The sequence below is a fragment of the Serinus canaria genome, chromosome 4 (genome assembly GCF_022539315.1).
Source record: "Serinus canaria isolate serCan28SL12 chromosome 4, serCan2020, whole genome shotgun sequence".
Lineage (NCBI taxonomy): Eukaryota > Metazoa > Chordata > Aves > Passeriformes > Fringillidae > Serinus > Serinus canaria.
The window spans coordinates 28,971,832-29,116,010 of record NC_066317.1 but is presented as its reverse complement, the minus strand read 5'-3'; the positions used below and the strand labels follow the sequence as shown (position 1 = coordinate 29,116,010).

At 41.3% G+C, this 144,179-nt stretch overlaps 4 protein-coding genes across 13 annotated transcripts in view; 1 reads left to right on the top strand and 3 right to left on the bottom strand.

Moving 5' to 3' along the window:
• SFRP2 (secreted frizzled related protein 2) overlaps positions 1-1,885 on the top strand; it is a 3,791-nt gene extending 1,906 nt beyond the window's left edge. The window contains exon 3 of the mRNA XM_009101211.4: positions 840-1,885. Within this exon, the coding sequence (XP_009099459.1) occupies positions 840-1,144 (305 nt within the window). The 3' untranslated portion in view covers positions 1,145-1,885. The remainder of the gene's footprint in view (positions 1-839) is intronic.
• Positions 1,886-34,285: 32,400 nt separating this feature from the next.
• On the bottom strand, positions 34,286-46,425 carry TLR2 (toll like receptor 2). 7 transcript variants are annotated; one of them, XM_050973626.1, is made up of 6 exons: positions 46,348-46,425; positions 46,119-46,188; positions 41,211-41,328; positions 40,168-40,330; positions 37,174-39,732; positions 34,286-36,688 (listed from the first exon to the last, which is right to left on the bottom strand). In XM_050973626.1, the coding sequence occupies exon 6, from the start codon at positions 36,678-36,680 to the stop codon at positions 34,329-34,331; it is 2,352 nt and encodes a 783-aa protein (XP_050829583.1). In that variant the 5' UTR covers positions 36,681-36,688; positions 37,174-39,732; positions 40,168-40,330; positions 41,211-41,328; positions 46,119-46,188; positions 46,348-46,425; the 3' UTR covers positions 34,286-34,328. The 7 variants fall into 7 exon arrangements, with proteins under 7 accessions (XP_050829583.1, XP_050829580.1, XP_050829581.1 ...); XM_050973623.1 differs by having other exon boundaries at positions 40,180-40,330; XM_050973624.1 differs by having other exon boundaries at positions 37,174-40,368.
• On the bottom strand, positions 41,531-46,424 carry LOC103826229 (toll-like receptor 2 type-1). The gene is made up of 3 exons (XM_050973622.1): positions 46,348-46,424; positions 46,119-46,188; positions 41,531-44,304 (listed from the first exon to the last, which is right to left on the bottom strand). Exons 2-3 carry the CDS (start codon positions 46,130-46,132, stop codon positions 41,919-41,921), a joined length of 2,400 nt encoding a protein of 799 aa, XP_050829579.1. The 5' UTR covers positions 46,133-46,188; positions 46,348-46,424; the 3' UTR covers positions 41,531-41,918.
• Positions 46,426-64,395: 17,970 nt separating the features above from the next.
• TMEM131L (transmembrane 131 like) lies at positions 64,396-143,946 on the bottom strand. 4 transcript variants are annotated; one of them, XM_030239064.2, is made up of 35 exons: positions 143,775-143,946; positions 143,392-143,462; positions 136,270-136,313; positions 109,631-109,702; positions 108,593-108,716; positions 107,442-107,558; positions 105,296-105,406; positions 99,429-99,506; positions 97,412-97,565; positions 95,549-95,607; positions 95,090-95,198; positions 94,020-94,125; positions 93,252-93,405; positions 92,451-92,621; positions 92,070-92,139; positions 90,002-90,119; positions 89,282-89,420; positions 88,223-88,332; positions 86,518-86,590; positions 84,327-84,469; positions 83,538-83,680; positions 83,039-83,225; positions 81,772-81,957; positions 80,737-80,886; positions 79,578-80,191; positions 77,348-77,502; positions 75,952-76,076; positions 74,246-74,403; positions 73,232-73,417; positions 72,117-72,195; positions 71,002-71,084; positions 69,547-69,667; positions 67,372-67,460; positions 66,399-66,541; positions 64,396-64,808 (listed from the first exon to the last, which is right to left on the bottom strand). In XM_030239064.2, exons 1-35 carry the CDS (start codon positions 143,896-143,898, stop codon positions 64,530-64,532), a joined length of 4,845 nt encoding a protein of 1,614 aa, XP_030094924.1. In that variant the 5' UTR covers positions 143,899-143,946; the 3' UTR covers positions 64,396-64,529. The 4 variants fall into 4 exon arrangements, with proteins under 4 accessions (XP_030094924.1, XP_030094923.1, XP_030094922.1 ...); XM_030239063.2 differs by having other exon boundaries at positions 71,002-71,087; positions 89,282-89,423; positions 143,775-143,945; XM_030239062.2 differs by having other exon boundaries at positions 89,282-89,423; positions 143,775-143,945.
• Between the last annotated feature and the right edge of the window lie 233 nt (positions 143,947-144,179).

The window sequence follows — 144,179 nt, the reverse complement described above, 5'->3', positions numbered from 1 at the left end:
CAATAGGTCAGTGTTTAATACCTGGAAACAGATTTGTAGTATCTACAACAATTCAAAAGTCTTTCTCTAAAAAAAAGAAAACAAAAACCCACCCAAAACCTGAAACTATGACTGTGGGACATAATTGCTAAAACAATCAATAGTTTTGGCCTGGCAAATTGCACTCAGATAAATCCTCCTAAAGCTAAACATGCCCCACAGCTTCTTACAGAGCCCTGTAACCCCCTCCTAGTTATTTTACCAAATCGAATGCAGCTGTTCAACCAATTTGCCCTCCATGGGATCTATTCTTTAAAAAAAACAATGCATGTGAAATATCATTTCCTTACAGGTTTGCCTAAAATCCTCTCCAGCCTAATAAATTAAGTGTAGAAGTTTTGAGCTGCAGCAGAGATCAGGTTTCAGATTAGGTCTAGGTACTTGCCTCCCCACCTCCCCTTCAAACGCTACTTTCAGGAAAGCTGCCCTCTCCCAGCAAAAAAAAAAAAAAAAAAAAAAAGGTGCTCTGCTTAGTGTAGCAAACCTGCCCTCTTCTCTGTTGCAAACAGGAGAAAAACTGGAAAAAATATTAATTTAGAAAGGAAGGGAAAAGAGGGGGAGGGGAAAGAGGAGAAAAGAAATCCAAAAAACCTCAACCCTAAGGTTGATTCAAACCGAAATGACTTGCATGCCCTTTGTGGCTTTAGAAATGGAGCCACCTGCTGCCTCTTCTGTCAGCCCTGACAGTTTAATTAGCAATAGAGCACCTCCCTCCCCAGGTCCTCTTTATGTGCACTAATGGGAAAAAACCTCTCAATCTCTCTCCCTCTCCCCACTTCCCCCTCCCCTCGCTCTATTAGCCTTGAAGATAAAAGTGAAGGAGATTGCCTACATCAATGGGGATACCAAGATCACCCCTGAAACAAAGAGCAAAACCATCTACAAGCTGAATGGGCTGACAGAAAGAGATCTGAGGAAGATAGTGCTCTGGCTCAAAGGTGGCCTCCAGTGTACCTGCGATGAGATGAATGACATCAACGTGCCCTACTTGGTGATGGGGCAGAAGCAAGCCGGGGAGCTGGTGATCACCTCGCTGAAGCGGTGGCAGAAGGGGCAGCGGGCTTTCAAGCGCTTCTCCCGCAGCATCCGCAAACTGCAGTGTTAGTGGCTTCGGCTCTGGCTGTCCTCCAGCAGCCACCCCCATCCCAAGCTCTCTGGGCCTCCAGCTCCCTCCTGCTTTGGCCCCTGCGAGCCTCCAGATGCCATGGGCACGAGACACAGCTGCCCGAGAGGGGAAGAACCCCTCTGGTTTTGTACATAGGTTAAAATGTAATAAAAAAAAATAATGCCTATTTTTGGGAAGTATTAAGGTATCTCGCTTAAAGCTTGGGGTTTTTTTTATGGTTGCAAACGTGACTTTGGTCTGAGGTCTTTCCCTCTTGGTTTTGGTAATGCTGGTTCATTTGCATTGCTGCTTCTCTGTGTGCATGCATGTTTGTTGTGGCCGCAGAGAAAGCCGAGCCTGTCACCGCGGGCACAGCGCTTCCGCCGAGGTGACACGGCTTCCCACCCGTACCAACGCCGGAAAGGTCACCTTACCACTCTTGCATGTGATACATAGGCACCAGTAAGAGTATATTAACCATTCTCACTTTTTATTTTCCACAAGTCTGAGCCTTCCTCTCTCAGAAAAAAAAAAAAAAAAAGAAGAACAAGTTTTGGAGCTGGTTGATCTGAATGCAACTTTTTTTTATTATTATTGTTTTGCAAATTAAACCATCTGTAGCCTAACTGTAATATACCTAGTGGTTATTCTGAAAGAGTTGTAAAATATTGCTTTAATTAACCTTGTAAATACTCCAGATAAATGTTATATTCTTGTATATAAACTTTACGTCATAGTTTACTCATTGTCTCTGTCTGTATTCACTTTATCCATTTTGGGAGAACTGGGAGAAAGATGTCCAAATGGACTTTGTCGTGGCAAAGCAGAATTTGTCATTCCACCCTAAGGGGCCAGTAGAAAAGCTCAAGGAAGCCTCTAGTGCTGCAATCAGAAAATCTGTAGTGGACCTCACTTCCCCGAAGATGAGCCCACAAGACATGGGACTGAGGTTCAGTCAGCTCAATCTCATATGTGTCTGTTGAGCTCTTTGAGATGAGGCTTCTTTTCTGTGGCTCCTTTGTTCGACTGCCTGCATTTTCTCATCTTCTCAGTGGACTTTCCTGACATGGAATTGCAATGAGACCACTGTCTTAAAAATTAAATCCATCTTTCCATTTCTTGAAAAAAGCATATTAAGGAGAAAAATGTCATTTGCTACTTGCAATTCAGAATAATGGTAGAGCAAGGCATTTTTTTGTGTGTATGTACACTCGCTATTCTTATTGAGAAAGAAAATAAAAGATACCTAATAGTGTAACTAAATGAATGTTTTTCAGCATTTTTCTTACAAATGTTTTCTGATGAAGAGTATTACCTGAATTTTATTATATTTACCCTGAAAAACAGTCTTGTTTCCCAGTGCTATTACACACAGAAAATTCTTCTTAGCTTCACTGACAGGATGAGCAGTCCCATATTCCCAAGAGCAACATTTTATGTTAACTCTTCACTGACAGAATACCAATCCAGCACTAGACTTTCCTGTAAAATAAAAATCCCATTATTTTCATAATTTTTGTGTTATTTTTTATCATCAGGATCAAAATATGAAAAGGAAAGATCCAGCATGTACATTGTTTCAGAAAAATGAGTTATTTGCCCTCTCCCACAGTCTTAATGCATTCACTACACCTGGTACAAACAGTGGTAGAATGTTGACCATGCAAGAAAAGAGCAGTCCTCATAAATGTCCTCAAAAGTACAAAAATTTTTTTAAAAATTTAAAAAGGAAAAATGTAACCAATCACCAAGCAAAATCCCCAATTCAAACTGGCTCTTAATTATTTTGGGAAATGGCACCTGTATTTAAAGGCCAATACCTTGCTGAAATGTCATTAAAACCTTTCTTCTGAATGCACCTGACTTACCAGGAAACAGATTTGACTCTTTTCATCTAATTATTTTAACACCAGCACTCTGTCCATCATCTTACAGAACCTTTTGCATTCAGGTGTTTTATCACTCTACCCATTCTGCTCAGCATGTGATGTAATGCCTGTACCTGAACAGCCCTGGGTTTAGAGGGAACAAGCTCACAGATACAAAGGAGCTGTGTAAAGATGAGCCTGCAGAAAACAGGCATATGTGCCCCACAGAGGAAAGCACTTTGAAGAGGAGGTTGTTGCAATGCAGTCACTGGGGACTGAAAATGAACAGCCAGGACTGTTGCACACAGCCTGCCTTAGAGATACTAAGTTGTCCTACAGCAGCCATAAAATTATCTTAATTGGGCTGTCCTAGAAGGCAGCAGTACTGATGATGATGAGGACAGACAGGTCACAAGTTACTCACTCTGGGGTCATGTTAAGGCCAAGATCATATAAGAGACTTTTGTCAAATTACTTAAATGTATAAAGACGTACCACCTATGAACAAAAGTCTTAAAGAAAAACCTCATACCACATTCCCCTTCACAACACAAACACAGTTACACCAGCAAAATCCTGTTCATATCAGGACAAATTCAGGAGAAGGAGGACAAACTTTACTGGCAAACATTCAATTTTGCCAGCATAATCAGCGTCCTGGATTAAGAGCACCCTGCCATACAGATGCCCTACGGATAAAGCCTTCTGCATGTGGCCCTTGGCTGAATCACTGGGACTGTCCACTCTCAAGGTGAATTGACAGGGGTAGGATTGCCTTTCAGATAAACAGGATTTAGGCAAATGTGAAAAGTAATGGGATTCACTTTTTCACAAAGTTCCATCACCTTGTTCTAACAATGACCCATCTTTAAATACAATACGAGTATTGTATTTAAAGATGGGTCATATCGGCTTCACCAAGATGTGTCAGTGTTTGTTGTACAGCTTCTGGTGGTGTAAATGCCACACACTGCAAACTATTCAACTGAAAATTAGGATTTTAAAGTCACAGCCTGAGGAAACTTCACCTCTCAGATACTGGCAAAGAAGTAAACACATACATTTTTACTCTTACTTGCTCAAAAATAACTGAAAATCTTTGCGCAGAAAAACAGTGAGCCAAACATGTAACAAAAATTATCAGAGCCTGTTACTTCTCGCAATTGTGTCACAAGTACTTCAGAGTTACTTTATTACCCGGTTATGGTCCACTCCTAGCAAAGTGGTTTTTTGCAATTGATGAAAAAAGGCAACCCACTGCTGCATTTTTTCAGACACTTTTTGTCTTTTTCTAAATAAAACAACGTTTTTATGCAGCCAGTTATGTAGCTTCCATTGTATTTGCTTTCATAAAAACTATAAAAGCAGCTGACTACAATGGATTAGTTTAAGAACAATAATAATGACACTTGACATTTATACAGAATTTTCCACTTAGTTTCTCAGACTGCCTTCACAAAAATAGGCATTAATATCCTTTTGCAGATCAGGAAAATGAGGCACTGAGAAGTGAAATAACTCATTCAAAACCACCCAGCAAGTCTTTTACAGTCAAGAAAAACAGAGTATTTTTTTCCCCAAGTTTTATGCTCTAATCACTAGACCACAGCAATCAGAATGATGTATAATCAAGGCAGCACTTAGATTATAATTTGAAAGCATAACAGCAACCAAGTCTCCCTCCAACTTCTTCCCCTCAAGTGTGCAAAAAAAAAAATGTCTGCCTAAATTCAAATTTAAAACCCATCAGCAATATTCCTCAGTATTTTCCTTTCTTTCTTATTGGTAGTTCTCTTTATCCTTTAACAATTTCTTAATCCTTTGTTTCCTCCCTCACTTCTCATTCACTTCAGACACCCACAGAGAAGCCACCCAGCCCCTCTCTTACCCTCTCAGACAGACACTTTTGCCCTCAGAATGGTTTATTAAAGAACTCATGCAGTATTAGTACACACAAGCCACAAAAATCCTAATGACTGGCTCAAGACTTAAAAAGACCCATGCAGAAAATCCAGTTGGAGACATGTAAATTTAATTAATCATTTTCTCTGAGGACACAAGGGCAGTTAGCTGCCACAAGGAGCATCACAGACGTGTGCTGGTCAGCTCAGGCCACTACACCTATTCTGCAGCAGGAGAATATAAAGATATTTAAGGAATATGTGAGCAAGAATGAAGAATAAACAGGTAGAACACGCATTCCCTTGGTGATCAGGTCTCCTGCACATCTCCCTGTTGTTATAACCCTTTGTTCTCCAATCTTGGGCCATGAAGCACCTCTCTCAACCCTCTTTCAGATGTCTCTACCTCTCTTCAGCCATCAAGGGTATCAACCAGGAGCAGAGCCACCAAGATTCAGGAAAAGACCACCACATTGTCCCCTAGGTGCCTGCTGGGACAAGAACACGCCCTCTGCAGCCAGCAGAGCAGCTCAGCTTTGGCTGCCTTGGCAGCCCACTGCCATCCCCCCCAAACATACCAGCTCTGACAGCCTTTGTCACGTAGCCACAGTTGGCAGTGCCACAGGAAGGACGATGGATTGATTGCTACCAGAGCAGTAGGCAGCCTTCCTGAGGCTGGGCAGCCAGGCTTTTGTTATTGGAGCCAGAAGTTCTTATTTCTAGGCTTCAGAGACCTGCCTATATGATTTATCTAGAAGTTTCTTTCTTATCAGCAGATGTAGTTTTAGCACAGCCTGACTGTCTGGTGAAACAACCACAGGAATGGATCTTGTTTGCCTCTGTACGAAGAGGAGAGTGCAAGATATTCACATCACAGGAATCCAAGACCCCAAGCTCTCTTGCAAACATAAATTAGCCCCCACTATATCCCTTTGGGGTGAGTTTAACAGTGTAACATTTTCCAAATGCATCAACTGCTTTCAGGGTGAGCCATGGGCTCCTAAATCACCTAGATGCCTTGGAAAATATTAGCAACTATCCCTCACTGGAGTTAAAGCCAGTTGGCTGGGGTCAGCCAGCAAGCCTGTCACCCAGCCAGGAGGAACACCTCAGCAATCAGCCAGCCAGCCCATTGCTCTCACAACTGATCAAAATAACCAACCAACACAGAAAGCTGCACTGTGCAGCAGCTGATGGAGCAAATTTCAAAACCAATCACCACACACAGAGCTCAGCTGTCCAGCCAGAAGGACAAGTCAGAGGCGTGCACAGTGCCTTACAGGACAGACACAAGAAAGAACTTATATACCTTCTGAGACTCACAATAAGGCAGTACTATTAATGCAGCTCTTTCAAAATCCAGATGCTGCAGATCATCCTTTTGGAGCAATTTTCAGACCACAAAATGATGCTGGAGTTGTGGAGAATTTTCTGCTTGGACACAACAGATTGCTATTAGAGGCACAGCCAAAACTAGCAGCAACTGGCAGATTTAGGACTGATCTAAGAAGGTAGCAGAAATGCTAATTTAAGGACACTTTCAGCTTTCCAGATCTTTGTTTTCAGAGCCTAACCCTGACAGTCTTAATTAGACATAAAACTTTCCATATGGAGCTGCTATGGAAGGACAATTAAAAAGTTTTCCAGTGATACCTGTTTTTATCAGGCAAGAGATACCTAATCCTTCCCTGGCAATTTCCCTGCATTGTTAGTTAAATTCAAATCCCCAACATTATCTAATTGCCTTTTTTGTTATGTGAATCTGTGGCCACAGCACCATAGGGAACCCAGGCTGGTTACCCACGGAGACAGGTGCTTTAGTGGCTGCAGGGCTCACATCATTAGGCACACACAGAGCTATTAATCATTTCAGTTTACTCTGAGCCACAAACCTGAATTAAGCCAGGCCACTTTCCTAAGAAAAGCAATAACTTAATTATAACAGGTAAGGCAAAAGCGTTTTGAGAGGTAGAATTTCAGGAACTAGGGCTACTCCCCCCACCCCACCCCCAAAAAAAGAATCAGGAAAGAAAAGAAAATTCACCATATTTAAGAATTAGGAAACTTAATCATTTGTTTTCAGCAAGGGAAGAAAAATAATTCTAAGATAATCCATTTGCCTCACACAGCCTGTTACCTTCAGATGCTGAATTCCTTGATATGGGAAAAGTTGTCACATTTACATTCTGCGATCTGCAGCACTGCAATCATCCCAGTGATATGAATGGCAGGTTGTTTGGGGTTTTTTTTCACACAATGGGATGTTTTAAATAGAGATGGATTTTCAAAAGCATCTACTAAAGCACAAGTTCAAAGATTCCAAAAGTATTCTTAGGTTTTGTTTTTTTACAGTAACTTACACAACAGAAGGAGGAAAAAAAATAACTTTGTTGGAAACAACATAAGAAGGCATTTTAAATCCTGTTAGATGCCTACAGATGCTTATCTGTTTCATGAGGTACCCACATATATTTCAAAATCTGGCTGCAAGACATCCTTAGAGAGTTTAATGTACCTGGGGCACCCAGGGATTTTGGAAATGGGACCTAGACTGCTGAAAATATTAGCAAGTAGTGGTATTATAATCTATCCGACACATGTGAAATGATAAATTTGTCTTTACTCTTTGGTTTCAACATTTGACTAGAATATGATACTCACTCGAAGAGCTGAAATAAGACATCTTTGCTTCCCCACAGAAACAGACTTTGTAAATTCATAAGGTACCTCTGGAATTCTGAAGCTAGCTCTGCCTTCACAAGAAAACACTGCATGGAAATCAGTCCTCGATTCAGAACTGAGCTTTAGAAATCTTGCTAGGAAAATTAGCATCCTTCTCAACTTTGTACTGCTACATTAAGTAGATGAAAAATAAAAGATTTGTATTAAATACTTCTGTCTACAACAAATACAGCTGGAAGCTACATTAACAGTTGGGACTTGCCTTGCATCTGCTGCAACTCACTAGTGCCTAGCAAGGAGTAGTATAAAAGTCAGAAGTATAGTTAGAGTACACAGAATCACAGAATGTTTTGAGTTGGAAGGGACCCACAAGGATCCTCAAGTCTGACTCTTAAGTGAATGGCTCATACAGGAATGAGACCAGTGAACTTGGCATTATGAGCACCAAGTCCGCATTTCCTCACATGTGAAACTCAAGAGGATCACCAGAGACATCTAGAACGTGGATTACAATACAGCACATCTATGCTGGTAACGTGACACAACCTACCTTAGGGTGAAGTTCACCCAGCAAAAATGACACTTATTGTTTGCATATTGTATCCAAATGTGAGCTGCTCCATAGAGCAGCCATTTCCTGCACCCCACTGCCAACTGTGTGCTCCCACCATCTTCCTGGATCACACAAGGCAGACAGTGTGGGCTCGGCTCTTTTGCCCAGCCCCAGGTGAGCCCTGAATGAAAACAGCTAGATACCACGAGTGGTATCTCCTTGTGATGAGTTTGGCAGCTGAGCAGGGGACCTACCTAATTCTATCTCCATGTCTGCATGGGGACCAAGCCACACAGGGAGGTCACATAAAGTGCACCTCAGAAGCAAGCCCTCAGCCTGGACATTTGCAAAGAAACAAGTGTATTACAGCAGGCTCAGTCTTGATTTGCTGCCGTGGCTTGCCCAGCACCAGTTGGTGAGAGCAGCTAAAGCGTCTGCTGTATCAACTTCATCTCGGTATATCCTGTCTCTGGAGCACATTAAAGGGTCCCCCAGGGACCTTCCTTTCATGCCAAGGAGCCAAGGCTGGTGTGCTGTTCCAGCCCTTGAGCTCCCACAAGCCAGGAGAGCAGCAGGCAGGAGATGCCAGTCGAATTACTATTTGCAGGGAAGGGCTGAGCACACCTGAGTCTTGGAGATGAAAAATACAGCTTTTCAGTCTTATGGTAGTCTTGATAAGGCAGAGCATCTCGAGGCCCAGGCTCGCAGCATTTGCCAGCTGAACTCTCCTCCTGCTTGTCTGTCTCTCATACTCATTCTATCTTTGATCCTCTCAAGGAGAAAAAGGATCTAGAAGAATTTGTGGAAAACTTTACACACAGCAGTACTCAAAAAAAGAGATAAGAAGGAGGTGCTGGTGAATACTGTAATGGCATAATCTACTTCAGTGGGAGATTCTCGTCTGGCTGATGCATTTCATTTCTGACACACTATTGAAAGGATAGTGTAGAGACAGAGGTTAAAAAAAAAAAAAAAAGGGGCAAAATTTGCCAGGGAATTTGGTACCAACACATATTCTAGGTGGACTTAATGAAGTGTGAAATGATGGCCTAGAGCTGGTCCTAGGAAAATAAGCAGTAAAATTCCATATACATTAACAGAAACAGAGGTAGCACCGTTGGTATTTTGACGTCTGACTGTTCAACAGCAAGAGAATCTATTTTCTAATTCTCATGGTATGTATAAGTCAAGGACACCAAGGATTCAGAAGAGCCACTCCTGCTCAAACTCTAAGTAGAAGAGAAGCATTGAGAAGATTTAATGGAGCCCTACTGAAGCCCCTGCTATAATATAGCTGAAATGCAACAGCTCACTAAGTCTGAATAAAACATGTATTTATATACAACTGCAATAGCAAAAGCTATTGGAAAGAAAAAACATCAACCCTGATTGTCATTGTGTGGGCATATAACGAGGTGGAGAAGTAACTGTGGTCAGGATAAAGTAATTCTCATAGTATAGTGTCAGGCAACTGGCTAAGTGCAAAGCTGCCTGAAGTTCAGTGAAGTCAGCCTGGTGACATGTGGAGCAGATGCTGAAAGCCTGACAGCTGGAAATGTTGGAAGCACTTGTCATCAAAAGGTGGCAGGAAGCTTATGTCAGCTGGAAAAGAGCCTGGATGCTTGTTGCTAGGGCAGCAGAGAGGGTTTTGACAGATAAAAGTGTTGGTGAGCAACGACTAGAGATAAGAGTGCAGATCCCTGGGAAGGCAGAGGAGGGCTGGTTCTTCACGTTTATCTTTAGTGATAGGGATACAAAAGGTCGCTGCAAACCCCCAATCTGGGGCGAGGCCTTGCATGGTCCTCAAGTCATCCACCACTGGCTTAACCCTAGAAGGGAATTGTTAGTGTGACATTTCATGCTCATTCTCAGCGTTATGGTATAAATGCTACAGCTAGCAGGGAGGCTGCAGATAGGAAAGAAAGCAAGGGGTGTGGGGAAGAAAATCTTCGTCTTTGGGAAGAGTTAGATTGGTTAGACTTGACCTTGAGAACCTGAATGACTAAAGTTATGTCCGTGCCTGGCCAAGCGCCTTCTTTTTGTATTTTACTTTCCTCTAGACACATTCAGGGTAAAGCAACAAAGACATAGCAGACCTGTCCTCAAGTAAATCTTCTTTGGTCCTATAAAAAATAGAGGAGAAAAAAGACCCAAAAGTTCTTTATTGGACTAGCTAAATCACAAGTGTGGTAAAGAACAGGAAGAAAACTCAAGGTCTATCAAAAAATGCACAGTCTTCAGAAAGACTGAAAAATAAAACCTTGTTAGTTCCTGGTTTCAGTCCAGATCCAGTAAAAAAACTAGAAAACAACAAAAAATAGAAATCCTTTTGTAAGTTTTTTTTTAAACAAGTTTTCACAACTGTACAATATTGCTCAGAGATTTTCCAGAGCAAAAGCCTCTTCAAAAAACATTATAAAAGTTACAGTATTGATAGCAATTTCAGATAAATGGAACTCCCAAGGTCTTTGTCAATTTTCACACTATGAGAAGTTTCATTAATCAAGTACAGCTGGCTGAACATTTTTTTCATTATATGGTTTATTGGTTTGGATGACTGAAATAAATTGGGGAAATTCGCCTAGTGCTGTTTCCCTTTCATTTCCAAGGTTGGCAGTGGACATTTTCGAAATGGTATATTCCAGTTTTGGTAACAGATTTGCACACTGTCATTAGCTGTACTCACTCATGCATGCCCAAAGAGATAAGAGAGAAGAGATGGCAAACACTTGTCCAAGCTGTGGGAGACCCTGGTTCAAGCCTGTCCTTTCTGCCCCTCTGTGTTCCACATCTCAGTTCACACTGAGACCTTAACCAGTAACCAGAGAATTTGGTAACTACACATTCAAATGGGGGGTTATGCTCGAAATTATATAAAATGTAGAATACATTGGCTGTGCTACTCACTTTGCACAGCAGTGAGAGGACATGAAGTAGAAGGATCAGAGCCCTTCTCTGATCCTTAGTCTCTCTCTTGCCTCTGCAGATGATGTGTGCTATGGTCCTACATCAGACTCACAAACAGAGAAGATTCAGCACAAAAAACCTGACCCACAAATTCTGATTTACTTGCTTGATCCATCTGGATTATTTTTTAAATCTAGATATCCTTGGAAGGAGACAGAGCTACATCTCAGAATACTTTATTTCCAGCATTAAGACTTTCATCCAAGTGTTAGGCAAGCATTTTAGTAAAAGGTTTGAAGCGGTTTGGAGTCTTGAATTTAAGTTGTTAACATCCCAGGTAAATTGCCCTACTCACTCAAACAGCAGATAAAATGGGAGAGCTGGGACTACTTCCCTCTCATGTTTATGATCCAATCCTTACCTTTTATTAAATGTACATGAAAACCAAATGAAACAGTTTGCCAGGTGTTAAAAAATGTTTCTATAACCTCAAATCAATCTTTGTGCTGTGCTAACAATTCTAAAGAAATTAAGTTTCCATTCAGTCCATAACATTTTCTTTGCAGCTCAGCTGCCAAAATACTTTAAACCCAGTAACTATTTGCACAGCCCTATAAATTAGGTCTAAAGGAAACAATTAGCAAGCCTGTAGCTTACAGGAATTTCAATTGGTACTGCTATAGTGCATTGTTTAAGTAATTAGAAAATTACTCCAACTATTGTAAGTATTTGCAGCTCAAATCTGGTGTACATAGATGCTGTCCTATTAATAATGGAAGCTATAAAAAGCTTGAAAAGCTACTCTGCAGAGGAGGTCACATGCTCATTATTAGTCTAACCAGTATATGCTTCTCATTGTTACTGAATAGCAATATTAAAATAAAAAAGGAGCATACACGGAAATGTGCTCCTGTGCTGCTAAATTTGGGAGAAATCTAAAGATATAGATGTGTCACTTACTCCATTCAAGTTTAAAGAGATGAGGATATGGATAAAGACATGAACATAATAATTATTAAAGTTAAGGTGTACCACTGAACTAGAGTTCTGTACGAAATACTTAACAGAGCTATAAAATCAGTAGTGAGACATCATGAAACCAAAATGAGTTTCCAAACGAATGTCTATTTCCAAATGGAAGCAGCATCAATCATCAATGAGATGCTTTAACCACAGTTTAATACTCTCTAATATCTTGAAAAGCAATTAATCTGCTAAAAGGCAGCAATACTTCCAATAATGATTAGCAGCCTTAAAAAATCCTGCACCTCTGATTTAGCTATGAAGCTTTAGAGATGGGCTAGCAGCCAGATGTTTATAAACTCTTTTCAGGTTACAATTTAGTTACGGTTACAGGGTTAGACAATGTACTCTCATTTAGCCCTCCAACTGACTAGCTTAACCATTATCTGTCCCTACACTGGGCATTTGCACCCTGCTGGCTGCCACTGTCCAATGCCAAGTCATCTATTTCCCCGCCACTGCTCGGCTGAGGCTGCTCCATTCATCCCCTAGACAGCCTCCTTTCAGGGGAGCATTACAGGCTCAACAGACCTCTTTGTTGGAGTTCTATTTACACCACCATTTTTTGTTACTCGGATTGTGAAAGGAAACAACAGGAGATGGAGAGGAGACGGACTGCTAACACAGTGGACCAGAAGTCATCAACCCCAGCTCTTTGAAGTGATATGCACAGTAAATACGGAAACTATACCAATATGTGAAATAACCTGGTGGTCTAAGTGCAATTCCCAATAGACATGTGGATCTATATCTACAAGAAGTCAGTATCATAATCAGCAATAACTAGCAACCTTCCCCACTATTTATAAAGAGCTGCAGTGTAATTATTCACCCAGCTCCCATTGATTATAATGGGATTTGGCTGGATAAATCCCCATGTAGCTCTTTGAAAATTTGGGAGCTTTAGGGCAGTTGCTGCTCCGAGGTGTAAAACCTTATACACACTCAGATGGAATGTGCTCCCTTCTGAACACAGCTAAAACGCAGCAGTAAGCACTATGAGCCCTTGACTTGATTACTGCTGTCTGCAAGCTGTTGGGAGATAGAAATGCACCTCCCTGCAGCAGGACAGCACAATGACCATGTGCCTCCGGGGCAAAGGAGTGCTGGAACACTTGCCAGACTTCGAAGATGTGTTTAATTCCCTTTGACTTCCACAGGACTGAAGCACGCACATGACTGCTTGGTGGCATGGATTTCAGCATGTGACCCGGGACTAAGGCTTACTGCAGTGCTCCAGAGGCCTCACAGCAGCTTCACTTGTCAGGTTTTATTTGGGGGAGCTGCTGTGCACACACACCAGGCTGCTCAGCAGCTGCCTCCCTGGTGAGCCATGGGCTGGCTGCTCCTTGCCTCACCACGAAGGCTTTTGCAGTCACATTGCTCCACTCTTGACTTCAGCAGGAGCAACGCTGCATTTCAGTGAGTGATGGCAGCACCAGGGCTTTATACACTGAGGTGACAGACACAGTGTGTTGAACCACAGCTGAGCAGGCATAAAGGGCTTGGAGAACTAACTCTGTGCCTTTCAGACAGATCTCCTACACCAGATAGCAGCTCTGTTAAGGGTACATGTGTATCACTCATTTCCTTGCCAAACTTTGACTTAAATACACCTGTTATCCCCCAGCCCTGTTATCTTCCTTATTTAGTGCAGCACCTTATCATCCAGCTTCCACTTCCTCCCTCCTACTCTTTCCTGAGCTTCCCTGAATGGCAGCTCTGTGCCTCTGGTTAGTAGACTTTAAGTTTTGCAAGGCCACAGCCCCCTGGTCCACTGGCTCTTCCAGCACTCTCCACTACCATCTTCCAATCCAATCCAGTGGTGCCTTAGGCAAAATAAACACCACCAGAGGCAAAGTTAATGTTACTTCTCTGTGACAACCATCTCCTATTTCTGCAGTGGGAGAGGTGCCAAATGGTGGTGGTATGGAAGATAAGTCTGCATGTGCTGCACTTACCATGGCCTACAACCAGTCTTCCACAACATTTTGCTGGTGCACAGATCCTGGGGTTCTGAGATGATAAATATCTCACCTGCCATCATTTTATAAAAGGCATATTTTTGGATTTCCATTTTCAAACAGCAACAACAACAACAAAATGAAGTCGAGAAGCCTAGTATCTAAAAATTAAAAATTACTAAGAGAAAGTATGTTGTTACTACAGAAAATTTTCTCTTCCTAAACCAGTCACATCATTGGGGAAACAAGGGATTGAATTTGCACTATTTGAAGTAAAGAGGCTTGCTTCACTAACTTTTGCAGATTTGAGGAGGAAACACATTTTAATTTCTGGCTTTTTGGCAGATTAATTTACTATTTTTTGTCTGGTGTGTTTTACTGTTTTTTAAGAATACCTTCACAAGCTAAAAGTGTTCTTCTTTTGTCTGACAGTATCCAGAAACTGGACATAAAATAGACAATGTACAGACCAGTGTGTTTGTGTGCATGTTTCAGTGCACACACATTTACACTTTTAACTAGTGCAAATGACAACTAAAAGCAATAGCCTTTCAATTTTTGCAAAAAAATAGTCCCATTTTTGCATTTTATGGGGTAGTTAGAAAAACAAAATTTTATTGCCTGTAGAGGGGAACAATTTTCAGTAATTTGAGATTATAGTGAAACCAGCTGATCATCTTGTTTTATCTGTATTGCATTATTCTTTGATCATAAATGTACCCAATGAATATCTTTATGCTATTTTATTTTTTTTGGTAAATTGTATGCATCATGAGATAAAAAATATACTGGTTACTATTATTTTCCCAATGAGTTTTCCTTTCCAGTACAATATTATTTTGTAGTAATCACACAGAGAATTTGCCAAAGTTATCTGACAGACCCATCCTAGAGCTTCAGCAATTCTGACATTCCTGCAAAAGTTCCAAGAAAAAAAACAGTCTATTTTTTTTTTCTTCTTGGGAGCCCCAGAATCCAGCCTAGTCAGTCAGAAAAAGTTGTTCTCTTGTAAGGCTAGAGCAAGTCTTTGAAGCATATCAAATTTATGAGAACAGAGACAAATCCAGAAAAGCATTCTTTAGGGAAAAGCTCAGAGAATAAAATTTAAAGTGTTTGTTGTGTTCTGTTGATTGGTGGGTTAAAGATAACAACTTATGGGGCTGCCTGGTCATCAAGAGGTTGGGATGGAAAAACAGAGCCCCTGATGTTAATTGCACACCGTTTAAATTTGGCTTAGGCTATCTTACACGGCTCCTTGCTTTTGATTAGATTTCTGCCAAGTGCTCAGACTCTCTTGTTGGGTAAGTGCTACAAAGGTACAGCATGCACAGACTGAACTTGGATGCTGTTGGTTTATGCAGAAACATTCCTCTCTCACCCAGTCCCATTCTGGCTGCCTACTCCTGCTTGTTAAAACACTGTAGAAGGAAAGGGGGAAAGTAGGATAACAACATATAACTTTTCCCTTAAAAATTTCTGTTTTGTCAGAGGTAAATTCTCTTTAGATCTCCATTTTTTTAAAAGAGATTCTGCTGTTGCATTTTAAAGAGCACTTAGAGCTATAAAGCAACTACTATTATAACAGAAAAACATCTAACGATTTAAGATTATTGCAAAGATTTTGATTCATATTCTGGGTTAAATGCTCAGTATGGAAGCTATACAATGAAACTGCATTACGTTATGACATGTAACCTGCTGCATTGAAATATATTCATATTTTAAAAGTATCTACTTCTTGGAAAATATCTAGGAGAAGTTCACCATGCCACAGTAATTAGGGACTTGTAAATTGTGGCTATCTCTTCAAGATCCTCAATAATGGATTCAGAATGGGTCAGAAGACCACAGGCCACCAACATTTTAGTGTTCTATAAAACAAATTAAGAAAAAAAATTAAAAATTAAGATTAAAAAATTAAGTCATTACATGGCAACAGCAAACAATAATAAAGTTCAATTTGCTGCTGCCTTGGAAGGCTTTGAGGAGGCTGCTCAAGAGACCTCTCAGGCTGCCTCCCCCCAGCTACTCATCAGGCACATGAAGCAAACCCAGCAGGAAGAGTGATAAAGACACATGTCCTCCCTCATGTTTAGAACAGAGAGTGGAGAGGCCAGAAGAGGTGGTCTGAGCTGCACTGGGTCAGATGGAGCAGGGGACAGCCTTGCCCACTCTTGATGCCAGGCTGCCAGCACTGCCACTGAGACGCTGCAGGCTTGGGCGGACGCCTGGCAGTGGCACGTTTCTTGCCACCCTCTGCAGGGGGTGTGACTGCCCCATGGCTGTGGCATGGTTCTGGAGGGCAGAGGGGGGCAGAGGGTGGCTGGAGAGAGGCTGGTGGTGCCAGGAGGTTCGGGGCAGCTGTGGTGGAGTGTCTGGCTGCAGCCATGTGTGTGCAGGCTGTGTGCAGGTGCATGGCTAAGAGGTGGTGCTGGCTCTGTGATGAGAAGCCCCTCTGTCAGCTCTGGTGTTCCACAGGCTGGGAGGGAGCACAGGTCTTGGGGGAGGCCAGATGCACCCAAGGCATCTGCAAGAAGAGGCAGAGACAAGCCTGCACCACTAAAGCAAAACCCAGTGCTCCTGCTCCTAAAGAGGCACTTGTGCTTCTCTGCCCACTGGCTTGCCATCACCCATCCTTCCTAGCCAGCCCAGCAGGACTGGCCACTCTCTTATCAGATCAGTCCTGGGAATCAAGCCTCTCTGTAGCCATAATATTTTCTGAAAAATCCTTTCCTTAGGATTTTTCCTCCTGAGTTCCTGAGAGGCCTCAGGAACAAACTGCAAACAATGATTATCTGCTGCTGTGGAATGCACCAGGTGGCTCTGGGATTGGTCTCATCTGGTTGTTTGTAATTAATGGCCAATCACAGTCCAGCTGTCCAGACTGTCTCAGTCAGAGACAAACCTTTGTTATTCATTCCTTTTCTATTCTTACCCAGCCTTCTGATGAAATCCCTTCTTCTGTTCTTTTAGTATAGTTTTAATATAATATATATAATAAAATAATAAATCAAGACTTCTGAAACATGGAGTCAACATTCTCGTCTCTTCTCTCATCCTAGGACCCCTGTGACCACCATCACACCTGTCAGGCCCTCCTCTGCCTCTGTGTATTTTCCCCTCGCTCTTGGAGAATGGAGCCATCAAGAGACTTTCAACTATTTCCTGACCTAATATTTTTCACTGAGTTTTACAGCAGCAGGCAAGGGTGAGGTGGTAGCTCTCTGTGCAACTCTTTGCATTAATCATTATCATTCATCATTACAACTGTAACAGTATCAAGAAGCCCAGGCACAATTTTTGGGTAGCGTTAATTCACACCTCATTAGCGAGTGCTTTTTACCCAGTCACCAGAAGAGAGGCCCTGACTGCACAAATGGTATCTAGTCTTTATCTGAGTCTGCTGCTGACAGACACTGTGTTTAGAGGAGGTTTGGCATTTACAGCAAATACTTTTTTGCCAGGTCATTTTGCCACTTCTGAGTGGACACTGGTGAGGACAGGTCATGCACACGGCCATACATTCACTGATCATTGCACACTGATGTTACAGATCCCTGCTGCATCTGGGGATCCATTCTTTTCCCGGAGGCCAAATAAAATCCTTTCACTGTCACATCTAAATTCTGGCACAGATAGAAGAAAAGATGTCATTATCAGAATATGTAGGGTTACAAAAAAAACCTCACAAAAAAAACCCCACAAAAAACCCAAAAACAACAAAGCAACAGACTACGTAAACAACAAACAAAAAGCCAGTATTTTCTAGAACTTCCTCACTTTTATAAGCTGGAAAGGAGTATACAATACCATAAAATACTAGTAAATTATCTGCTTTGACATACAACTATAGCTATTAAGACCCAGTTAATTGGGTTAAGTTAACTCTCTACTGGGCTAACTCCTAGACTGCTACAGAGTCAAATTATGGTGTGCAATGTTGAGTAAACTGGGACCTAAACTATCCCCAGCAATTTCCAGTTTTGTTGCACAGTGACAGCAGACATCAGATTCAATTAGCAAGACATGAATGCATTTTAAGAATCTTCAAGATTTTATCACTTGCTAGCTGGTAAACAAATAAATTATGCAGTGTGAATTGAAACGCATCTCTACTTGGAGCTATGTAATGTAATTGTTGTAATTGAATTCAGCTCTAATGAGATTAGAGTTGGCGGATGTGTAATCCAGTATTTTTGTAAAGATACATTACCATACATTTGAACTACAAAAGCAAGTCTGCTTTGTCATATTTGCTGACTTGTCAGCACCTTTACTTGACTCTGCAAAAGTTTAGAGAGTGTTTTCTTTACCCTTGTTCCCTCAGTTTGATCCTCATGACCTTCAAAGGACATGAGATCAGGAGCTTCTTGCCTTACACTTTTTCTGACAGAAACAGCAAAAAGAGCTGAGGAGCAGAATGGCAGATGGACACCTGCATGGCTTTGGAGTTCCTGCTAGGTGAAGTTGTATCTTTCAATACTTAAATCCTTCCAAGAGTGTACATCTCTCCCCAAGTGAGTGGTGACTTGTTTCCCAAGTGGTGGATTCCCTTAGATGAGTAGAAAGTGCCATGCAGTCCTTTAAGACAGATGGTAAAAGTATAGCATATCCCTCAGTACTCAGGAGCAAAACTCAAGGGCACATCACCCAGAGGGCTGAGGTGTATCAAGCGAAAAAAAACATAAAGGGGCACACTTCAATCTTTATTAACTGTAACAGACACCACCACATACAGACATATCAACTGAAAAAACCAAACAAAAAACAACAACAAAATGTAAAAAAAAATGAAAAAATTATCCCCTTCAGCTTTATAATTTCTATAGAAAATTTAAAGACGTTTACAGAATCGTAAGATTTGGGAGGAAAAACAAGAACCAAACACCATCTTTGATAATTACCTTCCCTGAGAGATCTGTTTGCACCAGAAGTACTATCCATAGACTTCATTGAGTACCCAAACTCAACTTTTCAGCCTCTTTCTGTGTGAGCTATACCATGGGCTTTATAGAGTACCTGTACAGTTGCTGATTAGAGCATCTGAAAGATCAGAGCCAGACCTTTTCGATTAAGCCTTGAAGACACTTTGTTTAAACCTCAGCTTGCTAATTTTATTGCAAGTGATTTTGCCCCCGTGCATTGAAGGACTGAAAGAGAATTTGCCATCAAAGAAGGCCTGGAAAGGCAGTGAAATAACCAACCATGAAGATTTTAATGATTCAGCTGGACTCAGCCCTGATATCCTTACTCTGTTTTGTGCTGGTCCAGAAAACTGCCAAGGTCCCTTTTGGTGAAAGTCTCTAAGTTTTGGTGTAGATCTCTAGAATATCCCATCATCCCAGCTGGTCAGTCACTTGGAAGGAATTGCATTACCACTATTCCTGATGTACTGCAAGCTCCTAAGCACTTTCCATGCAAGAGGGGCAGAGGGAACTTAGCAGCATGTCCAGTTACTCAAGGGACAAAGGGGGTGGTAAGGGTGAAGGGAAGAAACCCCTCATCTGGCTGTAGTTCAACGTGAAGTTATAGTAATTGTTTTGAGTGCATTTCAGGAAAGTGATTTGTTATCAGCAGAGGAACCATGGAAGCAAGGTAATTTACATATTGCTTGCAAATATTTTGATAATCAAATTATATGTTTATGGCAATACCCCTGAAACATTTAACATTTTGTTCACAGAAGTATGTTTAATAAGGAATTTTCTTTTCTCGAAAAACTGTACTGGAGTTTCTATTACGTCAGTTTAATCAGTTCCTCAGAAAAACAAAATAGGGAGTGGCTTTGCAGTGATCATTATGGAGATTGCTGCTGCAGTACAATGTTTTCCTTAAGGTGCAATAGATGTAATGCTTCCTGGAAGCAAAGAAATTTTTCTTCAGCCATTATCTTAAGACCTGCTTCTCCGGGGGAGAGGGTGGAGAGGAAAGCTCATTACCTCCCTGTTTCCACCTCACCTTTTCCTAGTTCCTTAATTACTGATCACCTTAATCACCATCTCCGGCGCCGGGCTTGCCGGTGCGCTCCCCATAAGGGGGCACCCTTGGTTGTATCCGGAGGGATGCCACGGGCTGCTCCGAGATGCTGCCGGCCGGGCAGGGCAGGGGTGATGCGGTGTCCCGCGGTACCCGCATGAAGCTGGGAAAGGAAGGACGCGTTCAGCTCCGGTGCCCGTACCCACGGCAGCGCTGCAACACCTGAGCTCAGCAGCCATCATCTCACCACTTCCTTCCAAATGGAAAAAAAGTGTGGCTGCTCTTGCACTTTTTCCTCTGAAGAAGGGGTGGGAAAGAGCCACGTGCTTAAAACCCATATCCAGATTTCTGTAAAGTCAAGTGTTTTAATTGGATGCAAACTTTGGCTAACATGAGATAGTAACTAATAGCAGCAGAGAATGGAGACAGTGCATGTCAGTCTCTTCAGCTTGATTTCAGGTTGCAGTTGAGGTGCAGTCAATGCACACACAGATCTGTAAGCCAGGAGGTGCTGCTGACTTCTGAAATGTAGGCTCAGAAGACACTGGGTCAGAGGGAAATTAACATCCAGGTTAATCTGAGTCAAGCTCAGATGAACAAGATTCTTAACTAGAAGAACATGAGATTCTGATCTAACACAGAAGCTTAGTCAGACTTAGATATGAAAAGAGACTGATTTATAGGTCTAAGACAATCCCCTCCTTCCTTAGGGGCTCAAGGAAACTTTTATTAACTCTAGAAGGAAGAGAAATACCCCTTGCACTTCTCACTATATATAGAAGGAAGCAGAAACAGGGCTTTAAGCCCTCTTCTGAGTCTTCATTTACTTTGGATATTGCAGCCTTGCCTGTTGCCCAGATTGTGCTTGTTCAATGGAAACAAAGCCACTGTTGGTCCTACAATGTGAATGACTTCTCAGAAAGAGTCGATTTGGAGCTGTCTTGCTTAAGACAATACCTTTCTCAGGTTACAGATGGGAGTCACAACACAGTCCTCAGGGGTTACATCTAACAAGATGACCAAGCCTCTGTGGAAAGCAGCAAGCCATAGTTTTTAGTCAGGTAGAGAACAGCTTTTATATAGGAAGAAAAAAATGAATTGCCAGGGAAAGTCTGGGGGATTCTAAAAATTATGCACTTGTTGTTCCCTTGGCATTATCCTCCTCAGCAGTATTTAAAGTTAAGTATGGTACTACAGAGAATCAACCACTGTCAAAAACAAATGCCTAAAGCCTACAATTCGTACAGTTCTATTACTTGTGTAACTCAGTCTTCAGCAAATGAAGCTTCATTCTCACCCTTTAGTTTACAGGGGCCAGTCACACCAACAAGGTGACATAAGCAGTACAGGAAAAAATACCTTTTTAAATGTTTCATCTAATTTAGGGAGGATCCCATATGTCTATTACCATACAACACTTTAATAAGATTTTGTGATGGTTTTTGCATTGCATTTTAAAATAAACAAACTATCTACACCAGAAACATTTTGGGGCCTCAATATCCAGTGCGTAGCTGCCTGAGAGCATCAAAGGCCTCTTCTTCAGTAAAGAGGAACTGAAGCAGAGCCCCTTTTTAGTAAAAATAGCATCACCAGAAGCTGAAGTTCACTTTACACTGAGTTTTTGCAGTTCTGCTTCATGGTCTGCTTAGCTGGGAGAGTAATGTCTTCTCACACCTACCATCTATCTGTGTATGAAGTTGCTTTATAATAGTGAGCACTGGTCACCATGGGTCTCTGCCAGTAGAGGGTTTATTGCATTTCTTCCATGTCAGATAATTTAGGAATCATCAAAACAACTTCCAAGTTTGTGTGTTAAGCAGCAACTGCCCTAATGTTTCATATCCAGATACTTTGGTATAATTTTCTATCACACTGTTGATCTCTTTGCATGAGCTTACTTTCTTTAAAAGCATGATATAAAGCAATGTAAAGTTAAAAATTTCTACCTGAAAGTAACTGCCAAAATCTGGTCCTTATATTTCAAAGACTAGCAAATAGGACAAACAGTAAGAAACAAAGTTGGATGATTATTGAGATAAATGAAAAATAACTAGCATACATTTTGTATCAGATAAGAAAGCCTTCTGACTCAGGAGCAGAAAATGTAATGATGGTTGTATTTAAGATTTAAACAGTTTGGTTAATGGATACAGGAAATTGTCTATTTGAGATGAAAACAAACAGAAAAAAAAATCCGCTGCTCCCCTAAGCACAGGCAGGTCTAGACTTCTGCATTGCTGTTCTTGCAGGTGGCAATTATTATTCTTGCATTCATGTGCATATAGTTTTAGTCTGATTTGGTGAGAAACATTGAAATAAGTCAAAATTTGAAAAACAACCACACACTCATTGAAAACAGCCCTCTGCTTCTGCTTGCTTACAGGTTTTTTTACTTGCCACCCAGCCTTTGCCTGCTTGGTTTATGCCTGTATGGCTCCCACACAGGTTACACAGCAGAGTGTCTAACACTGGAAGAGAAGACACCAAACACCTTCCTCTGCCCAGAACAACCCTTGCATCTTTAGGAGCAAAGCAAAAGGCAAATCAGATGATGAGGTAGAACTTGCTATTTTCAGTGGCAGGGGTAAACCTAGGGCTCCATTTATCTGATCAAAAACTGCTTTCTTTTCCATTTTCTGTTCCAAGAGCCCCAACAAAGCAAGTAGCCAGCCCTCCACTGCATATCATGGCTTGGTAGACAGCATCAGCTGGCAAAATTTTCTGTCTGGGTCTGAGGTCATGGGGGGTCTTTGCACACATACACATCCCTGCTCTGGACAGTCATACCATTCTCAGACATAGCAAGAGCCCAGAGAGAATTTCACAGCCCTGTTAGTAGAAATAAAGCAAAGGATTGCAATGATTGACTCCCACCATTCCCTTCAAAGTGCTTTGCAAACATGTGAAAAAAGAAAAGCTTGGTTTCTTTTTGAAAGAAAAAGGAAATGAAGGTCAAAGGGAGCATAAAATCAGCCCTAAATGGAAAGGGCATTCATTAGCTTTCTCAAAAAGAACAAAAAATAAAAAAGCAGCAACTACTTACTAGATGCAAGAGCAACAGCAACAGCCTGTACCTTCCAAAAGAGCCTTATCCAGGCTTATCGAGAATGTAAAACCTCTCCTGAAAAAAAAGGCATGCTGGGGAAGGCTCCTATTTCAAAGAGGCCAGAGCAAAAAAAAGTTGCAGCAAAGCAACCAAGGTTCAGCTGTAGATAATTTTGGGCAAGAGGAAAGAGATTGCCCTTCACCAGATGGCCACATATAAAGTAGTACAAAGGAAGGGGGTAGGAAAAGGGGAAAAGAAAAAAAAAAAAAAAAAGAAGAAGAAGAAGAAGAGGAGGAAGATTATTTGGATTTAGGTTTTTTTTTCTATTAAGTCTTGATATGAAATAAAATCGAGGCCGTTCTGATACCTGTGGTTTTTTCCTCCAGATGGTAGCTGACAGTTTGGGGTTAACTTCCACATGACAAGGAAGCAAATTAGAGAAAACTGTTGTTTCTCAGCCACTTTTGAGAATTTTATAATTTCAGATTTTGAAAAATAAACGTGGAGCCTGTGTTCTGCTAATTCATCTTGTGAAAACCTGATTTCCAGTGGGTTTGTATGTGTGTTCAAATAACACTCATTTCTCCATTTTACTCACAAGTTTTGCACTTAACAAGGTGCAGGGAGCGGCTTGAAGTGTATTATGTACTCTGGGATGTGGGGTGGCAACACAGAATGTTAGAGAATGACCATACTTGAAAAAACATTCTGTCCTGTCCTAGCCCAGCCTATCTGTTCTTCTCAACGTAAAGGCAGACGTCTAATACAGCAAATGGAGAAGAAAGGAAAAAGCTTATTAGTATTCTGAGTCTGTATTTTCCCAATGGAAATTCTGACTATCAGGTACTCAACTGACTCTTATAATGCAATTTGCTTGCTGTTGGAAGCGGTCCATTGTTGAAAATTAAATAAATATGATACACAGGAACCAAGTTGTTCTCCCCTGGCATAAAAACATCTCAGATGGAAAGGTAGATGAAACACAAAAGCCTTGTGCCTGGTACCATAGGTGGCTGCCCATTTCACTGATTATATAACTTGTATCATGTGGCAGTCACGGAATAAGAACTTACTTGGGAATATAGCTGAAAAATGAAACAGCATAGTCATGACAGCACTGATTTCTGTACCTAAGTAATGAGGCAAATCTTGAAAAAATAAGGTTGGTTGATTTGCTTAACATAGAAATTCCTGCCAATTTTCAATGTGCTGTCAAATATAATCATATTAACTAAACCTTAAAAACCCCAAACAGCCTGATTTATTATTTCTTCAATGCATATGTTTTTGGGTATTTGAATAGGCCTTCATCAAAAGAAACTAGTTTTTTAGGGAGCCAGTTAACTCGTCTTGCCAAGTTAAAAGTTCTGGTAAGGTCAATCTGTTACAACAAATCTAATTATTACAAGTTACTTTCTTTATGTACACAGTTTTTACCTTATGCCATAAGATGGAAAGGATAGTGGGATAATGCTCTTATGCTGAATTTCCTGGTGATAGTCAGTTCCTCAAAGCAGGGGAGAGCATTGTGAGGGAAGCAGAGGACAGATGGATGTTTTTCACTTGGTGCTTGTGTTTAATCTGCATAATTAGAAAATGGGAAAGTTATCTATGACGCTGATGCTGACTTCACTTCTAGGTCTTTTTGAGCTCATTTAAAGTATGGTAATGAGAAAAACATTTTACCTTTGGGCAGCAATCTAATTTGTCAGGAAATTCCTCTTGCTATGATGAGTGGATGAGGAAAATTTGGAATAATATGATCCAGATGTTAAAGCTCCCATTTAGCAGCAATGCAGATGTATTATTTTATGGAATTGTCCAGATGGTGACCTTCCAGTATTAGTAATAAATCAATACTGGGGTTTGCATCTGTATGACTCCATTCCTATCTTTGCTCTCATTTACATGACCAAATACTCATGCATTTCATGTAGAGGCTAATAGTATTAAAATTAACAACCTGGAAGACATAAAAATCAGTAAGGAAAATTGAAACAATTACTGCAAGTAATATGTACCAATTGATCTGATAACAGCATCCCCAAAAGAAGGTTATGCTACCATTTTTAATTGATTTGCATTTAATTTTGCAGCTAACACGATAACAAAATTCTGAGACAATTTTATATTAGAAAGTAGCCAATTTACTGAAGATGTGCACTCAAGCAGTTTTGGCTTTGCCACTTAAATTCAAACTTTATTGGAAAACAAAAAAAGCAACAAAAAACAAAACAAAACAAAAAAAACCACACACACACAAAAAAAATAAGAACAGCAGAAAAGGTTCATGCTGGCAGGGAACAGAAACCTTCAGTGGCCTCTGGGGAAGGCTGGGAAAGCTCAGGATCTGCAGTCAGGGATGAGCAGAGGCCACTGACCTGTGGCTTGTCAAAAGGGCAGCAGGGCATGGAAGTAGCTCGGCCACTTTTATGGTCACAGAGAGCAGACTGAGCTCTCCTGAAGTCAGGGCTGCAGGGCAGAGAAGGGCCTCAAACTGATGGGATCTAGTGATGATGTGTTGTTATCTTCTGCAGGCCTTTCTATCTCTCAATTTATTTAAAATTATATTGTAAAATACCAGTTTGTTCAAGGGTTCCATGTTTCCTGGGGCTTGGAGGGGATTATTTTTAAGGGTTTCTCTTTTTCCTTAGAGAAGAAGAATTGAGTCCTCCTACTGCTGAAATCTGTGGCAAAGCTGTTTTAAGTTTCACAAGGAGCCACACACATTCCTTCAGAATTCTACTTACTTTTTGGATTAAGGAAAGAGATTCATTTTCCATAGAAGTATCCTTTTACTCCAGGTGAATTGTTTTTTTTGTTTGCTTTTAAAGAATTCCCCTCCACCAAACCAAGCGTAAATTTTAAAACCATCTCCCATCTCCCCTCAGAGTATTTTTAGCTTTATTTTTAGCAAGATTTCTGTAATGATCTAGGAGTTAACTCTACAAACATGTATATACTAAAGTCAGTCTTGCTTTATCTTTGCCATCATCAGGCTTCCACAGTCCCAAATCCATGGTTAATTAACATGACTACAGAGAGAACTGACATTACAGGGCTTTTAACTCTTCAGTGGGTGTCAAATATGTGCTTATTGGAAAAGAAATACAATATGTCATCACTGTGGGCAACTCAAGCTAATATATGGATTAAGCTTGATGAAATTTCATTTAGGAAAAAAATGTTTAAAACTTTAAGCCCCAGCACTTTGTGCTGAAGAAAGAGGTTTACAGAAAGTCCTAAATTAGTGTGGTTATGTACCCAAGCACCATCAAGAGCAGTGCAGCCAAATGTTCCTCTCTGAAAGGTCCTAAGAGCAGCTCTAAGGCTTACAGGGCAAAGTGACTCCACTGATTTCAGAAAGCTTGCTCCCAAAGCCTTAACCTTGTGGTCACCATTCTTAATTTGAGTTCTAAACCAAGCTTTAATGTTTCTTCCAGTGAAAAATAATTCCATCAATAGTTTAGATTCAAGTATATGATGTGAGGAGTCTGATGAGTTGTATCTCATTACTATAACCAATTACTGCAGTGGATTTACTAATTATTTACAGGGTGCAAGGCAGACTACCATTCTGGAGTCAAAGGCACTCCTGGGTCAGATGCTGTACAAGTAACATTTTATGTCTAAGTTTTGCAGTTTGACAGACTGTTAATCAAACCTGACCACACACAATGGAAACAGGGGATGTCATTACTTTGAAATGACTGTCTCAGTTTTGCTCACAGTCCCACTGCTGCTTATGTGGCTTGTTTCTCTTTAGTTCAGCATCAACCTTTGCTGGTGGAAAACCCCGTCCATGTGAGGAATGCTCACAGTTATTACCCTTACATCACTTTCAGACCAACCTCTCTTGGGAAGAACATCACAGGATGTCCCACTTTTGGGTTTTTTTTAGTTGTTTAGATAAATTTCATCAATTGTATGGTGACTTGGCTATATCTAACTCACCTCAGTTATTTTCTGCTTCTTCTGGTCCTGTTCTGTCCTTTGTCTCCCTCCAGCACAATTCCAAACTGTTAGTTTTAATTATGTTAGCAATCTTTTCACAATTACCTTTTTTGTGAAGACTGAAGCAAAACAAATTGGGTTTGACAAAGGTTCATTCCTTTATTTTCCCTGTATTATACATTTTATTCACCTTTAAGAGCTAAATACAGAAACATAAAACTATTGAATTTATATTAATACTTCAGTAGAAGCTACACATGCAGTATTCTGTGCCACTCTGCAAAATACACAGGGTCTTGAGCAGTCTTTCTTTTTTTTCCATCCATATGTTAGTGTACAAATTGTTCCTCATGATCCATAAATGCAACTGAATTTTGGGTTATCTAGGTATAATGTTTACCATGCTTGGACTTAATTAGTTCCTTAGGTAGGTAACTTTAGATAAAATAGGGATTGGCAACTATTAGGATTTTCTGTTTGATAGATTTTGCTTTGTATGCAGTAAAATTGCTCTAGGTTGGTCTCTTCACCATCCACCTCTACATACGAAACCCCTTTTGCTTTGTGGAGCTGTAACTCCTCTTACTTCTTGGGGGTTTTTATTGCATATCTGACCTGGAGGTCGGTATTGAGTCATTATACAACTCATGTTTGTGGTGTGAAGAGAGAAGAGGAAAACCCTTCAGCTTTGTACAACTACTGTGTTCATTTCATGCCCTATCTTCTGAGTTAATCCTCAGTTCTCCATTTATGCACCTGAAGGTGATAAGACATCAAAAGCCTTGACATAATGGATAAAAATAAATAAGTGTATTCATATCAAAGCCACAATACAATTCTTTCTGATGATCATGATTTCCTACTCTACCACTCTTAAATGTTGCTTGGAGATCTTCTCTATTTTGACTATTGCCAAAGATTTTTACTCCAGTGAGTTACTGCTTCCTTCAAACTGTGGGCTAATTTTCATTTTGTTTTGCAGCAGCCAACACCCTAACACTTAAAATATGAATATTCCTGACAGCCAGCAATGTTGAGAGCTGGTTATAAACTACTTTTGGTGTCACAGGTACTAAGCTTTGCTGCAGGCTGGCCAAGCTGACACATTTTCTTGTAGAAAGGGCCTTTAGTTAGAGTCTTATTATGCAGAACAATTAGATTCATTTCGTTGTTTTGCAGAAGCAACAAGATCAGCCAAAGCCCAATAAGGCATAACATGCCAGTCGAAGCAATGTTAAGTTTCTGTAGCGGAAAGAGCCCACTGAATACAAACTCCCCAAAGCAAAATTTTTGCTAAAATGCAGCAAGTGTTATTTAATCCCCTATTCCCAAGCATCCCAACCCAACAGAGCCTGCAAAAATGTTAATGTCTCCTGAGACTGTGTTATAACAGGTCTTGGGAGACTGAAACCTGGCTACAAAATATCATTAAACTGGGGCTTCTCAGCATTAAAAAGGATTGTCATTTCTGCTGCTACAGGACACAATGTAAAAGCCTTTAAATAAGAGCTGACAAATTTTGTACCTGTATCTTAAAAATACACTGGTGGGGGAATTTAGACAAAGTTAAAGAAAATACTTAAACAGAATAAAGCTGAACATTATTGGTAACACAAGACTGCTAAGTTTCTGCCAAGAATTTTCCACCAGAGCTACATACTTTTAGGTTAATCAACTATATAATTTATGGGCAATAGTTCTGAGACTTAAAGGACCAGCTGATTGAAGGAACAGGGGCTGCAATATCTGCAGCCTCTTTGAGAGGTGTTGGACTTATATCAGATGCATTATGGGGTTGATCTACTTGTTCTCGAGGAATCCATGGAATTCCTGGTCAGACAGCAGCTCAAACTGAGTCCAGCACAGTAGCTCTGAGAGGGATGCAGAAGTCCTGGACGAGAACACAAAGAAAATTCAAATTCTACCCAGGTAAAATTTCTAGGTGCATTAAGGCATTTTGGTGAAGAATATGAGTAATCTTTCATGGTCTTATGACAGAAAAGTCTGATGACTCTGTGGATTTTGCCATGAGGCTGCTTTTTTATGTAGTGTACTATGGGAGTGATGGGAAGAGACTGTGTGGGGATTTGTCCTGCCTACATGGCTTCCACCACTGCTGTACCTGCCAGGTACATCCCCCCAATACCACTGGCAAGGACCAGAAGTGAGCTCTTGAATCTCTTTTGCCCTCGGTTCATGAGTATAAGGTCTACTGGACACTCCTGCACTAAACAAACCTCTCTTTTCCTGGAGAAGAACTGTTCTTGTGCCACTGACAAATGATTGAACTCCCTCATTAGTCTTATGATTAGGAGAACACTCTTAATGCAGTAGCCACTGACCTATGCCAGGCCCTTGGGGATTTGGGGTTTCCAACAGGCAGATCCCTATGTGCAAGAAACGACACAGTTTTCCTAATGGCCATAGGAAGGCAAGTTTCTTCCTTCCCCAAAGGAAGAAGTCTGTGAAAGACTCTTCTTGTCCTTTCCTTTTTATAGCTCCTATCTTACCCTTTCAAACAGGAGAATTATGCTGACATAATCACCTTACGTCCAGTCACTTAACATCCAGCAGATGGTTGCTAAAATTCTTGCATCAGCAGTAAGATTTTAATTATTCTTTGGTAGCTCTGCATCCTGGCAGGAGTAAACCCTGGCAACTGCAGCCATTTTCATGCTGTCCTTATCTTTGATGGCAGCTGAAATGTGTTTATGCATCCTTGACACTAAGCAAATATTTTGTTGTTCTTTGGCTTCTTTATTTCCTGTAAGTTTGATCTTGACAGTTTCACAACATCAGCGTCATACCAACAAGAAATTTGTCCAATGACTTCCGTGCAGTCTGTGGACAGAAAGTCTTTGGAGATATAAAAAAATAAGGGATCATTGAAAATACCTAACAGCTGTCCTGTAACCATGGATAGCCTTTCCATTTCATTATGAAATGATTGTTTTCTTCTCTTTTGTGCCGCATTAAAAAATAATGATGACAATAAATACCAAGAAAAAAAGGAACTAAAACCACGTTCAGAAACAATGTTGTGCAGAGGCAAAAAAAAAAGGAACACAAACTATTTTTCAGTCCTGTAACACAAGCTGAGGCCATGCAGATTTCTGGCTGACAAACTGATGCAAGAGTGGCGATAATCCTACAGTTCCAGGCTTAAATCCACCTTCCAGGTCCTTGGAGCACAGCCTTTGTGGGTGTGCCTGGCAGGACATCAGACCAGGCATGCTGACCCATCAGCCAGGTCTGCTAATTCAGGCTCCACTCCTGTGTATTGCAGAGGATTTCCTCCAGCTGTGCCTGGGGCTGTTTGCCAGGTGGTTTTAAGGCAGATGTGGAACCCTTCTCGACCCTTCTCCTGTACCCTGGAGCTTGACCCAGAGATATGTCCTGTCCCAAGAGCCAGTGACCCAGGGATACCAAACAACTCCCCATCTTGCATTCCAAAAACTCAAGATGAAAAGTATTGAATATGTGCTGGAACAATGTTACTAGTCACTCACTTCTGCACTTCATAAAAGTATCCTGGCTTCTTGTGAGCTGGAAAATATGAATACCAGTCTGGATGTTCAGGACGTTGGATTCAGCTTTACAATAACTCCAAATAGTCCAAATGTTTTAAGTAATTTGAAACTGCTTGGTTATAAAACCAGGCAATGTCTACACTCAGTCATTAAAATAATCTGATACTGGGTTTCATGAATCCTGCATCCACAGCTGGTTTATTGTTGTCAAGAACCAAACTCACCCAGACTGCCCTGAGAAAGCTGATTTGAAGGGGTTGTTAAGCAACCCATACCCTCTCTGTAACAAGTGTGCTTTTCATTTGGATTTTCTAAACCATAGCCTGATTACTTACTAATTCTTGTTTTGATCTGCAGTGGAGGGATGAGATGGCCACATTAAATGAATGGAAAACCGGTTATTATTAAGGAAAAATTATAGTTATGGAAGATGATAGGTCTGTTTGCCTTTACCATATCTAAGACCCCAAGCAGGCTAAGAACAGAAAAGCACATATATATTTTCCTTCTTGATTTCAAGACATCCAGAATTAATTTTTATAATGAGAGGAAGACTTTAAAATTTGTTCTTTAACAAAATTTTTTTAAAAAACTTCTGTAATGCACTTTCAGAACTTTTAAATTATGTAATACACTTTTCCATTTTAGCAGTTAGCAAACAAGATTTTTCCTGTAGCAATTTAAAAAAAGAGTTGGAGCTCTGTTGCTGTAGTTTTCTATAGAAAACTACTTGAGTGAAAGCAAAGTTTGGCTTACTTTCTTGGAGCCTATTTTAACCACAGGATACTTAATTTTAACATTACCCCTATTAAAAAAAAAAAAAAAAAGAGAGTCAATTACAGAGGGTTAAGGAAGTAAATGATGAACACTAAAAAAAAGTTATTCCAAAAATTTAACCCAATACTCTATCTTTGGTCCTGACTAAGAAAAATACCAGGATGTATCTATTGTTGCATTTTCTCTCCAGTGTCCTTATGAACAGATTGTGTGGGAACACCCAAATATTTCATGGACAACTTCTGGACTGTCTCTTCTATCTGGTGGTTTGGCAGTTGATTATTACAGGCATCATCCTCAGGCAGTACCTACTCACTGGTTCTGGAACAGGATGCAGATTACTGGTGAGAATTCAAAGTGTTGGACATTTACCTGCCTATGATAATATGCATATTCTGTACTTAATTTTAAAAGACTAGAGAAAATAGTAATTGGTGGAATTCTGGTGTGCCAGAAACACTTTTGCCTCTTTTTGCATTACAGCGAGGCTCTGCAGCATGCTATGAGAACAGCACATTTTGGAAGATCATGCTAAAAAAAATACAGATTTCCCAGAATGAAGAAATAGATAGCAGAAGTAGCTTCTGAATTCAGATTCCACATGATCAGTATTTTAAGTATCTCTACACTGCTATTAGAAATCAGATACTTACTTACTTACTTATGTGAATACACTTAACTTACACTTTAATATATATATAAGAATAAAGCAGATATTGTATGATGTCATCTATAGATGAAAAAAGGTTTAGATGCTAAAAATAGGAAATTATGAGCTTAAAAAAACCAAAGTAAATTAGAGAAAAAGAAAATCTTGAATGCATAGAAACAAGGTGGCTTTTTTATCTTAGATGAAGTAACAAAGTTAGTAATTATTATTTTGTGTTATGCCTGCATTGATAAATGCAAAAATGCATGTAAATAAGCTGTTAATTTTCATTGTGCTGTCAAAGTTCCCTCCTTGTGGGTGTAGTAGAAGCAGGTGTGTCCCCAGCCTTCTCAATGGCTAGCAAAGAACACGGAGACCTTGTTCTCACTGCCACTTTGGCTGTGCAGAGGACTTGCTAAAAGCAGTAACACAACAAGCAACCAGCTGTGACAGGAAACTTCCAATGCAATCAATTCAGTTGCAGTGAGGTGTTTGAACAGCGCTTTTGTACCACATTAGATGCCCAAGACCAAAACAGCAACAAAAACACTAATTTGGACATGGTCTCATCACAGTTACAGCCAAGTGTTGTAGGTGTTTCCATTTGAAAGCTCTTAAGACCTGCTTCTATATGTGCCTGGAGATGTCCTAAGCTGCACCTAAGTCCTGAACTGATCCAGAAGTTCAAAGTCCTTCTGGCTATCAGAACTGAGCTATTAGGGTTCACCCAGAATTTTCTATGGCTGCAAAAAAAATATCACAAAAACATCACTTTCTTTTTACATCAGCTCTGAAGGATGGGTCTGGTGCCAGTCTTCCATTTGTTCAATTTTTCAATTAGGACCCTTGTCCCAGTAACCTTCTCAAGAAAACACTACCCCACCTGACAGCAAACACAATGTCCTGTGTGGGATGCTCTCCACCCGCTCTAGTTTTACAGAGTTTTACATTTACAGAGAGAGCAAAAGGTAGGAAACACTCTTTTCCTGCCTATGTTAAGGTTGCTGAACATAGAGAGGAATGTGGTGTTGGATTCAAGGACCATATTTGTGTTTCCCACACTGTAGCTGAGAGCAGCTTCAATTCCACTTGTCCAAGTCAGAAGAGTATTTGAACGCTACTCTGAAGCATCTATTGCAACATATAGTACAATGAAATTAGACAGAAATCATCCTCCATGGATGTCTTTTGTAAAGGAAATTATAGAAACTAAAAGCTACAACACGCAGAACTGCAGTGAGAAAGCACATTTCTACATTATGCCTTGCAGCCACAATTTTCAGGAGATCTAGGCATTTAATTTTCTGTGACAATGAAATACAGAGAATCAGTCCTTAGATTCACTGACTAGGAGAGCTAGAACAAAATTATTTGCTGCAAAAACTGGCTTTTATAGCATTTGATGAGAAGTGGTTTATACAAAGAATGCAGAAAAACCCTTGGCTAGGCTGATTCTCTCCTGAAACTTTTGCAAAGAGGATGACATATTAACTACATAGCTGTATATCTAAACAACTTTTCATCATTAAATATTTAAATGAAACAGCTTTTGCTCATGCTGCTGCTTAACATGTGTGGATAACTACTCTTGTTTAACCTCAGAAGGCAGCTCAGCACCACACATCCACTCTCTCACTCTCCCCCCGGTGGAACAGGGGAGAAAATCTGAAGGGTAAAGGTGAGAAAACTTGGGAGTTCAGATTAAGGCAGTTCAACAGGTAAAGTAAAAGCTGTGCTCACAAGCAAAGCAGAAGAAAGAATTCATTTACTACTTTCCATCTACAGGCAAATGTTCAGCCATTGTCATGAAAGCAGGACCCCATGATGCAGGACTTTTACTTGGGAAGGCAAATATGGTAACCCCAAACATCATCCCTGACTCTTTCCCACAACTTTTAGTGCTGATTTTGTTGTCATGGGTCATGACATTAGCTTTGGGACATCCTTTTGGTCAGCTGGGAACAGCTGTCCTCACTGTGTCCCCCCAGTTTATGATGCACCCCCTACCTGCTCGCAGGCAGGACAGCGTGAGAAACAGAAAATACCTAGATGCTGTGCAAGCACTGTTGAGCAATAACTAAAAAGCCACTGTGTTATAGAGACTGTTTTGGGCACAAATACAAACTACAGCACCACAGAAGGAGCTATGAAGAACATTAACTCTCTTCCAGCCCAAACCTGCACAACTATTCAGAACAATAGCTACAAAAAGTAGTTATCTCATAGCAAGTGTTAGAATTCGCAGTAGCCCAGCTTTCTGCTCTTCAGATGCAGATAAGTGATGGAACAAACAGGCAAGTGAAACAAATCCAGAGTAAATTCACTACATATTTATTTCTTCATGTCCCTGTCTAGGACCTTAGAGCTATTTTCAAATTAAACCAAAACATCTGCTGCTGCTCTTCTTCGAGAGGCCACTCTAGGTAGGTCTTTGTGTTCATGATCTTCCGCAGCTTGCAGAACCTCTTGGGAATGGCTTCGCTCTGGATGGGCTCCAGGAGGATGAGAATCGCCGCGTCGTTGTTCTCATCAAAGAGGCGGAAATGCGAGAAGTCCAGCTCGTATTTGCACCACTCGCTCCGCACAAAGTGCTCGGACAGCACAAAGAGCGTCTTGCGGCTCTTCTCAATGGAGTCGATGATGTTGTCCACGATCCACTTCCCCGGCACAAAGTCCCGCTTGTGCAGGCAGAGCCGGAAGGGAGGGCAGGCCTGCTCCAGCTCCCGCACCATGGTGTTCTCCACCCACTCGGAGTCGTTCTCGCTGTAGGAGACAAAAGCGTCATAGCAGACGTCCTTCGGCGGGGCGCGCTTGGGCTTCCGCTTGGCTCGCAGCCACGCCCACGTCATCCGCAGGTACCAGACCACGTGGTACTTGTAGCCGACGGCCACCAGCAGCAGGATGAGCAGGAACACCAGGACGCAGATCAACGACACCACCAGGGACCTGTGGCACTCCATCAGGGACAGGTGCACAGCGCCAACCTGCGCCCCTCTCACCGCCAGCGGAGAGTCACACACGTACTTGTCCGGCCACCCCACCAGCACCTGGGCCAGCCTGGCCTCGTGGTGGATGAAGGAGAGGAACTCACAGGAGCAGATGAAGTTGTTCTCACTGGCATCCAGCAGCTCCACTCTCCTGAAGGACTCAAACTCCTCCTTGGAGAAACCGTTCAGCTTGTTTCTTCTGATGGACAGGGACACTAAGTTTGGAATGGGTGCGGCCCCCGGCAGCGTCTTCAGCTGGTTTCTTGTGAGGTACAGCTCTTTCAGAAATGGCAGCTGCAGTCCAAACTCCTTCAGGTTGTTTCCACTGACATCCAAAACCTCTAGCGTTCCAGGAATGCAGCTTGTTACTTTAGGGATTTGAGTGCTGGACAGGTTTAAATATTTCAGGAGTTTTGGCCATTCACACACATCTGGAATCTCACCAAAATTATTTAGGCTAATGTCTAAAACAATTAGGTTTCTTAGATGAGATAAACTTTTACTCGTCATTTCTAAGTCACTCAGTGAATTCTGACTTAAATTTAGAGTTTGTAGTAATGGCCAAGCACCCTGACAGGCTGAATGTTCTAAACTCAGGTCTCCAAGCAAATTTGCACTAAGGTCAAGATATACTAATGACCGAAGATGTTGGGAAATTCTACATGGTACCAAAAAGACCTTGGTGTTTTGAACTGTGACTCTCATAAAAAGAGATAGTAGACCTTCCACAGCCTGAAGATCTGTAAACAAATAAAATTCTTCTATAGATAATTTCTTTATTGTGAAAACTCTGAGTGTCTGTGATTTCTTTGCTTGAAATTCCATTTTCCACTGTCCAGTTCCCAAGAGTCTACAGTCTACCAGCTCCAGCTCCACTAATTTTGGCATGTCTTCTAAAATGCTGACAATCTCAGGCACAGTAGCATCTGTTAGTAAACTCTGTCTAAAAGAAATTTTCTTTGCAAAACATGAAGACATGACTCTCAATACTTGCATTTCTGCAGCACTACTGAATGCTATTCTTCTCACTTCCAGCCAAGTGACAGAGTGCACAAGGTCCCTAACAATTTCTGAGAATATATTAATACTTCTTATGTTTATGATCAAGTGATTTATCTGCTTAATTGATTTCAAACTTCCCTGCTCATACTGACTGAGATTGCTGCCATCAATCCACAACTTGTGCAGAAACTCAATGCCCTCAAAGTTCCCTTGCCTTATCACTGAGAACTGCGGGTTGCCCAGGTGGAGAGAGCTCAGGTTCCTCAGCCTAGAAAAGGGCGAGCTCTGCCCCAGGTCTCTGTAGGAATTGCCTTCAAGATGGAGGTGCTGGAGTGAAAAAAGGTGCCCAAACCACACAGGGGACAAGTGAGCCAAGCTGTTATTTGATAAATCCAAGAGCTCCAGTTTTTCCAGGGACTGAAAGGAGTCCTCATCTATGGAGCTGATTTCATTGGACTGCAGCAGCAGGGCTCTCAGGTTCACAGCCTGCTGCAGGTCCTGGGATTGGATGTGCTTTATCCTGTTGTGGGTCAGGTTTAACACTGTGATTTTGCCCGTGAGCCCAGGGGGAATGAATTCCAAGCCCATGGAGGAGCAGTTGCAAAGCTGACTGGCATCGCATGAAGGACAAGCCTGCTTCAGTGCTTGCTGCTCGGAGGGGCTTGCAGCTAAGACCATGTAGATGGCCAACACTTGCCAGGTGTGTGCAGTCATTATATTGCCTAAAATATGAAACACAGAGCAAATATAAGATGCGTAACTTGTTTTGGAGAAACTACATTTTCAATAAATCTAGAATATAAATTTTACTCTTCTGTCTTGTTGAAGGCACTGTTAAAATATTTGGTTTTAACACAAACAGATTCGTTTACTACTCTGATCCTCCTCCTGTTTAGTAAGTAGCCTTCATACTTCAATCTCACCTCAAGTCTTTTTCTTCTGAATCTGTGAATATTATTTTGTATATTCATTTTTTTACCACAGGGAGTCTCCTGTAGGTGTTTCAAATCCTGGTTACATCAAGAAGAGTCAACATCTTACAGTAGATAGTAGCATTCAGGCTTAATACTTACTTCAAGCATATGTCTAATCTCTATTCTGACAATGGGGAGAAAAGAAATGCATTTGTTTCAGTCAATTTTTCATTTTATCTGCCTTTTCCTACTCTGATTGTAAATGTCCTCTGAGCAGGGAAACAAAGACTTGCCTGGATGACTCTCATGTTGCCATCAGTCTGATTCTTGCTAGTGAAATTTAAGCTTGTAAAACTGACCATTGTTGCCTGCTGCCTCAGCTCTTCCTTTTTACTGCCACATCCTTCTTCTCGGCCAATGCCTTTTTCTGTTTTGGGAACCTGTGGCAGAGAGAAGCACAGGCCAAGCCACAAGGAAGAGCCAGGGGCTCAGATCCAATCAGCTGACTGGACTAGATAGCTTTTTGCAGCCCCACAGCCTGTTTCTGGTCTTCTGGACTGAAATGATTCAAGAGAAGTCACACAGATGTGGATCTGTCACTTCACTTTTCTCTCACAGTTTTCCTAATGATGATTTGGAATAGCTTTTTTTTTTTTTTTCAGAGCTTCCTGCAATATCCAGCTTGTTTACTCCCAACAGGATGCTTTTAGTTCCCCTATCCTTCTGAGGAGCTGAAAAAATAATTTTTGAAGCCTAAGAGAGATCTTTTCCCTTTAAAACCTTTATTGAATATTGAAATATAACCTTTCATGACAAGGATCAAAAAGCATTTTTAAAATGTCATTTTCCCCAGCATGCCACAAAACCCACCTACCTCAGTAGGTATCTTATTGAGGGTGGAAAGAGTGAACAATCCCCAAAGAGGCCAATCAATGAGTTCACAAAATCATTGTGGGCTCTCTATCAGGTGAATCAGGTTAGATTGGCTCCTTGAGAACTGCTTTCTCCCTCAGTCATCCCACTGAGATTCTTTGCAGAAGATCTATTCTGAATTAATATTCTGATTTGTTTTACAGCAGCTGACCCACATATACAAGTTAATACAGAGAAGTCCCACCCCTTCCAGCTGCATTATTTTTAGTCATTACTGCTTAAGATTATACAAAAGCAGTAAAATTGACTGAGATGGTTTGGGCATATGGGAAGGGGAGGAAAAGTTATGGATAATTTTTTCAGTCATTCCACCTCTTCCCACCTGCAGGACTATAAACATTTTGAACCCTTTGTGTTACTTTTCTTTTATCTCTGTGGCTCTGATGTAGAGCTTTGGATCTTGAAGGACAAGGTTCTCTTCCCTGTCTTTAGATGCCCACAGCTGAACTGGTCATCCACCATGTCCTCCAAAGTCAATGGAGAGAAAGAACATATTTTAGGAGCAATTAATATTGTGTGTCCTGGACATCCAGATTAGGATGTGATGACTCCAAGAGAAATTATCATTGCCTTAAAATGGGGTATCACAGTTTGGATACCTAGATATTTGGCCCCATTAATCCCAGACAAAAAATTGTGGTCTGGAGTTAGACTCATGAGCTGTCCAGATGAGGCTCCTTTGCAGGGCTTTTTGGTCTCCCAAGAGTAACTGGATAATGCAGGGTGTAGGCTAAAGGAGTAAATCTAGGAGTAGCGTGAGCTTTACTAGCAACAGATTTAGCTGGTATTTTTACAGTTGTCATCAAAGTATTTACTTTTAGAAAATGAAGCAACCAGGCAACCTGATCAGTCAAAAGCTTTCTACAGGCAGATTATTTATAGGTGGAAAATTGGCAGCACACAAGGGAACTGGGCAGGTACTGCACAGGAAATACCAGGAGAGCCTAATGGCTCTCCACCTTACCAGCCTGAAACCATCCAGGAACTGCAGGACTTAACTGCATTTGGTGATTCAGGATACTGACTTTCCAGGTTTTTTTTGCTCATCTGAAACCTGAACACACACTCAGAGGAATCCCATTCCCACCCTCATTCACTTTCAGCCATTTTCTTCTCCTGATTCCTGTCTAATGATTCTGCTTGAGATCCTGATTTACAAGGTCATTTCAGGCCTCTGCACAACCACTCAGACATACAGCCCCAGTCCATGGTATCCTTGCCCTATCAAGAAATCACTTCTCCCTGTTGTGCTGGGAATTAAAAAGCCACAGTAAGAAAACGAAACTGAAATGCAACTAAAAACACATAAACTTGCACAGATGCCTTTATACCATAAGGTGCTGTGATGAACCAGGCATTCAAAATGTTTCTGAGTTATGGAAAAAGGGTTCAAGCCATCAGACACGTTCAAGCTTATTTTCCCTGGCTCACATGAGTAGAAGTATTCTTAAATACGCACATATTCTTTAACAAAACCATGACTGATAACAGAATGAGGTTCCATAAATGCTCACAAATGGGGAAGGTTAATGTAAGACCTAAAATAAATCAAGCCAATGGCGTGCAAATTGATTCTAGCTCGGGGAGCACTACCCAACTGCATGTGGGCAGGTAAATTTGAGCAGTGCTATGAGGGAGCAGAGGGAGAGCCACTGGTTGGTGAAGAGGCCAAACCACAAGCAGACTGGGGAAGGCTGCTGCTCTCCACCTGGCAGTGTGTGGGTTATGCATGTCCTAGTTCCCAGCCCCCAGCGCTGCCCTCACAGCACGTCTGCACAGCCACACACCCGCACACTCACGGCCATGCCTCTGCTTGCTTCCAACACTGAAGGTGTGCAGCAGGTCAGAGTTAGGTGAGGAGGCAGCTGATGTCCTGAGGCCACTGTTCACTGAGCTCTTTCCTGGATGAATTCCTGAAACTGAAGCACCCCACCTTCACTCCCAGCCTTCCCTGGGCAGTTGTATCCACACCCAGGGGAGACAACATACAAATAGGACAAACAGGACAAGGCAACCTCCCACAAGGAAACTGTGCAGAAACGGCACAGTCTGACCCAATTTGTTTCCTCTTCATTTGCTGCTTTCCTCTCTCCCATTTCCCAGAGTCTCATCAGCATGTCACATCTCTCCAGGAGAACCTTCCTTTGCCTGCCATGCCTGGGATTGCACCTTCCTGCTCTACTTTTGCTGGCAGTCAGAAATCCCTCCCCACCCCACACTCCTGCTCAGCAGCACTGAGCACCCTGAATCCCCTTGCAGAGGAGGACTGGTGGCAGAGATTAGGTTGCCTCTTCCAGGCTCCCTGTTTTCTTCTTGCTCTGGCATTGCAGCTCCACTGTCCAGCCTTCACCTACCTGAAAACTCACCTCTGTGCCAAAAATATTCCCAGAGATGCCACCTGCAGCTCCAGTGCCGGCATGCCAGTTAACCTGTGTTGTCTTTCGTCTCTCTCTTGCTGATCATTCTTTGCCCAGCTTCCTCTCACGCTGCTGTACTGTTTTCACTTCACCTCTCAACCTTGACAGTATAAGCAGGGGAATTCCCACCTGGGTGATCTGATTGGCCTAACAGTTACATTATCAGTCCTTTTAAATGTGCCAACATACAAAAGTCTGGGTCTATGGTTAGAGTGTACTGTGTGAAAACTAAGGCTTCTCCCACATCTCTCTTCGACCCTCTCTTTGTAAAATGACTGGCAAGATTTATTTCCCTTCTTACCTCTAGGCACACATTTATCCTAATTTGTTTTATCAGAGCTCAGTGTTTGCTCTTGGATGGTTCACTCATCAACTACCCGGAGTTCAGCCTTGATTAAACCATGAGCTACATTTCTCCAAGAGAGTTAACAGAAAGATTGCTTCCTAGCAGACTTCATAGCCCTGGAGATAACATTGTAACTGGAAAACAGAACTGAAAGTGGTGTTTGTAGGCTCCACCTACAGAAATTATCTTGTGTAGACAAGTGTACACATACACACAAAAGAGTGTGAATTTATAAGAGCACATACAAACACATATATACATGAAGATGTATAAATATAGCAACAGAAAATATACATAAATTTTGCTATTTTTCAAATAACTAGTCAGACAATATGCCAAAGCATGGTATTTCACCACAAAATAATTGCATGTCTGAAATTTAATCAAGATCTAGACTTTCCTGTACTTAAACTCCAGCAAAAGAAGCAACAGGGAACATGAAAATGTTGAGTTAGAGAAACCTAACATAACCCCCTCAGAGACAATTTCAGGCTCCCAAAAGAAATTCTAAACCACAAGAAATCCAAGCACTCAGTGTGGGACTGACTACCTTAATGTAAACATCTGTATCTACCTGCTTGTCTAGACTCCCTTTGTAATCAGTGGAGAGCAATATGGTAATTCCAGGAGATACCTCGCACTGAAGTAGAGAGATGAACTGCCTCTTATCCCTGTGATTTTCTTCACCGACGACAAAGGAAGGTAAGTAGAGCTGTCAGACTTGCATGGCCCAGTGATTACATAGATATGCTCTGCAAAGTAGAAGAGCAAAACTTAAAACGGAGCCAGTCTGCCCACACATTACAACACCATCTAGCCCACACATTACAAACACAGTCTGACATCCAAAATTAGAAGGCTTCGGATATTTCCGCAGGTAGGTAGAAAGGAAAGCAGTGGTGATCATGAAGAGAAAAACAAGCATTCCCAGGAAGAAATGGACGCAGGGAAATATTGATTGAAGCCCATGGCGTTTAATTTAATTTGAAACTTACAATGGCATTGTTAGAAACCAGTTGGGGAGAGTGATAACAGGAGTAAAAAGTACAGAAATACCCCACATTCAGCAAAATGTTCTTAGAAAAGCATATGGAGTCCAACACGGTTTCCAAAGATCATGGTTATTGGCAGGGATTTTTAAAGACCAGAGCACCAAATCACTGGAAAGTCTAAAACAGGCCATTTCCAGTTGGAAAAATGACAATTATCTCTATATAAAACAAAGTTTTAGTTTGCTTTAGTTGCAGTTAAAAGAAAAATAAGAAAGAAAAGATTTTTAGCAGCAAGAAACAGTGATATACTGCCTTTTGTGGAAATATGTTGAAATGGGGACTGCTGACTTTTATGACTTCAAGGCTCCTTTCAAGTTTTCCCAAAACACCTCCTGCTGTTGTTGACCAGCAGGCCACTCTAGGTAGGTCTTTGTGTTCATGATCTTCCGCAGCTTGCAGAACCTCTTGGGAATGGCTTCGCTCTGGATGGGCTCCAGGAGGATGAGAATCGCCGCGTCGTTGTTCTCATCAAAGAGGCGGAAATGCGAGAAGTCCAGCTCGTATTTGCACCACTCGCTCCGCACAAAGTGCTCGGACAGCACAAAGAGCGTCTTGCGGCTCTTCTCAATGGAGTCGATGATGTTGTCCACAATCCACTTCCCCGGCACAAAGTCCCGCTTGTGCAGGCAGAGCCGGAAGGGAGGGCAGGCCTGCTCCAGCTCCCGCACCATGGTGTTCTCCACCCACTCGGAGTCGTTCTCGCTGTAGGAGACAAAAGCGTCATAGCAGACGTCCTTCGGCGGGGCGCGCTTGGGCTTCCGCTTGGCTCGCAGCCACGCCCACGTCATCCGCAGGTACCAGACCACGTGGTACTTGTAGCCGACGGCCACCAGCAGCAGGATGAGCAGGAACACCAGGACGCAGATCAACGACACCACCAGGGACCTGTGGCACTCCATCAGGGACAGGTGCACAGTGCCAACCTGCGCCCCTCTCACCGCCAGCGGAGAGTCACACACGTACTTGTCCGGCCACCCCACCAGCACCTGGGCCAGCCTGGCCTCGTGGTGGATGAAGGAGAGGAACTCACAGGAGCAGATGAAGTTGTTCTCACTGGCATCCAGCAGCTCCACTCTCCTGAAGGACTCAAACTCCTCCTTGGAGAAATCGTTCAGCTTGTTTCTTCTGATGGACAGGGACACTAAGTTTGGAATGGGTGCGGCCCCCGGCAGCGTCTTCAGCTGGTTTCTTGTGAGGTACAGCTCTTTCAGAAATGGCAGCTGCAGTCCAAACTCCTTCAGGTTGTTTCCACTGACATCCAACACCTCTAGCGTTCCAGGAATGCAGCTTGTTACTTTAGGGATTTGAGTGCTGGACAGGTTTAAATATTTCAGGAGTTTTGGCCATTCACACACATCTGGAATCTCACCAAAATTATTTAGGCTTATGTCAAGATTGTTCAATTTGGGTAGACGAGATGCATACTTTGCAGTCAGTTCCAGAGATTTTAGAGAGTTCTGACTTAGATTTAAAGTTTGCAATGAAGGCCAGGAATGTTCACAGATTGTCTCATCTAAACGCTTATTTACAAGCAAATTATCATGAAAGTCCAGATACAGAAGTGATGAAAAATGTCTCGCAAGTTGGCATGGTACCATGAAAACATTAGAGCTTACGATAGTGAGTCTTTTCAGTTGGTTTATTTGTGACTCCATGCCTTTCAGGTCAATAAACAAATGAAAATTCTGAATAATTACATTTATTATCGTTATGGTTTCAACAAAACTTTGCCCACTCCTTGCAATTTCTGTAGTGTTCCAAATTCCCTTGCCCTCAAGCACACAATTGATTGCCTCTAACTCTTTAAAAGAGGTGATTTCCTTCAGTGACACTATTGCTCGGCTGATAGTTTGATCTGTGAAGTAAGCTTCTTTAAACGTAATTTTTTGTATCCGAAAAGGACGTGTAGAATTCTGCACCAAGCTTTTTTTTTCAACTGGTAATTTGATTTCTGCTACTTCCAGCCAAGTGACAGAGTGCACAAGGTCCCTAACAATTTCTGAGAATATATTACTGTTTCTTAGGTTTATGATCATGTGATTTATCTGCTTAATTGATCTCAAACTTCCCTGCTCATACTGACTGAGATTGCTGCCATCAATCCACAACTTGTGCAGAAACTCAATGCCCTCAAAGTTCCCTTGCCTTATCACTGAGAACTGCGGGTTGCCCAGGTGGAGAGAGCGCAGGTTCCTCAGCCTAGAAAAGGGCGAGCTCTGCCCCAGGTCTCTGTAGGAATTGCCTTCAAGATGGAGGTGCTGGAGTGAAAAAAGGTGCCCAAACCACACAGGGGACAAGTGAGCCAAGCTGTTATTTGATAAATCCAAGAGCTCCAGTTTTTCCAGGGACTGAAAGGAGTCCTCATCTATGGAGCTGATTTCATTGGACTGCAGCAGCAGGGCTCTCAGGTTCACAGCCTGCTGCAGGTCCTGGGATTGGATGTGCTTTATCCTGTTGTGGGTCAGGTTTAACACTGTGATTTTGCCCATGAGCCCAGGGGGAATGAATTCCAAGCCCATGGAGGAGCAGTTGCAAAGCTGACTGGCATCGCATGAAGGACAAGCCTGCTTCAGTGCTTGCTGCTCAGAGGGGCTTGCAGCTAAGACCATGTAGATGGCCAACACTTGCCAGGTGTGAGTAGTTCTTGATTTGTGTTTTGCTTGGATGGGCATTTTGCTGTAGAAAACAGAGAATGTAGGGTCAAATTTTGATTTTGAACAGCAGCTGAGAACTCTTGAAATCCTGCACCATTTTTTTAGTCATCTCAGATTAATTTTTTAAAATATGTTATCCTGTGATGTCAGTCTTCCTCTCCTACTTGACCTCCTCAGCCCTGCAGCCATAGTGTGTTTCTCATCCCTGGAGTACAACCATACCATTTCTCAAGGACCCTTCTTAGTATCCTGCTTTTCTATAGGCACTTTGGCTATGGCTCTCACCTCTTTCATCTCTCACATTGCTTCCTCTCAGCAAAGAAGCTACAGCCGGATGTTTCAGCTCCAAATAGGGGAAGATGGTTAGATCATCAATGACCTGAATGAGGGGATCATTGAGTGCACACTCAGTTTGCAGACAACACCAAGTTGGGTGGGAGTGTTGATCTGCTGTAGGGTAAGGAGACTCTACAGAGGGATCTGGATTGGATGGATCCATGGCCTGAGGCCAACTGGATGAGGCTCAACAGAATGAAGTACCATGTGCTGCACTTGGGTCACAACAACCCCATGCAGCACTAAATGCTTTGGTCAGAGTGGCTGGAAAGCTGCCCAGCAGAAAAGGATCTGGAGGCACTGATCAACAGCAGCTGAATATGATCCAGTAGATGTCCAGGAGGCCAAGAAGGCCAGTGGCTTTCTGGCCTGGATCAGGAATGGTGTGACTAACAGGACCAGGGCAGTGATTGTCCCCAGGTACTCGGCACTGGTGAAGTCACACCTCAAATCCTGTGTTCAGTTCCGGGCCCCTCGCTTCAAGAAGGACATTGAGATACTGGAGCCTGTGCAGAGCAGAGCAATGGAGCTGGGGAAGAGTCTAGACCCTAAGTCTTAAGAGAACCAGCTGTGGGACCTATAGTTGTTTAGCCTGGAGAAAATGGAGGCTCAGAGGAGACTTCATGATTCTCCACAACTGCCTGAAATGAGTCTGTAGTCATTGGGGTCAGTGTGGTGAGTGGGGGTCAGTCTCTCCTCCCAGGTAACAAGCAACAGGAAAAGAGGAAACAGCTCCAAGTTGCACCAAGGGAAGTTTAGACTGGATATTAGGAAAAAACAAAACAAAAATCACAGAAAGGGTGGTCAAACACTGGCACAGACTACCCAGGGAAGTGGTGGAGTCACCATTCCTGGAGGTATTTACAAGACAGGCAAACGTGGTGCTTAGGGACATAGTTTAGTGGTAGGCTTGGCAGTATTTGATTAATGGTTTGACTCAATGATCTTAAAGGCCTTTTTAAACCAAAGTGATTCTGTGATTCTATGATTACAAATGCTCACAGCCCATGCAGTGTCAGCCTGCCCATTCTGTATGGCTACGTAGCAGGGAGAAGCCCAAACAGAACCTGCTCTCCCTCTCAGCCCTTCCAGTGGGCTGAGGCTTCCAATGGGACAAACTTTCCCTGAAGAGATCTGGGGGTCCCCTGCATGGACTCTAACCAGCCTCAGGGCTTCTAAAAGCAGAGCTCTTGCCACACCCTCTTGCATACTTTGTAAGCAATTTACATTCTTTACTGGAAAGGCAGAACCACCTGATACGAAATAGAGGCTATCAGACTTTTCTGTAAAACAACACCAGTAATAGATGGGATATAGATGTTACTGTCACCCTATAACAGTGGATGTAATTAGAACAATACTGATTTTAATGTTAAGAAGGGCTGTGTTTCCTGCCACAGGCGCCAAAGAACACTTCACCAAGTTTGAACGGCAAACAGTTCCAGCAGTGCAGATGAACACTACCCATAAACCCTGAATAAGCAGAGGTTAAGTACTTACCTTGTGTACTGCATGCTGTGTTTCAGTCTCCTCGTGTGCTGGTCAAGGCATCTGAACAGTCACTTCATACCTGCAAGCACAACAAAAGCTGGAAATTCTTGGCATATTTGATGAGGTGACAGTTCCAAAGTGAGACAATATTTCAGCCTCAAAATATTGTTCTCCTCAAACAAAACTTCACGTTCCCGGTTTCCCTGTGTCCTTCAACTAGGCAGCCAGTGAATCATACCAGTTTGTATCTCTTCTCTCTAGTGGTGGCTCCCCTGAGGAAACCATGGCTTCTGAAGAGTCCAGGATTGTCCTGCACGTATGGCTCACCCTTCAAACTCACATTTCAACCAATTCTACCATTGCTGCTGATTGGGGATGCAAAAAATGAGAACAGATTGTAGTTGAACTCTCTTCTTTGAAAGATAAAATTTAGTGGCAGTCTCTTCTTTTTGTCAGTCAACTCCCATTGCTGGAAAGGCTGATGCAACCATTTTGCGCAAGTCATTCTTTCACAATCACTTCCTCCACTATTAAGTGCAGAAATAGTTCCCAGGCAGAACTGCATTAACCTCCCTGTATCTCTACTTTGACACTTTTTGTCTGGTAGGCACTGGGGGTTGTTCACTGTGCTGAGAAACAGAACATCTCAGCACAACCAACTTATGTAAGTTCTGTAAAAATATTATCAATATACAGAGTGATGCATGTATTATATTAAGTGTTGGAGTCAAATTGTTTCGTCAAGGAGAGTACTATAGAAACACTCAGCATCCTTTAATTTCCTAGGATGTTGTCAACAGAAAATGAATAACATAAAGGAATGATATTCCATCTGAAGCACAAGACAGACTCTGAAGCAAAGTATCTCTCTGTAAACATCAAAGGCAATTTTGAGAGAGGAGGTTTGATGGCATTCATTTTGACCTGACTGAAGTAATACACGGTTGGTCAAATAGCCAAGTATGCTGTTTGCATAAAGGGGCAGGGAGTCGTCCTACCAGCTCTGAGAGGCAAGTCCATTAAATTCAAACAAATAGCATTCCTATTGCAGTTACCATTTCTTTTCTGTGTTCAGAAATTGTCACCTTTTGCTGCCCTCTTGCACCAAGAAGTACCTGCCTGAGAGCAGACAGATGGACTGATTCCTGCCACTTGTCAGAGGGCCCACTGCAGCATCTGTGTGATCAAGGGTGGCAAAGCCCACAGAGAGCCCAAATGCATCTCACAGCAACCTTCAGTCCCACTGCACTGACATTAACACTGCACATTAGGTTAAGAGAAAAAGAAATTGGAAGACTGAGATACCCTTGTATTTTCTGACTACTATGGAGGATAGCTGATAAGCGGAACATTGTAAAATAGAGGCAAAGCTGTGGGGCAGAGAGGAGAAGGGAAACAGTCTTTTAGTGAAAGGATGTCATCAACTTCCCCAAAGCCACCTCTTCCCTCTAGCAGCTGAAATGGTTCTTGCTCTTCTTTCAATAGGGAAGACTTCCGTTTTCAAAATATTAACTCTGGGTTCAATGAGACTTGTTACTGTATATTTTTGTCTTCAAAACTGCACCTCTCTGATACAGTAAAAAAATTTAGTTAATTTGAGAAGAGTTTTGCAGAAGAAGAGCATGTACACAATTCAGTGTGAAATGGGCACTCTCTTCTATCTGTTACAGCTTCATCACCACGCATTTGTGGAGAATTGACGTACGTACCAGCTGTTTTTTCGAAGCCACTATCTCCTAACATCCACACTCAGCCAGCTCTCATCACAGATGGATCTACACTGGGCCAGGTTTCTGGTTTCTCTCAGAAAGAGACGACTGGTGTGACTATGCCACAGTTCATACACCAAGCAGTCCATTTCAGCAAGCTGCTTAAAATGCCAAGCAATGTGGGCGATTGTCAGGGTTTATCACATTATCCAGACTCAGGAAGGTTTGAGGATATGCAAAAATGCTCTCCACAAGCTGCTCCACACACACAGACAAGGTACCAGCCACCTGCCTCCCAGAGCATTAGCTTTCAAATAGAAGTGCAGCATGGCTCAAAACAACTTATTTTGAAATCAAATACTCTAAAGTAGGAGAAAGCTTCTGTCATTTAAGATGAGAATATTCTTCAACTGCTTTTCTCCAGAGTAATTGCATGTTTAGCATTGAACAAAGATGCCCCTTGTAGGTGCTTTCTCTCCTCTTCCAAGTTTAAGCTAGGATTAACTTTCCTCTTTAATACTGTTTAAAACAAGTTGCATGCCTCCACCTACACTATGTTTTCCTAAGAGAAGCACATGGTTCTGCAACATAGCTGTGCTTTGTAACTGCAGATGTTCCAAGCAGAGACACTGCATGAGCCTTTACCAGCAGTAAATGGGGATTAGATAGAGATGTGGTAATTATATTTGAAGCTGTTGCTCCCATTTCTCCAAGCAGCACTGGCAGTATCCAAACTGGGCATGATGCACTTAAAGCACTTCCCGTTCCCAGTCTCACACGGAAGGATCCTGCATTCCCCCGCCCCTCCCCCTTCCTCTCTTTCCTCCTCTGTCAGTGTCCACATTGAGAGCTGCCTGTTGCTTTTCTGCTGAGAAAGGACAAGTGAGGAGTGCAGAAGGGACCTAACCTAGGTCCCAGATTCCTGCCTCAAAGAAAAAGCAGAAGCAGTAGAAAAGGGAGGGAGAAATGAAACTATTGACCAGCCTGTGATGCAAGCAGAAAGCACACTTTCCAAATCTTCGTAAACAGCACAAAACTGCTTCCTCATACTTACCACTGGTAACCAGGATGTGCCAGTATGTCAGTTTGGCTGCAGCAGTGTCAGGCAGGCTGAACCTGGGATGCTCTTACCCTAAGTGCCCCCAGAAAACGATGGCAAGGAAAAGCCAAAAGTCAAATCTGTCCTTGCAGTCTTTGGAGCAGGAGGAATAGTACTCATGTAATTGAAAGCAGAATGGCTTGGCCTCCTTTCATGGTCCTGGGAATAGATTCTTTGCATGAACTGCTGGTGCCTGTGCTTTAATCTGTCTTGTAGAGCTTCAGGTATTCATCTTCAAGCTACAACAAAAAGATACACGATAACAAAAAGTAAACGATTTTAACTTTGCTGTGTTCCGTGTCAGGCCTCCCCTGCCAGCTGCTCAATCCTCTGGTTAGATACTCGGACTGGAAGTTTAAATGCAAAGGACCCAATTACTTTTGTTTTTCTTCCGGGCAATCCTGCAGTTGTGGCAGAGCACGACGATTAATGATATAACTGGTTAGTCATTCAGCAGCCAGCCTACAGCATTGCCTCTGCCAAGGGAGCAGAGTTGTGGATTTATTTTTGTCATATCCTTCCTGAAAGCTTTCAGTCAGAAAAACACAACATTGATTTCCTACCTTAACTGAGGAGCATCTTGCAGGGAAGTTTGCACGCTAAGACACCAAAGCTTATCTTAACGATATGGAAAATTTTATTTTTCTAGAGCGGTTGTAACAGCATGGCTCAACAACAGAAAACATGTAATTTCTGCCAAAATATTTCTGGTGAGTTCTTGACGCCCAAGGAAACTGCTTCAACAGGAAACAGCCTACATGCAAGGCAAAGCTGGACAACACAGTTCCTTTCTTACCTTACACTGTAGGGACACTGAAAAAACTTGTTTCTTACAGGAATACTAGGATATACAGTAAATATTTCTTTTCCAGTAATACACAGTGGGAAAAAAGGCAAATTTTAACACCCTATTCTGGAGACCACTGTGACAAACACACAAAATTCTGTTATCACCACACAGATTTGTTACTCCAAGATGAGAACTCTGAGACAACTCACATGTACTGGGAGCTCAGAGTTCAATCCAAATGTGCTTGGGCAGGTAGGCTCCCAGCTTGCTGCTGCTGGGGATCCATCCCCTAAAAACAAACATAATCTGGAAATCATATTTTCTGCAATTTTCATAATGTTGATTGGTACAACATTATCAATGTACAAAGCTGGTTCTTAAGTTTTTTTAGAGGTCTTCAGGAAATACTTCTGTGCAGCTTTCTCAAGTACCACTCACACAGTGTTTTGAACTAACTTTTTTCTTTGCTCTACATCTATCTCACTCTTTTGTATTGTTCAGTTTGCTTTGCTGTATCCTAGGCTGTTTGACCTAGAAGTCATCCAATATGGGCTGCCCAGAATGGTGTTTGGACATCTAAGCCATATTTCCAGTTTTTAAAATAAGAGGTACCATTCCTGTTTCCAAACAATGATTTTGCAGGATTTTGTACAGAACCACAGACACTTATGGCTATGGGGTCCCAGCACAAGCTGCAATACCAGGGGGGCAGGGTTGGGAACAGAGAGGAATGGGATCTCTTACACTCACTGTTTGGACAGCTTCTGCTTCATTTCATCTCACCAGGAGAGAAAATACCCTGTCACAGCCCACCGGGTGCAAGTCTTCACTGGCAGGCTCTTGTGAGGAAGTTGGGGTTTAACATCCTGGCACTGGAATTTCCCATAAGGAGGAAAAAAGCTTTGCTCAGCTCCAAGTAAAAGCTCCTCCAAGAGAGGCTGGGCAAAGGGACATGCATGTTAGTACATTCCAGTGTGGGAAGGTTCAGCAAACCTAGTCTTGCCTCATTCAGAGGAATGCATGGACATATTTTGAGCTTATGCCTAACTAGTGCCAATAGACTGAAAAAAGTGGGGTTTTTTTTTCCTGTTTTGTTTTGGGGGTTTTTTTTCTTGGTTTTTTTTTTTTTTTTTTTTTTTTAATAGAAGGGAAACATTCCTGGGAATGGGACCAAGTCATTGCAGAACCAGTTAGAGTTTGTTTCCTGTATGGAGGTGGAAAGCACTTTGCTGGGATGCAGAAATACATATTTAACTGCTTGTTATACAATAGGAAAAAAAATAGTGTTTAACAGTTGGGCAAGAATCTGAGCAGGAAATGAAGCAGATCATTATCATGTACCATAAAAATATCACGATTTTTTTATTTGTTCCAAAAAAGATAATGCCAGGATGTATTTTGCACAGGTAGTTTAGGCTTTGTATTCAGCTGCTGACTCCTCCTGTATCGGATGCCATGAAATATTTTAGACAGTGGATTTCAGAAAGAAAAAACTAGGCAATTCCAAATCTGTTTTTTTCTCAGCTGTTCAAGACCTCAGAAGTTCTTTCTTCAGTGTATCTACTTTTCTGGATTTATAGCCTATCAGTATGCCACATTTCTTATAAATACAAAAATATCTAAGGTATTACTTCCTAGGTTTTTTCACTTACTGTAAAAACAACAAAAGTTTTGTGAGTCTCTTGCAGGGATTGTTTCTATTGTCTTCTTTTGCAATTGTATAATTTTTAAACAAACTTTTTAGAAGCTTGACTTCAACCAAGTTGTAAACATGTGTGAAAACATAATTTTTACTGAAAATGAAAAGCCTGATCACAAAAAGCTGTCAGTAAGTATTTTAAATGTGTGTGTGGTTTCTGATAGGGCATAGGGCCACCAAATCATCTTCAAATAATAAGTTATTTCCAATATTGGACCATTATCTGACTTTTTGAATTTAAACATGATTGAAAACAGACAGTCCAAGCTGATTTTCAAGCACACACTTAGCTATTTTAATCATTCCTTCTAAATTATCCTCAGATTGCACTTCTGGCTCTTCTGTAAGTTTTCTTGACTGTAACAGTACCAGCTTAGTAATGACAGATTCAGAAAAGACCATGTAACTGGTGCCTGTGCTGCCAGATGCCTTTTTGTCTGCATTACAGTGTCTACAGAAAGAAACACACACCATACCCGATGATCAGCCTCAAAACCAAGGCATTTTCTACTGCTGTGAAGTACCTATATTTACAAACTTTGAGCTGAATGCCTCTCTAACATCCCAGTAAGTTACATGGATGTGCCAGGAAGAGCATGGCAGTGCTGTGACAATGCAAATGAGGGTTGTAGCAATGCCAAAAAGACTTATGTATATCTCAGTAAGTAGGGAAAGCATGGTAACTCCTGCTTTCAAGTAATTTTCTCTGCAATTTTGGACAGAAGAGTTGTCAAAGGAAGAGGAATCAAAGAAAATATAGGTTAAAAACCAGCAAATAACAACCAAATTCCATCTCCATAGCTGAAACTGCATAGCTCCACAGCCAGATCTCCACAGTTCTGAACTACAGGACCAGAATTAGCTGGTTGAGAGATAGCCATAAGGTAACAGAATTTGTCTACTTTACATCTGCATAGGAAAGAACATCAAATTAGATGCACTCTCCTACCTTGTATCAATTCTGATTACTGTCCTCCAACGCTTAACTCACCATGAAGTTTGCATCTGTGGGATCAAGAAGATCTTTGTTTCTTTGGGTCCAATGTCTGCCCAACAGACTGGCCACCTGGTTTGTTTTCAGCTTGTAGCTTACACTAGTGTCAGCATTAAATATTCTTTTCTATTTATAGAAATTATGTTACATTTACACTTCTTTCATGTGCTATTTTTATGACATCATTTAAAATTAATTTCCTGAATGTTCCATGATTAATAGTGTCAACAAATTTCTCTAAATTCTGTTCTTTGGAGTACTTTATTTCTCTGGGGTTCATTCCTTGAACTCTTTGTTCCCAGCTCACATCTGTGACTGAAAGGCCAGGCAGAACATACTGAGATGTACAACCCTCTACTGAGAGGCATCTTTCTTGGTGATCTCTCTGGTGCCTCCAGGTTTGCCTCCGACAGTGTCCTCTCTGATATTTGCAAGGCCTTCCAGTTGAACAGAATTTTTCAAGAGTCACTAACAAAAATGCAATAAGTAATGGGAGAAGGGGTGGATAAAGTAAAGGTTGGCTGGACTCTTCTCCCCTACTGTTCAGTGGTCTAAATTCCTCTGTAAAAAAAGCATTTCTCATACTTCTCACGATGAAGCCTGTGAATGAGTTTGGCTTGTTCCCTGTTTCTGCAGGTGGAAAAATCCTGCCTCCAGGCTGGGCAGCCCTTTCCTTTTCAGGGGGAACTCAGCAAGGAGCTGGCAAGCTGGTCTGCTGGACAAGAAATCTGTGAGCTCATAACTTCTCAGTGAGTAACAGGACAACATTGATACCAGAAACTCAGTCAGGGTGAGTCAGGTCTGCAACTGGATTAAGGGAGAAGGGAACGTTTCCATCCGTGTTGGCTCCTCACGTTGAAACAGTCTGCCATCTGTGAAGGAACTGCTTTGTTCTCCCCTCTGCTTTTTACTCCTTGCAGGAAGGCCCCAAATAAATGCCCCAGCCCCCAGGAATGCCACCAGTCATAAAATAATCCCTCTCCAATTGCTCTCCATAACTCTGCTGGCACAATGACGACTGCACACTCTGCCAGAGTTAACAAGCAGGCACATTAATCCCCTCTCTTGCTAGAGAGTCTTTCCAGACCTGCCTCAGCTTTCTGTCAGTTGCTGTGCATGGAGGCAGGTTTGTTCCAGGATGATTCCTTGCAGGCATATTTGCAGAAGAATGCCAAGTGTGCACCTAATCTGAAACGACTGAAGCCCTTGGAGGCATGGGACCAGCTGTGCCGTGCGGCTGGCTCTTTCATTTGCAATTTTTCATTCGTGTGGTTTACTTTGGCTGCTCGTCTTTGGTAAACATTGTTCAACACTGAAACCAGGAAATACCCAAAATAAATAAAGAAATGGACGATGATTAATAGACCTTGCTTTGTCTTTCCAAGGATCTGCCTTCTCAGGCCAAATTCTTGCCATCCAAAGAGGAGTAAAACCTCCCTGGGAACCTATCAGGAGTGAAGGACACCTCTAGCAGGGAAGGAAGGAAGGGATGGGGAAGCTGCTGGTCTCATACAGCCACAACAGGGCTGGCTCAGCAAGCCTCTGGAAATCACAGGCAGAACAAGAGCCTCACCCAGCTGCCCTGGAGGCATGGGGAAGTTGGAAGCTCACCATGGTGCCTCAGAGCTGGTTTGTCTTAAAGAGCTTGCACTTCCCACTCCAGAGTTTAGCCAGGGGTTTTCCTTCCCCTCCAACCTTTGCTTTTTCCTATGACTTCTGGTGTGCAAGAAAACAACTTTGCAGATAAAGCCACACCTTTAGCAGTGCAGGTGCTCTGCAATTAGATGAACTCTTAATGCATTTTAAAGGGAAAATCAGACAGTGAACCTACTGAGGCACTGCAGGGCCACCTGTCCGGGAGCTTGTTCCCCATGCTTGTTCCCTCTCCTCCAGGGTGGAAAGTCAGAAGGGCAACAAGATCCTCTAATTCCCTGTCCCCACCAGTGGGGAAGCAGCTGAGAGCTGGGTCCCTACAATAGCATACATCCAATCTACCCTACACATTTGCAGGTAGCAGGACAAGACTGCTCCTGCACACAGAGGGACTGGCTTTGCCTGGCTCTGGGAAGCTGTAACCTTGTGTTCAAGAGGCCTATGGCAGGAGGAAATCACCGAGACAAGCTATCACCACTGCTCCTTTTCCTGAAAAAAAGCAGGACAATAAAGAAATTCAGGGAAAATACACCATGACTGCTCCAGTTCCATAGCAGAGAGAGGGGATTTTTTTTTTTTTATGTGCTCCATAAACCTCTGTAAATGCTGCTATAGCTGAGACACAGAACAAAAGGAGGTGCTTCTTCTGGACAAGCTTTGTGAAGGAGCCAAGTGATTAGGAACCGGATTAAGCCTTGCAGAAAATGTGGGCAAAGAAGATATGAGTGAGTGTTTAACCACAGGATATTGTCAGAGATGGATGACATTGTCAGAGCACCAGCTGTGCTGAGACATCCTGAGCACACTCAGGAGCAGACACAGAAATCCAACAGGAATTGGATTGGTATCCAAACTCCAGGGTGTCCAGATATGGTATCCAAACTCCAGGGTGTCCAGATACCACTGTCAGTTGAATATGGGACATCCAAGAACTAAATGCTAAGTGCTTTTGTGTCTAAAGAGGCAGCAGGATCCCAAATTTTGACCAAGTCTCTCTCTTGCTCATGGTAGGACTGTTTGCTAATTCTTAAAGCTCTACACAAATGTCACTAACTGTGATTTGCTGATATCTACTACAACCTACGCCTACCCACCAAAAGAGAGCTGACATTCTTTCCTTCTCCTTTTGTTTCAGGAGATACATAAAGTCTAATGGGAAAGATGAAAATCAAGGGAAAAAAAATCCCTGCCACAAGCTTTTTGCATAATTTTTTGAGGTGACATTGACATTCAGCTTCATATATAGAGCTCCTAGAAACTCAGCTCCAGGCTGTTTTGATGGGGAATGCAGGGGAAGGGTACCATTACCAGATCCAGAGATTTCTCAAGTGTGTTTATATTTCCATCTCCACTGCCAAAACTACACTTTTCAATCAAGCTAAGTAAAAGGTTAGACTTTTTAAAACCAACCATTCACGTAACACACAAACCAGGGAAACAAAAGAGAAGCCTATGTCCTGGGAAGGCAAGTTTCAGTAAGGTAAAAGGGGCCAAGAGTCCTGGCACACACAGCAGCATTCCCCTCCCCTGGCACAGGGTTTGGCCCTCAGAGCAGAGCAGCAAGGCACCAGAGAGACAGACTGTAAAGCAGTGTGCAGTGTTTGTAGAAAGCAGAAGCAGCTGTTGTGCAGACAAACTAATCAAAGTCAGCATCTTGCACAAGGGCAAGCATTAGCTCAGCTGTAACTCCACACAGTCTGGACTCCAAAAGGTTTATTCCAGCTTGTGACAAATGGCCTCCTCTGCCATCAGAATAAATTGTACAACTGGAAAACAGTTTTCAGAATCAATTGTACAGCTGAGGCTAGTTTTTGGAGTTTGCAGCAGCTGGCATACAGCATTTCCACCTGCTGCTAGGCAGTGCTGCAGTTCCCATGGGTTCAGTCACCTTACTCATCACACATACAACCTGTCTGAGAGACTGTGCTGCAGTGCAGAGCCGGCCTGTGCAAATCTGTGTTGGGCATGCTATGTCTGTTTTCTGCCTGTATTTTCTAGGAATTAATACAGATACTCATGAGTAAGCAGACTGATCTAAACAGCAGTAGATGCTGACATACTCAGACACTTAAGGAGACCTGGGAGGCTCCAGAAGCTTCCACTCCTATCTCTCAGGAAATGCTTCCTTACCAGGCTCTCTCTTGGATCCCAGACTTGCAGACTTCTCTTAATACCTGCAGCATGTTTGAGGCAACACTGGGTCCACACTAGTAGTAGTAATAAAAATGATAATAAAAAAACCTCAACCAGAGCAGGCATTAGGCATTATTCACTGCAGGAGTACAAGGGGGAGTTTGAAATTGGCAAGTTCAGTTCCATTACTGTGAGGATACATTCAGTCTGGCATCTATTGGAACACATGGGTGTGTATGCCTGGCAAGTGCTTTAAAGTTGTTTTGATCTTTGCTAAGATAAAACTGTAATATTTTGTAGGCATTTGAGAACATTAGTTATTGGACTAGTTAAAAACCACTTTACCACTTGAAATTGATGCCATCTGTTTCCTACTTTTATTCACAGAAATCAATACTTAGTTTTTTGGGGACTTGTCTAACAAACTCTCTATATGAAATATGAGTGATGGTTTGCCCAAGACAGCTGAACTTCTGCTTGACAGGTTCACTGATGGGGCTGTTCAATTGATATATGACTATTCAGACAAGAGAAAGCAAGGAGAAGGACAGAACAGAGGCCATGTCCTTTAGCTCATCCCTCAGATCAGCTCTTCAGAAAGAATAATACTGTCTTGGTTAGATTTCAGGTTTCTCTGTTACAGGAAATGGCACATGAGGTTCTTGCAACCAAAATCAAACCTGCAGCTTACTGAGCATCAGTCATGGCAGCCATTCTAGAAGATGCATCCAGGTTTACATTTTATTAAGGAAACTAATAAAAAAAATAAATATTTCATATTCACTTAAGGATTGTGAAGCATTTGTATAAGCCATTATTTGGTCCTCAACTAACTGTCATTTATCGCTACTTAAACAGAATTGTTATTAAAAACCTTTCAAATAAATAGAAAGATTACTTCCTTAAAACAAATCCAAACAAATCCTCCACCACACATATGCAGTTCATCTATAAAAGGCACAAAGTTATCTCTCCTTAATGCTATTGTGAATTGAGGGCAATCACCAGCTGCACGTTGCTGTAGGATATCAAAATGGGTCATGAAATTCAGCTACCACAAGAGAAACTTATAATAAACTCATAATCTTGGCTGTGAACTTCACTCAGAAGGCAAAAGTACTTACAGACAGGAAAAGTTGGTGTCACTGTGAGCTTAGCAGGCTGTCCACCTCTGGGCATTTCCATCAGGTCTGTGTGTTCCAGGTTTCTGTTTACCATCAGGAGCATCCCCCCCTGCAAGATGGCTCAGGCCAGGCCACCCCAAACTATGATGTTCCAGACTGCAACCAAAAGCAAAAGCAAACCCTGCAAGCTGGGAGAGGGAGACCAGCTGCACTGGGTGTGATGTGTGAGTGGTGAAAGTGATAGCAAAGTGTCAGGAGAAAACTGCTCAACCACATCTGTGCTCACCAGAGGGCCAGTGTGGGAAAATTACACACCTGAACCTTGATTAGCAAAAATTAGACAGCTGAACCTTGATTAAGTAAGACACCTATGGTCTGATTTCTAGCAGCCCTGGAAAGTGCAGTGCGTGCCAAGGACATATAGATTGGAAAAAATGAAACTTGGTTTGCTAAGTTATTTGGCAAATGCATGAGCTGTACACAGAGCTAACAGGGAGAATCTGAAATCAAACAGGGTGAATGCCCCATGTCCTTAGCCAACAGGAGGGACTGCAAAGTGCCTAACTGATATAATAACCAAAGGATTAATCTGGGATTAAGCAGAGGCTTTTCCCAGCAGAAGTAGGGCTGGCATCTCCTCTGGTTAACAGCTGCTTGCTTGTCTGCAGAGGGACAGATCGACCTGCAGGCAGGTCTGGAAAGAGCTGATCAATACAAAACTGCCACTGAGCTCCAGGAGCCATTCACACCACAGGCTGTGGGTTGTGTGGCTGAGAAGTGTGCGGGAAGTCGAGGAGGAGCAAGGGCTTCCCACCCTGGTTTGGAAATAGGGCAGCAATGAAGTCATTTCCCGTTCCCTCACAAGTGCCATGTGCCCCATCCAGGATGTACCTGTGCCATGGTGAGATGGGCTGGAGGCAGAATGAGCCAGCCTGCCTGCAAGCAGCTGGAGGAACACTGCTGCTATGCCTTTCATATGCCTTTCTCATATGAATGCAGCTGATAAGAGAGCAACAAGCTCCACTGTCTCACAGGTCTGAGGAGAGTGGTGGGAATGGTACAGCATTTCCTGACATTTCTGCAAGCTTCCCTTATCATCTTCAACATCTGGATTGCACTGTTCAGCATTTCCTACACCACACTGCAAATCACCTTTCATCTAACAAGGCTGTGTTCAGTGAATGAAGTGAAATATTTTTCTCACTAAATCAGAACCAGCAGTGGTAGCAGGTTCTTGTAAGGCACTGTGCACTGCTGCAGCACCCCAGCATTGCATGAGAAGGAGGTTATTTCAAATTTTAAAATAGTCCTGCATTGTTATTGAGTATTATTTCTAATACTGAAATAGCACCTGCTGATGCCCAGCTCAGGGAAGCAGCCCACCTTTCCTGTTGTTGTCTCTGAGAGCTGGACCAGGGTCCAGGCAGAGGCTCCCTACACATCTGTGCTAACAAAGACATGTGAAAGCATTAGCTTCCTTCACAAACTGTACATGCAGTCAAGATTAAAACCAAATGGCTCTTAGCAAATGGAGCATTTTTCCAGAGTGGTTGGAGAGGAGGTCTAGCACAGCCTGTCAGCCCATGGGCATAGCAGCCATAACCCAGAGCATGGCAGGGACAGTCATGGGTATGATCTGTTGCCTTCTCAAAATCCCTGCACAAGAGCTGAATTTACTGAAGAGGATGGGGCCTTTGTGGTCACTCACGAGGGTGACATTGTCCTTCCAAGAGACACGAACACTTGTGCTCAGTTGCAAGCCAAGCCTGGCTGCTGGCAATTTAGCTGACAGTGACTAATCATGCTAGGTGAGAAGCTAGTCCACAACAGCCAGAGAAGTTCATCTGGCACTAGTTTGTACACTGGGCAGGTCCTGCATTCCAAGCCAGCATGGTCCCTGCATGTGCAGGTTGCTGGCAGCCTCCAAGAAATAAAATCTGTAGAGAGGTGCAAGGACCCCTGTGGAATCACCCAGACCCCCACCACCTCTAAACAAGGCTGCAAAAAACCCAAATAGCCCAGGGAGTAATGTCCACATACAACCAGGGGAAAAATCCTTCAGAGCAACCCCAGGGGTAGAAGAGGTTTGAGGGATTGTGCTGCTGTTGTTGCTGAAGAACTCAGTAGGAGATGAAGCAGAGCAGAAAAAGCGAGCTGTACAGTATGTAGCTGACAGTTCCAAAGGAGATGTTTTTGTCAAGCTGGCACAGATTTTGCAGAAACCCACTAAAGAGATGGAGGGAGGAACAGCAAGATTCAGTTTGCAGCAGGCCAGGAGTGCCTATGTCCACACATTAGTAGTGAGCTGCAGAGGTGGGTGCAAGCCCCCAGGACCTCAGTTGCAAGACCACCTTGTAGGGCTGGGACAACAAATCCTCTCCCATGCTCTGTTCTTCCACAGTGTTCACCCACTGTCTTCCACTCCTCCACACCCTCAGCTTGCAGAGGAAGCATTGCTGGGACGTGCCCATGCAGGACTGGGCAACTGCCCCAAGCAATACCAGGGACCTCCTTCTCCTGCTGGGACACCAACTTCTGCCAGAAAGGCAGGGTGAGTGTTGCACTGCATAGGGACAGAGTGGGGCCAGGCAGCACAGGAGTCCTGGGGAGACAGTGAGCCTTCACTCCACCCAAGTGTGTTGCAGAAGAGGACGTGATAAGAAGAGGACTCCATAGAAGTGGTCAGAGAGACTGAACAACAGGACGGGGCCATCAAAGGCAGAAGCAAAACACACCCATGGTGACAGGGAAGTGCCACTGTGCACATTTTCCAGTAACTGCTGAAAGCAAAGCAAGTACGCAACAAGGGCAAAAACATGGAGGTGACTCAGTGACTAAGAAAAATAAACATTGGGTGTTTCACAAGAATGAAAGGGAAGAAAACAAATGCCATAAAGCAACACCCAACCTACCACTGTAAATATCAGCCAGGAGCTCACCTGGTAGGATGGCTCTGCAGGAACCTGTGGTGCTGTGAAGGCCATGACTTCCCAGGAGTCACCAAGGCTTCTCCAGAGGCAGAAAGAAGTTGGATGATGGAGCTGCAGGCACTGCCAGCTCTAGTGTAGGTGGTGGAAACCTCCTTTGCTTCCTCCCCTTCCGCTCCCTTCAGAAGATTAACAGCTCTCCAGTGAGCTCACCTGCCTCCCAGCAATCAGATCTCTCACCTGCCCTCAGAGCCCTCAGGCTCTTTCTGCCAGGGCTGGCCATTGCTCCTCCGAGCAGCTGGATCAGTCCTGCACGCCCAGCTCCAGTTGCAGGAGCTGCAGGACAGATCTGCCACTTGCCACCGTACCTGTGACAAACTCAGATGAGCAAACCACGATGGCGCTCCCCGTGTGGGCCTGCCTTGGGGACAGCCCTGTCCCCGCAGCCCTGAGCCCCGCGGGCGGTACTTGCGGCTCGGCCTCGCCCATCTGCTGCTCCCATGGAGCTCAAACCAGGCTCTCCAAATTCCTCCCTGCAGGAGCAAGCTCAGCCCTGTACCAGCCCCACCTAGCAACAAGCAGGGTCCCAGCAGAGCACTGCCCCTCTCCTACAGGGAAGCTGCACTGGATGCTCCCCTTCCCGCAGCTCTACAGAGCAACGCTGTGAGGGGTTTGCTGCAGCCCCCAAGGCTGGGGCAGGAAAACAGCCTGCCATAGATTCTGGCTTTGTCCAAGTGCTGCCTCTCAGTACCAAGAGACCTCCAGGAAATGTGCCAGAAATATTCTCTGGCTCCATAATGGAAATACTGGCCCAACCAGGCAAGCTTGGCTAATATAGCCTGTGAAAATCAAGGGCAGTGATACAGTGGTATGCCTAGTTCTCAATACACATATAAGAAGTCACAAACTGCTGGGAGCAGAAAGCAGGGGTGGCTGTCACTACTTCCCAATTTTCTTGGGAAAACAGTGCCTGCCCCGAGACTATGTAGTGCTCACATGGTGACAGAAGTCTATACTGAATGCGATTCCCCCCCCCCCCCCACTCCATCATCAGCCCTACTAGTGAACTGTGCAAGCTACTGCACTTCTATACTGGTTGTTTTTGGTATTCCCTTTCCAATTTTAAGCATTTCTTTGGTTAACTAAGAACAAATTTGCTGAAGTCTCTTAACATGGTACTAGTTCCAGAGAGATCAATGAGGCTCCCAATGCTGCTATAGGCACAAGGGAAGAAGTTAGAAATTACTTTGCTCGTGACAATGAGATGTCTTTAGAGCAGCCTCTCTAGTTCACTCCAGCAGAACTGTAATCACTTTGGTACAAAGCAATTATTTATTTCATCTTTCCCTTTACTGTAGGAGGAATGATTTTTAACTGAGCCCAAACCCACTTGCATTCAAGTGGATTCCTAATTAAGCAACAGATGTCTCCTGATGGCAGCAATTATTTCTAGTAACCTTAAAGAGATTGTTACATTCCTTAGTTATTGTTATGAAAAGTTATGTGAAAAACTTTGCCTAATACTACACTGCTCCTGGGGGAATAACTTCTTGATCTGTTCTGGTGTGATTAAAGGGAATGATTGTTTCCTTTCTTAGCAATATTTCTCAAGCTCTTTGTGGCTCATTCCCCTTGTCTTTTGTTGGCACTTTTAAGAAGTCTCATCGAATTTTTCACACAGGTCTTCTTTTCCAAACATTTCTATCTGGTTTTGCTCTCCCTGAAGTCTCCAGTGCCTTTGCTTGGTTTATTGCATAATTTTTTCTCTCCTTTCCAGCGATTGACTCTGTTTAGAACACACATTTTACTTACAACAGGGACTCAGTGCCTATCAGAACTCCACAGGGTTTTGAGGTTGTTGTTACAGTTTCTTGCAGACATAGGAAATCCATGTCCTTTCACTGGAACTTGAGGAAAAGCCTCCCTTCAGTGCACAGAAAATAAGGATATCCTTGAAACACTGAATTGACAGAATAAACTAAGACAATTAAGCACATCTTTTCATGTCCTTTCCTCTCTCCTGTGCCTTTTTATCCAAAATCCATGCATGCTATACAACAAGCAATATTATCCAGGGAATAAAGAAGTTCATTCCATTTCAAACCAAAGGATCACTTTTTTTTTTTAATCTGTATTTATTGGGTTTATATTCCCACTCTATTTCTCCTGAAGTCTCTTACCATAGGCAAGAGGTGCACAGAAAGCATGTCAGTGGTTATGACTACTTCTCATGGCTTAGTACCATTTTCAGGAGTATCAAAGTTCATAGGAACATGTGAACTTTCCTTCAGAATCACAAGCAATTACGATTAAACTCGAGTCACACAGATTCCTGCCCAGCACAACACATCATGGAAAGCAGTCACAGACCCCAGGTGCTCATTCCTGATCAGGCAATTAAAACACCACAGTTCAGAGAAGCATTCAGTGACGATCCCATTTTTCTGACATTGAAACCCAAGGAAGGCTTTGGAGCACCTTCCACACGAGCAATTAAAGCAGGTAAATGCAGGAGCTTTTGAGTTTCCCAACCAGTCCCTGACCACCTTCTGAGCTAACCCAAACACTCGTGAAAGCACAGCTGGCAGGGTAACTTTCAGCAAAGCTTACTTTGCAGGAACTGCTGATTTACTGACACAAACCTTTTGTGGAAATGCGCTGTTTTGGCTAAAATATTTCAAGCCCTGGCATGGCAATTCTGCATGAAACCAGCAAGATAAAGGAGCTGGTCTGATAGCTTAGCAATGAGAGAGACTAGCAGGGCCAGAATTTAGATCTGAGAGCTCAGATTACTGAGTAGCCTTGCATGCAGGCTGTGAACTATTTTGCAGTTCTGTCTTTGAATAAAAACAAATAAAACAGCCTTGATTTCTTACTGTCAAACAGAGCTCTTGTCTTCCAGTCACTCTGTGAGCAAAAGGCAAGATAAAATTAAGCAGCAAAAAGTCTGGAACTTGCTCAAGCTCACAGAATCCTCTAAATGGCATCTGGACCCTGATGGTCTCCAGTGTGACCTCCATAAGGACTGCCACTTCCAGTACAGCAGGTCACATGTGGCTTCATTCAGCCATGCCATGAAGATGAAGCAGAGATCTCTTCACCTGTTGAGGTACCTGCTCTCCTGCAGCATCACCCTCCAAGGGACATCATTCTTCCTCATGTTCAACCTCCCATGTAGCAATCCGTGACCACGGCCACTTGCCATAATGCCTGTGGCCACCACAACACAGAATTTGGTTCTGCCATCTCTATGGCTCTTCTTTAAGCAGTTGTACAAAACTGCTACTGGATCCACTTTCACTCTCTCTTCAGGCCTGACAAATGTCCTTTTGCCAAGGACATCTCTGAACCTAAGGGATGTTTCCGCCTCCTTTTGATGTCCAGACACACTCTGCCATGCAGAGAAAAGCCTCTACAGCAAGGGTAAGCAGAGACATCTTGCATGATGGACTGAGTCCTGGCATGGGTGGCAGCACTTTCTCAGCTACTCAGTTTTAGTCTCCTAACATGAGCCAGCACATTATCCTTCTGTTTGGGAGAGTGGTGTGAACTCTGCTCTCAAAGAAACACTTCTTTCAGTTCAAGCTTTGGCATTTTAAACAAGTGCAATTAAATGCACTAAAAACGCTACTGCAACATGAAGGCTAAAAATAACAACACAAAATGCCAGGAGTCACTCACAAGAAAAGTTCCTGGAAGAAATGCCCACTCACCCACACTGCACAAGCTTAACATCATCCAAGTGACAGCCTGCAATTGAAGCCACAGATAAGCAAGCCACAATTCAGCCTTTTTCCTACTGCCAGAAGTCTGCACTCACTAACAACTGTATCAGCACTAGAATTGGCACCATTTGGAAACTCTCTGATCTGCATCAACAGGTAGGCTTCATCAACTAGTGCCCCAGTTAATATTTGGTACAGATGCAATTATGAGTGTAAGTTTGTACCTACAACTGCTAAAGCACTCCTAGTTTATACCACAGAATGTAAACTTCAGAAGAAACATGTGCAGTACAGGTTCATGGATGCTCTTAAGAACTAATACTGTCCTTAATGATGATAAAAAAATTTGAATTTTAAATTTATAGCCTTCACCTGACAATAACAGCATCCTGAATATGCTGTGCTTTTTTTAAAATGCACTGAATGCTCAGACTTCAGTAAAAAAAATTTATTTTCAATATAAAAGTGCCAAAATATTCACCAACATTGTAATCTATTCAGCAACCAGCTTACTCTAGTAATCAAAATTGCAAGCATCTTTATTCACATTTTTAAATCAAATTCCTTTCACACGTTTCCACAATAACCCGAGTCCCTCGAAAGTGGGAAATTTGCATTTCGATTGGCTGCTGTAGTCCATATGTCCAAGTTCATGTAGGCACGGAAAGGGTTAAACCTCGGATAGTATTCCTGCTTACACATAACTGCCTGGTTCTCCACGTGGGTTGAATGTTGAGTCGTGGCACTGACAGGGCAGCAGCTTTCATAAACATCACTCTGGGGTGCCCAGATGGAACCAAAAAGTCCAGACATTGGAGACAAGCTTCGGGTGCTTGAGAGGTAGGGCTGCAGAGCAAGACAAAACCAGCATGGGAAACTGCAACACGGACCATTTGCCAAAGAAAATCTGGAAATGCTAAGTACTAAATGGGAGGGAGGAAGCAGCATTTCTGCAGAAATGTAAGAAATTCACAAGTAAAAAATTGCAGAGGAGTTTACAAAGAAATACGGCTGCCAAAAATATTACAGCGGCATTAATGTGTGTGTGTGTGTGTGTGTATGTATCTGTGTTTGTGTGTTTAAAGGCCTTCCACTGAATGAAGTCACATGAGCTCCTCCCTGCACAGCAGATATTACTCTACAACAATATACTACCAAGTTATGGTCAGACTGTTGAGGAAAAGAGAGGAGAAATGGAAGACAAACAAAGATCCCCATGCATACTTTGAGAGTTAAAATAAAAAATGAAGGATGCCTAAAAATGACAAGAAAAGGGCTGAAGTATGCATCAGTCCAGAAAGACTGTGCATGCTGGGAGCAGAAAGGGATATTCAGTGTGAAAAATGAGACTGTAATTGGGAGCTAGGGAATTTAGTTAGAAAATTTTGAAAGCTTATAAAGAACCTCCTGGAGGGCAAGATGTATTAGTCTGCAAGGAAGTCTCTCAGTGAAGGTCATGGAAGTCTTGGGACTTTTAAAACTGAATGAAACATTGAAATGGATTGTGGAGAAAAGCTCGCCAGGGAAATGAACTGAATTATCTAATGCATTTTCCAATCTCTACCTTCTGTGTTTCCTGGCATTCCTGAATAAAATATGAAATAAAATATATGTTTATTTTAGGAAAAAGTCTTCTACCAGTTTTGTCACTTTTTAACATACAAGAATTTTCATTTTTACAGTTGAAAATATTTATTGATTTAGTTAGTTTCATTCAAAATAAACCTATACTAAATTAAAAAAAAAAATCTGCCATAGAGGATTTTGAAATATGAGCAGAAGATAAGATAGTTACAATTAAAGACCACCTTGAGCTGACGTTACTACACTGCACAATGGGATGACATAAACATGGCTAGTCTGGAGTACAACAGGTCAAAGTCAGGATTCTGAAATCTGCTCAAATCCAGCTTAAATCACTTGAATTTCTTACCAAAAAAAAAAAAAACCAAACAAAAAAAAACCAAAAAAACAAAAAAACCCAAACAAAAAAAAAAAAAAAAAAAAAAACCAAAAAAAAACCAAAACCTGTCAAAGTCACTGAGAATAACTGTCCATTTAGCTCTTCAATTTTCAAATCTCTCTGGGTTTTTCTGTCAGCACTTTTTGGGTTTTAGCCTCAACTGGACACATTGATTTTGAGAGAAAAAAGTCTCAGCAGACTACATAAACCCAAAATATTTTTCCATATGTAAGCTGATTTTAGTCAATTTTTGGGCAAAAGGATAATCTCAAATTTTGCAAACAAGGTCAGTAACATCCTTGACAAACAGCTGGGAAAAACCTGGGCTACCAATGCCAGCATTAAACACATACACAAGGCTACTTAGAAGATTCATGAAGAACATGCAAGCAACAGGTAGGGAATAGACAGGAATACACGAGGAAGGCTTTGAAGGAGCACACAAAGGCAGCGCCTCACAGGACAATACTCACTGTGGAGTTGACATAACTGGCAGGCTCCCAGGCAGGTGGCATGTTGGGAGGAGCATTCCAGGTGGAGGGACAGTTCTGGTCAATGAAGGCTGTATTCTGCATTGCTGCAGTACCTGGGAAGCCACTGGGGTAGTTCATGTTTTCTGCAATTTATAAAATCAAGAAGACAAACTAAGGCTTTTGCAATATAAAACACTACTAACATTTCTGTGGAGGAACACTGAATCTTCTTGAGAGTGAGCCAGGTTGGGACTGACCTAATCCTTCAGTGACTTCATGCAGTGTCAGGGTAGCACAGCAGCAAAGTGTATCAATTTCTGTCAACAGAACTACCACTCTGTATTAGAGACCCAGTAACAAATTGTTATCAGGAGGACAGGATAAAGACTTGGCAGTCCCTCTACTGGAGAACAGAGTCTTTATTAGACAGAACATGCATGGCAGAACCTCCCCAGGCCTCTCCGCCAACACGTCTCAGCTCTAAGCACCCAAGGGATCAGCGTGCTGCCTGGGATACTGCAGTCTGACCTTTCATTAGTACTTAGGTAGGTAATGCTAAAGAATTTTAGATTGCTGCCAGTGTGCTTCCCAAGCCAAGAAACTCTAGCCTGGAAAGATAATTGGTCACAAGAGGCCTTGTATTTCACACACTGGAAGGCTGAAGCCTGCCAGAGGGGAAACAAAGAAGATTGTGCAAAAAGATATGTGTAATACTGTAAGCACAAGCATTTCTCACAATTCCCTCTGGAAGTCCTGCATACTGCCTTTTCAGTCTCTATACAAAGGCCAATCTTCTCATCCACCACAAGCAGTCATTGTTTATTACTACAGAACACTCAGCTGGAAAACGTAAAGTTGAAAGCAATGAACACCCGTGTACAGACCAGCTCAGCCTTTTGTTCTATAAAAGGTGAGAGGAAAACAACCATGCTCTGTGATAATTAATAAATGAATAAGCTTTATTTCATCCTACCTTCTGGGAAAGCACCATATTCATTCATCTCTAGTGGACAATACATGTTGGAAAACTGGCTATCACACGCTGCATTCCAGTCAATGAAGCTGTCTCAAGGAAAAAAAAAATCTGCAGTCAGAAACAATTTGCAGAACTTCTGAAAATTACTGAGAAATACTTATTTATTGTAAAGCTCTTGGATGCAAAATGCCTGTAACTGATCATGAGGCTTTTCACATTTTAATTTTACTAGTATCTACTCTGCACCACTACACAATCACAGCAATCTCTCTCACAAAGCTCTTTTTCCTCTGAGAAAATGAACAACTTGTAATGACGCTACCAGAATCCTGCAACGCCTAAGTGGGTTCAACTTTCTTCCCTGTAAAAAGAAAATAACTGTACTTCTTCTCCACAATCATGGATGATGTGATTTGAGGTGGCACAAGAAGACATAATACATTTAAATGCTTGAGAATAGCAATTAAAATGGAGATTTCTATTTTCCCAAACAAATGTGCTAAAGTCCTGTTAAACAGTGCATTTTCTAAGCTACACATAGATTTCTAGGGGTTATACTTCTTTAATTAAAATAATTTCAGAATTTTGAGATTTTTTCAAAAGCAATTCCTAAAGACATGTCAGCAGTAAAATAGGCCCTGCTACACAGCAGGTTTGAAGTAGTCCAACTCTGGATCCAGTCTGCACAAAGTAGCCATATATAAGGATTTCATAAGAAGCTGCCCTTCTTCAATTTCACTATTCAGCCAAGCTGCTATCTGAAGTTATCACTACTAAATATCAACAAATAATTGCATGGATGTGCATGTATTTTTGGCATATGAAGTCCAAATTGAGATAGGTGTATGAAAGCAGTCACAGAATGGGTAAGGCTGGAAGGGACCACAGTGGGTCATATGGTCCAGCCTCCCTGCTCAAGCAGGGCCATCCCAGAGCACATAGCACAGGATTGTGCCCAGAGGGTTCCTGAGTATCTCCAGCAAGGGACACTCCTCAACCTCTCTGGACCATCCATTCTAGTGTGTGGTCAGTGCACAGTGAAGAAGTTCTTCCTCAAGTTCAGGTGGAACTTCCTGTGCATTGGGTTCTGCCCACTGCCTCTTGTCCTGCTGCTTGGAACCACTGAGCAGAGCCTGGCTCCATCCTCTTGGCACCCTCCCTGCAGGGACTGACAAACATTGATGAGGCCCCCTCTCAGTCTTCTCTTCTCAAGGCTGAACAGGTCTCTCAGCCTTTCCTTGTAAGAGAGATGCTCCAGACCCTTAAACAACTTCATAGCTTTTTCCTGGACGTGCTCCAGGAGCTCCTGATCTCCGCTGCACTGACTGTGGAGTCCAGAACTGGACACCACTCCAGAACTGGACACCAGAGCTGAGCAGAGGGGCAGGATCACCTCCCTTGCCCTGCTGGCATTACTCTTCCTGATGCACCCCAGGGTACCACTGACCTTCCTGGCCACAAGGACACTGCTGGCTCAGGGACAGCCTGTTGTGCACCAGGACCCCCAGATCCTTCTCCCATCATTTTGGATGACAGAATACAACTTGAAGAACTGGCCATATTTCACTGCTATGTGGCGGCAGAGTATTTCTGCTCACTAGTTCGTGGCACATCTTTCATTACTAAAATTTGCTGTGTGAGCAGTGTAAAATATAAGAGTTAATTCAAGCTCATTACTACAGGAAGATCAATCCAAATGTATATAGAGCCTGAAACATACCATATCTTGTATCCCTAAACCACTTTTATAGTGGAATATTTGTCTTTATAACAATGTCTGTTCCTGCCATTTAACAAAAATACACACTGTATAACACACCATGTGGCATACATAGGCTATGCATTTAGCAAAAGGGCAACAGATTTCGGGCCCTCTGCCTGCAAAACGAGTGAAAGCATTTAACAGCTTTCTAAAAGTATTTAAATAAACTTGAAAAAAGTTCTAGAATATCTATATATGAACAGGGACAGTAGTGAACTTGTATTAGTAAAATTATTCACAATGTACTTATGGAAGAGCATTAAGAGCTAGAACTAAGACTGAAGTGACAGAACGACTTTTATTTTAACTATCATCTGCCTTTACAAAAATTATGAGTAAAGTACAGTCCTCTGCATTACAGAAGCCTGAACAAAGCATTATCTGTACTTTTTACACAAAACATAACTTGCCTGTTGTGGACAGAGGGGGTTTCCTGGATCATGCATGGTATATTATTCTCAAGGTTGTAGTTCAAACTGTTTGTCATGCAGACTGGCTGGGCAGGCCACAAGTCTCCTGTTGGGTAAAGACCTAAAAAAGGAAAGGGGAATGAAATACAGAGTAACAAGAAGGAGACTCCGCAGTTTCTGTCACACTGACGCTTTATTCTCAGATCCTCAATAAGGACTGTCTGCTAGAGAAAAAATCCAGAGTTACTAAGCAATTTTTTTTTTGTGATGAACGCCCATCTTTAAACATATCTCAAAATTTCTAGTTTTTAAAAAAGATATATGAAAGACTTGAACTGAGAAACCAGAATTCAACAAAACAGGGCAAAAAGTTCCTACTGAGAGTCTCTAAGTGCTCAGCTGCCAGTGCCTAGGTGGCACACTTCCACAGAGCAGGAGAGACAGCAAGGATGCAATCCCCACTGGCCCCCTTGTGCCCACCCCTTAGTCACCAACCACCTCTGAAGTCCAACTACACAAATATAGCAGAAGAGGGTCAGGTTTCTAACAGACTGGAGCCATTCCCGACCAGACAATTTGTGAACTCATTAAATGTATTTAGCCTCTAGCACAGATATTCATTGTGCTCTTCTTCATGGACTGCGTGTCCTGACTGCCCACAGATATTTGGTTCCTATCAACTCTATGAGAACTGGCAGCTGGAGTAAAGAAAAAATCCAAATTAGCAATTTCCATGAGACAATGCTTGCAAAGTTGGCTCTGTTTCATTATTTTACATGATACATATCCAAATTGCTACCATGGAAGAAGGTAATGAACATTTGTGTCCTATCAGACAGGTTAAACCTACAGCAGAAGGGCAGGGAGTGCTGCTGCCCAAAGAACCACGTGTCCTGAGTAGCTTTCAAAGTCTGCCTCACCACGTAGCATGATGCCTTTATGAATGCCACTCAAAAAGCTAATATTAGTTCCCTCTGAGATACAATCAATGAAAACTCCAGAATTTTAACAGTGCTACACAACCTCACTCATTATTGCTGTCAAAGAGAGCAAGTCCAAACTGTGGATATTTAGAGAGAAAAACGGTCATGTTTGATTTGGTGCCAAGCTTCATTTTAACACAGCAAGCAGTGCTCTTGATCTCCCAGCTGCATTGCTCCTGGACACTTATCTGTGCACAGCAAGGAGATGAAAAAAAGAAAGAATACCTAGAACATGAGTGGAAAGCTAAATGCTGTCTTGACACAGAGAAAATGCAACAAAAATTATCAAGGTTATAAGCAAAAACTGTCAAGGTTTTAAGCCTTCATTTGCTAACTTTGCACCTAACTTGCTTAGAAGCAAGTCAAGTTCTAGTAACAATGTGTCTATCAAGTTGGTGCATGTGTTATTAGCAACATCACTAAAACTGCCTGGAAAAATGCTAGACAAACAGCTTCAGTTGTTAATACTGACCTTTATTTTTGTCAGGATCTGCAGCTATGTCAGTGAAATTGGGACATAAGGTTTCGGGATATTGAGGGATGCTGTTCATGTCTCTGCTGAATGAAAAGAAAATTTAATTTCCTAAGTGTCATAATCCAAACTATTTCAAAGGAAATATACAGAGATGTAGAAAACATTCTAATGACCATCATGACTGCTATAGCTTTTCTGCTATCCTGATTCTTCCTATTTCCGAATTACCACTGTGCAATTTTTAAAAGTTTCTTTCCAATTAAAAGCCAGCTTCTTATCACACATGCAAAATAATACAATTAATACACCTTAATTACCCCATTTTTATTATCTAGGTATCAACCTATTGCAAATTAATTCAACAGCTGCTCTCTAAAACTGGAAAACAAGCTGTAGTTCATGAAGATCAGTAGGACCTCTTATAATGTTTGAACAACTTTCAGGGAAGTTTACTTTTATGTCCATGAAGACACACAAAGACACATGAGCGTGAATTTGGTATTTATCAAAACCAACCCATCAAAGGAACTAGGCAAAATGAATAAAAGAAAACATTTTCAAGCACCAGAATCCCAAAGGAAAAGAATTGGAGTATTTCTCCTAGTGAAAACAGAGAGTGGTCAATGAGAAGTGAAATGAGGATTCACAGTAATAAAACTTGTAGATGCTATCTCTACTACAGTAAAGAGGGAGAAAAGAATGTGGGGGAGGGAGGAATCAATTTTCATGCTGTCTATCCTAGGAGAACATTATTCCCATTAAAAGAATAGCATCAACTTGAAAGTCTTATTCCCACCTTTTTTAAAAAAATACAACTAAGCAGTAATGAAAATGTAGTAAGTTGCTAGGATCTGAAAGAAGTGAAAGTGGAAAGCCAATTTCCATTTTTTTCATTTGGAAGCTTTTATTGTACTTATGTAGCATAATCAATTTTGCTTATATCTTTTCATGTACTGAAAAAGATTCTTCTTCCAACTAGTAAGTACAATCAGATGATCATAAAAAATTACAAGATAACAGGTGCCAACAGGTATTATTTATCAAACTGAGACAAGACTTCAAGTTGATGTTGCTTCTTTAATGCCTTACAGGTGTAGATTCAATTTTTTTACCTGGTATTGCAGATGTTATGAGACAGATTTAGAGTGATAGGAGTTTCAGATGGAAAATCATTTTGTGAAATATTCTCTCCTAAAGAAAAGAATGACTGTGAAAATCAAAGATCCTTAAAAAAGAAGTATGCACAGAATATACATCCACATAAACAGAATCAACCATGGTGTTAATCGAGTTTTCTCTCACACTGGATTACCACTAACTGCATCAATTTCAGGACATGCCACCTAGTTGCATAGTCTTAACACATATTTTATGATTTAGAAGTGATTACCACAGGCATGTTACTATCAAATTAAGTATAAATTTACAATTGCTTATTTTCTTTTAAGAGGCCTTATAATTTGAACAAAACTGGAAAGTCATATACACATGATTTATTATCTTTTACATCACAGTTCAGACAGATCACACACTATTATTAAGAAATGTAAAGTTTTATACATACACAAATACACATGAAGTTTCTGGATATTTTTAAATAATTCAAACCATCTTTTTGCAGGTACCCAAAGCTGGGTTTGCTGGTGTCACTTCACACTTTAAAATTTACTTCTAGTCCACATCACTCTGGATAATTATGGCAATGACTTTCAACTACTTTAGTGATATTCAGGTATTCAAGAATTGCAGTAATGAAGCATACCTCCCATTTCTCATACTAGTCAAGTGGCTCAGGTTTTCTGGCTATTTACACCTCAAATACACCTATCCAAACCCAGCCTCCTCAGATCTGAACTGCTTTCACACATTCCTCATTTGTGCATTACATAATTAGTTTTAATGTTTTAAAAAAACCAAATAATGTGATGAAACAAATTTGAAGGCAGAAATTGCTTTGGCTATTCTGAGTGACTCTCAGTTCTCCCATCCTTCCATGACAACTAACTGTGCATATTGCTCACTGAGGAGCCTGACAGTGTTCTTCATCTCCATGAAATGTGTGGTACTTCTTGTCAAGTACAAAGCTCTTTACATCCCTCCTTGTGTGTCTAAGAGGTGCTCTACAAAAGACAAGGCATGTGCCCCATGCTGTGGTAGGCTGTTCCAATCAGCAGGAAGGCTAAAACTCTGTGCACTACTGTGAAGGGGTGCTGTTTGCAAAACTTACTGGATGGGAGAAAATGCCTGGTGGTAATCAATGGCTTTTTATCTCCATCTGAACTGCTGGTACTGCTCCAGCTACCCCAGCTCCCACGACTTGCACGAACGCTTCCTGACGAACTTCCACAATCTGAGCTTGAATCAGAACAAAACTTCTCCAAACACTTCTTTTTGGACCGCTGATAAAAGTTTTCTAAAGAAGTTGGGAAAAACAAAAAAAAAACCCAATCAAAAAAACAACACAACATTTAAGAAAGTCTTGCCAGGGAAAAAGTAATCTGAATCATAAATTTACATGGATTCTCTGAATTTACTGATGAGAGAGGAAATAATATTTACTGATAGCTTCAGTAACTAAGCCAGCCCCTAACACAGAGCTTCTGACCTACATGATATCCCAGTAACATGAATGCAAGTGAGGATACAGTGCTGCTATAGGTCACAGGCTAAAAGAAGAAGTGCATACTGTCCTTTGAAATAAATACTTAACACTTCAAACATGAAACATGCTTTAGGAACATGCATAAGAAGAGCAACAACATAATGTTGCAAGTAATGAATTCATAAGTGATAGATCCTCTTTTCTTATTATCTCATCAGAGATGCGAAGGACAATCCTACAGAAATTGATAATTTTCTTCAGCTCTTCTCTTCCCTGAAGTCAGGGAAAACAGATGATTAAAATCCTGATGGAAAGGCAGGAAGCAGGTACCCAAGCTTTCTTTGGAACACAAAACCAGATTACCAGTCTGTCTTTCCTTCACCAAGAACTGATGGATCATTGCTTCAGACTGATTCATTTTCTGGTTTGCATCATGAACCAACCCCACAGGAGAAGCATGCAGAGTCCTTCAGAAGTGAGCAGCTATTATTTCAGACACTACATCATACCAGTCCTGTCATCTTCATGTCAGGGTTCAAAAAGGAGAACAGCACAGGTCTCTCAAGAAAGGAATGCTCTACTGCCACAAAATTCACATTGTGTTTCTTTCCCCATTTTAAGACAATTAAGACTGCATACCTGTTTCTCCCTGTATGGATGAGCTCCCAGCTTTTTGGTCTGCTTTACAATTTTCCCCGTTATTCTGAGGACACCAGGCTCTTATTCCAATATTCGCTCTCAGATCCGGCCTTTCAAATTCACTGCACATATGCTTCAACTCACTCTGCTCAGGGACCCTAACAGAACCACAAACCAAAAAAAAAACCATGCTTGCATTTTACATTTCATCTGCACTTTTCCATTCCAGGCATTAAACACTTCAAGTCACACAGCTATCAAGGCAAAGTGCAGGGGAAGCAGTAGGTTTGGGAGTGTTATTCCCCAACTTTACAAAAACCTAAAAAGCCTTTCCCAAAATGCAATATCCTACCACACAGACTACTACTTCTCCAGGGGAGAGGCAAAATGACATGTGCATATTTAACTTCATTCTCTAATGCACCTGGCAGAAGGCAATCAGATGTTGCTGTGATAAGCACAGTGATTTAGCAGTGTACAAAGATCTAGATGCAAAGAAAAATGCGCTCTGTGTTCATTTCACTGGCACAATTATAACTAGAGTAAATCACAATCTGAAGCAATCATAACTTTTTGCTAGTAAAGGTGAAATGAAATGTCTGCATCCAATATCATAATCAGAGAGTACTGAGGAAAAATTATTAAAAGTCAGCTGTGAAATTTCTGCAGGAATGGAACAGTTCCATCTTAACTCAGAAAGCAGCAACTGCTGAATTGGTTGAAGGAATAGACACTAAACTTCAGTATTTCACCGCTTGTTTTTCATCCTTCCTATCCACAAACGTGTGCATCCAGCAAAGATTTACACATGTACTGACTTCCCACAAAATGAACAGAAATTTGTGTACAATGAGTTATAACAGCCCTTTCAGATTTACAATCTCCTTTTAGAGTCCACTGACCTCAACAGAAGCACTCACAATAAAAATTAGGTCTGTGCAAGCTTTGTAGGATTGGGACCTTAATACAAAGGGCTGGGGGAGGGGAAGGAGTAGGATTTTCTCCTCAGAAGTGTTTCTATTCTAAAAGCAGTTTGTAAGTAGTATTTTTTAATAATCCAAACAACTTAAATTTAAAATATATTTTAAAAATAATTAAAAGTAATTTGCAACTGACTTTAAAACACAATTCTCAGAGGAAAAAGAAGTAACTTTCCACAGTGCTCACTGAATAGTCTTTACAATCTAGTGCTGCTCTAGTTGTTTTAATCATTACAGCAAAAATTAAAGCCACTCTCTCATTTCTACACAATCCTCTCCCAAAACTGGTAGATGACAACATCCCCCCCCCAGTTACTCAATATAGCAGATGACTCTCCTGAAGGTGGAATCATGTCAAAAAACTTATTTTCCTTTTTTCAGTGAAGAGAATACATAACTAGAACTTCTCCACACAATACACAAGGGGAAGGAAGCTAACCATTTGAACTTCAGAGACAGCACATTCCAGACTGTAACAGAGTGGTACCACTGCTATGCAGAATGGGCTGCATCTATCTACATGTATTTACACATGGAATATTTTAAAATTTTTTGTTTTGCTGGTGATATTTAGTAGTGCACATTCCTAAAAGTAAATGCTCAGGACAAGATTAATGTGTGTTTACTTAAATTGATAAAGCAATCCTGCCTAATGCATTATGCAAAATCTGAAGAAACATTACAGCAAATCTGGGTTTCTTCATGACTTGGTGAGGCAATACATACCTTGTGGATATATTTACATTCTTCTTCTTATTTTTCCTAGATGTTCTATTTCTATTCCAATTCATATTTGGTACATTTCCTTCCTTTTTATCCTGAGGCTTCTTCTTTCTATATGCATCTTCTTGCTAAAGGCAAAAATACAAGCTGAGACATTATAAAATGAACTTAACTTAGTCAATGAACTCCATTGGATTTTTCTAGCTAAATTTCTCTGGACTAAATGGCCTGACCCAAATGCATAGTTACTTCATGATTTAGTGGCTTTCCACAGCACATCCTCTTTCCAGCACCATCAATTTAACCAGCCTTTCCAAGACTCTGTCCATCAAGACAGCAAGAGATGATGAGAGAGAAATTTCTGAATTCCCAAACTTAGCATTTTCCCTTTCACAGCATCTAGCTCTGACTTTCAGGGAAATAAAAAAATGGAGGGGGAAAAAGTAAAGCAGTCAATAAAATTCCCAATGTGCTAAAAACAAAAAACATCTGCCAGATTTATGATCAGCTGGTGTGCAAGTTCAGCAGCAATAAATCCTCCCTTTCCTCAGCAACTGGGGGGGGGTGGGGGAAGGCATTCATTTGAATTACAGCTGAGGAAATTATGGAGTAAGTTACCAGCAAATACTAGTCATTTCAAGAAAAGCAAGAAACTAACTGAGCACCATCAGCCACATGGGCAAAGAAGTTTGTAACAACAATTCCCAAAGCAAGACAAGACCGTGTCTTTTCTCACATATTCTCCAAGCAATGGAAGCAATTCTTCCTTACACCATTTTGCCACAGGATTTATATCCAGTAGACAGAATACAAACACAATCCAGATTCTCAGTTTTACTAACTGCCTGATTAAGTTCTTTTAGTGTATTATGCTGCCTACAAAGGTACAGTCTGATGTGTTTATCATACTCAGAAACCAGGGGTGAAGAATTGATCCTTCTCAGCAACTGCACAATCTGCTAAAGGGCTTCTGCCTGCTGTACTCTCAAATGCAAGTTTCTGATGCAAAGCCCTGGTTTGGAGATCAGGTCTGCAAGTGAAGGCCAACAAGCCCACCTCCCCTGCAGAGAATGTTCCCACATCTTTAGTGTGGCTGACAGCTGGCATTAGATTCCAGCATGCTTGTGCCTGCTCTAACAGTAACAATCTCTAGCTGTTATAAGGCTGTTTTGATTTTTACCCAAACCATTCACCACTCCACAAAGCAGCATTAATATACAATGGATGTGGGACAGCACATCTGCACTCTTCCTCATTCATCTGATTTACAGCATTTCAGAGCTGTGACTCTACAAAATAGTCCCTACATACACATACATACCTATATGCCTGTATATTTGTATATAAACTATAAAAAGATAATTTCAAATTTGAAAAGGAGAAAGATCACAATACCAACCTCAGAAGAAGTAGTCTCCTCTTTTGCACAGCATGGAGTCTCTTCCTTGGGTCCCTTACTGATCTTTTTCTCTGTGGAAGGCTTTAGGTTGATCTGCTTTTTTGAAGTCTCGCAGTTTTCTGTTTCATTCCTGAGAGGCACTTGCTGGCTATTCCCTACAATTAAACAATAACAATTGTTTGCATGGGAAGAGAAGGGACTCTCAGTCATAACCACATGCCTTTCTTTAAAAACAGCCTTGTATTGCTTTCCAAAACATAGGAGACTAATGTCTAGGCTGATGACACTGGAAAATTTTAAAACCAAAAGCTAATGCAGTGTAAAAATTCTTACAGCAGTTGCAAAAAGTAACTTTGTGCTGGTTCATAGTCATGAGCACACTACTCCCAATGCATGCATAGATTACACAAGTCCTGCTCATCTCATCTGAACTTGAGCTACCTGGGGTTCAGCCACTGGTCTGTAAGGTAGAATGTGAAGCTAGAGAACACTGGGTTAAAAAACAAAGAGAAAAAACCCCTGCAAGCTGAGTGGGGAGAAAAGACAGCCTTTACTTGGTGCTTGACACCTCTGAAGTGTCCTCTGCATTCACTATGAAGACAAAGGGAAATCATCCTTTCTTTAGCATGGGTTCCACACTAAAAGTTCTTTTACTTGAGAGGCTTGTGAGGAAGAATTATTTTGATCTAAGAGTCCAACAGTCGAAAGCTTCAAGAAAAAGCCTGCCTCAACAACTAGCTGAGCTGCTCAGCTGATCAGCTCAGCTGAACTTTGCCTTTGATCAGTCCCAGGTATCTCAGAGACCTGCACTACATCCACGGTAATCTGCTACTGAGGTTCTCAGCTGCTCTGTGTGAGAAATGTCATCACTTACTGAACTGAACTGGCCTTCTCAACTGGGAAAGGCACGCCCAAACATTTTTAGTTTCCTGCCAACCAACTACAACATCCCAGCTCTGAGTCAGATACCAGCTCCCCTCTGGAGCAGACAGCCATGAGGACTACAAAAGGAGCACATGTAAATAAAACACCAGGCAAGGGAGACTGCCAGAGCTCCAAAGAATACTCTGTTGCTCTCCAGCATACAAACATGTGAACACCCGAGTTCCTGAACTCCCTGTTTGCACAAAACCAGGTTGGTAACTATAATCAAAATACCTGTTAGACTTAACATGTCCTACTAAATGCCTTGAAACACAGAAATATCACATACCTGATAGTGCAGAGAGCCACAACTACTAATAGACAAGGGAGACTACCTTTAGTGCTTTACTACTGGATACACTGATCTCCTAATTCAAAGCAAAGAATAAGCAACAGTGCATTTTAGGAGCATGTGAAGAATCTCAAAATACCTTGTAAGAATGAAAATATCTTGCCTTCACCTGAGATTGCACACTTGTACCTGTTATAGTGCACAGGTAACAACACAAGAAGCAATGAGCCCGTGGTAGCAACTACTAAAGACAGCAGGGCCTGAAATCCCTCTCTGATGGCTCACTCCCTAAATAAACTGCCACAGCTACAGCAAATGCCAGTTTTCACCATTCAATTACTTTGTTAAGTGCCTCAGTAAAGTCAAGCTTCCAGAGGATATATTCTCCTGTCCCGCTTTTGATTTCTCCCAGGGGTTCTGCTGTTCTTAAAATTTTGAATTGTGAAGCTAAGAGGTAAGACTTCCCAGGCAGTCTATCCCTATAATTTCAAAATAGAAAAAAAGGATAAAAAAATACAGCTATGTACTATGGAAAACACTGATTTGCAGATTCCTACACAATAAAAGTTCACATTATCCTGATGCATTATCCTGATGTCAGGTTTTTCCTATTTTGGGTGGTTTTATCAAAGGAGTTCTGAATATCTGCTTCTGAATGTGCTTGCTTGGTGATTCAACCACCATATTTTCAGTGGACCTGAAAATAGCAAACTGGGATTCTTCTGAATATTTGACAAGTGCAATTTGTGTCTTATAAGCAGATCTATGACATCAATTATTTTAGCAGTTAAAATGCTACAGCAACAAGCTTGAAATTTGTTAACCAAGCAAATTTATGATTTACAAAACAACTTTAAATGTAAGCTGCTTCCTCAGGAATGTAAACAGACAAATCACAGTGAACACATAAGAAACACCACATTCCCATGTCCTATGCAAAAGACAAAATCCTGATCGCAGTGAACTCATCAGAAGATTTCACTTAGTAATTTAGACTGATAGAGAAAAAATTACCACTAATTTTCCTTATTTCTTGCAGTTCCGGCTGTTGTTGAGGTGAATTTCTGGACAAGTGACTTTCAGGTAGCTTCTTGGACATCTTCACAGAACAGAACTCCTGTTCTTTGAGCTCAGCTAGATTTTCTGAAGTTTTAAGGTTAGTTTCCTTAGGAAACATACATGTTTGAAGATCTTCCTTCAGATCACACTCTGAAGAAGTATTTTTAATGAGAACTGCATTTTTCAGTGTACTTTCTTCTTTACCCAGAAAGTCTTCTGGAAGAGTTAAATTCTTGTTAACGTTTATGCCATTTGCATATTTCAGAGTTACCCAGTTCTCACTGACAACATCAGTGCAAATGTCCTCTTTTGGTGCTGAGGTTTGGTTCTCTGCAATCTGATTCTGTTTCTCATCAGCAGCTGCAATGGCACTGCCAGCTGCTGTGTTTGGTTTCTGCTTACTGTAGTAAACTGAACATTTGTGTTTCTTCTGAGAGTGGCTGTAGGTCGCAGGACTTCTCTTTGCCGCACTCTGGCTTCGGCTGGAAGAAGTGCCTACAGACAGGAAGCCCTTCCCTTTACCTTTATCTGAGGAACTATAGGAATCCATAAATGTCTTGCAGCTTCCCCTGGAGGAAAAAAAAAAGGTATTTGTTTTTCTTTACAAAGCCATCATGAATTGTTTTATGAGATATTGTTGTAAGAAAAGAAAGGGGGACATATTCACAAGCCATGAAATTGCTTTAGGTCTTTAATTTACCACACCAGCTAAGCACACTCTGATTTCAGTGAGAATTGAGCAACACTCTAAGTATTTGCTCAGACTTCCAACACACTTATAATGCTTCAGTGAATAAGTGCTTGACTGACCACTCAAGAGGGTCAGATTGAGAGCCATCAATGTGTTTTCCATTTTTTCCATGGCTGCCACACCTGGTGTATCCTTTACTTCCATCACACCATTTTTACCTTATGTATTGCTGGCAATATTCAAGATTAATAAACCCCTGAGTTCCTCCATTCCTCCCGGTTTGAGGTGGAAGTTCTCTAAAAAAGGCTGCTTGGAATATTGTCTCCTTTAAACCAGCGCACAGCAATATCAGTGAGAATCAGACAGAAAGCACCACTCCACAATAAACAGGGTAGAAAAGAAGAAAAAAAAAAGTATTTTTACTTGTAGGAATCAGAGCTGATTACGTCAACAGAGTTGCTGTTCTGCTGTGGTGAAGCACTAGGATTTGGCCTCTGTCTTGATTTCATGAACTCTGCTAGAATATACTGGGCTTGCTGGAAGGCTATCAGAATCACTCCAAGCAGAGACAAACTGCCAAAGAAAACAATAGAAACTGGTGTCTACAACTTTCAGGAATATTCAGTGAAAGAGGTAAAAACCTTCTAACAAGATACACTTCTCAAATATTTTTCAGTAAATTTTAAGTAAAAAGAAAGACAGTAAACTCAAAATACAGTCTTAAAAATGATAGTTGTAATAGTATTTTCTTTTCCTTTTTTTCCTTATAGGTCTAACTAGTCATTAGCTCGATAAAATATCTCAGTCATGAACTTTAAAAAAAAAAAACCAAAAAAAAGTTCATTCTAAAAGAGATAATCCTTGAAGGTAATTTAGAAGTAACTGTTACAACACAGCAGCATATCATGTTATGATGTAAGACATCACATCATAATATGACCTATCAGCCCGCTGTCCATTTATGATAGTCATTGTCATTATTTAGATATTTTTAAAATACTGTCTCTTTCTTTTCCTAGAGAAAATGCTGGCATAAAATGAGCTACAAATGACATCATATTTCTGAACTAAAAATGTAGTTGCAAAATATCCTCTCTCTCCACAGTGTATTAATTGCATCAAACATATATGGATCAAAAAAAAAAAATCTTTCTAAATCATCAAACCACCTTCTCAATCACGCAGTGTAAATTTTGTTAGTGGAAAAACAGAATGAAAAATTCCTAGTTTTTCCGATCTCTGTAGCCTTTATCTGTTGCATTAGAAGCAGGCAAAGTGGTCACCACTGTTACTTCATTTGTGTTCTGACAATTTTCAGTGTCCAAACCGTGCAAGTAGCAGCACAGTGTGCAGGGGGGACTTCCGTTAGGGATGTATCAGCACATGTGTATTATCACCGCACCATTCACATGCACTGCATCTTGTAGGAGCTCTGGGGTGCTGTGAGGAAAGCCTTACCTAACAAAGAGGACAGTGAGCCTCCAGAAAGACTCTTCCCAGCTGGGTCCTGGCACCACATCCGCACACAGCGGTAACAGATGGTGAGGGAGAGTCACGTTGAGCGTGAAGTGGAACTCCAAATCAGCTGCAGTCACCAGTGTGAGCTCACGAATTACCCACGAAGATGTGAAGTCAGGAGTGAACCTGTCAGGAAAAACAGAGGTGGTGTTACTTTTTCATTGTTGGGCTAAATTTTACTTTCTGAAGTCACACTGATAATAAAAATACAAACAATATGATGAAAACAACAGGAACAACAATAATAATAAACAAGAAAACTAATTTAAATAATATTTACAAATAATTTAATTGTATTATTAATATTACTAAAATATTGCCTTATTATTAATATGAATTATTAATTTATTCATCTAATAATAACAGTTTAGTTATATGAAATAATATTTTTTAAAGCACAGTTAAGTAAAGCATCCACTATCTGCTCAAACTGTGCAGGTGGCATTAGGTCATCTTAAACTGGCAAAATATGTGAGTTTATTGTGACTCTTCACAATACTCTTATTACTGTGACATGTTTTCCTTTTATCAAGGAAATACACATAATCAATTCAGGTTAATCAACAAAAGCACAGCTGTCCAGCATACAGACAGTGTGATTTCATAAAGGGCTAGGTAATAGAGTGCAAAGATGGAAAGATACAGAAAGCAGAAGAAGCACCACATTTGCATCTTCTTCTACTTCCCTGACCCATCTCAGTATTCCACTTGATTGCTAGAAGGTTTAACTTGCTTTCCAATCAGTAGAGGTGAAATCTGTTGTATGGGAAACCACAATTACTTTACTACAGGAACATTAACTTTACTTTTGCTTAAGTCACAGTAGTACCTTTCACTCAAGGATAATTTAAAAAGAATCAGTTTTAGACTATGTGCAATGTTGGGAAAACATGACTAGATTCTGGTCAGGCTACTAGGAACAAGCTTAGAGAATAACAAGCAAATAAAAATTGTGGCAACTTTTTTGTTTTAATTTATTACTTCATAATGCACTGATAAAAGCATGTATGCTGCTTTTTAAAAATAATGGGTCATATAAAGAACCAGTATTATATAATCCATTCATTAATGTTATCCTGAGGGAAATTCTTACTAAATTTCTATTCAAAATTTTGTGTGTGGTATGCCATTGGAGTGCCTGTTTCTGAAATTAATTATTTCAAATTTCCACTCCAGTTATTTTGTCAACAAATTTGTCAGTGCTTACACAATGCTGATTTCTCGTGATGAGTTTTGAGCTAGGGAAAATTCCCGGCAGTCTAACACTTCAAATCCATATCCTTGGCAACTGTAACCATTGATTTTCATAGATGAAATTGTTATAGGAAGAGGCCCAATATTCTCTACTTTGAAGTTCTTCGTAATGGATAGAATTTGCTTGCTGTCTTTCAGTTCTTAATGGAAAAAAAGAGAACAATTAGTTTACAGTACATGAAATTATTTTCTTACCTTCATAAATAAATTCCTATTTTTACTTACAATTGAATAAAAAAACCCCATAAGTGACCAAGATCTAATACAGACTATTCTGTAGTAGTGTACTTCTAAAACTTTCAACTATTTTCAGTCAGAGTTCTGAGAAAACAGAATCTACACTTCTCATGGCCAAGCTCTTCAGCTTTTACCATTCTGATTCTGCAACATTAATGTTCTGTAGGAGTTCCAGTGCAGAGCAAAGCAGCCAGCTGCACAACCAGATTACTCACGTCGTCTGCAGTCCATTAGTGTCGCTTCTGGCACCTTAAATCGAAGGGATCCTCCTGCTCCAGGGAGTCTTCCCCCTACTTTAAGCAATTCTTTGGCTCCAAAGCCTTCTACATTGACCACATCCAGAACAGTTAAGTTGTTTCTGCCGTAAAATAAAAATCAAGCAATCAGCCACTAAAGCACAAATTAAGTTTGCAAAATCATGGCTTTGCTTTCTAGGTGCCAAACCAAGATAACAGTGTTTCAGTAACAGAATCAGTGGCAAAACCTAGACAGGTTTCCCCTAAACAGGGACAAAACCTAGACAGGTTTCCCCTAAACAGATCCCTCCAGAACCAGGCACTTGTGAATTTCACACAGTGAAGGAGCAAGTTTAGTGACAAGTGCCACTAGATAACAACTGTGTCACCTAGTAAAAATGTTTGCTTCTTCATTCAATAAACTCCCTTTTCCTACAAAGGAAACCAAAGTTTGGCTGCATGAAAAGCTCACTGGATCCATAACTCCTATCATTATTAAGTCAGGTTGAAAACAGCAAAGCCATACAATGTGTTTCTCTCTTAACTCAATACTGCCTCAGTACAGTCACATGCATTTTATAACCCTCTAACCACATATCAAAAAAATTATTGACTGAGACATAAGGCACAAACACTCTAAGCAATTTTTATTAAACCAGAGGTATTCTGACTTTCAAATTTTGACCATTTGTCTATGTGCCCGGACTTTGCAAATTCATTTTTACACTGAGCTGCTTGATTCTCACTTACAACTAAAATTTGGCTTACCTGATTAAAATAAGGGAAGCTACTTTTTTGTAGTCAAGAGGTGTAAAAATTACACCAACTTTTCTGGTTTCCAGTGGCTGTAAACTTAAAAAAAGCATCTCAGAACTGCATTTCTTGCTGATGAGGTCCTCTTGATGTGCATCCTGTTAAACAAAAAATGCACTTCTTACTCACAGAAAACATGTGTGTTTAAAGATGTCAGTAAAGAAAGCACTGTATCACCGCTTAGCACCACACAGAATATTTTTGGCAAGGTGCAGAAACTGCTAACTAACTTGTTATACCAAAGTCTTTCCTTTTGACAACATAAAACATCAGATAAGATTGTTTATTTGAGCAAAAGTTCATATTACTGCACTTATTATGAGGAATGTATTACTTCATTATTTAAAACAGCTTTTATTTCCTCAGACGGAAAAGAAATTACATAGTGTCTTTCATATTCAAGAAATCCTGAAACACTTCACAACACAAGAACTGAAGTGTATTGATTGCACAGGGAAATGTGGCAACCATTATACCCTCAGTGCATGACTTACAACTTGATTGAAGTGAGAAAGGGACTGCTGGTAAATATGCTGATCATTTGAGTCACTGGAAAGAAGCCAAAGAGAATTCTCAACTATATTAATTGAAAACCAGAACTACCAGAAGTTCACTTAGTCTGGAAATAATGTAAATTTTTTATGAATACTGTTGTTTATTCTTTCTGCCTTTGAAAAATTAAAATAGCCCTATAACTTGCTCTTCCAGAACTGGGGTCCCCTCTTAGGAAGGAGTGATCAGATACCTACAGCAGCCAAAAAAACCATAAAGATTCCAAAAGGGGCTCACACTTGGTTCTCAGTTTATGGGTGTTGTACTAACAGCTTTTCTGATATTTTTGAGTTCAAAATGTTTTTATTTTTAGTCTATTTTATGAAAAATAACACACAAAACTATCAGAACCTACATTTAATAATCACTATTTATTAAAAGCAAGCCATGTATGGCATTTGCAAACTTCCCCATGTCACTCCCTACAAAGATGAACCTAACAATTCACTGCACATAAATTGACTAGGTAAATGATGTCAAATGCAAAAATTTAAATATTAACTATTGATTTGGTTAACAAGACAAGATCTGTCTCGAATGTTCTGAAAATCTACCTAAGAATGCATGTTTCCCCTAGCACTTCAAACCTAATGAAAAACATGTATTGCACACACTGATGTGAAGATCCACAGCTATTTTTCCACTTGGCCAAGAGTATGGTGTGTGGGACTGTGGAAGCTCACTCCTACCCCTACGCTACCTTCCCTTTTCAGAGTGTGCCCACAGGCTAGGATTTATGAACTGCTGTCTCCTCTCTTTTACAACAACTCTTATAACTGTTGCCAGAAAGGAAAGGTCAGCTTTGATTAGTGTAGCAAGCATACTCTTTTCTTTTTACAAGGTACAAATATTTCATTATGATCTTAAAACATATGTGTAGAAACATGTATCTACACAGGACATTAAAGATGAAGCTGCAGTATGCCCAAACAGCAAGGAAAATACATTAATTCTGGGCTTTTGTACAAATCAGAAGTCTTAAGAAGAAATTCTATGGGTATTCTGGATAGTAATCTGGTCACCAGAATATGCCAGCATCCCTGATACAGCATTTTCTCTGTCATCCATGACACAACACCTCAAGGTTTAAGCACGGCTCAGCACTGGTGCACCATAGCCAAGTGTTACCACACTCATGCAAAAATGAGGCAATGGGAACCAGAGAGAACCATGACATTCCAAACCTGAATCTAGAAGTTGCAGTGGCATGTAGCTAAGATGCAGAAATCCCTGCTCCTCCTGCCCTAAAATACCTGACACTACTTCCCTCTACTGAGAAGACAGCCAACCCGCTCCTGACATCACCGACTCCACAGCCTGACACTTCATGGTCAGCCTGGAGCCAAGGGTGAAGTCCCAACAGCACATCCACACACTTGCAGGCATGCGTGCACTTCCTCCCTACAGCTGTATTCAAAACTGACTCGAACCTTGAAAATAATTTAATTAACTGCAAAGAGACAAACCTGACGAAGAATCAAGAAAACACTGTCAAACTACTTTAAATTGCATTGGGAAGAACCCAGGAGTAGCATAGCTAGAAAAATCCTTCTCTAGTGTGTCAGACTACTTCTACCAAAATTAGCCATCTTACCCCGTGAGAACATTCATCCATTAGCCTGAATTCAGTGGTTGTGAAATTAATAGCTTGCAGATTTATGCCGAACCTAAATAAACCAAAACAAAAAGTTAAGCACTTGAAACCCAGCCTGTCAGAACTGCATTGACTTATTTTTACATGCTGGCATCTATTCCTAAATAGAGACTACTTTTACAATTGCATTTTGGCAGTGTGAAACATGGTGGAAATGTAGGTCTGCATTTCAACAGAATACGCTGAAATCAGTTTTTATGTGGATTGCACACATTTGGAAAACAGACAAATGGCTGGGCATTTTAGGTTTGTCACTATGGAATATTGTAAAAGATAACAGTCAAGAAATAGAATTTCTTAGCCATACAAACACAAATTCCCCAAAGCTTTTTTTGCTCACATAACCGTTAAGAAATAATCATTATTAAATCTCATATAATTTATTCAAATATCCCTCTTTCTGCTCATGATTTGTTCCCTCTTTCTGCTCATGATTTGTTTGGGATAAATTCCTATTTTCCATCACATAATGTGCAAATCAAATTCACTTAAAGCAATTGATTTATTTTGTCAAATGCAAATTATAAGCATTTGACATTAAGTATTAAAAACTGACATAAGAAAACCAACACGTAAAATGTAGATTATAGACGAATGGACTTCCAGCCACTGAACTGAAAACTCACTTGTCATAACTATGACATTAGCTTAAAGAGAACCAGTTAATGGATGTGATTTCTGGTGAACTTAGAAGATCTGCAGAAACAAAAGTGTGCAACTACAGAGAAAATGTAATTGCAAACCACTTGAAAGAGTCTATGTGGAAACCATATTTAGTATGCAAACAGATGCAGTTATTAATGTGCATATATATATATACACAGACATATATATGCACATGCATGTACCTATGTAAAGGAATGAGGTTAAAGGAAGCAATTACACAAGGATTGGGACCCCAAATAAGCAAGTTACACCTAAGCACAGGAGTAATCCCACTGTCTCTAACCACACACTCCTACCAACTCTAACATTTTTTCAAAGGTAAGTGTGACAGGGCTTATTTTGGTGAACTTCAGCTCACTCACCAGATCCCTTCATTGTTAATCTAACTCTCTTCTAGATTTCTCATTAGATCATCTCAAATCTAAAACAAAGTCGAAAGCAATGCAGAAACATCTACTTAGCTGACCCTAAAACATTCATGCTGAGGTTGCTCCCTCTGAACCTGCATTTTTCTTCCCAGTTCCTGTTTCCTCTTTGACCAGGGTTATTACCTAAGAAGAAAAGGCTAAGAAGAAAACACTTCCTGGTGGGATGGTTCAGATACCTTTTTTTCACTGATCTGTCTACAGACTCTATAGATAGCAACTAACACTGTGAGGAGATGCACAAGCCCAGCTCCGTAATCTGTTCACCTCACCTGGGCAGCTTGCACTAAGCCTATAACAACTATAATATATATCTGGCAGACACAAACTTGCTTAAAACATGTTGAATTTGTGTTTTATCAATGATGAGGTACATAACAAAGGCATGCAGCATACAGGGAGGTGCCCCAAACATGGCTCTATCTTCCAAAATGGGTCAGAACATAATCCCCACCTAAGTTACACTTTGAAAAACTACATAAAAAGTAACAATCCTAAGGCATAGCAAATAAGATCTTTTAATTGGGAAAACAGTATCCTGAGATAGTTATTACCATTTGTTCAGCAGACTCAGTGAAGCTTGGGGATCAGGGTAGTAAGAAAGAGGCAGAAGCTGCAACGTAACTGGGAAGGATGAAGGGTTTCTTAGTACGAAATATTTTACCTAAATAGTTTGGAGGGGAAAAGAAAGAGTTAAAAACTACATATTTGAGAACTGGTTGGTAAAATAATTCAGCACTGGCAATATAATCTTCATTTTCAAGGGATTTCAATCTGGCTTTTGTGTCAATGCAGTATAATCATACATGCACATGACTGCATGTAACAGCAGGACACGTCACCACAATGTCACAATTTGCAAAATCAGCTAAGAGTGCATTTTGAACCACATGTACAAAAGTAAGACCACCCCCACTTTCCAAACAACCCATTTATTTGGATTTTGATTTATGCAGACAGATGTGAACAAAGCTCTAGCACAGAAGAAAGTAAAGTTAGTGAGGTGCTGCCACCCCTTCTTAGAGAAGTCTGAATGCAAGCAGGTTATAAAAATTTCTGTAATGACTAACAATTAAATTGGAAAAATGGAATATTAAGGTAATTCACAATATGTGCATATGAAAACTATTTCCATATGACTGGTTCTGGCCTAGGCTAGGTTAGTAGAAACCTAAATCTGACAAACAAGAAAGAAATAACTGTCAATGTGGCTGGAAGATACATCGCTCTGCAAGTGTTGTATCTCTCATAAATGTTTTACACACTTCTGTAAGTGTGGCATGAGGAAGGCCATCCTGTACAGCCTTACATGCATCACTACTGACAACACACCCTACCCCTAGTACCATGTTCAATTATTTTACCACAAGCATGTAACTTACACAATGAAAGCAAGCAAAGTTTAACAACTACAAAAAACTGTTGGTTGAAACCTACACTGCTTTACTCCTCTCCTTGTACTGAAGTATTACAACTAGGAAGCTAGAAAACTTATCAAAGAGCCAATGGGATACAAATTTAGTGTCTCAACTGAGATCAAAACACAAAGACTTTGCTATTTAAACAAGCTAAACACACAACTGAGAAAAAAGTGTAGTAACAACCATCCTCACCATACTACTTTTAACAGCTGTGGCATTGAAGTTGAGTGTAAGGCCAGGCTCTGTAGTCAACCGTGGCAAGAAAAAGGCAAAGGATTCCTCTTCAGAGTTCTTCTGCTGAGTAAAGCGAGCTGATCCTAAAATACTTCTCCTGCTTTAGTGGCAAAAGCAGAAAACTTAATTAGTTTCTTTTTTTTTTTTTTCTCTTTCAAACAAAGAACTACAACAAGAAGATTATTTGCCAGTACCTGTAATTGCATCAACTTATCTTTTCTTGGAAATGGTCTCTACAAAATGAAGTCCATAAAGCTGTAGCCTAACAGCTAACTTCTGTGTATGTAGACCAGGGACTAAAAACCTTGAAAGCCATTTAAATACCCTGAGAAAACTGCTATGCCACCTGATGATGAAGTACTCATGCAACTCCATAAATGAGTTTGTAAAACATGCTTGGACAGCTTTCATGCCAGGTAGCCCTGGTGAGACAACTAGAGTCAGAATATTATTTACAATTTAGGCTGAAAAGCTTATTTGTGACTGGCAGTGCCTTGAAATTAAAGCTGAGGGTGTCTGGGGTGCTCTGAAACTCCATGTGGTTCAAGAGAACTAACTTAAGTGTAGAAAATGGCCCAGAATGTTTTGGTCTAATTAAGAATACTTCAGAACAGAAATATTCTTTCTTACAACACTGTACTGCCTTGAATTAAGAACTTCAACAGATTTTGTACAGACCTGCATGCTTCCCCACGTCTTATTTTCTGCCATCTTTCATAAAGGTCACTTGCAAGCTCAGAATCCACATCCCATGCAGAACGGTCCAGAGAGAGACTCTTCTGCCAAAGCAGATTTGCTGAAAGGATAATAGATTTTCCAGATTTTACAGAGATAATGTTTGCTCCTTCTATCAATCTACTTCTGAACACGAGTAATCAGTATCTGCAAAGCATCCAGACCCAAAACAAAAAAGGCAACCCTCTTTTCCCCTTCAAAGTGAGAATATGCAAGGTTATATATATTATCTTCCATATCAGATTTGTTTAAATAAATACATCTGCAAAACCAAAGTAACTGTACATGCAAACAAGAGAATGGGCACTGCACAGGCTGTGCATGCTTTAGTAAGCCCTTTTTACTGCTGCTATTCCTAATAGATGCCATGAAGAGTAACCATGTTATCAGTAGCCTACACAGTACCCTCAACTGATGGCAGTAAAGTACCAAGATAATGTGCTACATAATGGTACAAAAATATAGTAGCATGGCACAGCAGGGAACATAACAATTTCCAGTTTGACAAAAACAGTCTTTTCATTTTAGCTTCTTTTCTAGATGCTGATAATTTTCTCAAATTCTTCTTAAGATCAATTGCCAAGCTTTTCATCAGTCTAAAGACTAGTGCATTTTAGAAAGTTACACTCATGTTGGTTCAAGCATTTTCACACAGCAGAAAATAGTTAGAAAAGCAACCTTCTTTCAAAAGAAAATAAAAAATACTTATTTTGAAAGTGCATGTACTTTATTTTATACTCCTTTAAGTTTAAAGTAATGAATTGAGATTGGGGATTATTGGAATAATCCAACTCCAATGTCTTGAAATCAGTATTTTCAGGCTAATGCATTACACATTTCTGTTTAACAAATAGTAATATCCTAAAGCCGAAGGCAGAATACCTGTAAGTACAGATCTCATTATGTGCATTATTAGAATGAAAATAAAGTAAGCAACAAGTATTCAGTTGTATCAGCCATATTCCTTCACCGAGATTAAAAAATAAAAACCAAAAAAGCAAACATTTTCTTCTAAGATATGGACCTTAGCATGCAAGTGTCTCAGTAAGGTTCAAGTCACACATCTCTATATGTCACCTCAATTCTCACATCTGACTGACTGACAACTACTTCCTTCCTCATATCCTCACACAAAGATACATTTTAGGAAATGTCATTTTGAAAACATTTCCAGGAGTGTGCTCAAACATTTACAGCCTATGATACCAGCTGCCTTCTGAAACTCCTTACTGTACAGAGAGCAAAAACCACTATTCTGAACCAGCTTTTAACAGGTTCAACATTCTTTAGGCAGTATCATGCCATGTCATACCCATGGCTGTATTTTGGTAAATGCCAGCCAGGTATTTCAAATAGCTCCCAGCATTACAGTATCTATATGAGATAGATTCTTCAGATCCAGAAAAAATGAGACCCCTTCTTTCTGTTTCATATGATACAGTGTAAAGGATGCTGTTTTATAAGCCTGATACATTTGCTGAAATCAATGGAATTATTGCTGTGGGAAAGAGATAAAGAGAAGGCCCTCAAATTTAACTCTAGATGCAAGCAGATATTGGTTAATTTTTTTTGTTTGTTTTTCATAAAAGAATTCCCAGGATCTGGGCCCAGGTTGTGCACATTTTCTAGTAACTCTGAATTAGTGGACAGTTTTACCATTCTACTTCAACATCTCTCAAGAAAACATGTATAAAGAAAAAAAAGGGCAATACATCATCAATGAGAATTCATAGGAGAGTCTTAAATACTAAAATTTAAAAAAAAAATAATGTTTCAAGACAGAACAATAGCTTAGCACATGCTATAGAACTAAATGTCTGAAATAGTGCGCCAGGTACTCAGTACCCTCAGCCATTTATATACTCCCAGAAAAGTGGATGTTTTTAAACAAATGTAAAACTAAGTACCTGCATGAGCAATCTCAATATTCTCATTGCAAGTCCTGCTATATAATTATTCCTCTACAATAAAACTACTGTCAGTTGCCAAAAAAAGCCTTAGACAAGCCTACCTGAATCAGACTTTCCCAAGTAGCACTGAATATCACAGTGGGCAATTGCTTCAAAATTAAGATCTCCCTGCTGGAAAAACAAAACAAAAATATGACAAAACAAGAGAACAAATTTCAGTTTCTCAGTGCATAATTTCATAGAGTCAAATAAAAGGATTTTGAATTAAGAGAATTAAGTGCCAAGAGAACTATAATTCCATTGCTGTTCAACTCTGGGGACTTAACCTCTCAATCGTCAGAATGGTCTAACAGAGTGGTCTGGTACTGAGCTTTTTTTTCAGGACTAAGAAAAGAATTCTGGCCTGAGAGAGACACTGCTGCAGCTGGGGGGTTTGCAGTGCATAATAACAATAATTCAACACACACAGCTGAACGCAGTACCTTGGATACAATTGAATATATCTGCAGAGGTATTTCAAACATCACTCCCACGTTTGTGGACAAACAAATACTAGAGAGCACATTCGTTACAGTGTCTTTCACACTGAGCTTCAAAGAAAAAACATTCCAGCAGCCTGGAGGTAGAGTCAGAGGTTCAGCGAAGTTCAGAATCTGAAAAGAATCAAACAACAGCTGAATTAAAATTGGTACAGTACTTTCTGACAGAGGTGGTACCTTGAAAAATGCAAACTTTCTTGTCTTTTGTGTTTTTGCTGTTACTACATGGTCATATGTGCTCATACCTGATCCATACAGTGCACTTATGCAAATCCCAATATCAAAACATAAGAAGAGCCATTTAGATGCCTACATCATGTGCTTATTCCTAAACCACATTTGCCTGATTTGAATCAAGCAGTTGTGCCAGTAAATCATTGGCTTTAAAGGTCATCTATGCACTAAAGGCTTCCACTATGAACAGATGCTGAATCCTAGAGAGCACAAACACACACATTCAACAATTCTGAGAACAGAGCAATGGTCTGTAATTTGATTCATCTGTAGCTGCAACTCAAATGAAAGAACAGTTGTCAATAAAACAATACAAAAGTAAGCTGGACAGTGAATAATGCCTCTTGAGACAGTAACCTAATAGTTACAGATGTACATAAACCTTTATTTTTAATGGATTCCAACAAGTTCTAAAAACACAGAATTCTTCAAAGAACCTATTTTGTATGTCAAAGGTCCATATCTTTAAATAAAATGCAAAACATTGTACCAAGAAGAAATAAAGCTTACCTTTACTATGTTCTTTGTTTCTCTCGCTATGAAGACCTCATTCAATTCAATGCTGAAGTAAAAATTGTTTGTAAACCATATGGACCAATATCCTGAAGTATTATGATGTGGTTCTATATGAAACAGTGCTGCAGAAGGATCTACATCAAAATACCTATAAGTAAATGCATAAAAACTATAAATACATCTGCTATTGTCCTTGAGTACACAACAAGTGGTCTATACAAGAGAAGATAACATAGCATTCTTGTATGATGAGGCTCTTTCTTTATTTGGGAATAATGACGTAAGAGTAAAAATTCACAAGAACCATGTAAAAGAGACACACAAAGTATTTACCCCTCTTGTTATGCTATAGTACAACATTGCCTATTGCATTGTGATACAGCGGGCTGGATGTAGTCGGCAAAACATGACTGAAGCAAGAGAAGACTTCACATTTTTTCTAAGACTGTCCAGCTTCTGCATAGCATTAACAAGGATGCTGGAAATTTTATCACAGATTAAGCCACATTTATATGATATGAACTGCTAAAGCACATCTTTTTACAGGCTCCTAAAATTCTTCTTGGGATAAAATACAGAATTGTTGCTTTAAATGTGACATCTGGCAAATGAGACAACAGCAATAGGAAGAAGCCTCTTCATTGACCTTGGAATCACAGAGTGACAAAGCAAGTTAACTTCATCTCTTAAAAGTAAGGTACAGTATTTTCATTATAGTATCAGTGAATGTTAACAAACAAACAAAATCCACTGTCAACCTACCCTTCCATCACAGGACAGAAAAGACAGGCTTTGAGTGTTGTAGTGCCTTTCAAAAGAGAGTTCTTGTTGTTGTCAGAATAAAGATTTTCAGTGTCACAGGATGCAGCTGGGAAAGAGCAGACAAATGGAATACATCAGCCAGAAGCATATCCAAAATTATTTGCATGGGAAAATTTGCAAGAACACTAAAAAGGGGAACCTTTGCTGGTGCAATCCTCACACAGGTGAGTAAAGTATCTAACTGTTTGAGTCCTAAGACTCAGCATTTTCAGAGGTTTCAAACCTTGCCTTAAGGAGTATTCATGAATGATAAACACCTTCAAAAACACACAATAAGGCTGTGAAGAGCAACCTGAGCAATTTTAACCACCAGTCATTGGCATAGCATTCTTACTAATCAGAGCACACTGCCTTCTTTTAACAAATGAAAAACTGCTCTGAAATAGAGAATCAATTAACATAATAGTCCCTTCTTTCTTCTTATTCATCTATGTTTTCCCTAGGAAAAACATGTCTCAATGTCATTATGAAAGCAGCCTTTCTCATTAATGTTTAAAGTCTGTACACTGCAGTCTAGTGGTCAGAACAGGAAGCAGGCTGGAGTCAGGAACGCTTAAATGCCAATCTCTGCTCTTCCACAAACACGTCTGGTTTCAGGCAAGACTCTGCAATGGTCCTGCCAAGCAATGTCATAGAAAATGACCACCCAAGCACAATAGCCTTTTAGAAAACATATTCAAAACAGAAAAAAACCCCATAAACTATAAAAGGATGTTGAAAAAGCATATTCAATAATTATGCTTATGGTAAAATCAGCTAACATTTCAGCAACTGTTTTTTTCCCTGTTTTCAAGTATGTATAGCTTAGAGCCTTCAACCAGCATAAGAAGAACCACATATACACAAAAAGGGTGGAAACTATTAGCAAAAAGAATTCATCCTCTTTCTCAATAAAGTCTAGACAAGTTGATTTTGAGATCTTTCAGGGTCTCTGCTGAAAAAAAACTATCCTTTTTTCAGCAATCGAATCCTATTTAATCATATTATCTCCAAATATGGGTAACCTGTACCTTTACAAGAAATAGAAGCAACTTTTGTGAAGTTAGTGGACGATGAGGATAGCAGTACTGGCTCAAACTCCACAGCTGATGTGTCTTTTTGTGACAACCGCCGTATTTCCTGCAGGAAGACAAGACAAGTTATTTTTACAGCAGTACTACCCCTATTAGTACTGCAGCTGCTGTATTAGTCTATCTTCTTGTCAAATTTGCATGCCACCATCTGCCATTTTCTTGTATCTTCTAAATCAACACATGAATTTTTATTCAAGTTAACAGCTCTTATGTATTAAAAAAAAATCCACCACTGAACTACATGTCATTTCAATGATCTACCAGACATTTGCGCACACTTGAAAAACTTAGAAGTGTGACATTTGCCACCAGCAAAATCAATCTGCTATTAGAGAAAGCTAATTCCCTAATCAAATTCACCACCCTAAATGATGACTTCCTGAAGCCCACGATTACCTGTATATGCACCAGGCTGTCTCCAGAATGCATGATATGCACATCTACTGATGAATGACCTGTCCAAAAGAATGAACACCATGGTAAGATCACCAAAGACAGAAACACTTGTTTTGTCAGACACTCACAGGAGAAACAACCCCAATTTAAATTTTAAAATCTTTGTGTGACAGATACCCTTGTAAAAAGAAGGAACTGCTCACATCCTGAGCTGGCAAACATTTGAGAGAGGAGTAAAAATGCTTTAAAACGTAAGCTTTAAAATGCAAGCATTCCCAAGAAATAATGCAAAGCTGGATTCAGCACTTTGGGCTCAAATCAGGAATGGTCCTATCACCATTGCCTAAAGCAACAGAAGACAGGTAAAACAGCTTTCACCTGCTGGTAAGGTGGTACAGCAATGTTGGGGAACCACCTCTGGTCACTGGCAAAGCTATGTTCCCATCCACAGGACAGTAAGAAGATGTAGAGGACCAAAAGAAGGGCAACAGGACAGAATAAGAGCTGACCATCATACTACAGTCCTTCCACAAGGAAGGTAACTTGAGGTTTTGTCCTTGCCTATACTTGTATTAAATCAGTGCATGCAGGCTGACATGAAGGGACCTGACCAGCCACGATTTCTCATAATGTGTGTGCTTTGCTCAGCTGTTTGAAAGCAAGACTGCAAGTGCCAGCTTCCAAAAGAGGGTTCAAGGTATTGATTATGAGCTCCACATACCCACAGCTGTTTAAAGCACATACTCCTCTGCAGCCTTCCCAGCTGGTTAGATCCTCTGTGCAGACCCTGCCTACCTGCTGTCCCGCTCTAGGTGCTAACTTCCCACCAACAGCTAATCCAAAAGGCTTATAGGACCAACCTCTAGCACAGACAGGACTTAGAATTGCACTATATTTAACAGAAAACAGCCCTAAAAGATACTTCTGCTACTTTAACCATCGAAAGTGTTAACAGTGAGCACCCTTGACAGAACAGATGGGAACAATTTTCTACCAGCATCAGATTAAATGTACATCCACAACTCAACATAACAAAGCCCTGGCATCTCACTGGCAGGGAAACTAGGTTTACAGTGGGTATTTCAGTTTCAGCTCTTGAAATACCACATCACAGAAAAGGCACGAGGGAAACAGAACAGAAATTCATAGATACTGTTTTGTGTATATTGTATCTATTGTTTTGTGACTAGATTTTAAAATGCATTTCTCAAAAGAAAAAAGATCATGTTCCATTTCAACACATATGTTAAAATATATTATTTCAATCTGGATTCTTAAGCAGTTTCTCCTTCTCCAATCAGAAAGGAAAACTGGCAGAAATGTCTAAAAAAGGCTATTCTAATAGACTGCAAGGCTCTATAAATAATTTTAAATCCCCTGGATTTAGAGGATTTGCAGCATAAAGAAACTGCAAGGAGTTGATTGTTTTGCCTGTGGAATTCTAGCTTACAAGAACAAATGATGTGCACATCTGTATTACCTCATTATTCTACTTTCCATAATGGCCACTATCCCCAGTACTGTATAAACCACTCTGCCTTCACAATCCCATTATGGTCAATTTAATTAATGGGAAACCAGAAATGCAGTTGTAGAATTCAAAGGACTATTTAAGCATGGGGGAATAAAGAATGAAAGAGATGTAGTTTACAACTTTACAATTGTTACCTTTATGAAGAAAACTGCTTATGATAACTCTGCCTGACACAAATTCTCTGCATGCTGTGTTTAACTGAACTTACTTGGTTTCCCTTACTTGTGAAAATAGGCTGTCACTGAATTTGATTAAATTTAGGAAGTCAAATTGCAAATCATGTATAAAACCAAGTTGAATTACACTTAACAGGTAGATTTAGGACTTACCTGAGGTCTTGGTTCTTTCCATTGCTACATAAACTATCAAAAGATTCTCCAGTAAGTATTGTCTGTGCTCCACAAAATCTTGCTGGGCATTTTCCACTCTTACTGTTAAGCTCATTTCTAGCAGCATTGGGTCATTGGACACAAAACAGCAACTCTGGAGTGAGACAAAGGGATATGGTGTGTGTGTGATGGGGGACACAACAGAAAAAATTCATTACACTAAGGAACTTTGAGAAATTAATCAAAGCTATTATCTAAGAGACAAGGTTTCCAGCACCAAAGTGCTGGCAAAACAAAAGTAATTAGGACCTTTGCTAAAATCTCAGCAGAAACCAAACACAGTGCAGGTACAGAGAGCACAGCAAAAACAAAGACAAAAACAACTAAAGAAGACACTGAACCTTTAGAGAATGCAAATTTATAAACTGTCTTAGTCAGTCTCACCTCAGGGACTGTAAAACAGTTTCCTTTGTTAAATCCTCTGCCTTCAATAAAATGTGCCATAAACAGACTGATGCATGTGTCTTAATGGTAGGAAGACAGTTCATGTTCACTGGTCTGTTTATAGTTAATTTTTCCAAATCCTGTGCTTTTGTCTCCATTTCTCACTGAAGTAATTTTAAAAAAACAAACATACATGTCCAATTCTTAATAGAAAACACTGTTGTCTGGCTAGAATACTTCAGAAAAATACAAATAGGACCCTGTTCCATCTGTAAGTAGTGGCTGCTGTTTACACAGCTAAATCATAGCAACTACAAAGACACAGATACCATTTTGCAAAAAAATTAAAGCCAACAAAGCAAACTAGAACTAGACAACCAACAGTGAACATCATCAATTAGTCCTGCATCAAAGCACAAAGGTCACTAAATTCAGATGACAAAGGTCACTAAAGGAGGACTAATTTGCTCAGGATGGAGGATGAGGAGGAGAAAGCTGGCACGGGAAGTGCTCTCAGAAGTGCAGCAGAACACTTCCAGCTAATCCCAAGTGGCACAAACAAGTACAGCAGGAGTGGGGAAGCGCCTGAGGCTGGGATGCCAGCACACAGCTCACACAGCATCGGAGACCCCCAGCACCTGAAATGGCTGCCAGGAGCAGGAGAAGGGGCTGCCATGAAGACTGGAGCACAGGAGTGTCCCAGGAAAGCTCAGACCAGAGGGCAGACAGCTGCACTCCACACAGCCTTCAATGCTCAGGGCACCCCAAGCCCCCCAATACACTGTGCACTGCAAGAACCAGACGGGGAGGCGAAGTGGCTCAGGAATGCCGCCATGTGCAACATGTATTCCACAAAGGAACACAGCTATGGAGCCTGGGCCTCACTGCTCCTGGGGAAAGAGGTGCCACTGGCCGCAGTGCAGGTCTCAGGCTGGGCCAGCACCTCACCCATGGTGTGGGCGCTGAGCAGCACCCACCCACCCTGGAAGGACACGGAGATGGGAGGTGAACCTGGGTGGCACCAGCCAGGACAAGGAGATAAGCTCCTCTCCTGAGAGCTCAGTGCTTTTGGAGGGGCATCTCTGCTAACACACTAGCCCCTCCTCAGCTCTGCCCAGCACCATGGCTGCCCTCATGCCCCCCTGAGAAACAGCCCAGGCTTCAGCCGCTCAGCCCACTGATCATTTCTCACTGTGAACCAGACACTTGTGAAAAGGTTCTGGAGTAAAGAAATTACAGAAATCTAATCATTTTTGTGCCCGACGTCAGCAGTACAACACCTACACATCAGAATGCTTAGCCTGTTGGAGTGGTTTTGGTTTGTTTTTTTGTGAGGTTTATGGGGGGGTGGGTATCATTTTTCATCTCTTTCTCTCCTAAAGATTTTAGTGTGATATGTGTGACATTTAATTTGTATCAGAGGATACAATTTTGTAAAAGCACAATTCCCCTTTAAACTAAGACACTGAAAACTGCATTTTTGCTAAAACTTCTACAGCTGTGGAAAGTGTCCCTCTAAGCTTGGCTTAAAATAAGAAAACTTACATAGATATAAAACAATAATAAAACATACCTTAACTAGCTGATATGTGTCATTAGGTAAACTGCATTCAAGGTGAACCCGTAATAGACTAGCATTCATAGTTTCTGTCTGGAAGAAAGAAAAGTGAAGAAAACATCAAACACATTGCTTCAAATGTTATATAAATCCAATTCATATAATATAATTTATAACGATAATAGAACTACTTCCTCATTTTCTTTTCTTATTACACATATGTAACACAGCAATGTAAGGAATTTTTTAAATGAACACAATTATTCTGTACAGTAGTCAAGTAATCAATCTCTGCATCTCAGGACTCCACCAATATCTACCTAGTTATCAAACTATTATTACACATGATTATTAAATATTTATACAGCATCTGCATGAGAACTCTTACAAATTTGCTTATGCAAAAAACCCTGTATTCAACAGGGCCTTTGTGTGCAATATAAAAGCTTCTTTCCTTGTTTTCTGTGTATTTTCTTTGCTGATTGGATGCTGAAATACAGTATCTAGGCCAAGAACATAATGCTTCTTGGATGTGGTCTAATACATAGGCTTCATGCCAAAATGGACAGACAGAAAATACTTGTTTTGCCTTTTTATTCACTAGAATGGGAAAAGAAAAGAAAATAAAAGATGACATTGACTGTGGCAGCTTGTAAAGTACTCATAAATCTAATGGGGCGACAGAACTGACAAAGCCAAGTATAGTTCATGAAAGCTATCTGGAAATCTGCACTGCCAAATCACTGGCACAAACTGCACAGCCAGTATATCTTGATTCTGAATTAAATTTTAAAAAAAACAAAACAACAAAGAAAGCCAGAATCAGAATGGCAGACCTGTCACTCTATCAGTGCCTTTCTTACAGCCAAATGTCATGCTAATTTTGAGGCTAATGTGGAACCCCCACCCTCTGTTTCTCTTGTGATACTGATATATCTGAGTAGGCTATCTGCAGGTTCAGGTTTTTGAAGGTGTTGATGAAACTGACTTTACACAATTTCAATAATTTGATGCTGAAAAGCAAAACTGAAGAAACTTTGGAAGGTATCTAGTACCCTATTTCATACCTTTTTAGTATAGGAAAAATAGGACAGGCAGGGGCACGTGAGTAGAGAGATTTAGCACATGTGTGGCATTTCATGGGGTCCAGTTTTATAAAAGCACTGACAAAAGGAAGCCAATATTTGCATTCCCAATTCAACAGGATTTCATACCAAAATGACTGAGGCTTCACACAAGAGGGCGATGTAGCCCCTGTAAAAGTGGTTAGTGGCAACTCAAACACTGTCCCCAGCACAGCTTTCTGGGGGACTCAAACTCTGCAAAGTCTTTTCTTTTTTTACAGATGTTTATGTCTGTATCAAATTGTGAGAGCAGGAAAAAAAACCCCACATGGCTGCTTTAACAAGGCAGTAAGTCTTGGAGGTAATTTTCTGATCAGATAAAACTTGATGCTAAGAGTTCCCTTTCCAGTGCTTCTTTAAAAACATTACTGCTTTCATAGTCTTAAAATAAGGATTTGTTAGCCCTTATTCAATGCCACTGTCATTTAAAGTAACTTAAGACCCCACACCCCTATTAAAAAAAATCAGCTACATCATATTTTCCAGGCTTTGTTTTTTTTTGACCTAGCATAGATCTAACATGGGAAATGCTGTCCCTAAAATTTAAGCTTCAAATATACAGGGGGGGGGGGAAATGCTACTGGGGTGTATTTGCTGTTGATCTGTTTTCTAGGGGAATTTTTTATTTCTTTGTCAGGCTATCTTCAGAACAGGAAACGGATTTGCATTTCTCTAAGGCAGACAATAATGCATAACTGACATGCCCAAAATCTTACAGCACCAGCAGGATGGCTCTGAGTTAACCCTAAAGAGAAGGAAACACTGTCAAAGGCAGAGTTTCCAACCAGACAAATCCAGGACCATCTCTCAGCAGTGCAATCATTCCATTTATACTGTAAACATCACTGCTAATGAATCGGAGCAGAGAGCTGAGTTACGCAGCCAGTATTTGTACCAGAGGCAAATTGACAAGGAGAGGCACAGCAGGGAAATCTCAGAGAGAGCTCTTCGAAGCATTGCTACTTAATTACCTGGTGCCTCTATTTTGTATTAGGTGCTTGGGCATACATACTTGAATGTACACACACACTCAGCACCCACAAATCCTATACAAGGAAAGACAACTGGTAAAAGCCACACAAATTCTCACAAAGATTTTTGAATATATTCTTGCATCACTACCAGGACTGTAGAGTTCAAATCACTTCCTGGAGTTTGGCTACAGTATCACAGAAACAGAACAACACTGAACAAGCCTCCTCTTCTTCCTGTAGGCTGATCCCTCAAAGTTCCTGTCCTGGAGAGTCCCTGACCCTAAAGTGGTATTTCCACTCTGAATGGTATTAATAAGCTTTTTCTGTAATAATGATTCAGCAGTTTCATCAGTTTTTTGCAGGCAGTTATCAGGATAGCACACCAAGAAAGTTCTACTGCCTTCCTTCCCTCCCTCTCCACACTCAAGCACCACACTTGGACATGTTTGCTTCTATGATCCTCTGCCCATCAGAGCAAAACATAGCTTAAGGAGTGCTACATTTCTGCCAGTGCTTGCAGTATTTCCCAAGCTGTCAGTTCATAAACTTTTAACTCCTCTGGGAAGTCAGCAAAGCGGTGTCTGTGTGTCTCCTGTGGTAAGACCCTCCACCCTGCAAGCCACTCCTCTGACATTTCCACCATCCTGAACACAGCAAGGCAGAGATGTAGCTGCTCTTAGTGCTGTCCAAATACTAAACAATGCCAAAAAGCAGGCAACTATAGCAAAGACTACACCCAGAGGCTGGGTAAACAACGATGACCTATATGGGCTGCGCCATCTGTTCTGGCTTAGCGGTAACTAGCCACTGCTGAGTAGCCACGTGGATGTACAACGAATTCACAGTGTGGGACACTTCTCTTCTTCCCTCCCAACGAGTGAGCCATGAACCCAGAAATCCTGGGATCCAGGAGCACAGGCTGAGCATGCCAATCCCAACCCTTCAAAAGCTGAAATGTTGAAAAGAGTAACAGAAAGATGGAGACATTCAACAGTAAGAAAGGCAAGTTTGCTTTTTTCTTTTCTTATTAAGCGCAAAAGTTTCTGCTTAAAAACATGTGGGAACGAAGAAGAATAAAGAAAGGCCTTTGTGCTTCGCCCATTGAAACATAAAAACAACATACAAAATCCATGGGAGTTCATTTTCTACAAAAAATTCAAACACAAACCTGTTGCATAATGTATTTCCAATGGAAACACTACCATAAACTTCCATCTATAAATCCCCAGGCATATGTTATATTTCCAACACAAATAGTCTACAGTGGCAGAATTTTACCCATACCCCTATTTACAATTCTGGCCTTGACCTTCAAAATAAATTGTTTCAAATTGAAGAAGCTACAAAAGGGGTGGTCAATTTGGTGAAGAAATGGACAGCCCATTTCTGAAGATACTACAGAGCATGGACACTTCAGCTTTGCAAAGTGAAAGCTGAAAGGTCTGATGCCACCTACAAATGCTTCTGAGTATAAGGGTCAGAAGCAGGAAGAGTTACGTAAATTAAATGTACATCTTAATATATAAAATGGCCACAAAGCAATTTAAATTGGAAGTCAGGTGTAGGCTTCCAGCCACCAAAGTAGTAAGAGAAGTATTTGGGGTAACAAGGCCTCCTGTTAACAAGGCAATTCTGGTAAGTCACTTTACCAAGCACACGATGGGATTAAATTATGTCAAAGATTTTTTGGCCTTGCTGACCAAGGATGTCAGTATTACTGAACAATTTAAACATAACTGCCTTTACAACAGAAGGCAAAAAATAGACACACAGCATGGAGCTCTCTGTCTGAGGTTTCCAAGCAGTATCAGTGGACTTCAGAGGTAAGGACACCTTCCGTGTTTCAAACTAAAACCTGTCACCCAAGGTTAGAACTCAATCATCCCAAGGTGAAAAGGGATATGCAAATGATGCTTATGCTATCCTCAATTTATTAAAATAGATATTTTATGTCAGTTAAAAATAAACAGGGGAAAAGAAATGTGCATATGACTGAGTATGACTGGTTTGTTTTAAAAGCTTTTTCACTTCAAGACTCTTTTCAATGTGTAACAGATATGCATCCCTTCAGCTTGCCCTTGTGTAGTCACTCACTCAAACCTCATCAACCTCTCTTCCTTCTACATCTTCTGAGCTTAAAACTGGACAAAACAGAATGATACCATTTTTTTTAATGAGATCTGGATCAGAATGTAAGTAAGATGAATTGAAGAAGGCACTTCTGGAGAGGACAGCTAGCTGTAGAGAAACATTCTTCTGAGAGGAACCCAAACCCAAACCATAAACTCCTCTCCAATATTTAGATCTTGTCTATCACGTTCAACAGCTGGGGAGCCCATCCCACTGCTGCTCAAATTGATAACATGCAGTGAAGATTGTTACCTTAATTACGATATAGCACAGAAAAACACCCAGAGCTTGGAGAATTGAGTCAACACTCTCTCCCACCTCATGTCCTACAAGATTACTGCCAGGTGGTACCATGCTGCACTGCTAAACATGACCTCAAACTTGTACTCCATGCAAATAAAACACAGGATAATGTTTGTCACTCTACAGTGAGGAAAATGTCAAATGTACCCCAAAGCTCCTCCACTCAGGAATTCAGAATGAACTGTAAAAATGCATGTATGCAACTTTCAGATTCCACCTGACAACAACCCATTGAGCTAGATATGAAGATGCAGACATTAACAGCATCAAAAAAACCCTTCTCACTTCTACCTCTAGCACCCCAAATTACAAAACCCGCAGATTTTTGCTTCCTTTTCAAGAGTGTGTCTTTGTTTGTCCACAAGCAAGCGCAACTGTGTGACTACAGGGAAGAGACTGCTATGGAGGAAAAGAAAGGGAGAGACGGAAATTGTGAATTAACGTTGGATAGAGGTAAGATTGACCTAAGACATACATAGCACATTTAAAAATGCCATAAATGCTGGTAATTTTACTAAGAACAGAAGGCATCACAAAGGCAATTAATGCAGCTTACATTTAGATAAAGTATTAAATTTTGTTACATGCTAAGGTATTCTAAGTATGTTTTTGGAAAAACAACGTCTGTGTATAATACAACAGGAAATCTGAAAGATCAGGTTTTCAGATTAGTTATTCACTTGAGAGGTTCTGTATGGACTGGAAGACTATGAAAATATCTGCAACTGCAACCAAATTACAGAAATCATTAAACTTCTTTCAACTCCAGTTTTTACACCTCATAAATTCAGCTGGCTATGCTCTCCAGAGCTCCTTTGCTCCCAGTATGCAAGGCTGGTATCTTCAGCACTGACAGGGGCAGAAGGGGATGCTGCAGCCTGACTCCCAGCTCCCAGACTCATCCATGCAGCATGCCATGCTTCTTGTGGCTAACTGTTGGTGCAACCCTGCTGTAAACTCGCATGGGGAACTGGCCAGAAGTAAAAAACAGAACAAACCAATACAGCTTCCTGCCCTTCTCAATTTTACGGTATAAAGTTTATATTTTTGTTTAGGGCAGACCAATTCTCCAGTCCAGTCAGAGCAGAGCCTCACAAATAGTTTTGCAAGCACAACTTAGAGAGTACCCCACCACAGGGGCACGAAGAAGAACAAGTGTGAATAGTTTAAATGCCAAAGACTGTCTCCTAAAAGCAGCTGATCACAGTAACCCTGCATCTTGCAATTTCTCTCCTGCAGTTACTGGTACTCGGATTTTTTGCTAATGCTCCTTGCATCCTCACAACCTGAAGTCAAAAATCTTTTCCGGTTAAACAGACTTAGGTTTCTCCCCTTGAAATGTATACTGTACCAGTGTGTGTGATGCCTGGATGTTCTGAATGTGTGGAAGCAGTAAGTAGGCATTTGAGAGCTGCACTTTAGGTTCTTCTGGAGAAGACATCAGACTTCCTGTTCCAAAAACCTGGTATTAAAAAAAAGGTCATTACATCAATATCTAGAATTTCAGTTATAACAGCAGCTTCCAAAACTACACTGCTAATAACAACAATCTTCCCAAAAAACAGATCCATTTTTCACATTAGATTCTTTTAAAATATAATAAACAAAGTTCCAATGTAGAAAGTTATCACAGACATAAATTGCATTTAAGAATCATCACTCATTCAGGCACTATTACAAAGACAAAACAAAGCACTCACCAGCAGAGCATCAGATGATCCCAAAAACAAAGTATCCATATTCTCCTACTATTCTCCAGGCAATTACAATACACATCTCACTATTTAGGAAAGCAATAATTTTTGAGAAAACTTTGTTACTAGTCCCACTGAATATTGAATTCAATGGCTCTGCCTTAAAAGTTGAGTAAAATATTTTCTCTTATTTTGGTTTTTAAAGATTGCAGTTTTCAGAACACGGTAAGATTTGTAATTTGGATGGCTCTACTGCATTTATATTTTGCTCCACTAAGATTAGCTTATTGACAAGGAGATGCACAATAACTGAGGGGTGTGGAGCCAAGAGGGATCAAGGAGGCAGGGGATCATCAGAAGCTAACTAAAATTACTTTGGGCTTTTCACTTGTATGCAAAGGTTTATTGTTTTTTAAGAGGAAAAATCCACATATTTTAATTAAGAGGATAACAAAATGCATTCTATGCTTACTGAAGATCTCTGATTACAGATAGAAAATACCAAAACAAAGGGAATGTGTTGGTTTGTTTTTTTTTTTTTAATGGTGGTATTTACAGTACAATGTTGCCTTGTCTCCATTTGGGTGATTCTTCTGAACATACTCTCAAATAAATGCATTAGAAACATCAGACGTTTCAAGGCTTTGGGGCTCTCAAGAGCACTGTAACTGTGCATCAAACACTCAAGTCATGCCTCCTTTTGAAACTCAAACATAATGTGAGCTGAAAGCATGGACAGCTACTTCCTCTGTCTCAGGTGGCTGGTGAAAATGTCCATGAAAACCAGTCTGCTACTGATTTTTACAGCAGTCCAACAGGAAACAAACTGATTTTGAGGTGGCACTGACAACTGCTTCCCTGCAACTTGTTGATAAAAGGCTGAGCTGACTGGGCAGCTCAGTAAATTAAGGGCACAGGGAAGAGTGAGATGTCAAAAAGAAAAGGTCAATCACTCTATAATGCACTTTTTTTCTCAGCCTTGATATGTTCCTGCCAAGTATGGCATTACCTCTAATAAATACTAGATAAATGCAACATTTGTATTAAAATCTCATGTACTTCAACTGAACTTACCTAAGCTTTTATTTAAAGAGCTTTGTTTTCCAGCACAAGATCAAAGTATAGGAATGAAATAGTTTGATGATTGATTAAAGCTGTCACTCTTTAAATCACTAAATTCAGAGTTTTTTCTTAATCAAAATAATAAAAGCCAAGATTTTGGAGTATATAGTGTCCCTTAGAAAAGTTTTTTAAAGCTAAAGACCTGCTTAAATTCACCAGTTATTCAGAAAACAGACAGCTTTAAGGCACAACCATTACTTCATCTTTCATGTTTTATGGGCCTAAACCTCTAACCCTGTGCTACATCCCCAATGTGTTTACATAAAATCCTGCAGAGTAGCTGAAAACCACCTAAAATATTTCCTAGTGGGTTTTTCCCAACAAATGCATTCCAGCACAGTGCAGTCTAGACAACACTAATATATGAAACTAATTAGACCATGGTCTTTTAAGTACACACATACAAATGCACTTGGTTTTACTACCACAACTAGCCCCACTAACAGCAGTAAGTTTACCATATATATATATATATATATATATATATATGTGATCATGACATTAGCACTATCTGGTAAAAGGGATGAATTGGTAACATTACTCCACCTGATCTGTATCAGTAATTCAATGAACTTTCAAAGTCCCTAAAATCATGAAAACCAATTTTTAAAACACAAGAAAATCCAAAACTCAAGCTAAAAATAAGAGTAGTTCCCTGATACGAAAAATAAGAGCAGTTACCTGATATGAAAGAACTCCATGAGATGAGGTATTTATAAATAATGAGCTTTCAATATTGCCTTCTTCTGTGGGCAGGAAGAGTACTCTGAAAGACATCTTTCCCATGGCTGGAATCACCTGCAGAGACCACAAAGAAGCTTGCTTGCTTGGTGCCAGTGATCACACACTCCTCACTCAGTCACAGGGCCCAGAGGACACTTCCATATGTACATTCCCATCTGTAAATCCCACTAAGCAGAACCTCAGCACTGAAAAGTTTCATCTGTGCACAACTCTCAACTCTTACTACAAAGAGCTGAGATCACACAGCAGCTTGCCAAGCTATGGCTGGAGTTTCTCAGCTAGCATGGGGCCTCACCAGCCAAGGCTTCTTTTTGGATAAGATATTACCCATGCAGCACGGACAGCCTGTGAGTGCACAGAGACACTTCCCCACACAGAGAGATATGGCTATTGCAAAGTGAATCAGTGCCCCTGTGATACACAGGCAAATCAGCCAAGCTGAACTTAGGCAACACTCTCAGTAACTATGGAATAACAATGACATTTATGTCTGCACAGTAATACCCATTCAGCAAAAGCAAAAATCAGATGAAAACATAATAAAACCCCTATGCACATCAGCGGAGGATAAAAACTGGGCTTCATCCAACTGAGATCACAGCAATTCATTCTTAACATGCATTATATTGTTAAAAAAATCAGAGTTGAAATAATGGTCTTAGATCATAAAGGCAATTATGCCCATAACTGCAATACAAAATACATAAAACATTTCACTGCAGGTTTTTCTGACGAATATGCAAGACCATTCAAAAGACTGAAAATTCAGGGCTGTAGAACACCCACATGCCTGTGGATTACTGCATAATGCTGCTTAAAGCAGAATGTGATTTAAACAGCCTCTCTAACACTGAAAATTCTTCTCCTCCTCTGTTACTGTCAAACACATTTCCTACTGTAGGTTTTGGATGGCTTCTCCCAAACAAGTCTAAGTAGAAACGAACAAAAAAACCACTAGCAAAACAGAAAAAGAGTTGGAGGTCCTACAAAAAAGCCCAAAAACACAGAATGAAGAGCTTATGCCAAAGGAAGCAGGAAGGCTTGGCACTTGGCCATTACATACTTTCCAAAAGTACATCAACACTCACCCGGCTATGAGCAGGAGACACATGAAACTGTCTAGTAGCTGTAAACACTGAATTGACTACAACATCTCTATCTCTACTAGGGTTGTAGGCATGCAGCATTTTAGCTCTGGGTAACCCCAGTAACCTAAAGCAGGGGAAAAAAAGAGAAATAAATTATTCACTTTATAAGCACAGGCAACACATGAAGGAAGTAAAACAAATCACCCTAAAACACTTCATCTGCAACAATTACCTACTTGTAATTAATCTCTGGAAACACACCAAAAAAATTTTGCCTTTAGTATACAAAGGCAAATATGTAACACTGGGATGTGAGGTACACTTGGCCAAAACTCACTGGAGTAACTAGGAGTTAAAAAAAAAAAATTACCCTTACAAAGCACAAAGTTTTGGATAAAAAGATTTAAATAACTGAAGTCTTGTTTTGTCAGCTAAAGCAATGATTCCCTTGAGGCTTCTGCTTTAGCTAGTACACCCTAAACCCCAACATCTCAGACATTCCTCCAGTGCATCCTCTGAAATATTCCTTTAACTCACAAGGAAACTGTGTTTCTTTTTGGTTACTGATAGATCAAAGGCTCATTATCACTTAAGAACAATTTTTTAAGTTTTCTTAAAAGAAAACTAAGAAAAAGCTCATTTATTCTACCAGTATGTTTTGCTTGGGACTCTGGATTTTGTTATCAGAATTTAAAAGAAACAACAAGCTATTCCTCCACTAGAAAGGCAATTTTTCAATAATGAACAACCAGTATGAAGCAATTATTTGACATCCATGCAGAATCACCTGAAATGTACACCCAGAATGTATTCTATTCCCTATCAGCTTTTCCTCCTTCTCAGAACTATGTTGATTTTAACTTAAAAACATTGCAAGGCAAGAAATGCACTTCCAGCTCTGTAGCAATTACTTATTACTTCTCTATTTTTCAGATGATGGCATGATCCTACCTAATGCTTTTACCCAAATGGAGCCCAGTGTAGCTGTTCCTCCACACTTCATTATTAACCAAAATAACAATCATGTAAGATACTCACTGCATTCCAAAATGCAGAACTGACGGATGAAAATGTAAGGCCTTCCCATTTGGAGGCATTTTTGCTGAGAAGCTGAAAAGAAGGAAAAAGAAGCCACAATTAATATTTAGTGGGCATGATGCTACAATCTGCAGGGAAGGAAGATACATTGCAGGCTCTTAACTCTTTCTATTCTGAAGCTTCCTTCCTTGCACAGGTCTCCACAGTCATGCTGGCACACCTGTTTATGGAGCTGTGCAGTGGACTGCAGAGGGAAAACAACTGGGAAAAGTCCTGAGGAATGAAAATTACGTCAGCATGGAGCAGATTACTCGCCAATTAAATATCTATGCAAGCACTGGCACGAGTACACCTGAGAGATGCAGAGGCAGAGAAGTAAATAGCAGCTTGGGCAAAAACAGAGATCAGAAGAAATGCTTATATAGCTGTGGCTGTAATGAAAAAGCCAGCTTGCTTCGTCTATGCAGAAGAGAATAAAAAATACTGTGAAGCACATACATCATCATCTTTCCTTTGCCCTACAAAAAGTCACAGTAAAGTTCCTATCAGTTCGAGGACATTTTTTAATTATTTCAACATTACTCAATACCCTGTAACATAGAAATTCCACGATATCGTCACCATTTTCTCAATTAAAACTTGTCTTCCACAAGTCCCAAAAACCACAGTGAATAAAAACAAGCCCAGCATATGTTTATTTTATCTGCATAGCCAGCGCCACTCTGTTAAAAGCTTCCCCAGAAGCAGTCTGCATGTTGAATAGCCAGAACCAGTTTAATCTTTACTGGATGATGCTAATAAGCATCCTCGCAAGGATGAGTCCAAGAAGGGAGAGATGTGAGTGTGGTCTCATTAGGTATCCAGATGCTTTGCATAATTTGTGGTAGTACAGTCAATTGGTTCCCAATTTTAAAATGTAGTTCTGTGACATTACACCTTTAATATCTCTTACTGTGTACATAATCCTGATGTTATATTCCAAAGCAACAGACATCATTATTTATTACCAGTAAGGAAAAATAATACTTATTATTATGAAAACCCACAACTTTTATGAAAACATAGAACCACAGGATGGAGAAAATTCTCTCACTGCTGTAGCAGGCAGAATGCAATACATCCAAGTAGCATTCCTGAGGCTGCTAGCGACAGCCTCCTTCCAACCTTGTCTCTGCAGAAGCCCACTCTTGCTCCATTCCTAGAAACACTGTAGCAACCAGCACTTTCTTCCCCTTCCAAAAATCAGCCTCAGGTAGATACCCAGAAGTTAAGTCTGAGTACTGCTGTAACACATACAAATTAAAATTACTACTGTAGTAAAAGCCACAGATATTTGAGGAAGACATGTTTCTTAAAGGCCCTCAGATCCTTTTATTGTATGCATACACATGAACAGGAGAATAAAAGATAAGCCACTGGTTAATTCACTACAGTATGACCTTGTACCTCACCATAGCATCTAACAGGTGCTGCAGAAATACCTCTTCTCACCAGAAAAATCTTTCCTGACAACAGCAAGAAGCTGAGTGCTTCTCTCTGCCAATTCATGTAATTGCCAGTAGCTCTCCAAGACTTGCCCTCCTTCTGAGGAATTCTAGCAGCATCAGCTCTTCTCCTCTCAATTCCTGCTCTTTGCAATAGGTACCAAATGCACCAGCTGGGTGCAAATTCAGCAGTGGGATGTAGGAGACTGCACTTAATGTGACCTAGGTGAATATGGCTATGCTGTAGCACTGGCTCTTAAAAATGCACTGTATTGCTGTTCAGCCAACCCTCTACTAGTCAAAAAATGGGAAAAGCCCTATAAGAGTAGCAGCAGGAGGATCCCAGGGGTGCCATTTATTCCTTCTGGAGACGGCAGCCTGGACCTCGCTTGGCTGAAGCCAAGGCTCACTTAATGACCTGTGCAGGTTCCAAGCGGGCTCCTGAGCATGGAGACAACTTTGCAGCATCCCTGCGCACCGCTTGACCAGGAATGGCCCCGTGATTACAAGACATCCAGCTTCTGCTTTGCACCCCACAAAAGCTGCCAAATCACTTCAAGCTCCAGCCTGGCCCAGAAAGCAGAACAGCCACATTCCTGTGGCATCATGCCCATCACCCAGCCCACTGTCCAGCTCCAGGGCAGCTGCACCACTTATCAGTGGCCCCGAAGCAGTGCCAAAACATAACCTGAGAGCTGAGTTTCTTCAACAACAGAACTGGTGGAAAGAGAACTACCACTGCTTTGGGTTGGGGTCTTTTTCCCTCAAGGGAAAAGATGACAGGTTGGAATAATGGGAACGGGCAGGAGAACATTCTGCTCATGACAATCGAACAACTAGCACATGCTTTGAAGTACACCACTACACAGAGAAAGAGACAGGCCCATCTACACTGGAAGTGCACTTCTCCAGTTTCTGTCTCTAAAAGGCAGCTAGAAGCTGGCAGAACACCATTCTGCATCCCCATGCTCCAAACACAATTCAGATCTCAGTGGGGAATCTGACACTGAAATAAACTCCAAGGCAATTTACTCAGACATTTGAAATTTGAAGTCACTTCTAACAAAAAAACCTCCTTTTTTCTCTAAGAACATCATCTCACCAATAGATTCACCTCAAATTATGCCCAAAATTGCTCTTTTAGCTACAGATGACATGTCCAAAAAAGTACATGGATCCTTTCACAAGAATGTCACAGGCTTGGGAAAGACAGAAATATATGTCTAAGAATGGAAGCCTTGAAACAACAAATGTGGAGAAAAAGGCCTCTTCACAACAGAAAAGGACTGGTTTCCAGGTTTTACTCTTTCAGTGCTTTTAAAATCCTCTAGCATCCCATTAAGCATGCCATCTAACAAAGCTGGTCCCCATGTTCCATGGCATCTCTTTTTTTGGCAGACCAGTTGAACAGCATCTTCTGAATGGCAGATTTTGATAGAGCAGCTCAATTCCAACATTTCAGAGGATACTTTTAAGCACAAGTGAACTGGAAGAGAAAGAAATAGAAGAGGGGAAGGAAATTCTTGGCAATTACTTTGAACACTCAGTATGCATCGAAATCCTAGTTTAAATGGTGCTGTTAACACTTCCCAGGCCAAAAGTTCCATGTCCTTCCTCCTCTCCCACCCACACAATATATTTAAAACCCTGACACCCTGAACCATCCCTTTCCAGGAAAAAAGAGTAAGAAAAACTGGGGAGGGCACCACATGCTCACCCAGAGCACCAGGAGGATCTGGGGACAGGTTCTGGCAAGAAAGGTGAAGGTAAGCCCATGAATACTTCAGCTCATAACCCTCGCTTGCAGAAAACACCCAGGAGTGAGAGACAAATCCCAAACATGCACACAACCATCAGAAATGCCTACTGGGAAGAAAGGTGGATGTGGAGCTGAAAAAAGTGGGCTGGAGGTGAGGTAGGGTAAGGAACAGGGGTGACACCAGGGGAAAAGAGCAGGATGGAGGAATGCAAGCACCATTAATCATTTGTGCAAGCAGAGGAACACGTAACTCTAGGGCAGCATTTTGGGATTTTATTCTTGTTTTTTAAAAGGTGCATGAGCTGTAAAATGTTAAGCTACCATATTCCCTCCACTAAGAAGCCCCAGAGGTGTTTAAACATGGAGAATCTCCAGCCTTTCACAATGTTTCCTGCTTCAGGAAAGAAGGTTTTGGTGTCCTGTTGGTGTGGGACTAACAAAAAGAGATGCTAATACAGGGACACTGAGAGCACTGCTAAATACAGCATTGATATTGTTTTGCCCTTGCTTCTTTCAGATCTGTTAGGCTGTGATGCATAAAGTAAATATAGGTAAACAACCAGATCAGTATTTACAGTCCCAAACCCTAATATTTTTATGCAATGTATATTGCAAACATTTGTTTGAAATAAGCAAAAGCCTTATGCTTCCCCCCCAAGCCCAACAGAAACAGATCTTTTTTCACAGAAGATTTGTTCCTACTTCATTGGTCACAATCACAAAAGTAATATTTCCCCTAAAAATCCAAACAAAAGAGCAGATCCATTCTGAATAAATTGCTGGAGATTGCACTGGGGGGTTTTGTTTGTTTTGCCTTTTTTTCAAATGAAATTTTAAAACTGAGTTAATTAATTCATCTCATTATACACATAAAACACTCAATCTGCAGAATAAGCTGCATTTGACCATAAGTGAAGGTCAAATGGAAGGACATTTATCCCAAAGTTGATTTTTCTTCTATTATCTCTTTTATGTCTTCCTTGTATCTTTAATTCTTCACTTGAATTGATTACTTCATACTATCTTAGCATGCATAATATCTGATGATTCAGATAGCAACCTCTGTAGTTGAAAATAATCACAAATGCTATTTGGTTCCCTTTCTTCTTCCTTCCTTTTTGTACGCTTTGTTCACAGCACATGCTGAAAAAAGCAAGTCAGGGAAAGGCATTTTATGGTCAGGTCTTTTGCTTTATGGCTGCAGGGTTTTCTTGGAAGCAGCAGGCAAAAACGACTGGATTCTTGAACATACAAGAGGTCATTTTTGAGTGTATCTGTTTAGGCAGTGCTGGTTTATTTCTCAGTATATTGATAAAAGTAAAATTTTACTTATGTTGAGCATTTTAGCACTTTACATCACCAGTGCAGTGATGTTAATGAACCCACAAGATGAGGTTTTGAGATATGAAAGTATGTGTGTATTGTACAGAAAAGTGCATTTTTTAAATGCAAACTGAAATAGAGAAAATGAAATAAAACCTCTCATTTACTGACTAATTTTAGATTCATTCTTCTAAACTACACCTGATAAAGAAAACAGAGAATGGAAAACATAGGAAAACAACCAAACCCAGATCCTTTTAATCATGCTGACTGCAGCTGATGCAAAGAAATTATTCTGACAAATAGAAAATAGGTAATTAAGAATAGGTAATAGAAAACAGGTAATTAAGGGGTCATAGATATGCAAATAGAAAAAGCAGCTGAATCAAAATCTTATGCAGAGCTAATACAAAGCTTTGGTTCATCATATCCCTAGTCCCTCTCATCTCTCAACTTCTCCTTTACCAAAGGCAGTAAAAGCAGCAACCACTACTAGGATCATTAAAGTGCAGCTCCTGAAAGACACACAGTGCCTTTGAAAGAGATCATGAAATTGTTTGGAAATACAAAATTAAAATTTGAGTTTACTATCAAGGCAACTCTGCCAAAATCAGAAACAGGAACAGTTTTAAATTACGATTTTTTTGTAACCTTAACTTCCTTCCTAGAGACAGAAAGAGTCCTCAGAAACCAGGAAATTGCCCAGCTTGCAATAACCCTGCACTGCTCATGGGCAAGCTATCCATGGTGTATCCCTGTGGGGCTCTCTCTTTGGAGAAGAGCAGTCACACTTGCCACTTCCAGAGACTTATGGGACTTGTCCTGAAGCCCTGTACTGACCTGTGACAATTCTGGATTTTTTTTTTTTTTACTTTTTAAAGAAAAAGAATGACCAAAATGTAAAAGAACACAAACGAGAATTTTGAAAGCTGGAAACCTAGAGGTCCCAAAGGCTCCCTTATTTTTAGCACTGCATTTTTTAGCGAGAGAGGGAGGACTGACTCACTGCTTCTGAATGCTTGGGATTTGCAACCCATCATTAGGAATTCACTTACATGCTTTACCAGAGAGCTGTGCTTCTTCTGGAAGAAATTTATTTTTTTTTTACTGTGAGGGTAATGAGGCACTGCAACACATTGCCCAGGGGAAGTTGTGGGTGCCCCATCCCTGGAGTGTTCAAGGCCAGGTTGGCAGGGGCTCTGAGCAATCCAGTCTAGTGGAAGTGTCCCTGCCACAGCAGGGGTATTTGAACTAGACTGAGGTCCCTTCTGATCCATTCTATAATTCTGTAAGAAGGATGGTTGCCTTTATTTCCTCTGAAGCACACTAGGTACATCAAGGACTGAATCCCAGACTGTGGAAAGCAGGAAAGGCCAAAACAGTGTTACCTAGCAACTAACATGTGCATGCATACCTGCTGTTTTGCATGTTTGTGCTACAGGAAAACAGGCAAGGGCAGCTAAACCAGAAAAAACCAGTGAAATGAATGAGACAAGCTCTCTAAAAACAAATACTTCATGGCACAATTTAAGGAGGAAAGTAAGCCTATCAACATTTTCTTTCTTTTTTATTTCTTCAACTACTGAAGCTGGAAAAGCAACATATAGCTGAGACCTACCCACAAAAGTTTCAATGAGCTGATGACTTATTTACAAAGGCAGTGAAGCAAAGGGGTAGGTAAGCCTAGCCTGTGTAAAGCCTAGCCTGTGTAAAAGAAACCACTCTTTTACTTAGACCTGGTCCCTCGTGCATTGCTCTGCTCCATACTCTAGCCCTGGTGTTTCCACAGCCACAGATCACCTTCCTGAGCAACCTTCTGCCACTGCCCATGGTCCTCCCCTTTTCTATCCAGTCCTGCAATGGCATTTGCGCAAACCATTTGCACAGCATTTACCTAAGGCAGCAGTGCTTCAGTTTCATTCATTACAAAACAACAACAAAAACTGCAATGATCAAACTTTAGAGTAACTCACCCAATAGGCCTTAAAGCCACATTTCTTAATGGGGTGTAAATGGAAGGATGCAGATTAAAAAAGCCTGGATTTTCTCTCTACCCTCACAACCAAACCCTCAGAAACAACTCCAAAGGAGTTAAATGCAGACCACAATAAAACTGAGATTAAGACTCGGAAAGAAATCTAGGGGAGATGCTGATCAGTGAGGGACAAAGTGCTACAGAGAACATCTTGGTGAAAAGAAAAGACTTTCTTCCCCAGCTGCGCCTGTGGTTTGCATTCTAGTAGCAAGGGCAGCACAATAGAGTGTGTTTAAGAGCAAAATGGAATTACTCCCTACCATAAATCAGTCCCCAACTTCTGAAATAACTGAAATCTGTAGTAAATTAAGACATTAATTCACAATTACTTGAATTCATTTGAAATTATTTTCTGAAACCGCTTCTTTGAAATCCTTTACTCACCCAAATTTCAAGCAACTCTCTAGAGATGTCCCAGGGGGACCATGTACATTTTAGGCATCTTGGACAGACAGCAACTAAGTTACTTGTTTTGGATGACTGTCCAGGGCTCACAAGATCAAAATGCACCTCAAACACATTTTCCTCTGAAGCACCTCTACGGCTGCCAGCAAATCCCAAATATCCTGCCAGGCAGAACATCCACTTCATTTTATTTTTGGCTTCATATAATTCAGCAACTGCCTTTACATTCTGCAACATTTCATGAGGTAAACTCTGATTACTGCTCTCAAATAAAACCTGTAGCTTGCCTTTCTCTTTTATAAGCTTCTTTACAATTTATCTTTTTCAAAGAAATCGACAATCTTCCATTAAAACTAAAATTGCAGAAACAATACAATTCATTCCTTTCTTTTTTAAGTTCTTCCCAAGAAAAGTTAAAAGAGCCACTTGCCCAACACAAACATGCAGTTTTGGCTCTATCAGGAGCCTTGGTATTCTTAACATTTTGTCTTTACCAGGTCCTGGACTTGTGGGGTTTTAAGAAACTACTGCATTTTCATGTCTGTCTCTTTGAAGACTGTTTCTAACCCATGAATTTGCAGAATAAAAGCAAAAATCACAAAAGCAGCTCATGCTATTTTTTTTCCTTTTTAAACACTGAAAATTTTTTAGCCAAATGCACTTTTTTGTGTAATTTGCTTACCCTCTAGTTGCCAAACCCTCAAAAAAAACCCCTCAGAACATTTAGACTGCCTACATAACACAGGTTTGTTCTTCAAAAACTGCCACTAAGATCACAAATAATTGCTGAGATGTTAATTTTTGCCCAGCTTACTCGATTAACTGGAATGAATAAGGGCAGTCAAAGCTGAAGCACGCTGGCCTATTTCATTCATGTACAGAAATGGCTGCTTTTTGAAGAACACTGCCCAACTCTCTGAACACGAAACCACTACAAGAGAAGCTATGGGTCTCCAGACCTCTGAGAGATCAGGTCCTCCAGCCACACTCCTGCCCAGCATCTCTGAACTGAAAATAAAACATTTTCAAGTGAGATGTGCTGCTCAGAGCCTTTTCAGACACTTTGAAAACAAGACCCCTAGAGAAAGGATGCATGGGGAAGTACCTAGAGAAAAGGCTTCTACCATGCTGCCTTCTCTGGCTAAAACCAAAGCACTCAGGTAAGCCTTGAGCTGAAATACCATGAAATTTAAATTACTGTTCCCTACCCACAGTTTTCAAAGCGTTTTATTGAAAGCAGTCAAAATTCACAGCACAGCCCCATGAAAGAGGCAGGATAAAAGAACCTTTAAAAAGTCAGGAGATAGGCCACAAAGCCACCTGCCTTTGTACCTAAGAAGAACACAATTACTTTAACTTACTAGGTAGCAAAGCCTTTATTTCTGTCATTGCAATGGCAAAATGACAGCAGAAAATTTTAGTGGGAAGGGCAGTTTTCAAGCACAGTCCTGTATTAACATAACTACAAACTGAAGAAAACAAGAGGCGGGTATTTCAGAAGAAACAAATTCTATCACACCTGCCTCAACTAAATTAATTCCCACAAAAGTAACAATGAACGTATTTGCTTTTCCTGCAGTGTGCCTACAGAACAATTACCAGTAAAGAAGGAAGAGATCCAAGTGACCTCACCAAGACCTCACCTTTTTAAACCCACCAACTGCAATTCCGTTTTTAACAGTAAAAATAAAAATTCATTTCATCAAGCACACACAGTTTTACTCAAAAATTCTCCCCAAGCTGAAGAGCAAAGTGCCAGCTTCTGTCAAGTAAGTAGCAACCGTTCCTCCTTCAAGTGTTTCACTTCCACATGCCAGGGAAACTACTTTTCCTCCAGCCCTGAGAATCTGGCTCCTGCCTCCAGAAAAGCAGGACGCATTGACAGGAAGCACTGTGGGGCTGCAAAGCTCACAGCAATAGGAAGTCACATTCTTGTCAAATTTCACTGCACCCAACCATTTCCTTTTTCTACATCAGGCACAGCCAAAAATTTCTATCTTGACAGAAACCATTTTAAGTTACAGCAGTTCAGCAAAATGCATGAAAGAGCTCTGTGGTCACTGATAAGCATGACCTGCTTAATAATTAAGAGTGATAATCTTCCTACAGTAATTAAGAGTGATAATCTTCCTATGAGAGCTGCCTTTTGCTGTTTCTACATTAATCCAAGCCTTTTAGTTTCTTTTTTATAATGAAAGGCCTGTAGGACAGCATGTGTTTGCCTGCTGGATCTCAACAGCCCATAGGAAACCCTTACACTGAACCCATTAAGTGCCAAAAATCCCACTATCCTTCCCCGTGCCTCGCTCCTCCCCGGGAAAAGAAAAAAAGAATGCTAACTAAAAAGGAAACTAGGCAAATACAAGAAAACTCAGACCTAGGACTTTAAAAAGTAGTAACTTCTGCTTTTAATTTATTCCCGTTGATCTGGACAGTTCACCTGATACCAGTTTCCCTGAAAAGAAGTTACAGAAAAGTCACTAAGATCACGTCTCAAAGCTACAAAAAAATACCCAATAGTGGAAAACATCCATCTGGACTTTGCATTTTTTCCTCTTTTGTGAATTTCAGCCCAATTTTTTTTTTAAAAAGTATAATCTTTGAGCATCAGCCTTTAAGAATAGTAATTTACCCAGGAGCATTGTTTACCATCACCATGCCTTGTTTAAGCCAGCATACGAAAAAGGACAACCAAAATGAGCTCAGTATGGAAAACTGTACAAGTTATCTCCACAGCACTTTAACAAGCAGCCTTAAATGCTACAAATGCAAAAAAAGCAAACACTCCAATATACAGTTTCCCTCTATTGGCAGTAATTTATTTTACAAACTGATAACATGCTGGGGAAGTCCCTCAAAACCTTAAAACCATGCACCACTTGCAAAATCCTTTTACCAAACCACTTGCTTGAGTAATAGACCAAGACCAGCTTTCTCTGGGCTATGTTTCAGTTTTATAAGGACAGAAGTTATTGCCACTATTGACTGCCACATTTATTAAAAACTTAATTATCTCCTCTGGCAGATGGAACTTCATACAAAACTTTCTGAAGCATCTCCAAATGCTTCAAATTTGTTACCACAAATTTAAACTACATAAGTTTCCTAAAAAATACACAGTTTCTCATGTAATTGAAAAGCATTTTCACAAGCTGTACTATATGAATGTGAAAATATGATGCAAATAAAAATATATGGAGAAGAAGCAAGGCTACACTTTTCTTAGAGGTACTGTAAGTGTGGTGCAGCACGGGGAAGCTGTGGTCACACAGACATCCTATGCACAGCAAGGAAACTAAGCGGCTCCCCCACACCCCAGGGGCCACTACCAATCTTCAGGGTGAAAAGTTAAAGTCACTAGCCAAATACCAACAGTGAAAAAGTAGCTTCAACCCCAAACCACCACCACCACCACTATCTCACAGGAGCATCACTCTCTTGATCTTGTTTCCACCCCTCCCAGTCGGGATGTGTTACATCCTCTTTAGGCCCCTCTGAATGTTTTGGCACCCTTTGATGAAGCTTTCTGTTGTGGCACTAATTCATTGAATCTATGCCATATGTGATGTGTGGATTTTTTTTTTTAGATAGGACACAAAATACAGAACCTTATGAAGAACCTCTTGAAAATAGCAATAAAAAAATTGCAGACTATTTTTATTGTTCACTGGCATTTATTAACTGACAGCACTGTGCATTTTCATCATCTCTATGCTTCAATAGCACAGTCATATAAACCTACTCTCAAACAAAGAGCTTTTCTCTTCTAGCTTCCCATACAGAACTCTGGTTATACTTCAAACTACATCCTGTCCTGCAGTCAGACAAAGAAAGGGGAATCCTCCACAGCATCAGATCATTGCTACTTTTTCACCTAAAGCCAATAAACCCCCAAGGTGACAGAACACCACTGCAGACAGCCTGCAAAATTTCCCAGGCTGCCCTGTTTGAAAAGTGCAGCTTGCTAAGCTCTCCTGTCTTGTGTCACTCGTCACTCTGGGTTGTGGTGTGCAACATGGAAAGACAGCTCCATGACTTAGTGCTATTAATAAAAACAAGCATGCTCACGGTGTGTTTGTGACCTACTCCTAAGTACTATTGTGTATTTATGGTTCACTAGATTACATTGTTAAAAGAAACACTCCGATATGAAAAAATTTATACCAGAAAATTCGAACTGGCAGAAACAACAACAAAAAAATTGGCATTACCAGGATTAGCAGTTGAAACACTTATCGCAGAAACCACCGGGTCCTTACAAAACATCTGGGATCTGTTGAAGCCAATGCACATGCTCTCAGCCAATTTCTTCTGATGTACAAAATGCTGCAGCATTCTGCTATTATACAACACAGAACCATATGAAACACAGCCTGCTTCACAGGTTTAGTAACAAAATGTCTACCACCAAAGAAACCTCAGGTATGTTATGGCTCTGAATTCCAGCAAGGGGCACCTAAAGTCTACAAGTTAACATTTGCTTCCTTCGGCAGGATAGCTGTGAGGAAAGGAAAAGGAGGAAAATTAGCAGAAAAAACCAGCAGGAAGTCAGCTTTTGATTATTTTATATCTGCTAAAAAAATGTACTTGCAATCAAGTACAATATTAAAACTCTACCTCCCCTAGACTCTTGCATTTCCTCCTTTATCTCAAAGCTAGGAGTCTAATCAGAGTTCATCAACTGGAAATGTTCACCTGTGAAACCAAAGGCAAAGCATCACTAAACCTATTTTTAGTTTGTTGACAAGCCTCTAACCAGACATCTGCTTCCACTGCAATAAAGGATGCACTTTGCTTCTGCATGCAGAAGAAACATGGGGCTTCTCAAGCTGCCCATGAGAGGAGAAACTCCTCCAGACATGATAAAAATCCCTCTGCAACCCAAAGGTGTATTTAACTGGTCTTAGCCATACATCTCTCAACACTTCTTGCTCTTCAAGATAAGCAGATTAACGCCATGGTCCCGCATGGGAACCCACACAAAGGTCCCATTGAAGCCAGAGGGGCTTCTCATGGGCAGAGGGGCAGCTGAGGTGGACTGAGGAGCAGGACTCACAGACAGCACTTTGCCCCTTCTTATCTGGATACGTGGATGGACATACAAGAGCAAGACAAAGATCAGCAAAGTGTGTCCGGCCTCTGAAGAGGCTTCTTCTGTCACTCCATGGCAATAATTTACACCAAAAAAGGAGCAACATGGCTTTGTAAGGGAGATCTTCAGTCATGTCAAAATGGAAGATGTGGCTTTTGGCATAAATATGGCAAAACCACAGAGGAAATAAAGAAACTTAAGTGCTGCCCCAAACCATGGCCAGCAGTAGGTAATGTGGATTTGCAGTTACTACAAAGTTACATTCTCAACACCTGATCTTACCTTTCCACAGCTTGCAAGCTTTCAGTGGGTAAAGGGAAAATAAAGACGATCTGAGCGCTCAAACCAAGTGTCATTGTCCCCAAACCAGTGCGTATACCCAGGACAACTTAACCTCCAAGTCAGGCAGCATGGGAAAGTCACGGATGACATGGGACAACCCCAAGCTTCCCAAGTCCCAAACAAGCTTCTTCAGCTTGGGTATAAAGGCAAAGGTTCTCATCTTAAAATCTGGAAGCGCACACTCTTGTATGGCTGGGCACTGCCCTACCCTCCCTGCACAGCAAACGTTTCAGTGATTGTTTGAGGAACAACAAAACACAGCCCATCGCTTCAATGACCAGAAAGCATGAATAATTGTTTTTATTTACAAGGAGAAAAAAAAAATCCAAGCAAGACTGAAAGCATGGGGACCAGGGCAGGGGTGTGTGTTTGTTTTAAAGCGACTACCCGCATCTGCGGGATCAGCCACATTATCCCAGCAACACTGAGAATGCTCACAAAGGCCAGAAATGTCCCCTTTTGAAAAGGGCAGTTTAAACGCTGCAGAAACTGGGTCAGCGACAGGCCACAGAAATACCTAAGCAGGCAGCAGGCACCTCATGAGCTGCGGGCAGCAGGCTTGCAGCAAAGGCCTCGAATAAAAGACAGAACACACCAAGACAGAAATCAGACAATAGCTATTGAAGAAAGGCAGCTAATAGCAACAAAGCACGTAAAGCACGGGTCAAGGAGTCGGTCAAGTACAGGCCCTTCAGCTCTCTACCCTTCTTCAGTTGCCAGGAATCAAGATTTAGACACAAACCAGAGATGTACACGGCCCACAGCACCAGGAGGCAGGCACAAAAACTGAGCAGGCATGTTAAATCCATAACACAGTAAGGAACGTAAAACTTACTCTACAATATATTACAGGACTGCTCACTTGCCGAGGGTAGCACGTTGCTTCTTGTTCTTCTAGTTTCATTTTTAAAAAAAATAGCAATTACACAATTTTTTCTTATACATGGTTAGTGTATTTATCATCTCCGTGTTCAGGTCTTTACTGTTGTACATTTATTGACGTACAGACACCTTAACTTTAAAATGCTAACCCACAACTGCAATTGATAGGACAATGCAATTTAAATTTATGTAGGCAAAATCTGAGAGGTGACCTACAATGTCTCTAGTGAGGCCCCACTCACTGACTGCATAATAGCTGACACCAAGTGAGTGTCTGCCAGCCACAGTCAAGAGACTTAATTCTGTTTTGCAGAGACCCTTAAAATCATTTGAGGTGAACGGAGGTGGTGGCTACCCCAGGTGCACGCAGTTATGAATCACTCACTCCCTCCTTTCTCTCATTTCACTTCCCTTTTGTTATTGTGTATCTTGCCCTTCATTGTTAAGATTGAAATCTGCTGCTGTCCCTTATCAGTTTTGCCAATCACTTGAAATGAGCAAGCTCTCATTTGTTCCAGTATATACTTACCAGTATCTTTGTTCACTTAGTGTTTTTATCAGGGCACGGCTTTTTACGTTTCTTTGTTCTGTTCACAATCTCTCGCTTTTTTTCACTTGTTACCATGCTTTGCCTTGCCCCTGCCTTTGCCTTTCCGGCAATTACACCCCGTCCTTCCCCTGATGCCAAATTCTAGCCCAGACACGTTCAGCATCACATCCAAGCAGTTTCCAGTGCCATGTGCAACTTGCTGGCTGCCCAGCCTCTCTCCCCACAGCCAGGCAACCATGCATGGATGGTGGCATCCTGTTTCAGATGAGTTTTGTCTTATCCAACACACTGCTCAGAGCTTTGGTAAGAGGCATCAGTCCAAAGAGGAGAGCCCTGTGCACCAAATCAGACATGATCTGTAAGCAGCACTCCCAGAGAAAGGTGTGGTGGTTGCAGAGTGCCTTTTGTTTCTGCAGCAGAAAGTCCAGTGGGACCCAAGGTGCAGCCCCAGCCTCTGCCCCCAAAGAACACAAACTGATGAGGCCAGAGGGGATGAAAAGGGGAACAAACTGCACTCAGTGCAACCTCACAGTGTAGTTTGCTGCAAGACAAACACTGACAGGCACCTAGCAGGACAGTAGGAACTTAATGAGGGGAAACAAAACCACCCCTCTGCTCCTGCCACATCCCACAGCAAAACCCCACTGCCCCTCCACCCAAGATTTAATATCAGGACACCAGTGTAACCATTGCACTGGGCAGCACTCATGTACAGTGATACTGTACATGTACTTGATACATCACTACTCCAAAATGCTCAGCATTTGAGGCTACTGCATGGTGCAGGAGCTGACCTGCTATGGCATTACTTCAGCCAGGACCTGGTGATCGATGCCCAGACTGCACCAAAACCTCGAGTGTCCAGCTCTGTGCATGATGACAGTCACATGTCAATAACTTCGATAGAGTTCTAAGGTAAAAAGACAAAACCTTTTATATTTCAAATCTGGACCCTTTTAATAATCCTTGTTAGATTGTCCCTACTCTTCAAGCAGAGAGCAAACAACTTCACACAATAATTTCTGCATTATTAACTATTGCAAAGGCAGCCAAATCTTTCAGGATGACACCTAGTACCTACAACTGTGATATTTCATGCAATGCACACCTTCATACCTCAAACAGTACTCAAGTAATTACTTTAAAACTCTAAAATTACAGTTTTTATTTTCTACCAAACACAACCCACTGCTTTATTAATGAATCACTGTGATTTATCTTCCAAGAAAATTTATCAACTGTATTATCAGATAATTCAGTAGAATTCAACTAGTTTAGCTTTTTATCATTCAACTCCCTCAGGATTCAGCTGTGTTGTGCAATGACAACAGCTAACACTGAAGTGTAAGTGAAAATGATGGGTTTTAAACAAGGGAAATGTCCCCACAGACCACACCTGTTTATGAAGCCGTCGGCCTGGAACAGAGGAGTAATTGACAGCTTCCACATATTCCCTCCCAGAAAGGCCTTGAGAACACGGTGCACTTTGGCATGCTGACACAAGCCACGAGGAAGTCCGAGAGCCTAAAAAATCCGGTGCACGTGCGATTTCAATTGCTTGTGTAAACTGCACCTCTCGGCCAAGCGCGCTACAGCCATGGAGTTAAAAGGCTGCACAACATGCAGGAACCTCAAGACCTTGGAAGCCATTCAAAGAATCCTCCTCACAAATAATAAAAAAACAAGTATGCATCTGTTTTTTCTCTCTCCAGTGCTAAACACATCATACTGAGACTGCTGGCTCAGAGTCAAACAAGTCTCCAAAGTCCCACTTTGTTCCAAGTGAATTCCCAACTGGCAGCACAACACATTGCTCCAACAAATGCCAGGAGATGGCATTAAAGTGCACACACATGTATGAACCAAATTTTGTCTCATGCATAGCTGCTGAACCTGTTCCTGTCCTCACTGATAAGAAACAAATACCTGCAGCTGAAGGACTGCAAAGAGCTGCCTCATGTCACCAACCCCACATGCTGCCCACAGAGGAACTCTTTGGAAACACTCACCACAAAAAGAATACCAGCAGGAAGCAGGATACCAGACAATCTTTTCTTTTTAATTTGCTTTTGATAATAACCAGAAATCACATAAATAATTGAAGCAGCTTCACAAGAAAGGTCAGACCTCAGTGCACCAACAAACTTTAAAAGGTGTTAAGTATTAATGTTTGGATTCACTGCTTGACAGCCACTGTCAGCTCTGAAAGAAGTGGGACTCTCAAAGCCAGTCCCTAGAACTCCTACAAATCTGAGTCTCTATAACAATTCCCTTTTGGATCCTCTCCTGGGACTCGCAAAAGCTTTCCAATCAAGCCCTCCTTTAATTCAGGAGGGGAAACGGTAGGAAGATGGCAGAATTCAGGGGTCTCAGAGTACCACAAAGAACAGTAAAAAAAGAGAGATTATTAACTTTCTACTAGATCAGATATCAGCTGATATCATGATTTTAAAAAGCTGGGAAATTGTCCTCATGAGATAAATGTAAATGTGCTACCAACAAGGCAGATAGTCATCATTTATCTCTGTCTACTTTGTAAAGCTGAGACTCCCTATTTCATTCCAAGTTAACTTTTTGTTTTGAGAGGTGCATATGCAACACAATTATGCTTCATTGTCTCAAAGAAAATAAACAGGATCCAGAGAAAAATATTAAAATAATTAATAGCCATTTTAAAAACTCAAAAGCAATATATAATGATTTATACATGCAAAAGAATTAGCAAAAATCTATGCCAGAACCATTTGGGCTCAAGGTCACTGTTTTTTCATACACACACATATTTTTAAAACTCAGGCTTCTGACAGTCTTCCCAAGCAATTTCATGTGTGTCAAATTATCATGTTATTGATGTGCAAGTGTCTCCAAAGCCAGACCAGATTCAAATCTTAATACTGCAAAGAAAGCAAGATCTTTCATAATGCAAGTGCAACTATGTTACACCACACTGGCCAAAAAACCAGTTTTAGGCTTAATAAATATTGAGTTGTTTTCTGCATTTCTCATATTTCCTCACAGAACATGCTGTTACAAACAAACATTTTAAACAGAACATTTCTTTCTTATAAAATCCAACTCCAAAACAACAAAACCAGGAACCAGAGTCAACACAGCCCGTACTTTTGACAGCACTGAACAGGATACACCATCTTTCTTATTATTATTTCCAAGTCTTTACAGCTTCTTCATGTGTCTTCACAAAGTTTTAAAGCTGAAGTTGGTTTTTATCAGGAGTAACTAAAAGCATTATTTTGCACTTCAAATTTCTTGATTCTGCCATCTGCTGAGCTCTGGTATGCAGGTGGGTCAGATGGGAAACAACTAGCTAGAGCTCTGCAACAGTATCTTGAAGCAGACATAGAAGATGAGAACTTCAGTAAAAATAAGAACAGAGGCCTACTTCTCACCTTCCTCTAAGAAATTATTTTTCCTTCTTCCTTTCCTCATAATTCTAAGCAAAAAATGCTGCTTCTGTGTGTGAGAAATTCCCGTGTTTATATAAAGGCAAACTGTTCTACAGAAAGTAAGGTCTGTTTTGTACACACACACAAAATATCCTGAGTTATCCTTGTCTAATTATATTTCCATTGTTATTTCTAAAAGTTACAGGACAACAGACAACCCCCCCCCCAGCTTTATTTGTACACCACTTTGGGGTCAGGAGGTGGAGAAGAAAATAAGGTGACAATTAACACCAGTAGCTTTGCCCTCTATCCTCCTTATTTCAGTTGGACATAACAGAATGGTGGACCCCTGAGACAACAAACAGACACCTAAATTATTCATAATGATCACATGTTTCTCCCAGGTGACTAGCTTATTTGATGAAAGAAAACTCTTCTACAAATACAAAGCAAATATTTGCAGTGAGTACTCAGAACTCTGCAAAAGAGTTAATACACACCATCGTCACATGCAAGTATAATATTTGATATATACTGTTCCCCTCCCTGAAGTGGACAGGGCTTTTCTGTCCTGATGAAGAAGGGAGTTGGTCATTTTGCAATAACCACCAAAAAGAAAAAGTCTCTACCCAAAGCACATACTGGAGAAAGTGGATAAAGAATGATGTCTAAGACAACGTAGGGTTTGAACTTATAACTATTTATAACTAACTATCACTATACTGTGGCAAACACCTGAACTACTGAAAAGGCTCCTTCACCTACTTGCCCACAAGTCACGCAGTCAGAGCCACTGCCAGGGCATGAGCACAGCTTTCCTAGAGGACCTTTCCTTGTCAAATAAAAATACGTGAGTCATTAAAAGCTAGGTTTGTGTCACCTTTGAGTATGTACAAAGATGAGAGCCAGGTAACAGGTGTGCCTATAGCTCTTTATTACACCACATTAGATAGATTTCAGGATCCTTCATGCTCTGCTTATAATAATCAAACGAGAGTACTGGGGTTGGTCATTCAGAAGCAGACTGCACACAAATTCCTACAAATGAGAAATTGTTGTTTAGGTTTTCTTCTATTTTGTCACAATTTGCCAAAATGCAAGAGTAGAAAACAGTGAAGCTAAATTCTTACATTGTGTCAATTTTCAGACTGCTGACACTGGTCTAAAATTTCAGCTGTCTATTGTTCAACTGCAAAATGGTAAAATTACTGCAAATTAAGTCCTCTTATAGGCAACTAAGAAACAGCTATTATGGAGGTGAAAATAATTTATTAATAATAAACACACAGACCAAAAGCTAAATCCTTTGTGGCCCACTGCCCACAAATCAGAAGGATTAGCCTGAGATTAACAGACATCTGAAATCCATTACCAGTGTATTAAAATGTAAAAGTAGAAGCATAAGAAGAAAGTTCCTATTCTGAACTACTTACATTACAGAAGCAGCAAGTACAGGTTACAGGACACAAAGTTTACAAACGAACATGAACAAACACGCCATAGCAGCTGTTTACTTTTGCTTTTCTTTCCCTCTTCTCTAAACACACAAAATGTGTCCCAACATCTCCTTTTCCAAAACAAGGTAGGTTAAGTTTAACAAGAAAAATGCCATGTTCCCAAGCAGACTTGCAGAGCCCTCGCAGCATGCAACTGGCCTGGCATTAAAAGCTCACCTTTCCCATGTGTTTGCTGAATGACTGCACCAACAGGCTGTGCCACGAGATCTGTCTCTGCTCTCCCACAGCTCTCCAGCAAGCACTGAACCAAACACAATGGGAAATAAGACACCATATGCCCTTGTCCCACCTGCTCAGACCAGGCTTGTCCTAACTCTAAAGGGCATGCATTCTGGGTGGGCTCTGTCCCAAAGCACAGGCTATGGGGAGCTTACCAAGTGCCAAAAAAAAAAAAAAAAAAAACCCAACCAAAAAACCATACACAACAAATGAAGTACACGTGTGTGCACCAGCTAGCAACTGTTCACACAATGCTGCCACTGTGTGATTCTCCACACCATCCACCCAAAACCCAGGAGCTGTCCCTCAGGCTATCCATCCTCCCAGTGCAAGTGCTTTACCCCACTCCTACCACACAGCCACTGACTCAAAGGCGTTACTCCTAAAACACAAGAGGCTGTCTGTCTCAGCCCCACACTTTGAGGACTGGCCTGCTCATCTATCTCACCAGCAGTGAGCAGAAGAGTACATCTGGCTGGGCTCCTCCCCAGCTCCCTCCTGCACTGCAGGTAAGGGAGCAGGGTCAGCACTGGCACAGGCACCACCACACAACCACCCGCTCCCAGTCTGGCCAAAAGGCAGGGACAGGAAGAGGCAGGTCTGAAGGACTGAGGAAAGAGCAAAAAGATGCCACAAGGTCTGGACCAGTGCCACACCAGTACAGGAGGGGCTCCCTGGGAGCAATGTGAGACAAGCAGAATAGAGATGACATCCTGCAGGTGACACAGGGCACCTGTCCCACACAACAGGCTGTAGACACTGAGGGGGAACTTCCGTGCACATTTTCAGCTGATGCTGCCAGAGAGCAACAGGGAAACCAACCAGAGAATGACCACAAGAAATGTTAACCTGGCAATAAAACAAGTTCTTCAAACCCAGAGAACTTGTAGGGCTGCACAAGGCAGGGGAGAGCACCGGGTCACAGAGTGCAAGACATCCTCTTCCTCTGGCAGTACAGAAACTACAACCATCTCAGGCATGGCCGAGAGAGAAGTTAAAAAAAAATAAGACAGCATAAGACAGGACGCAAGAGATCTGCAGAAGATACAGAGAACAGAAAGTGAAGACATTATTGACAGAGGATGACAAAGAAATAACTATATAGGGCACCAAAATGTAAAGCATAGTTTATTTGTCCTTTTAAAACAGATCATTACACGTGAGAAAGTTTCCTCCAGTAGCACATATCCACAAACACAATTTCTCCATACACACTAATCCCTGTGCAAACAATGACCTCACAGCCCCAGCCTGCTATTTTTACCAGTATAGAAACTGGTGTTTCCGTAGAAGCCTGGGTGGCTTTTCAAGGCACCATGAGCCATACAAACGCAGAAGTGCCAATTGGCAGCTATCATACCAAGACTGCCTTCATTTCTCAAAGCCAAGTTGTCACCCACAGATGAGAAAGTCCATTTCAGGGGGCATACAAGCTGACACCGATCAAAGAGTCTCTGGTCCAGCCATGAACATCCTCCAGCCCAAGAGAGTACATTAAAGTGAGAGAAATAAACACATTCCAGCAGAGTTTGTTCAAAGCAAACTGACAAGATTTTGATGATGAGGGGGACTGAAACAGCAAGTCTAAGACTAATTAAATATGGCCACACATCACCTTTGAAGTGTTTCCATCAAGGTCAAGTAGGACCTACTGAGGACAGAAGTTTGACATGCCTTTGCAAACAAGTGCAAGGCTGTCATTTGCCATTATCTCATGATCACAGAAAGCTACAGGGTCACCTCCTCAGTTTGGTATGAAACACTGTACAGCTGACCTGGGCAACTCAGCTTGTTTATGAAATGTCTGAAAACAATTTAGAAATAAAGAAACAAACAGTAGCTGAAACATTTGTTAGCACACAGCACTGCCATGCAATGTCCCAGGGAAAAAAAAACAAAACACATTTTTTACCCCCTGTACCATCAGGCAAGCAACATAATTTTGTAAAAGGACCAGTATTTTGGAAGAAGCAATGCACACAGGGGAAGAGCTGTTCCTAACAGCATCTAATACAAAGTTCAGCAAGGCAAAGTTCATCAGTGAATCAACTGCCACATAAAACAGAGATAAACAATTAAAGGAGCAGGAGTTCAGCCTGCCACCCTAGCTGTGCCTGGCAGAGGCATAAGGAAGGAGACAAAGAGTAACACTGATTATTTTGGAAGGAACTATCTGTTTCTTCATCTGCAAGAGAACCCCCAGTTTCATTGACCTCTTGCAATTCTTTTCAGTAAGCTGCTTTTAGTCCAGTTTCACAACATCCTGTGTTCCCTACAGGTGCTTCCTTAGGGATTTTCACCCAAGCGTTATAGGTGGGTGTGCCCATCTCAATTCTCCTCCCTTACTTCTAAGGATTAGATAAAGTAAATTTCATTTCTTTACGTATCCAGTAAAACTTAAAATTAGTAGTCCCTTGATGATCTAGACAAAGTGGGAGTGGGGCACAACAGCCATTATTATCAATTAAAAACAGAAGTTAGCCAATATTGAAGAAGGTTTTAGTGCTAACCACCGATAACATACATTCTGTGTATACTGCAGAAATTGCTACCTTATGCAAGTACAGTAATGGAACTAAAAACCTTTTTTCTCAAGAAACTCAGTTTTTTATTTTCTTTTTTAATACACACACACGGATTTTGGTTTGTTTTGCAAAACAAAAATTTAAAAAACCACTAAAATCTTAATAAAAGCAGCTTATTATTATCATTTTATATATATATAATGTATCTATAACATATGTATTATATATATTATATTATTATATAATATATATAATATATTATATCTATAAAACAGCTTATTTTATACACACACACACACACATATATATATATATATATATATATATATATATATATATATATAAAAAACTATTACAAGTTAAAACCAAGCACATATTCTAAGAAAAGTCTTCATGTAGTTAGATTTACTTTTGGGGTAAGTTTAATGACAATCTAAATGATAAGTGGTACTCCACATAAGCTTAGGTTGAAAATATTAAGATGGTTCCTTTCAGACAGCTTAAGCTGACACTCAGAACCACTCACTCACTCACTCCCCCACTGACACTCTCAGAACTACTTTTCAACTTTTTATTTTGAAACACTTTCTTAATGCATACTCTCTTTGATTTTGATTTTAATAAAAGATACGACATAAACCTTGGCTTTTTAATATTCAGACATTTCTGCTGCCACAAAATCAATTTTTATTCATTTCAGTAAAAAATGCAGAAGGAAAAAGAAAATCTGGTTGATCCTAACCTATTTTTTCAATCTTTTTTTTTTTTCCTGCCTTAGCCACCACCCAAGCTAGTTATCTGGTACACAGGCATACCACTAGTCCCATGCCACTGCTTTCTAATTGGGACTGTCAAAAATTATGGCACTAAGACCACAGGCTTTTTGGAAGGATGAGTCACCTCTGAAGTGTCTTAATACTCCATCCACAGCGCCAGAGCTCATTTGTGCCTCTTGACTGGAGACGAAGCTGTGGCCAGGGAGGAATTGCAATGTACAGCCTCGCAATGCGCAGGAGGCTCGTTCTCCCGCCGCCACCCCAGATTCTTCCTGAAGCAAACCTTGTAACTCCATCTCTACAGTATTCCCTAAACCCCCTAGCAATTCTGCAGTCTGTGCACCTCGACTGCTTTGCTCTCTCTCAGGCAGCTACTAAGCTGCTCCCTTGCTACCTCTACCTTCAATTTCTCCTCCACATCTGGAGCACTATTTCACAGGCACAGCAAAAACAACGGGATTAGGAGTAATTCCACCAAGCAATCAGGAGAGGTCAAAGTGCTGGGCATCAGCTGTCACTCCCAGGCTGCACTGACGCCCTAGCAGGAGCCCATTGGGAGCCGATACCATCTCCTGGCCCAAGCAGCTCCAGCCCACAGGGTCAAATGCTCTCCAGAGATCAAAGGCAAAGGTTCAACAGAAATGCCTGACTGAGCCAAATGCATCACACTTGGAATTTTCCTAGCAGTTGATACCCATCAACTCTAAGCAAAGTATGTCCTGCCATAGGAAAAGGCTGGGAAATGTCCTCTTCCTGGCTATTTTCATTCCATACTTCTAGTATTTTATGGATTTCCCTTCTCATAGACAATCACTGTGCATCACCTATTAAGAATGTATACTTCACTTGAGTACAGCAGTTTATTCAGGTACAAATGTTCCTTAATGTGCCAGCTGCAAAACTGCATCCTCAAAGACCTTTCTCCAGAAGTCCTCAAAACCCAGGTACTAATAATGTCATACACATTAAATTACTTTTTTTTTTTTTTTTTGTAGTCTAAGTCTACTTCCTTGAAGTAGAAAGATAAAAATTTTGATAGCATCATTTGTGCATATCATCTGACAGTACTGTCTCTTTATTTGTGCCAGACTTCTGTATTTCACAGAACCTCAGAATATCCTGAGATGGAAGGGACCCACAAGAATCACCAAGCCCAACTCCTGGCCCTGCACAGAACCATCCCCAAGAGTCACACCAGGTGCCTGAGCGCACTGTCCAAACACTTCTTGAACTTTGTCAGGCTTCGAGCTCTGAGCACTTCCCTGGGAAGCCTGTTCTGGTGGCCAACAAGAAAAACTGAAAAACCTTTTTTCTAATATCCAACCTAAACCTCCCATCACAACTTCAGGCCATTCCCTTGGGTCCTGACTCATTATGCTGCATTAGCAAGAACCTAAGCCTTCAAAATTTGTAACTTCCAGTTGTGGCAACCAAAATCACTAGGATGAAGAGGCAGGAGTACAAAAAAAACCCAAAACAAAAAAACTAACCTGCAAACACAACAACAAAACCTTTTCTTCTCAACACCTGTCATTGACTGTTATGAAAGGCATCTTTTTACTCCTGACTTTCAAATGTAGCAAAAGGTTTTTAAGGAAACTCGAAGCTTTTTAATAGGCTACTACAAATACACGACTTTAATTTGGTTAAAGTCTGTGGCCTGAAGCAGTACTCAAGTGTCTACTGTGCTGCATTTCTTATTTCAGAATCTGATCCAGAGAGACACAAAACAGCATGAAACAACCTGTAGAAGCATCCAAGCAATCAGAATAGCAGGAATCAGTAGGGTGAAAATTAAGGAGTTGATAATGATCTTCTCGTCACTCAGGGCAGCTGCAAACCTATGGACCTAACCAACCATTTCTCATTCACCTCTGAAATAGCTCTTCACAAAAATTACTGTTTTGACAATGTCTTTTACCTCCATGCAAATTTCTCTATTTGTTAAAGTTAAACCTAAGGCAGAAACTGTAAGACCGCATCCATCTCCCTTGTGCACTTGCCACAAGAGCAGCAAACCAAGACCACCCCAAAAGGAAGATGTTATGATGCACACGCACAGGAAGTCCGTTAAAAGACTGTTAATACTTTACTGCTTTTGTTGTGTTTGGTTTTTTTCAAAGTAGGTTAGCAAGCTCCCAGGGAACCCACTAACCTAGAATTAAAAACTGAATAAAACAATGTTTTGGAAAGAGACTTTCTCTTTCATGCCCCAAGATGATGAACTCCCTATACTTCCCTCATCTCTGGGGAAATTTCTGATTTCTCTATCTCCTTGAACTTCTGCTTATCCCCTACATTAAGGTGCTTTGCTTCTTGGGGCTTCACATCAAATTACAGTAGCTTCAGCTGATTTCCCCAGGGCATGCAGTCAGACAGTGAGATAAAGATGCTGCAAGCTTCAGGTTTTGCTGCTACAGGAAAAGGAAATCCCCATGATTTCACCATATAGCAATGTAAGCTACAGGAATGAAAATTAATCCGGAAATAAACTAAGAAATTCTAATCTTTCCAATGTACCTTTGATGGCTCTTCTTCATGAAGTCTACACTACACAACATTCCTTCAGTATGTAGAGCACACACAGGTCTATGTATGTGTTTACATACAGCAGCAAACCAAAGTAGTTTAGAAGATGCACATAAGCCAGGATCTGTTCAGGCAGGTTTCCTGAAGCATTTTGGTATGACAATAGAAGGATGTTTCCACCATGCAAATGAACCTCTACAAACTTTACTCCCAAAAACAAGCTAATTTTTGAAAATGAATAATTATTAGAAAAAATTTTAAGCACCTGAATGACCTACAAAAACCTCCAGTTAAATCACTTTTTCCTCTCCAAGTCTCAAGAACTAATTATTTTCAATAATATTTTTATTATTGCCATAGTAGCCAATTACCCCATCCACCTTCAGAGAAAAATAGGCAAGTAGAGAATTTTTTTCCACCTAAATTACATCTCTCTGACTACTAAGGAAACAATCAGAAACAATCTTAAACACAGCACTAGAGACTGCTGCCTTCTGACTACCTCTCAATAAAGAAAGCATGCAGGTAATAAAGTTACACAGTAAAGATTCTGCATCCAGAACATAATAGCTCCCAGATGAAAAAATCAGAAACTTCTGTATTTGTGCAGGGAAATGCAGCTTTCAATAGTTTACCCTTCTTTTCCCAAGAGGAGGCAGAAAAAAAAATCCCCTCTGCAGGTAGGAATTGGGGCACTTAGGCAAGCACAAGTAATCAGCAACAGCTGTCAGCAGCCACAGTAATTCTCACATCCTGTTTCCAAACCATCTTTGTAATTCCCACGGAGATGAGGCACAGGAGCCTTAATGTGATGCTGGGCTCAGATGAGAAGGATCCCAATGAGGCAGCAAGGGAAAAAGCCTTGTGAAGAAGTGCAGAACAGACCCATCATAACCATCCTGTTCCCACTCCCTAGGCTTACTCCTTCTGCCAGCTCCCAAGGCTTGCGTGTTATCAGATCTGTTTGCTCTCAGAACTAAGCTAAGGGCAAAGACTGTGCCATCAGAAAACAGTGCTGTTCCACAAGCTTATTTTTAAGTCTTGTGATCTTTCTGGCTGGCATGGCACTGAAAACTGTAACCACATTAACACATACCAAAGGAAGGAAGTGTTTCACTGGTAGATGTCCAAGCATTTTAACCTGGATGCTTGGAGGAAACAAAATACGCATTTAAAAAATAATCTGTGATGCTATTGATGCTATTTACCCAACTCTTCAAAATAGAAGGCCTGATATTAACAGAAACTGCAGAGTTGTGGCTACAGTTTTGAAGAGCTTCATGATTTATCTGATTTCAAGACATAAGGGTAGAATATTTATTGTTCCATAGCAACACATTAATAAACCTTTGGCTTTAAATCTCCCTCACCTCTTTCCTTGCCTTGGTGCAAATTAACACTCCAAGACTACTTATATTTACAAATGTTGCAATGGACAACTGTCCCTCGCCTTAAAAAATTAATTGCAAAATATACAACAAAACAATTAATAAACATTTAATTTTTTGTGTGAAAGCAATGAGAAGTAAATTCATCTTAGAGACAGGATTAGGAGAAAGAGATGCAAGAAGGTATTTTGTACTTGCATACACTGAGCATATGGTTTTTTGGTTTTGCTAATAAATCAATATTAACAATAAGTTGAGAAAATTGTAAGCCACAAGTAATAAAAAACTATTTAACATGCAGAAGAAAAAAGTAATATTTTAGTAGCCTGCCTAATTACACTTTGGTATTTCCTAAAGCAAAAACCAAAATGAACTTCAACCCTCTTGCTTCCATTTGAGTTTAGCTTACCTTTGCTCTTGTGGATGCTCTTCCACATCCTCCTCCGAATCAGCCTGACAAACAGAGAAAATACTGTGTAAGAATCTCAGAACTGCAACATGCTACACTGGATATATGTAACACTTTAACTCCATCACAGATGGATTTTCATGTGACTTGTTAGCAAAACAAATTCAGAAACCTAAAATTCCTATAACTCCTTTGCGAGTCAGGTAAGGTGGTTGATGGACATCCCATCTGAGGTTTCAGTTCATCTTGCAAAAGATAAATGGTCACTTAACCTGGCTACTCTGCTGCTTCTTCCCAAATGCTGACTGAACAGACTCATTTTTCATTTATGCAAGTGCATCTGTACAAAATCCTCTCAAACACAGAATTCCAATCTAAAGCCAACGATTGCCCTGAAACTACAGAAAGACTATTTTCTCTACTTTCAAATTTTCTGCCCCATCAGTAAATTTCAATAGCCAATACCTGGAGTAATAGGATGCAGAATGCTTTGAAATGCAGATCACCTGTCATTGCCAAAAGCAAAGGCAAAGTACCACATTCCAACTGGCACAGTGATGTCCCAAACCCAGATCTTATCACTGATTAGCAGCATGTACAGAAAGCAGAGAGAGCAGAAGCTCTGAACACATCATCTTAGCTCAGTTGCTGCACTCAGACAATTTTCAAGACATGCAGCTGAATTGTGTCAGCTTGCAGTTCACCACAAACCACTTATGAGCTGTCTACAGAAATGAACTCAAGTGTTGGTTCAATGAGCTCCCTGAAGGAAATCCATTTAAAACAAGGAGGTAGCTACTCTGAACTGGCCAAGATCTCCAGGAAAGCTTTAGGTACAACTCAAAATGAAGTATGTTACAGCCACTCAACCCCTGCTGATGAAACCAGGGACAACTTTAGGGCAATTAACATTTTTCAGGAGGAGGTCACAGTCATCCTGCCAGGAACAGCTGGTGAGTTTTCCCAGCTTCTGCTTCTGCAGGTGATGGTTCTACAAAACATGAACTAGAGACCTTAGCAATGAAAAGGTAAGGGGAAAAAAATCTTTTAATTTTAAAAGGCTGTACTTTCCACCACCCCTCCTACATGTTTCCCACGTAAGCACATCACAGAACAGGCCCCAAGCTACCAGCTTTGACTTTACCTATTTTCACTACATACTGGAAAAAAAAAACCACTTGTAAACAAAACATCTTTCTACAGGCTTCAGATGCTTAAGCAGATCAGTTAGTCCTACCTGCCTACTGAATGGGACAGGCAGCAGGATTTCTGAAGACCTGAGCTCCATGAAGTGAGGAAAAACAACAACCACACTATAGCAGCAAATATGCTGAATGCTAACATTATTGCTGATAATTATTGTGTTTAAAATAATGACCTTATGGCTAATACGAATACAGATCTTGCCAAAAGCTACCAGACACTCCTGAACTTCCATCTTTTGTCACAAGCAGCTCATACGAGAGAAGTAGCACAGCCTCCACTATAACATAACCAAATCTAGAACAAGATTGACAGGGAAGTACAAGTTAATTTGAGGACTTGACAATCTTTCTGTACACCTGCCCAGAGGTTGAAGACACCATGCTAATTGTCCAGGATCTGCAGGACACAACAATGCTCTTCAGCTCAGATCTTCCTGGAGGTCCCAGCACCTGGCCCCCATGAAGACCCAGCCATGTCATCCAGAGACCTTGCAAAGCCTGGCTGCTAGACTTCACCAAGATGGCATGATACAAACCCATCACGTTTTCCAGCTTCCCTAAGCTCCTTTTGTATTTCTAGGACCTCAGTACAATACCAAGCAGAACTAGAGGACTCCTTATCCACCTTCTCCAGAAAAAGCTCCTCTGCCACAGCCAGATAGCAAGCTATCCTCATTTTAAATGGCTTAGTTCCTCCTTTAAATGGCTTAGCATTCGCCAGGCATCAGAAACCTGGGTCTGTGTCATTCCACTGTGCTCACCCTTAACACTAGCCACCTCACCATTTCTCCTCTTCACTTTTCACCAAGCAACAATGAAGTAAACTTCCCAGTCTACAGTGCAGCCATAGCACATCTCAACTGTGCAAGGAAAAAAAATTAAAAATCACCTTCAACTCTGACCACACACAGACCTCTATGTCCAGCTTTCTCCTGTCTTCACTCCTCTATGTGATCCAGGCTACATGTGCATGAAGGCTTATACTGAGGATTTATTTTAAAAAAAAAAAAAAAAAAAAAAAAAGGAAAAAAACCAGTATTCTCAAACTGTGGGACTACAGGGGGAATGGGGGAAGGAAGGCAAGTTAAAATGCAGTTCCCAACAGTCTACCTATGAGAAAAAAAAAATTCCCTTCCTCCTAACAGTATCCTGAATATGGGGCAGGTGCTTATCTTGTGTTGGAAAGCCCCTGGAAGCGCCCCTCTTGTGTCACACAAGTCTCAAGAGCCTGAGCTGACAGCTACTGCATAATCTGCATGGCCATCCAGCCCCAAGTCCTATCAGCACCATCCAGAAGCTCATTTGGGAGTCTGGAGAAGCCTTTTAAAAGCCCAAAGAGGAACACAATTCCCACTCCAAGCCTGTCTCAGACTTTCACACAAATTGTGTGTCTTCAGACAAACCCTGCTTTGAAGTAGGTGACTCTGTACATCTAATTTGTGCACAGCCGATGGGCTCGTTAATGACACACTGCAGTGCTGCGTATCGCTGATGAATATATGTAAGATCAAGGTCTTCATCAGCTTTCAAAACCAGTAGAACAATTAACCTTATTAGGCCCTGAACTGCACTGAAGACAAACTCCTACTACTTGGGAAAAGAAAAAAAAAAAACATCTTTCAGACCTGAGCAGAGCCTTTTAATGAAAACTCAGGCAGCAGCTCTGTTTTCCAGCCTCTATAACTACCATGATACAGTAAACACTGCTCTATCTTTTGCTAAAATTCAAGCACCTGAAACAATGTCACATTAAAGTGAAACAAGAAGTTATTGTAATCTCCTCAGAATACGCAACCAAACTGAAACATTCACAAGGTGTTCCTCTAAGGAAAGATGTCGCTCATCTCCTACATGTGACACACAGGAACTGCAGAAAACCCATCACATCAGTCAAGCACTGCACTGACACCAAAATAAAGTTTGGTACGCACTGACTTTGAGGACTTACTGTCATTTTCACTAGTGATAACAAGAACTACAACTTAACCTTCATTATGTCATTTTAAGGTACTCTCTCCCACCGAACTGAAGGGGCCAAAGGGAAAGTGCTCTGCAGGTACCCAACCCGCCTGCCCCTGCCTTCAGATGCTCCCAGTAACCACCTACGTGGTTTCTGACAGACAGAAACACACAACTATGACTCTCTGGTACCTCTTTTAAGTGGTGGAGGCTATGAACAACAATTGCCATTTGTGTTTCTTTCCTACACTTGTATGTTTATGTTTTAAACATAACTAACTGCCCTTCAGTTTTGCACTGAAGTGCTACAACCTGGCTGTAAATATCTGGAGCTTTTTCAGCCTTTAGTGGTGAATGGCTTGGGTGTCAAGTCTCACATAAAGGAGCTTTTCTCTCAAGCATTTTACTTGAGTATGTATTAACAAGTTGCAAACAAACATGCAAAACCACAAAATTATAAGGGGTCTATAAAAACCACAAGCTCTAATCAAGTTTCTTACACTGAAGATTTTCCATGTCAAAATCCCACTGGTTTTCAAAGAAAAATCCAGCTGCCCATCCCAGGGACATCTGCTATAAAAGGGAGGTTAAGAGCAAGGAGGAGAGTAAGGCCAGTGGGTGCTCCGTGGTTACCCCACGCTTCGCACCACCTTCAGAAAGAAGAAATGGGCACTAGGGAATACAGCCACCGCATCTGACTGGGAAAAACCAGCTGGTCTCAGAGCTAAAAAGGGAATCCAGGAAGAAACATTGAAATGCTGGAGGAAGCAGCAGACCAGTGGAAGACAGTAAGCAGGCTAGATACAGCCAGCTCCCCCTCAGCCCCAGCACACGAGCCCACGCACACCATCACCAACTGCAGCGCTCCGGGCACCCTTCGGGCTCGGCTGCAGAGCAAGAGCAGTAGGTGAGCTATCCCAAAACAGCTCTGCAGGCTTCAGAGGAAGCTGGAATCAAAAGCCCACAAGTACTAGGGGAGGAGAAAAAAGGAAAAGCACAAATATGTATAAGAGGGAAGCTGGGAGGGGGCACACGAGAAGCACAAACAATGAAAGGGAAGCAAGAGGAAACAGAAGGTAGAACAACCAAGTGGGGTGGAGGCACGGGGGCCCTGGGCGGCTGCGCTCCAGCATGCAAATTCATGCAGTTCACGTAGACAAAGCGATGCTGTGAAAGGCCTAGAAAGCAACTACAAATATTAAAACGCTTTGTTTCCCCTCCCTCACCCCTTAACGTGATGTCTTTATTCGCTACATGCTCCTGGAACAAAAGCGTGCGCAGGCAACCGGATGGCTGAATGGGTTACCAATCCACCCAACTTTCATCCTCAAATTCTGCAGGCAGCAAGGAATGCTCAAAACTGCTCTGTCACAGGCAGGCAGTTGATGATGCATGGAAAATAAGATAATAGTGTAAAGCCATGACAGAAAGAGAAAAACATCCATCAGACAGCATTGGTAAACCGCCAGAAACAGGCTAAAGGGCTGGCAGACAGGGCAACCTAATCCATTTTCCTGCTGAGAGCAGTTGGAGGGAGGTGCTTTGGCAGAGGAATATGCACAGCTCCTCCCCTGGATTTTTCACTTCTGCAGGTGAAATCCTCATTGGTGCCACACTCCCTCCAAAAAGAAGGGGGCAGAACAATCATCTTCCCAAAGTCTTCAAAAACCCATCTTCAAACATGGGAATGAAGCAACTCTTGGATATTCTCTACCAAACAACATTTATTAACCTCTCAGGAGGTTCTTCCTGTTATTACACCCTCACCATCACATCACCACTGCTGGGATACATGAACACTGGGCAAACAACCTCACCAAGGGCTTAACCGAGAAATTCTATTCTTGCAAGAAAAAGAACATGGAAAACCTCCTTGTAGCAGCAGTAGGTCACACCATTTTTTTTAAGTGAAACATGATCAACAAGCGATAAACCTCTTGCAAGTTTAAGCATCTCTCTAACAAAGGGCAGTCAGATGTTAACAGATGTAGTGATTTTCCTGATCTCAGGAACTGATGCTGGCTTCTCCACTGATGCCCCTCACCATTCCAGCAGTCACCCAGGAGACCAACGATGCTGACATGTCTTTAGGACCTCACAGACACTAGAGGATCATGGCTGGATGGGCAATCCTGGACTCTTTGGGCATCCAGGGAAAAGCCATGACCAGGCACTGCACACCAGTGCCACCACTCCATAAAAGAGGTGCTGAAAGGGTCCCTCACCACATCCACAGGGACTTAGGGGAACCTCTTTTCCTCCTCACCACAAGAAATGGAAAAGGTGATGTCAAATGTGGCCACAGGTCCAAAGCCCAACAAGGGCTGGGTAAAGCCCAAGTTCACATGGAAACAAAAGAGCAAGCATCAGGGTCAGGCCTGTAACCAAATTTTGGTCTTAAAACCTGTTTGAGGAACCCATTCTTTCTGTTCAGCTTGAGTAGTCAGTCATGTATCATATGCTGCTGCAGTCCTCAAGCTCAGAGGGGAAAACCCGTGCAAACCAGTCAATGCACCACTAGTACTCAGAGACCAGCTTACCTGACTTTTAACCTCCTAAATCAGCAAGCATATTGTGATTTACTTCTCACTCTGTCACAACTGAAGCCGGAAGACTTCTTTCTTTCCTGCATACCTAACATAGCCTCTACAGAAATGATGGAGGAACAGCAGCCTCAGCTTTGTCTTCATTGCTGCAAGAACTGAGCAAGACCATATGCTCAACTATGCCAAATTCATGGGTCATTTATGCCTGGTTTTTCTTTAGCCAAGCTAAAGCATATTTTTATGAGGATGCTCAAGAACAAAGTGTTTTCCAAGAGGACCTAATCTCCTCAGGAAGTAAACATCACGTCATCATCACTCAATTGCAGCTTCGCTATGAGAAGCAACTATAAATGACTACATTACACAGTTCTACATCTAATGCATCTTAATATCCTCACTGTAAAAAACACAGATGCAAAAGGCTGTGCTCCTCAAGCATCTCTGCACAGTGACTCTACACCTCCCCTTAGCTGCTACCACATCTGCAACAGGCAAAATCTCAACAGCACAACAAATGTATCTTATAAAATTATTTGGACATACAATAGATAACACTTCATAACACCACAGTACAAAATGCTGGGTCCTGGGAAGCAGCATCAATTGTTAGCTAGCTAAGAAACAGCAGTTCTGCTATTTTTCCTTACATTAATGGGTGTCAGTGGCTGAGCACTAAACAGAGAATGATATATGGGCTTAAGACAAATAAATTACCCACTTTTGCCCCTCATATAAGATGATGTCCCTAAGGACTGCTTCTTCCCGTTTATGAGCCTGGTGCCTGGAAGTCTAGAAGGCCGAGCTCAACATATGGCAGAGTCCGTCAGTGCGAGTTAAATGACTGCCTCAAATGCCATAAACTCCAGACCCCGCTTCCAGCGCCCCTCCTCGCTCACCAGCCCCGCCGGGCATTGTACCATATTGGTTCCTCTCGCCAGCACAGAATTTATCACATCTTGTTACTGCCCAACGAAAGCGGCTAAACAGAACAAAAAAAAAAAAAAAAAAAAAAAAAAAAAAAAAAAAAAGCGCTAGAATGAAAGGAACGGCACATAAATGATGTGTCATTTGAGGGGGGGGGGGGAAATGGCTCCACCTGAGCAGGCCTGAGATATAAATACATGCATATTCACGACAGGCAGGTCTAGTGCCTTCCGACCACAAATGCATTCGTTTAAAATAAATAAATAATTAAATAGGGGGGAACCCCAAACAGAAAATAAATGAAGCCGAACAACCACGCCGCTGCGCAGGCTGAGGGGGCCGCGGGGCTGGGGCTGCGCCGTGACAGCAGCGGGCGAGGCCGCCCCCGCCCCGCCGGCCCCGCGCCCGCCCCCCGGACCCCAACACACCCGCACAGCCCCGCAACGGCTCCGGCCCCTCCGCCGCCCCCACCCCCCGCGCCCCCTCACCTGGGCGGGCAGCAGGAGCTCCCCCTCCTCGGCTTGCCACAGCTCCACCACGCCGGGGATGGGCTCGATGGCTGCGGGGGCAGAGAGAGAGAAAGAGCGGATGGGCAGGGGGCGGGCGGCCGGAGCCCGCAGGCGGCGGCCCGGGGCTCCCCGCGCCGGGGCGGGCCGGCAGAGACGCGTGGCCCGGCGGGTACCACAGGGCCGGGAGGAAGGGAACCGAAGTCGGGGGGAGAGGTGAGCCGCGTCCCGGCTCCCTTTGTGTCCCCGGGCTGCCACCGCGGCAGCCGCCCGAGGGACGGCGACGGGGGCGGCGGCTCCGCTCTCAAGCGCGGAGCGGGCAGTGCCGGCATCCCCGCCCCGCTTTGCCCCGCCAGTGCTCTTACCTTGTCCCTGCGCCTCCCCGGGCCGAAAGCAGGGCAGGAGGACGTGGAAGACGCCGAGCAGGAGGTTCATGGCCGCGGCCGCGCGGCAGTAGCCGCCGTGCTGCGGGAAGCGCAGCCCCGCCATGCCGCGCCGCGCCGCGCCGAGCTGCGGCTGGGGCGGGGCGGGCCGCGGCGGGGGCGGCTCCGCGGGCACCGGGCACCGCCCCCGCCCGCAGCGCGGCTGCGCCCGCCCCGCCCCGCAGCGCCGCGCCGCGCACATGGCCGGGCGGCAGCGCTGCCGCCGCCGCGCTCCCAGAGGCGCCCGAGCCAAGTCCCCCGCAAAGCAAGAAGGAGGTGGGGGAGGCGTTGTGAGAAACACGGATCGGTTTTGTGTAGCTAGGTCGTGCAGTCGGACCGCGAGCTGCC

What these genes read in the sequence shown, in the direction of transcription:
- TLR2 (XM_050973624.1), bottom strand. Translation starts at nt 36,680, where the DNA reads ATGACTGCACACACCTGGCAAGTGTTGGCCATCTACATGGTCTTAGCT.
- TMEM131L (XM_030239063.2), bottom strand. Translation starts at nt 143,898, where the DNA reads ATGGCGGGGCTGCGCTTCCCGCAGCACGGCGGCTACTGCCGCGCGGCC. An exon ending in ACAGCCTGGTGCATATACAG is followed by an intron (nt 95,199 to 95,548) that starts GTAATCGTGGGC and finishes GTCTTCCTGCAG; the next exon opens with GAAATACGGCGGTTGTCACA. An exon ending in AGAAATAAGGAAAATTAGTG is followed by an intron (nt 77,503 to 79,577) that starts GTAATTTTTTCT and finishes GTTTAATTGTAG; the next exon opens with GGAATAGCCAGCAAGTGCCT.